Source organism: Canis lupus, chromosome 26 (assembly GCF_048164855.1).
Source record: "Canis lupus baileyi chromosome 26, mCanLup2.hap1, whole genome shotgun sequence".
NCBI classification, from domain to species: Eukaryota; Metazoa; Chordata; class Mammalia; order Carnivora; family Canidae; genus Canis; species Canis lupus.
Window position 1 is genome coordinate 49159010 of NC_132863.1, and position 104073 is coordinate 49263082.

A 104073-nucleotide genomic window follows, 5' to 3' on the forward strand; every position below is an offset into this window, starting at 1 on the left:
GACCCGGAGGCCCCTCCAGCCGGCCGGCCCTGCCCCACTCCAAGCACATCCCCTGGGAGGCTGCCCCCAGGGCCCCCATCCCTCAGGTACTGGCCCCCAGGCAGGTCCTTTAGGGCTCGTGCCCCCTCGTGCCCCCTCGCCCTGGGGGAGGTCAGCGGAGCCTCATGCCCCAGAGTCACTGAGCGCCAGCCCGGCCACCACGTGGGGCCGACCTCTTAGTGGGCGGGGGAGGGGACAGGCTCACCTCAGCGGCTTCCTTCTCGAACTTCTCAATGGTCCTCTTGTCGATGCCTCCGCACTTGTAGATGAGGTGGCCCGTGGTGGTGGACTTGCCCGAGTCCACGTGGCCAATGACCACGATGTTGATGTGGGTCTTCTCCTTGCCCATGCTGCCCGGGGGGGTGGGGAGGGGCTGGGACGGCCTGGAGCGCTGTGGCTGGGATTCTGGGATTCTGTGGGGTGGGGCGGGGGACAGGTGATGGGGGCTTCAGAGAGAACCCACAGACAGTGCCCAGCACACCCCTGCCTGCAGAAGGAGCGACATTCCCACATCTGTTGGGGCAGGAAGTCCCCTCAGCCCCCCTCAGCCTGGGCCTGGCCCGTTTGGGTCAGCCGGCAAGCCCCCACGGTCCAGTGTCCTCCAAATATCTGGGTGTCGTGCCCACAGGGCCCCCTGAAGCAGGTTAGCCCCCCTCTGGAGAGATGGAGAGACACCAGGCTGGGCGAACCCCATGACCAGTCAGGAGCCTGGTGATGAGTCACCCTGCCCTGCTCTCCAGCGCTCGGCCCTGCCGCCTGCTGCCCCACCAGGAGTCCCGGGCCCTGCGCTGCCCCCCACCCCGCCAGCAGGTGGCCAGTGCCCCCCTGCCCCTCTGGCATCCCCTCACCCCTGCGGCGGCCCCGGGGACAGGCTGGGCCCCAGCTCCCGCAGGGCGGCTTGCACAGCTCGGGCGCTCCCGATCGGATGGGCCGGGGCGGCCGGGGGCAGGGAGGTGGGGTCCCTGCTCCTGAGAGCGGGGAGGAATGTGGCCCCAGCAGCCAAGCTCTGCGAGCGCCAGACGGAGATGCCGGCAGCCCACTGGGGGAGGGGGCGCCTCTGCTTTTCCCTCTGGTCTCGGCCCGGGGTCACAGCCCCTGCCCCGTCCTGGAGCTCAGGGCAGAAACCTGGGCAGCCCACGAGGGGACAGGTGGCTGGGCCAGGGGAAGCAGGTGCCCACAGCGCACCGTGGGGAGCCGACACCCAGCCAGGGCTCCTGGGCCCGCCGGGGTGGGGCCGGTGCCACTGCCCCCAGGTCTCGCCGCCTCCCCGGCCTCGGGATCCCCAGCTGCTCCCAGCACTGACCACCCTGCCCCAGCCCGCGGGGCCCCGGCCGGTCCCAAGGTCACAGCGGCAGGGCGCTCGCCGCCACCCAGAAGACGGTCCTGCCGCCAGCGCATAAACAAGCGCCGCCGCGGTGCCCCCACCCCACCCCGACCGCCCGAGGGGCCGACCCGGTGCCCGGTGCCTGGTGCTCGGTGTCTGTGCCCGGTGCCTGTGCCCGGTGCCCGGTGCGGGGAGCCGCTGGCCGAAGCCGGAGCGAGCAGCGCAGCGTCGCCAGGTGCCCGCAGCCTCCCTGGGCCCGGCCGCGGGGACAGAGGAAGCCCCGGGAGCGCTGGGGGCGGAGGCGGAGCCCGAGGCCGAGCGTCCTTACCCGGAGCCGAGGTCTCAGCCAGAGGGACAGGCGGCGCGGCGCCGGCGGTTTTATCTCTCCAGGAGGGGGTCCACCTATTGACGGCGCGGGCGCAATGCACTGCGCCCCTGCAGTACGGCAATGCGGTACCGGCGGGGGCGGGGCGGGCGGGGCGGCCGGAGCCGAGGGGTGCGGGATGCGGGCGACAGGATGCGGCGAGGCAGCGAGCGCCCGGCGCGGCGCCAGACCCGGAGGGAGTGCAGGCAGGGAGAGAAAGCGGGTCGGGGCTCGCGGGGGGGCGGGGACCGGCCGAGCCGAGCGAGGGGGGCCGGGGGAGAGCAGCGCAAGAGATGGAGGCCGAGCGGCGCCAGGCTCAGGCCCTCCTGGACGCAGAAAGGGTGGGGACGGCCAGGCCAAAGGCAGTGAAACCTGAAAGGGGGTCCTTGGGGACAGGAAACCGAGGTGGGGACGTGGTAGGAGCAGGTCAGGCCTGCGCCAGGAGTGGGGCTGGGCCCGGGCTCTGGGCCGTGGGCCTGGGGGGCTCGCCCCCGCCCTCCATGCGCTTGGTGCCTGGTGAGCAAATGAAGCTCCCTTGTGCCTCCCAGCGAGGCCCCGGAGCCCTGGGGCCTTCCTCCTTTGGGACCCTGCAATTGCTTGTTTTCAGGGCCCCCATCCCCGTGCGTCGGCCACATGGGTCACCCTGGCATGCCCCCAGCCCGGCCCCACGGCACAGCCGGAGAACGGTGTCTCCAGGGTCCCCTCAGCCGGCCGAGTGGCTCGAGGCTCTGTGGGAGATCCACCTCAACCTCCCTCCCCTGCTGTCCACCCTGGGCCTCTGTCCACGCAAGTCTGTTCCCAGAGCCCACCGACACCCTCCAGGCTGCCCTGGTGCGCGCGAGCGGGGAGGGGTCCCGGGCAGGCAGAGTCCAGGCTCTGGCCTCACTCCTGGCCCCCGTGTGACCAGAGTGCGAAGCCACGGATGGGCCAGTTCTGTAGAAAGTGTGTTGGGGGGGGTCTTGGAGGGTCCAGGGCAGCCCAGGGCAATGGCCAACGTGGGTTCTAAGGAGGGAACCAGGCAGGCCCGTGCTGTGTGAAAGCCCGGGGCGCAGGCCTCTTGGCCCCCCGCACCTCTCCCTGTGGCTCCATCCATCCGAGACCACTCCCACTCCTGTCTTATTCATCTTTGTAATTGCGAGGTCTGGGAGAAGGTCAAGCAAGGTGAGTGGGTGACAGCAGAGGCCCAGTGCCTAGCACCCTCCCCTGGGGCAATGCCTCACAGAGCCCCCGCAGCACAGCAGGAAGTAAAGGGGCCCAGGGCAGTGATTGGGGGCCAAGCTGGTCTCCCCAGCCCATGGGGGGCCTCTTGGGGAGGGGACAGGCCCTCCCACCAGGCCCTGCCCCACAGGACCCACATCTGCAGCCACAGCCGCACTCCTAACCCTTCCGGGCAGGGAGGGGCCCTCAGATGACTCGGGGCACTTCCAAGTGCTGCTGATACCATCAAACAGGAGCCAGGATTAAAAATAAACTGGCAAGCAGTGGAGACCCACCCCACCCCCGCCCAGCTGCCCTCTATATTTGACATGTCCCTCCTGCCTGAAGGTTAGCAGGGATTTGGAAGACACTGGGATTGGATGAAGCTGGGATGGGCCAAACCATGACTGCAGAGGCCCAGTCCCTGGGGATGTGCACCCCAACTGCCCCAGAGGGACCACCAGCACCCAGGACCCTGGGCTGCCTGCAGACCGGCCCCCCAACAGGTCTGAGCTGCGCCCCTCCACTCCTGGCTCACCCACTGCGGTCAGCCTAGTGGCGACCAAATCACACCGGGGCTGGCCTGTGCCAGGAGGCCACGCTGCCCGGGGCGGCGGCCACTGCTGGTGGAATGCAGCAGCCTCCCCGAAGGTGCTGCGCGCAGCCCCCCCAAGGGGTCTCGGTGGGTCTCCCGAGTGCCTGTGTCCCCAGGCTGTGCCCCATCCGCCCGGGGTGGGCTGCCTGCCGGGGAGCCTGGACCCCACGGCGGCCAGCAGACCCGCAAGCTCACTGGACCGTGCGTAAACAAGGTACGGCGCTGAATAATGACACGCCTGCCGCCTGCCGCCTGCCGCCTGCGCCCGGTGACTCCTGGCCGGGGAGGTCTGCTGAATACCAAATACTACGCAGCCAGCCGGTCGCCAAGCCCCGCGGCTCACCAAGTGCTGGGCGGGGCCGCCGGCCACCGAGCACCCACTGGGCGCGGACCGCGGACCACAGTGCCCAAGGTCACACAGCAAGGAGGGCAGAGCGTGCAGGCTGCAGCCGAGCCAGGCCCGTGTTACATCAGGACAGACGCCAACTGGGTCCCACCTGCACTCCTCTCCTCCCCGGGGCGGGCTCGCCACACCTCCCCCTCCCCTCCTTCTCCTTCTCCCAAATCTGAGCCACCTGTCACGATGGCCCCCATAGCAACCACGGGTAGGGTGGGGGGCGCGAGCCAGGAAGGGGCCGGCCAGCCTGGTGCAGGGGGGCGGGCAGGAGGGGGTGCAGGTCCGCCCCCTCAGGCCCCTCTGGCCGCAGGTGCCCCCAGCCATGAGCGGCCTGGGGAGACGCAGGCAGCCCCCTCTTTGGCTGGCTGAGGCTTCATGAGCCTGGAGAAAGAAGATCCAGCTAAAATTAACCGTTATCAAGCTGTCAGCCTGGAAATAAACGCTGCTCCGATTGGCTGCCGGTGATGTCACCGCCCGGTTAATAATAACCGCGAATGCACACTGACCACCTGTGCATGTGCTGCCCTGTGGGGGCCAGGGCCACCGGTCACCCTGCTAGCTGCTGCCCAGGCGTGGGGGCAGGGTGGGGGCAGGGCTCGGGCGCCCGGCCGCCTTGGGGCGTCTCTGAATGACCTCAGCTCGCGGCCTGGGGTGACAGGACGTCAGTGCTCAGCCTCCCTGCGGGGCCAGTGACATCCAGTGTCCAGCCGTCCTGGGCAGCACGACCCTGGACGGCCTCGGGGACACTCGCTCCCGCTCCCAGCTCCCCGGGGAACCGAGCAGCCCCTGGGGCCGGAAATCGAGTGGCCTCCTCGGCCAGGAGCTTCCGCCAGAGAAGCAAGATCGAGGCCCCAGATCTGAGAAGTTGGTGCTCCCAGGGGGCGGGGCTGGAGGGGCGCGGCCGGCACCCCGACCCCCCAGCGGCCAGCCCTGTGCTCGCCCCGGGGCACTGGTGACCCTGGACAGTCCAGGCTGCCGGGGGAAGCCAGCGTGCCTGGGGGGTAGGGGCCGGGAGGAGGGGCACCGGCCTGGGCCCGCCCAGGAGCTGCGGTACCTGCGCCCTGGCTGTTGCCATGGTGACGGAGCCGCACCGCCGGGAGGAGCCTGGTGACGGTCACCTGGGCCGGGGGGCGGTCCGCCAACACTGGAGCTCCACCCCTGCCCGGCATCCCCCTGCTTCCAGGGAAGGGGCGTGGCGGGCTTGGCCCCCCAGCTACCCGAGAGGCCAGGTCTGTGGCGCCCTCCCGGCAGGTCCATGCGGCTGGGGGCCACCGGAGAGCCCCGGGGGAGGACAGGGGGGAGGGCGAGACGGCCCACTGCCCGCCCGCGGGTGGAGGGAGAGGGCTCGGGCTCAGGGAGGAGCGGCTCCGGCTCGGAGGCCCTGGCGGAGCCAAGCTCCTTAGCAACGGAGCCCAGGTGTTCACCTGGGGAATCGCCGCCTCCAGAGCAGCGGCCCCGGGGGCCTCGGGTTGACTGCTGCGGAGGCTGCGGTGGCGTCACTGTCCCCATGGGTGGTGGGGGCCCAGGAAAGACCCCCTGCACGGCGGCCGGGCTGAGGAGGCCAGCCCTCTCCTGGGGAGGAGGCGGGGACGGGCGCTGCCCTTGAAAATACTTAGGAGTGCAAGGGTCCCCATGTCCCTGACCCGCCCCAAGAAAGAGAACACCCCCTCCTGCCCTCCAAGGTCACCGCGGTCCCGACTGCAGACCCCAGATCGCACTGTCTGCTGGCAAACTTGCCCTGCGTGGTCTTCTGTGTGGCTCCTGCCACCGCCACCTGTTGTCATGCGTCCGAGCTGTTGTGTTTGCTGGTTGGTCCTCCTCACTGCCCCGCGACAGTCCGTTTCCGAATTGGAACGACCGCCAAGCCGCCCGCGCGTCCTGTGGGCTCCGTGTGCCACTCTGCCCGCGGACTGCCCCTCGGCTCTCAGGTCACACTTCAGCACCTGCTCTGTGACGATGGGCAGAGCTGAGCGCTTCCGCTTCGGGTGAGCAGATCCATCCTGTAGGGCAGGCGGTGAGGACGGACTTACAGCTGAGAGCAGATGAGCTGCTACGCGGCCTTTTCCCTCTGGCGATGAGGACATTTACCTATTGCTTTGCACATCTAGTAATCTGGGGCTGGAAGTTGAACGCTCTGGGAACCCTGGGTTCCGTGGTCCTCGCGTGAGGCCTGCTGGTTCTCGTCTTGCAGCCATTTGATCTCGGCTGCAAGCCTGCGGGCTCCTTGCGGCCGGTCTACGGGTAAAACCGGCGGCGCGTCTTCCGAGCCCCGGGGCTGGTTAGATTCGACTTTCAATCTTGGTCCCCTGCTCTCCACGGGGCTCGGCTCTAACTCTTCTTAGATGGTCCTAGAGTAGACATGACCGTGGGTTGTCGCCTTTCCCCTCTGGTATTAAAGTGTTTATTTAGGGATCCCTGGGTGGCGCAGCGGTTTGGCGCCTGCCTTTGGCCCAGGGCGCGATCCTGGAGACCCGGGATCGAATCCCACATCGGGCTCCCGGTGCATGGAGCCTGCTTCTCCCTCTGCCTGTGTCTCTGCCTCTCTCTCTCTCTCTCTGTGACTATCATGAATAAATAAATAAAAATCTTAAAAAAAATAAATAAAAAATAAATAAATAAAGTGTTTATTTATTTAAGTCCTCTCTACACTCAACATGGGGCTTGAACTCAAGACCCTGAGATCAAGAGCTGCACTTGATGGGCGACTTTTGTGTTAAAAAAAATAAGTCTGGGGTCACCTGGGTGACTCAGCGGTTGAGCTTTGCCTTCAGCCCAGGGCGTGACCCCGGGGTCCCCGGATCGAGTCCCGCATCGGGCTCCCTGCATGGAGCCTGCTTCTCCCTCTGCCTGGGTCTCTGCCCTCTCTCTCTCTCTCTCTCTCTCTCTCATGAATAAATAAATACAGTATTAAAAAAAAGACAGACAGACAGACCTGAGCGAGGGATTCTCCTACCAGCCTTGAAGAGGTGAGCTCCCAGGAGGTGAGAAGGCCGGTGAGGGCCGATGGCAGGAGACCGTGGGCAGCTCCTCCACGCAGAGCGGGCCTCCAGCTGTGCATCAGACAAAGGGGGCCTCAGTCCTACAGCCCCATGACCTTAGAAGACGACCCCAAGCCTCGGCTCTGACTGCTCACTTTTGAAACCCTGAGCAGAGGACGCAGATCAGTGGTGCCTGGACCTGACCACAGAGCCAGGTACGTACAATAAACGCATGTTTTTAATTTTTTTTTTTAAAGATTTTATTTATTTATTTATGATAGTCACAGAGAGAGAGAGAGAGGCAGAGACACAGGCAGAGGGAGAAGCAGGCTCCATGCATCGGAAGCCCGACGTGGGATTCGATCCCGGGTCTCCAGGATCGCGCCCTGGGCCAAAGGCAGGCGCCAAACCGCTGCGCCACCCAGGGATCCCTGTTTTTAATTTTTTTTAAAGATCTTTATTTATTCATTTGAGAGAGAGAGACAGAGATAGTGACCGAGAGAATGAGCAAGGACGAGAGGGAGAAGCAGACTCTCCGCTGAGCAAGGAGCCCGACTCGCAGCTCGATCCCAGAACCCCGAGATCGTGACCTGAGCCAAAGGCAGGCACTTCACCGACTGAGCCGCCCACGTGCCCCTAAACGCATGATTTTTAAAGTCGCTGAATCTGTGGGAGGCTGTTGTGCAGCAGTCGGTACCAGTACTCGGGGCACGGTACCGCCCGCCCTGGGACGCCTCCGCTGGCCTCCCCCGCCCCGGCCACAGGCGGGAGCCTCGCACCCGAGCTTCCCCACAGGTCAGCGGCCTGCACACCAGCCCGGAGCCCCCGTGGGCGGCCCAGCGAGTGTGGGTCGGCGGAGCTCACGTCCCTCCAGCCGCTGCCTGCCTCGCGTGGAGCTCCAGTCGCTCGTGGAAGCGGGGCTGGCCTGCGACCTGCCACTTCTCTGTGCTCGGAAGTGGACGAAGGATCCACACGCATCCATTTTTTTATCTTGAAAAAATTTCACACTTGGAGGAAAGTTGCCAGAGTCAGTGTCCCAGGCATTGCCTGTGGCCTTCGTCCATACCCACCGGTCGTCAGCGTCCACCTGTCTGTGATCGTTCTCTCCGTGTCTATGCTGATCCACGTGTGAAAGGGCTTCGTGAGTCACGGCCTCTACTCCCCAGTACCCGAATGGGCATTCCCTGGGCTGCCCAGAACCCCATCCCCCCCAAGGCTGCCCAACCCCTGGGGCTGCCTGGCACCCCGTCCCCCCGTTCCAGGACCACATGTGCTAGAAACAGTTCCCTGCCGTGTGTCTTCTATGACCCTGGGATGTTTTAGAGCCCAGGCCAGCTGTTTTGAAGATGACCCTCTTTTGGCTTTCCTGATGTTTCTGCATGAAGAAACTCAAGTGTTGTTTTGTACCGGGAGCACCAGCAGAGTGACACGAGTCCCCGCAGCCCGTCGGAAGGGAAGCTGCTGACACAGGGTGCTCCTTAGCGGTCCCCCGGTTGAGGTGGTGGCCGCTAGCTTCTTCCATAGTAAAGTTACATTTTTCCCTTTGTAATCAATAGCTAATTAATGAGGAGGTGCCTCGGGATCTATAAATATCCCATTCCTCATGGAAATCCCTCTCGCAGCCTAGCACTCAGTGATGCTTCTCACCTGAATCAATTTTTACTATGATGGTTGTGCTTTAAAATTATTATTATTATTATTATTATTTTAAGATTTTATTTATTTATTCCTGAGAGACCCAGAGAGAGAGGCAGAGACACAGGCAGAGGGAGAAGCAGGCTCCATGCAGGGAGCCCGATGTGAGACTCGATCCCGGGACCCCAGGGTCACACCCTGAGCCCAAGGCAGACACTCCACCGCTGAGCCCCCCAGGAGTCCCTATTATTTTTTATTTTTATCTTTTTAAATTATCACACAGAGGGATCCCTGGGTGGCGCAGCGGTTTGGCGCCTGCCTTTGGCCCAGGGCACGATCCTGGAGACCCGGGATTGAGTCCCACGTCGGGCTCCCTGCATGGAGCCAGCATCTCCCTCCTCCTGTGTCTCTGCCTCTCTCTCTCTCTCTCTCTCTCTCTGTCTATCATAAATAAATAAATAAATCTTTAAAAAAATAAAAAATAAAAATAAATAAATAAATTATCACACAGAAACGAGCCCCTGGGAAGTCACACAGTTGCATGAGTGTTAGCGCATGCACGGGTTCCTGACGCTCTGTTGACCAGGACCCGCCGCCGTGTTCCCTCTGCTCAGACGGTCCTCCTGCCCTGGCCGCCGTCTGTGCTCCGGGCTCCGTCCTGGCGATGGAAGCACGGGCTTTGTCCTTGGGGCCGGGGCTCCTCGCACTCGGCACAGCACCTTAGAGGTTCATCCCGGTTATTCTCGACCAGCTGTTCATTCCTTTTATCAATGAATAATGTTCCGTGTGTGGAGCGACCACAGTTTACTTATCCACTCGTCCCCCGAATGCCATTGGGGTTGTTTCCGGTTTGGGTGGTTATGAAGAAAGCTGCCGTCGACGTTTGTACGTGAGTTTTTATATGAACACGTTTAGGGTTCTCTTGGAAGATTCCAGGAGTGGGACTGCCGGGTCGCATGGCATGTGAGTGTTCAACCTTGTAAGAAACTGCCAGACTTGGGCAGCCCGGGTGGCTCAGCGGTTTAGCGCCGCCTTCAGCCCAAGGCGTGATCCTGGAGTCACGGGATCAAGTCCCGTGTCGGGCTCCCTGCGTGGAGCCTGCTTCTCCCTCTGCCTGTGTCTCTGCCTCTGTGTGTGTGTGTCTCTCATGAATAAATAAATAAAATTATTTAAAAAAAAAGAAAGAAAGAAAGAAAGAAAGAAAGAAAGAAAGAAAGAAAGAAAGAAAGAAAGAAAAAGAAGAAAGAAAGAAAGAAACTGCCAAACTGGTCTCCAGACTCAGGTCCCATCCTGCACACCCCCCGCAGGGCATAGGAGTCCCCGGGACTCCGCACCCTCCATAGCGCGTGAAATTGTCTGGGTGGAGGGTGCTTTCTGCTGCTCTCGTGGGTGTGTGATGCCATCCCGTTGTGGTTCTAGCCTGCATTTCTCTAATGGCTGATGACGTTGAATAACTTCCCGTCTGCTGATGGGCGCATCTGCTTTCATGAAGTTCTGTTTTGGTCTTTTATCTGAAAGAAGGAAGGAAGGAAGGAAGGAAGGAAGGAAGGAAGGAAGGAAGGAAGGAGGGAGGGAGGGAGGGAGGGAGGGTGGAGGGAGGGAGGAGGGAGGGAGGGAGGGAGGGAAGGAAGGAAGGAAAGAGGGAAGGAAGGAAGGAGGAAGGAGGGAGGGCGGAAGGGAGAGCTTTATCAAGGTGTCACTTACATACCACAAAGTGCATCCATTTAAAGTGGATAATCCAGTGGCTTTAAGTGTATTTGGAGTGTGGGACCGTCACCGTCAGCCCGACCGAGGACATTCCATCACCCCACAAGAAATCTTGTACCATCTGGCCATCACTCCCACCCCTCCCCTACCTTAAACCAAGCCCAAGGCAACCACCTGACTCTGTGTGTCTGGATTCGCCCGCGCTGGCCACTCCGTAGGCACGGAGTCAGGGGGCATGTGGTCGTTTACGACCGGCCTCTTTGCGTGTTTTCAAGGCTCATCCCGGTTGCGGTCGTATCGTTACCTCCTCCCCTTTCTCTCTCTTTTTTTTTTTTTCCTCCCCTTTCTCAATCACCGGATAATACCTTGCTGGTTCCAAAATAAATAAATAAATAAATAAATAAATAAATAAATAAATAAATAAATAAAACCTTGCTGGTTCCTTACACCACGTCTTGTTCATCGTTCATCAGCCGATGGACTTTTGGGAGCTGCTGTGAACACCCGGGTCCGAGTTTTCTCTGCGGATGCGTGTTTCCAGCTCTCTGGGGTAGATATCTAGGAGTAAAACCGCTGTGCTGGGCGACCATTAGCCTTTCAAGGAGCTGCCAGACTGTCTTCCACAGCAGCTGCACCATTTTGCATCCCCGCCAGCAACACGGGAAGGCTCAGCTTCTCTTCATCCTCACCAGCACTGGTTACTATTTTTCTTTTTTAAAGATTTTTTTGGGAAAGAGTCTCAATCAGACTCCTTGCTGAGCAGAGACCCCGATGTGGGGCTCGATCCCAGGACTCTGAGATCGTGACCTGAGCCAAAGACAGACACTTCACCGATGGAGCCCCCATGTCCCCCTTCCAATCCACGTTTAGATACATAACCCATTTTGGGTTTTTTTTTTTTCATTTGCTTTTACTAGAGTTTGATTTGCCAACATATAGTATCACACCTAGTGTTCATCCCATCAAGTGCCCCCCTCAGTGTCGTCACCCAGTCACCCCAACCCCCCCCACCTCCGCTTCCACTTGTTTGTTTCCTAAAGTTAGGAGTCTCTCATGGTTTGTCTCCCTCTCTGATCTTTCCCACTCAGTTCCCCTCTTTTCCCTTATAATCCCTTTCACTATTTCTTATATTCCCCGTATGAGTGAGACCATGTGATGACTGTCCCCAGGTTGACTTACTCCACTGACCATCATACCCTCCAGGTCCATCCACGTCGTAAATGGTGGGTGTTCGTCCCTTCTGAGGGCTGAGGGATATCCCACTGTATACAGAGACCACAGCTTCCTCACCCATCATCTGTCGGACACCGAGGCTCCTCCCACAGTGTGGCTGTTGTGGACACTGCTGCTGTGAACACTGGGGTGCAGGGGTCCTGTCACTGCATCTGTATCTTTGGGGTAAATCCCCAGCAGTGCAGCTCTCTTCGTAACTCGCTGGGGAGCCCGCGGTCCCGCCCACGGTAGCACAGACCTTTTCACAATATCGATTCTTCCGATCCATCAGCATGGAATACTTTTCCATCTCCTTGTGTCTTCCTCAATGTCCTTCAGAAGTGTTCTGTAGTTTTTAGGGTACAGATCCTCTACCTCTTTGGTTAGGCTTATTCCTAGGTATCGTATGCTTCCGGGTGTGATTGTAAATGGGGTTGACTCCTTAATTTCTCTTTCCTCAGTCTCATTGTCAGTGTGTAGAAAGGCCACTGATTTCGGGGCATTGATTTTGTCTCCTGCCACACTGCCGAATTGCTGGATGACTTCTGGCAATCTTGGGGTGGAGTCTCTTCGATTTTCTACGTACAGTATCGTGTCATCTGCGAAGAGGGAGAGTTTGACTTCTTCTTTGCCAATTTGAATACCTTTTATTTCTTTTTGTTGTCTGACTGCTGAGGCTGGGACTTCCAGGACTATGTTGAATAGCAGTGGTGAGTGTGGACATCCCTGTCGTGGTCCTGATCTTAGGGGAAAGGCTCCCAGTGCTTCCCCATTGAGAATGATATGTGAGGGGATCCCTGGGTGGCTCAGCGGTTGAGCGTCTTCCTTCGGCCCAGGGCGTGACCTCGGAGTCCTGGGATCGAATCCTGCATCGGGCTCCCTGCAGGGAGCCTGCTTCTCCCTCTGCCTGTGTCTCTGCCTCTCTCTGTGTGTCTCTCATGAGTAAATAAAATCTTAAAAAAAAAAAAAAAAGAATAGTCGCTGTGGGGTTTTCGTAGATGGCTTCTAAGATGCTTAGGACTGTTCCCTCTGTCCCTACACGCTGAAGAGTGTTGATCAGGAACGGATGCTGTATTGTGTCAAATGCTTTCTCCGCATCTATTGAGAGCATCATATGGACCTTGTTTTTCTCTTGTTGATGTGACGCATAACCCATTTTGAATTAGTTTTTGTATAAGATGTGAGATTTAGGTCAAGTTTTACTTTCCTTGCATAAGGATGTCCAATTCTCCCAGCGCCGCTTATCGAAAAGATTCTACTTTCTCTGTTGAATTGCTCTTGCATCTTCTCAAAACGCAGTTGGACATATGCTGGGAGGGCTTCTGGACACTGCTCTGTCACATTGATTTATGTCTGCATCTCTTTACCAAGACCAACCTGACCTGATTATTGTAGTTTTATAACAATTGCTAAACGTAGACAGTGTGGAAAGAACAGCCTCTAGAGCGATGGTGCGGCAATAGCTGGTAGACACGTGAGGGAGACTGAATCCAGGCCCCTGCCTTCTGCCAAGTGCAAAAATTAATTCAAAATGGATCAAAGGCCCAATAAAACTATAAAACTGTTAGAAGGAAACATGGGTGTAAATCTTCATGACCTTGGATTTGGCAGTGGTTTCTTAGATGTGGCACCAAGTCCGTGAACAACAGAATAAAATGTAAGCGAACGGGACTTCATCAACATTTTAAAGTCTTGCACTAAAAAGGACACAGTCAAGAAAGTGGAGACACAGCCTACAGGATGGGAAGGACATTTACAAATCACGCTGGACCGGGGTCTAGTATCCCGAATGTATGAGGAACTATCAGGACGTCATGACGCACGGGCCACAAGTCAATTTAAAAACGGGCAAAGAAAAAAAAAAATAAATAAAATAAAATAAAAAAGGGCAAAGGATCTGAATAAACACTTATCCAAAAGAAGACCTGCAGATGGTCGAGAGGTGCGGGAAAAGATAGTCAACGTCATTGTCGCTGTGCGTGGTGACGGGTCAGCGAGATGCAGGACGCAAACACACAGACGTTTCTGCAGTGACAGTCGGAGACGTCAGTCCCTCCCTGACGATGAGCAGGCCGCCCGGACGGACGGACAGAAGCAAAGGAGGGAAGCCGAGGACTTCATGCTGCAGACCAGGCAGGTGGAAGGCGCATGCGGGACCCGCCACCCAGCAGCACCCGCCGGACACCCACGTGGGCCTCCCGCACGGACCGGATGTCGGGCACAGACCGGGTCTCGGAGGGTGTTGGAAGCTGTTCGCGTGAAGCCACCTCTGGACTCACAAGAGGCTGAAGGTGGGCGCCCGAAACAGGTCACGCTGGAGCACCTGCGGGTCTGCGGAAACCAGACGACACGGCTCGGAGGGGGGACGGCGGCAAGACCTGGCGGAAGGTGGGGAAGGATGACGGCGTCCGCGGCATAGGCCACGCACCAAAAATGGGGCCGAGGAGGATGTTTATCGCGACAAACGTCCGTGAAAGCACAAGAAAGGTCTCCTGTCAACAACGTGACCTTCAGACGAGGACAAGCTCTACCCCGAGGGTGAGAGTGGAGCCAAAGACGGGCGGTGGCGCTGCACCCGCAGGAGGTGGCGGGGACAACATCGGGGGACACAGGGGTGCCGGGGCTGTTAATGGGGACAGAGTCCCAGTTCCACGGGATGAAAGCGCCGGGAGCAGGCGGCAGTGAGGGCTCTCCCAACGCCGCCGGGCCGCACGCTGAGCAACAGTCGGGGGCGTCGCTTCTGTGGCGTGTCCTTTACACCAACGGCGATCTTTCTGGAAAAGGGGACGTCGGGTGCCACGCTGCAGTGTGCGTGAGCCCCATCGCCCGGCAGAGGGAAGGAAGCCGGACCCAGGAGCCCCCACGCGGGCCGAGCCCACGGACGCAGAAGGCAGACTCCTGGCCACAGGGCGAGGAGGCGCCCAGGGAGGCACCACTGCGTGAGCACAGGGCCTCCTGGGGGCGGTGGCCAACGCGTTGGACTGGGGTCACGGTGGCACGATGCCGGCTCCTCTGTTACAGGCATGTCACCCCAATTTGGGGGCTGTGATTCCTGCACATTCTTCTTTTCCAAAAACGTCCTAGTGCTGATGCCTCATGTGTCTGTCACATAGCTCGGGGACTGCTCGTCTCTCCTCTGAAACCTTGCTGCCGTCGTCCCTGGCCTGCGCCGGGCGCAGGGCTGGACGTGTGCGCTGGGCTCAGCCTCTGTTTCCCTCATCTTCCTTGGCTTCTCTCGTTGGCATTTTATGTTTGGCACCTAAGTTTTGCCAGGTTTAAACCTAAGTGTCTCACGGCCGGGACGCACCTTATAGATGGCCGTGTCTACGCGTCTGCTTCCAGTCGTCAGCGGCCCGTGGAAGGGAACTAACGCCGCCTCCTGCTCACCACGCTTGTTCACTCAGCTTTTTTGTGGGGTCCTTGATGACAGGCCGTCGTGCCACCAGTGGACAGGGATGCTTTCATTCCTCGTGGCCGGTCCGTGTGTCTTTTGTTTCTCTTTCTGGCCTTGTGCCGGCTGACGCGTCCAGCAGGTGCAGGATACCGGCGGCGGCGGCAGTGGACAGTCCCCGGTCCCGGGGCAAAGACGCGGTCCCTCTCCGTCGTGCACAAGGCTGGCCGCGCCGGCCCTAAGTTCTCCATCGCTGCTCCACGATCCATCGCACACCCTCTCCTCTATTCCCCGTCTGCTGGGTAGTTGCCGTGAGCGGATGCTGGGTTTTGCCAAAGCTCGTTCCCCATCACTCGATACGGGTGCTCACGAGTGCCCGCGGCTCCGATCCTGCGACAGCTGCCCTATGGCCTTTGTCACATCGTCCAGCATCTCGACATCTCAGTGTCTCGGGGTTTGCTGTGGTTTCCCGCACCAACTGCGCTTTTCCTGGTGCTTTTATGCTGAGTAATTTTGGATTTTATCCTAAAGTTCGGTATTTTTGATGAATGAACCCTTTCCAGTTTGTTGTGTGCCTTGGGTTGAATTTCAGAACACTAAAATGGCTGTTTCTGACATTTTTTTTTTCCAGGTTTACATTTGCGTTTTGGAGAGAATGTTGACCTCCTCACTCCTTCATCTGTAATATCTTTTATTACTCAATTCACCCTTTCATCAAATATATTTATTAAATGTTTTAAAGATTTTATTTATTTATTCATGAGAGACACAGAGAGAGAGACATAGGCAGAGGGAGAAGCAGGCTCCACACAGGGAGCCCGACGTGGGACTCGATCCTGGGACCCCGGGGTGACACCCTGAGCCAAAGACAGATGCTCAACCACTAAGCCCCCCCCGGGCACCCCCCTCCTGCAAATTTTACTTAACCACCTAGTAAACAAATTAGGTTAATTTCCAGCAGTGAAAAGCGCTGTTAATAAAGCTCATGCCTTTCGCTGAGCACCTGCTACGTGCTCGGTACTGGTCTAAGCATTTACGTGAAGCATCTTTAACCTCAAAATAGCCCGTGAGTCGGGCTCTTTCCATTCCACAGGTAAGATGATGGGAAGGGCTGCGGTCCCGCCCCCAGGGCATCATCCGGCAGGAAGTGCCCCCCATAGTCTGGAGCGTTACCTCCTCCTGCGGAGGGGGACATCACCTACAGAGGCACCAGCTCCTGCTAGGGAAGCCCACAGAGCTGCGGTCTGGGGAAGGAGACCTCTGACCCAAAGGTGGGGGGCAGGGCTGGGCTGCTGTGGTTCCCGGGGGCCTCCTTCTCCGGGAGCAGCCTGAGCCCCGAGAGCCCCAGCCCTGCTCTTCCCTTACCCCAAACACCTGCGGCCGGAGTGACAAGCCAGGCCCTCTAGCAGCAACCTTTGATTTATTTTTTATTTTTTAAAAATATTTTATTTATTTATTCATGAGAGACACAGAGAGGCAGGGACACAGGCAGAGGGAGAAGCAGGCTCCATGCAGGGAGCCCGACGTGGGACTCGATCCCGGGAGCCCGACGTGGGACTCGATCCCGAGACCCCGGGGTCACGGCCTGGGCCGAAGGCAGATGTGCAGCCACTGAGCCACCCGGGGGCCCCCTTGTTTACAGTTTCAAGGAAAACCGCCCCCTTTCGGATTTTCTGTTCCTGAGGACGCCAGCGAGGTTGGGGAGGCGGTGGGTTGTGGCAGGCGGCCTGCAGGTGGCCGGAGGGTGGCCTGCGGGGACGGGCATCGGAGTCCTCCAGGGAAGGCCCCTGCCTGGGGGTGGTCAGCGCACAGCCCCCGCCGCCAGCCCCCAGGCCTCGGGACCCGGTCCCCCGGCAGCCGTGCTGGCCGAGCGCGCTGGGGGCAAAGGCCCTGCCAACCAGCCACCCCTCACAGAACCTCTCATTCCAGCGCCGCACAGGCCCCACTGCTCCGCCCCCCAGCCCCCCCCCAGCGCGCACCCCGCGACTCCAGCCACCACTCGCGAGGACCTGGCCTGTGACACCTCGACGGGAGGCAGCCCCATGGGGAGGTGGCCGCAGCCAGGTCGAGGCCATGTGCCCTGCCTGCCCAGGCTCCCCGACCCGGCCTACCGCAGGGTGACCCCGGGCACGGCTGGCCTGGCCCTCAGCCCTGCAGGGTGCTCGGCCCAGAGTCCCCACCAGCACGTGCCTGCACCCGGGCAGGGTGGGGTGTCCCATGGCCCCAACAGGGTGAGGAAGGGCCTGGAGGCTGCAGCTAGAGAGACCACGCGAGAGCCACCAGACCTCATCAAAGCAGACGGAGCATTGCCACGTGGCTGTGTGACACGCTCTGGGACGTGGAAGAGAACACGGGACGTCCCAGCTCCAGCCTAGGGAGAGGCCTGGCCTGAGAACTCGCCTCGCGTCTCCCGTGAGCGCCCGAAGCTCCTGCCCCTCTGATGGAGGTTCTGGAGCAGGGGTGTTAGGCCCCAGCCTGGCCCCTCTGCCCTCCTCCCAGAAGCCTCTGCCCGCAGGAGCCCAGGCCTGGGCCCGACACGAGGAGCCCCTGGGAGCCCCGGGCCTGGGTACCGAGGGGAGCAGGTGCGGGCTGCGGCGGTGTCAGGGCCTCCTGGGGGGCAGGGCCCAGGCTTCAGGGGGAGCGGGTACCCTGCCGGTGGGCCCATCTCGCCCGCTGCTCCCCAGGGCTCCTGGGGCCTGGGCCTGTGCGCCTCCCGCCCTGGGGCTGCCACAGCACCTGTCACCCTCTGGGCACAGCCCGCAGAGAGCAGGAGCTTCCTTACCCGCCCCGATGCACAGGCCTGGCAGTGTTGTGCCCCTTGCGTGTACGAGCCGGCTGACCCCCTGCTGACAGCCCCTGGACCTGTCCTCTTCCCCGTGGGCCAGCAGGGGACTGGTCCACGGGGAAGAGATGAAGGAGGTGGAGAAGCAGTGAGCCTTACCCAGCCTGCCGCTCCCCCACGGTGCCCTGGGCCACACTGCTGCCCAAGCCGGGGCATGGTCGGAAAGTCTGCAGCCGTGACCCCCACCCAGCCAGACAGGGGGTCCTCTCCAGCGGCTGCCAGGCCCCTCCCTTCCTGAGGCCTCGACCTCCTGTCTGCTGAGTGAGGCCCAGGAATCCTGGAGGGGTCCTGGGCGGGGGGGGGGGGGGGGGGTGTTGAAGATGTGGCGGGCCCAGCGGAAAGGGTCATGAGATCTTCCTCGGGGCTGTTCCCTGAAGCCCCATGCACTCCTCCAGAGCCTGCCCGGCCAGGGCCAGGAATACCGAGCGCAGAACTTGGCCCCCTGCACAGAGGGAGGCCGGCGCGGGGGCTGGGGAGGGCTGAATGTCCACAACAGGAGAGGCCTCCTCCTGACACAGCAGGGTGTGCTGAGGCCCCCTCACTGCAGGGGAACATTCTGGGCTTGCCCCAAGCAGGGGGCCTGTGCTTCCAGCTAGGGGAGGCATCCCCACATGGCCACCGTGCACACGAGCCTCCCTGCCCCTGCGGCCCTCCACTGCCACCCTCTCCTGCACCCTGTGCCTTGTGGGAAGGCCAGCGCTGTGCTGGCCGCCAGGGAGTCAGCTCCCGAGACACCCGCACGGGGACGGGCACCTACTTTGATGTCCTGAAGGGCTGTGCCCACCACAGGTCCAGCTGCAGGGCCCGACACACACAGTACCCCTGGGGAGCACCCGGTGCCCACGGCTGCGGGGAGGCTATGCTGCTGGGGCCTGCTCAGAGGGCTGAGCACGCAGAGCCACGCCCCAGTCTGGCCCCAAGGAGAGTGGGATGGGCCCCATCCCCAGAGAAGGCCCGATGAGAGGAGGCCACGGTCCTGCGCCCCCACCACCTCCAAAGGGTGGGAGAGGTGGAGACAGGTTGGACCACCTGGGGTCCTGGATCCCAGAGGACTGCTAGGGTTCAGGAAGGTGGACAAGCCCTGCTGTGGGATGGGGGAGAGGCCTCCTTTAGGCCGGGAGAGCTCTGCTCCAGGACCGGGTAGGAGGGTCATTTAACCACCCTAATCCCAGGCCAGGCCTCCCCAGGGACGGAGCCTTGGGGCTGGACTTCCCCTAGAGCCAGCGGGCTGGGACCCAGGCCTCGCAGGGAGGGGCTCGGCAGGGGCGGGGCCTCGAAAGGGGGCGGAGCTCAAGGACGGGGGCGGGGGCTCGGAGAGGGGCGGGGCTCACGGACGGAGGCGGGGCCTCGGAGAGGGGCGGGGCCCACGAACGGGGCGGGGCCTCAGAGAGGGGCGGGGCTCAGGACGGAGGCGGGGCCTCGCGGACGGGGGCGGGGCCTCAGAGAGGGGCGGGGCTCACGGACGGGGGCGGGGCCTCGGAGGGGCGGGGCCTCGCGGGTCGGGGGCGGGGCCTCGCGGGCCGGGGGCGGGGCACCCTCCGTCCGGGGCGCGAGCCCAGCGGGTGCGCCCGCGCATGCGCAGGCGGCGCGTCGGGGGCGGCGCGGCCGTCGCGGTCTCCGGTGCCCGCGGCGTCCGTGGCCCGGCGCCCCCGTCCCCGCCACCTGTGCCCGCGCGCCGAGGTCCGCGAGGGGGCGCCGCCGAGGTGGGGGCGGGGCGGCCGGCCGGGAGCTCCGGGGCCCGGCGCGGTTGGCGGCGGCGGCGTCATGGCGGCCATCCCGTCCGGCGGCTCGCTCGTGGCCACGCACGACTACTACCGGCGTGAGTACGGCCTCGCCCCCGCCCCGTGCGGCCCGGCCCGGCCCGGCGCGGCGCGGCGCGGCGCAGGCTGACCCGGCCCCCCCCGCAGGCCGCCTGGGCTCCGCGTCCGGTAACAGCGCGTGCGGCGGCGCCGACTGCGCGGGGGAGGCCGCCCCGCAGCGCCCCGGTGAGGGCAGGCCCCCCACGGCCGCCGCGGGCCCCTGGTGGGCCGGCTTCTTCTCCGGGAGGTCCGCGCTCGCGTCCACGGCCACCGTGCTGCAGTCGCCGGCGCGGTGAGTGCTCGGCCGGGCGCGGGCGGGCGGGGGGCGGGCGGGCGCCTCTGAGCCAGGCTCTCCCCCAGCCCGCAGCCTCCCCAGGCCTCCGGCGGCGCCGGCACCGGCGACTCGGCCCTGCGAGCCGCGAGGAAGCAGCCCGGGCGCCAGCCTGGCCAAGCCGACCCCGGGCCGCCGTCCTGAGCGCCAGCACCGCTTCCGAGGCTTCCGAGGCTTCCGAGGCTTCCGAGGCTTCCGAGGCTTCCGAGGCGCCCGGCTCGTCGGGGGGCCTGGCTCACCCCCTCCCTCCCCTCCCCTCCCCTCCCGCCCTGCCCTATGGACCAGGCAGGCTGCAGCGAGCACAAGCTGTTGGGTTCTTTTGTATCAAAATAGCACAACACCAAAAAGGAAGTTGAGAGAATCCCACTCTTTACTGTCCAAGCCGCACGCGAGCCTTCCCGACACCCTGGAACTGTGTGCCTTGCACCAAGTGGAAAATAAACTCCAAGCAGCCAGTGGCCCTGGTGGTGTGCGTGAGCTGTGAGCCGTGTGCCCCGGGGCCTGGGGTTGAAGTCACCAGACCCTTCTCAGCCTCACTTCCTGGCGGGGGCGAGGAGCTGGCCTTGCTCCCTGGGCCGTCCCCGGGCCCCTCGCTGGGGAGCCCCCTGCCAGGTCGGGCCCAGGCTGAGGCCGGCAAGCTGCTTCCACAAGTGTGGGGCCTTGGCTGCTGAGGGGGTGGGAGCCGGGGAGAGCAGGCTCAGGAGTTGGACAGGGAGCCTCCCCTCAGGGCCCTGGGCTAGAGGGAGCTGTGCCCCTGCCCCCCACTCGTGACTGCAGGGAGGGAACAGGGCCAGACTGTCTCCAGGAGCCTTCCTATAACGGTGGTGCCTCTTCTAGGCCGTTGTGGGACACGTCCTGGGTACAGGGAGCCAAAACTAACGCTGAGTGGCAAGGGGGTAAAGGGGTGTCCCATTCCTCACAGGTGACCCAGCTGTGGACCAGCTCCAACCAGGGACCTGGGGAGCCTGTGCTCGTGTCCTCCTGGGCGGGCGGGCCGGTGCACAAGCAGTGCCCACACACCGCAGCGGCCAGCGCAGATTGGCCCGGCTGTGCTGGTCAGGAGAGGGCAGCCTCGGGAGGGAGGTCAGGGGCTCTGCTGGCTGCGCTCCTGCCCCTCTTCCCCGTAGTGGGCTATAAATAGCTGCGCACCAGCAATCGCAGGTGTGGGCAGAGCCTGCGGTTCCCTGGGGCTGCAGCCCCGTCCTGTCTGCTCTGTCCAGGCAGGAGGCTGGCTAGGGAGGCCATCCCCACCTCATCAGATGGACCCAGGGTGGGATAGGGGCCCCAGAGGGTCGCCTGAGAGCTGCTCGGGCTGTGTCCAGATGAGGCCCTCCAGCTGCTGATTGCCATGGCAGGAAGGCAGGGACGGCGCCCAGCCCCGGCTGGCAGACAGCAGAGCCCCATGAGCCAACAGTCCGTCCTGGGAAGTCTCTGTCCCTCCCCCCCCAGTCAGGAGGAGGCTTGGGCCACATGGCACAGGGTGAGCCCTGGGCCCTTTAGGAAGGAGGGTAACCAGGCGCTGGAGGGTTCTGGAATTGGCGTTGGCTGTGGAGAGCTGCGGCACCGTCCAAGAGTCTCAGGAGGACAGCAGGGGCCACGCCTCCGCTGCGCCGGGACAGGGCGGGCCTGTGGCCCGAGGAGCGTGTTAGCACCTTCCTCTGCCCGTACTCCTGATCTGAGGCCCAGGGTGGCGCCCGGCCCCTCTCCCCAGGTCCGGGGCCAGCTGCCTCCACGGCCGCAGCAGGAGGGGGTCATTCAGAGCGGGTCCTCATACCTGGTGACACAGGAGAGCCTCTCCCGCAGGGCTTTGAAGCAGGGCCTCTGCTCGGGGTCCCTGTGCCAGCACGAGAGCATCAGCTTGTGTGCGGTGGGTGGGCACTCGGGGGGGCAGGGCCCATGGTAGCCCGAGTCCACCCTCAGGAAGGCCTCGTGGTTGGACATGCCTGTGGGGGGGCGGCGAGAGGGGCTGCGGGGGCCGGCAGCTGGCGCCCACCTCCCCTCCCCTCCCCCCTAGGAAGCCACACTGCCATCTGCCGCCCTGGCGGGAAACCCTGGGCCAAGCTCCCGCCCGCTGCACCCCTGCACACAGTCCTAACACCCCCGGAGGGCTGGCTGGTGCACGCGCCGGGTCCAGGTGATGGCACCCTCCTGCCCCACCCCCCACCCCCGTCAGGGACCCTGTTGGGGGCCCAGTACCCGGATAAGGCACCTGCCCCCTGCTCAAAATCTCGTGGAGGAGAATCCCGAAGGACCAGGCGTCAGATCCGATGGAGTAAAGCGCTGGGGAGGGGGCGTCGGGGGCGGTCCTGGGAGAGGTACACGTCCTCCTGCAACCGGATCGGGCGCAGGTGCCCCCAGAGGGAGGCACTTGGACACGGGCCCTGGGGGCGCCGGGAGGCGGGCGAGGTGTTCACACCGCGGGCTCACAGGGCTGCCCCCGGCGGGCTGGGCACGGGAAGGCCGTGCAACCGCCTGTCCTGCCTGCTGCCGGCCACCGGGTGGGCGAGGAGACGGCCTTCCCGGCAGCACCTGCTCGCGCCGAGCACGGAGCCGCGGCGTCCAGACGGCAGCCCGGGAGCCGAGGCCCTGGACGCCGGCCGCCAGCGGGGACATCGGAGCCGGGAGCGCGGCCAGCGCGGGAGGCCGTGGTGACCGCTCGGAGCGGACGCGCGCGTTCGTGGCTTTCAAGGGCTCGGGAACTTGGCTCTGAGGGGCGTGGGCCGGAGGCCCTGTCAGGCGCCCGGTGTCGCGGCTGTTTGTAGAGCTGCTGAGTGTGCGTGGGGCTCGGGGCTAAACCGCGTGGAGGGGGTCCGCGGATGGGCCTGGGAGGCCGGGCTGCCCGGGCCGGGGGGGGCCTGCCTGTCCCCTCGCAGCTTCCTGCGCCCGCGGCCTCCCCGAGGCTGGGCGGCCCCCCGCGCCCGACACCCCGGCTGCAGGCACCGGACGCCCGCCGCGGCCGCCTACCTTGGTGAGCCTGGCGCCCGAAGTCCCCGGCTTGCAGATGTCGTGTGGCCCCACGGGGGCGCTCCGGCGGCCAGGTCCCGGTGGGTGTAGTGCTGCGACTGCAGCAGCACGTGCCCTCGGCCACCTGTGACGCGAGGCCCACCAGCTCCGAGAGGGCAGGGCTTCCTCGTGGGCGTCTGCAGGGGCAGGAGCCGCGGTCAGGGGCTCGGGGACCCGGCTGCAGAGGCAGGGCCTGATGCAAAAATGGGACCAGTGGACCTGTCGCAGCCCTCCTGGAAGCCGGGTCTGGGTCCGGGCGCAGGCACGGACTGTACACACCCCGTCGCCGTCCCCCCAGTTTCCTTTCCGGGAATTGACACTAAAGTGATAGGAACTGAGTGGCGTAAGGACCGGGGCGTCCGTCACAGCAGCGCTGACACGGCTGAGGACCTCGCGGAGTCTCAGCGCCGGCGAACGCGCGAGGCAGCTCCACTGGTGCACGTGGTCGTGGGCCCGTGGGAACGCTGCGCGCCTGACACCCAGCGTCCCTGGTGCTACAGTCTGGGCAGGCACACGCGCGTGTGGACGCCGCCCGTCCTGTGGCACACCCGCGTCGTCTCGCGTCTCTAACGGGCAGCGGCCGTGTGTGCTGTGGGTGCTAAATGAGGTCCCAGAGGGCGAGGGCTGTGACTCGTGTGCACATGGGCGAGTGCCCGTGCACACACCCCGGAGGAAGGGCCAGCGCCTTCCAGAACAGCAGTGAGGACCCGGGCTGCGTGTCCGGAAGCCAGAAGGGCGTGCTGGAGGCCTGTGCCTGGCACGGGGCCACGAGGGGTTTCTCTGCACGTCTCCCACGCCCTCCAGCGAGCACGGGTCACTAGGACCCCAGAGAGGAAGCCCGGGTGCCGCCCGCCAGCCCGCTCACCCCGCAGCAGCTCCAGAAGGCTCCCCTTGGGCATGAGCTCCGTGACGATGTACACGGGGTCCCCCCGGATGCCACGGCCTACGGTGCCAGGGCGTGCTTGTGTCGGAGCTTCTTCATGGCCTGGACCTCCGCCTGGAATGTGTGCTGGTGTAGGAGGTCACCTGTGGGGGCAGGAGGCCTGGGTGGCTGCGGCCCCGGCCCTGCCATCCCCCCCCCCCGCCCCAGGCGTCACGGCTGCTCCACGCGGCCCACGCCCGCCCAGGCCACGTGCAAAGCGGAACATCCCCCACGTGTGTTCCTGCGAGCCCCTGGCTCCTGAAGGGGATCCGGACCTCGTGAGTTGAAAGGAGATTTTAGAGGACTCGGCAGGTTTCTAGGGGTCTACTCACTTTAATGGCTTTCCATTTACATTAAGAATTTAAAATTGCTTTCTTAAATAAGTGCATTTAGGCAATAGCACATACATCGAAAGGACGCCAGAGGACCCTGCCGTGGGTGCTGCGCGCAGGCCGTGACACCCGGGCTGGCTGGGCCGCCCGCCCCCTCCGCGAGGCCCCACTCGCCTCGAGCAATCACCGTGATAGCCACGCGGACCTGGTCTTTCCAGAGCCCCTCGAGGACCTCCCCGGGGTAGCCGGACCCCAGCTTCCTGCAGAGCGTGAACTCCCCCTGCGGCCTCTCCCAGCCTTCACGTGGGGCAGGGGCTTGGGCTCGAGCTGGAGGGACAGCAGGGACACAGGCCAGGGGTGCTCCCCCCAGTCCACCCTCAGGGATGCCCCCCTCTGACCCCAGGACGGGGGCCCCGCTCTGCCCTCAAATGTAGAGCAACACAGGGTCCGGCCTGTGGCCAGGCTTCCCGGGCGCCGCAGACACCCTCAGGGCCCCTGCAGGCCAGTGACCTCGGCCGCGGCCACTCACACAAGACTCAGCTAGCCGCCCTGTCCCCAGGCTGCCCCGGCCTGGAGGGACGCAGGACAGGGGACGCGGGGCGGGGCGGGTGCACAACCGGCCCCTCCCTGGCCCGGGGGAAGGCACATCCCACCCCCGCCGCCAGCTCTGGGGGACCACGGCCTCCAGGACACACCGACCTCCACCTGGGTGACACCGAGGGCCGTGCACGGGGGTGGGGGGGGCAGCGGGCGGCCTACCTTCCAGCAGGGCACGGTCAGCCGCGGGCCGTGGGACAGACTCCGGGTCCGGTGATGCTCCGGGAGCTCGGGCAGCCCGCGGGAGGACGTGGCCGCACGGCCCGCCTGTCCCGCACCGCAGGGGACAGAGGCGCTCGCGTCCGGGGCCCCAGGAACTAGCCGCCCTGGGGGAGTCTGGGCGGACACACAGACCGAGGGGGCGGGCCGGGTGGGAGGACCCTGAGTCCCGCGGGGGGCCACGGGCTGGCGCCAAGGGTCGCGGAGGCCGTACCCGAGAGAACGTAGTCGGCGCCCGGCTTTTCGCTGCCCCGACCAGGGAGGTGCCCGGGGTGTCCTCGGCCTGCAGCCGGTGCGGCGCTTCGGAGCACGAGATGCGGCCGAGCCACCTGGGCCGGGGCGGGGCGGTCCGGGGCTGCTGACCCCACATCCTCCCAGCTGCGCCCCGACTCCCCGACTCACAGCCCCCATGATCCCGTCCCTGCCCAACGGCCACTTCTCTGGCCTTCGGAGACCCCGGATGTGCCACAGGGCCGGGCTGGACCCCAGGAAAGGCCGCAGTGACCCAGAAGGGCTGCAGGCACCGCTGCCCCCTGCCCAGGGCCCAGGGTGTGCCACCTGTGGGGTCAGAGCCACTCCCATCCCACGGACATGAGTGGGACCCCGGGGTCTGGGCTTCGGCAACCGCGTGGCCAGGCTCAGCGGGTGCTCACGCACACAGGCCCACGGGCGCCCACACGCGCCGGCACGGGGCAGGACCAGCCCTGGACCACCGGGCGTGACTGCCCAGCTCTGCCCTTGGTCCCTGTTCCTTCAGGCGTCATGAACAGGAGCCCCCACCCGGGGCCCCGGGCCCCACGCCCGCCCTGATCGTTAGCACACCCTGAATCTCATTTGCTCACCTCTCCGACCACCCTCCTCCTTCCTGCTTTTCAAATGCACTAGGATGTGGGGACCTCAGGGCCTTTGCACCAGCCGTGGCCAGCTCTGCCCTGTCGCTGTCACGGGACCCTGCCTTGTGAGAGCGTGCTGTGTCCGATGGCACTGCCGGTCTCCCTGCAGGAGGAGGACCCCTCGCCCGGGCCCCAGCAGCTCCCGGGTCACAGGAGGCAGGCACAGAGCCCCTCAGGCCGGCTCTCGGCCCCGAGCTCAGGGGAGCAGTGTGGGGCGCCGTGCACACGGCTCTGCCAGGCTGCCCAGGGTGGCCTGCGCTCCCTGTGCTCCCACGGGCCGTGGGGCAACCACCACGTCCGGGAGCCCCTGCACCCAGACAGGCCTGTCGCATCGGCCGTCCTGCTCCAAGTCGGTCACGCGTCTGGTTTTGGCTGTTTGGAAGGTGAGTGAGGCTTCACTCCCCAAAAGGCCTAGTCCCTGCCCCGGACCCCTACGCAGACCCCAGCCCTCGGCTGGCCATCCGGGAGCCCATGGTGGACCCCCTGTGTCCTCTCTGGGTCCTGGCACCATGAAGTGACTGTGGGGGAGCCCAGAGAAGGGGCTGCGTCCCCCTGCAGCCCCCTGTCCCCAGATGTCACATGCCCAAACCTACTCCGCCCTCCCGGGACCAGGTGGGGGCGTCCAGCCCAACAGGAGGCACAGGAGGTGGAGTCGCGTGTCCCCCAGGAGCAGCCCCGCACCTCGACCCTCCCCAGGACCCAGCCACTGGGCAACACACACTGTCCTGAGGGCTGTGGGAGGGGGGGCCCCTTGGGGTGACCCAGCAGGGCCACGGGGACACTCACGGCTCAGACTCTACCGTCCCCTTCCCAGCCAGGTAGCTGTGGGGCACGTAGCCCTGGCCCAGGCCCCGCCGGCCACATCCAGCAGCACGGCCCCCCACAGTCCTCCTCCTTCCACGCGGAGCAGGTCCCCCGCCCAGAAACTCAGCTCCTCGTCCGTGTGGGGCCTGGAAGTCCCAGAGGCCCACGTACTGGGGCCCCGGGTGGGCCTGGCCCGGGATCCCGTGGCCGGTGCAGCAGGACTGGCCTCCTGGCCTCGCGGCCGTTCCCTCCCAGGCCGGGAGCCGGCCTGCTCCCCTGTGCGGAGGCGGCCCCACCTGCAGCCACCAGGTGGCCTCTCCCTGGGCTCCCCGGCACCCAGGGCTGCCCCCCGCCGGCCCAGCAGCTCTCTCCTGCACCCCCCCCTCCCCCCCGCTGAGGCCGGGTCCGCCTGGGCAACCGTCATGCCCACCTGCTCCGGGAAGCGTGTCTACCACATGGCCACGCAGCCGGGCCTCAGCCGCTTGGGCCCTTCCTGGGGTCCCGGCCAGCCGTGGGGGCTCAGGTGGGAGTGAGGCGGGAGGGGGAGGGGGAAGGACAGGGCCTGTGGGAGGTCACCCCGGCCCAACCTGCGGGGGCTCCGGACCAGCGGGGCGGGAGGCTCTCCACTGCCTGAGGCCCAGGTGGGCGCTGCCGTCCGCTCCCTGCCCTGGGGGCTCCCGGCCACCACCACCCACCACCCACCGAGGGGGCTGGGGCGGCCGGGGCGCCCTGGGGTCGGCGCGAAGATGGCTGAGGCCCAGGGCTGGGGAGGCGCAGGTGATGCCTGCCCGACGTGGTCCTGGGAGCGGAGTCACCGCGGCTCAGTCCGGTTGCGGATCAAGAGGAACGTGTATTGCTCGGGAAGTTCAGCAGCAGGCGGCGCGGGGGGGGGGGGGGTGCCCCCTCTGCGCATCCACCCCCAATCCTGGGCACTCTGCTCCGGTCCCCTGTGCCCTGGGGACCCGTCCCGGCACCTCGGTGAGTCGCTCAGCGCACACCTCCCGGGATCTCCGTGGGCGACCCCGGGAGGCAGGAGGGTACTGAGGACGGAGGGCCCCCCCGCCCAGGCCAGCCCGAGGCCCCGGAGCACCGAACCCATTCGGCTTGTGGCTGGTGACACGCCAGGAGTGCGCCGAGACCCCCACTCATGGCTCCGAGCCCAGCACGTTCCTTCCCTCAGAGGCCACTGCCCGGCCGGCTCCACCCGCACCGGCTCCTTTGTCTCACCCGGAGGCCCCCCACCCTCCAGGGCAGGACCCAGGGGTCCCAGGGCTGCAGGCCAAACCCTCCCGAGGTGAGGGGTGCTGGCCCCAGCCTAGCCGGCCAGTGCCTGCCCCCTCCCTCCGTGCTGCCCTGGCCTGCGGTGACCTCGGCACCCTCCCCAGCCCTGCGAGGCATCTGTGCCCGCTCTGGGGTCCCGGTGACCCTGTGCCCGCCCTCGGGCAGGGCCTGTGATGGGGGGAGGGTACAGAGCTGGCCGAACTGCACGGAGGCCCAAGAAGCAGGGGCGCTTTGCCTGCCTCTCCCCTCCCGTCCCCCGGGCCCTCTGCGGGCACGGTTGCCATCACGGGGGTCGCGGGGGGCGAGGACCTGGACACCATCTCATGGTGACTGGAGCGGGCGGGGGAGTGAGAAGCAGCACCGCGTGTGTCACCCGGACGTCCCCACCGGCGGGAGATCAGCCCAGGTGGGGCAGGCCCGCCCGGACGCCCGCTGCTGCCTTCCCAGGAGCCGGTTGTTGCCAGCGGCCTGAACCCCACGGCATCCAGCCGCGCCCCCGCCCGACCCTGCACAGCCAGGCCGGCTCCCAGCGCCCCCAGCACCGAGGCGGACACCCTGCCTGCCTGACCTTTGCCCCATCTAAGGGTCTCCCACCCGGGGCAGCCACCCGGCCTGATGTCCCCCACTTGGGTCGCAGCCTCAGGGAGTCTCGGGCCTGCTGGGGGCCAGCACCCTGGGAACAGGGTCCCCTGATCCGGGCACCAGGATGCCCTGGGCCACGGGGTGGGCTCTCCTGCTGTGACCAACCAGCTCCCACTCCCGCTGTGGTTCTGGGGGTCGCGGCCCACGCAGAATGCGTGTCTGTGCGTGTGTCTGAGTCCACGTATATTTATAGGGTGCTGCCTTGAGCACCGGTCTCTGTGCCCGGGGGCCCAGTGTGCCCTGTGCCCGGGGTCTGCCTGGGAGCCCAGCACGGGCCACAGGGGGACTCTGCAGAAAGTCGGGAAGAGGGCGCGAAGGGTCCAGGAGCAGGGCTCCTCTGTGGGCCAGAACCAGCCCGGCAGCCCCTGGACGCCCACGCGGGGACCTTCCCTCTCCAGGGACACCAGGTCACGCCGGCCGAGGACCTCAGCCCCTCCTGTGTGAGCGGGCGTCTGCCTTCCTCGTGCACACGCGTGCACGCCAGGGCGTGTCAGGGTGCGAGGCCCACGGCCAGGGGCGGTTTCAGGCCGCCAGCACCCCGGATGCGTTCAGCCAATACTGTCCGCGGGCACAGGCCACGCAGGGAGGCCCGGCCCCAGCCCCATGCCCGGCGCCGCGGGTCACGTGTGAGCAGGGCGGAGGCGCCCGTGGGCCGCGCTCAGCCTGTCCTGCAGCGTGGCGAAGGCCGGCCGCCGCGCGGGGCTGCCCTTCCAGCACTCCAGCATGAGCGTGTAGACCTCGGCCGGGCAGGCGGCGGGCCGCGGCAGCCGGTAGCCTCGAGTCACCTGCTGCAGGGCCTCGTGGTTGCTCAGCCCTGCGGAGGCGGTGAGAGGGGCTGGCGGGCGGCCTCTCCTCCCCCGGGGTCGCCGTGGACGCCGCCCGGCTCTCCAGATCCCGCCCCGGAGGCTCGGCGCCCTTCCGCGCCAGCGGCCGCCAGGGCAGGGGCGCCTCCTCCCTCAGACCCCCTCGCAGCCCACCTTCGTAGGGACACTGGCCGTGGGTGAAGACCTCGTAGAGCAGGACCCCGAAGGACCAGACGTCTGACTTCGGGGAGTAGATGCGATAGTTGGCTGCCTCGGGCGCCGTCCACTTGACAGGGATCTTGCAGCCACTGCTTGGGGAGTAGATGTCCTCCTGGGCGAGGGGACACGAGCGGTGGGCGGGCGGCGGAGCGACGCCCTCCCCCCAGCCACCGCGGGGTCGGTGGTCCCCACCTGGACTGACCTTGAGCAGCCGGGCCAGGCCGAAGTCAGCCACCTTGCAGGCCAGGTCGTCGCCCACAAGCACGTTCCTGGCCGCCAGGTCCCGGTGCACGATGCGCCGCTCCTCCAGGTAGCTCATGCCCTCAGCCACCTGGCACGCAAAGCTCAGCAGGACGGGCAGGCCCAGGGCCCGTCCCTCGGGGCCTGCGAGCAAGGCCGCCGTCAGGGGCCGGGTGTGCACACCATGCCTCTCTCTGTGCCTCGGGTCCCCGCCCCTAAGGGGGGACAGCAGGCACCGTGCTGCACGGTGACCCCCGGGGGGCTGCTCCCTGGCGACCTGGCCTGCGCCCCCAGGAGCAACCAGACACCAGGGAGCCGCCCGGGGCTGCGCTCAGCTCAGCCTGGGCCCGCCGTGCTCTGACGGGGCCCCCACAAGGCACAGGACTGGCCCGAGGCCCGAACCCACCGCTGGCCGGAGCCCGCCACCCCTCTGGGCCTCCGACGGCCGCACCTGGTGCACTGCCCAAGGCCGTGCCGGGAAGGGGCCTGGCAGTCTGGGCTGCGCGTGTTCGTCTGGGTGCCCCGAGGCTGCTGGCGGGTGGGCCGGGGCAGCCACTCACCGCCCAGGAAGGCCTGCAGGTTGCCCTTGCGCATGAGCTCGGTGACGATGTACACGGGCTCGCCAGCCGAGCACACGGCGTGCAGCCGGATGAGACGCTCGTGCCTCAGGCTCTTGAGTGTCTGGATCTCCTTGGCGAGGTCCGCCAGCTTCATGTAGGCTGCAGGAGGGGGCACCGCTGCCGCACCCGCCCACAGCAGCCTGTGGCCGCCCCGGGGCTCGTGGGGGCAGAGGGCCTCACCCACCTGATTTAATGACCTTGACGGCCACCGGCGTGGAGCCAAGCCACAGGCCTTCCCACACCTCCCCGAAGTGGCCTTCTCCCAGCTTCCTCCGCAGGGCAAACTCTGAGCGAGGCCGCTCCCACTCGTCCTGCTGGGGGAGCTTCTGAGGGGGCGGGGGGCACCCCGAGCCTCCGCCTGCCGCTCCCTGGAAACAAAGGACGGTTTCTCCCGGAGCGCCGGGCCCTGACCTGGCCCTCAGTGGCACCTGCTGGAGGTGGACACCCACCCACGGACACTCGTTACCGCCCTGCCAGGCCTGTCATTAGAAACCAGAGGAACGGGATTGCCGCCCGGCCCGGGCACGATGGCTCGTCCGGCGCCGCCAGCGCGCAGCTGCTCCAGCGCAGGGCCCCCGGCGTCCCTCCTACGGCTTCCGCCCGGGCCACGGCCGCGCCCCCTCCCCAGACTTGCCCCAGCCCTCGCGCCCCCTGCACAGCCGGGTGTGGGAGTGGGGCCTCCAGGGCTCCTGCGCCGCAGCCCCGGGAGTCCCCAGAGATGGCGACGCCACGCACGTGGGGCAGAGCCAGCCCAGGCAGGGCCTGGCTGGAGCGTGGAGGCACAGCCGGGCCCCCGGGGCTCCCAGGCCTTTCTGGCTCCTGGTCCTGCTCGCGGACAGGCCTGGGCCTGTGGCCTTGCTCGCTGCCCTGACGTGGGCCGGGCGCCGGGGCAGGAGGTGCGGGGCACCGGCCCACCTGGGCCACACAGGGCTGCAGCAGCGGGTTCCGGATCAGCTTCCAGTTGGCCGCGTAGTAGGCGAGCAGCTCCTCCAGGCTGGGGAAGAGCCGGCCCTTCTGCAGGTAGAGACCGTCGGCGGCCGCGGAGATGCGGTAGTGGCGAACCTTGGCCTGGGCCCGGACTGCAGTGGGCACAGGTGAAGGCCGTGTGCGGGCCGCCCACTCCCTCCACCCTGGCCGGGTGGCGGCCCAGCCTTCCCTGCGCCCCGCAGACGCCTGGAGCCTCGCGGAAAAGGAGGGGGCATGGGCAGCTGCGGGCGTGGGCCGCGGGGGGCCGCGAGCCCAGGGTGCCCCCCCCCGACAGGCAGCGCGTGGATGGAGGCAGGTGGGGTGGGGCGAGCGGGCCTGGCCTGCCGTGGGGCAGCCCGGCCTGGGGACCCCAGGGGCCCGCCGCGTACCTGAGAGCGAGTAGTCCCCGTGGCTGCTCTCGCTGGGCCGAACGAGGAAGGCCCCGGGCGCGTTGGCGGGAGACAGGAGCAGCTGCTGTGCGCGGGCGCGGCTGATGCCGCTGAAGTACCAGCTGCCGGGGCAGAAGGCGTCAGCGCCAGGCCCGGCCCCCGCGGCCCCTGCCCCCACGCCCCTAGGAGCGCGACTGCCGCTGGCTCTCGGGGACCGGCCGGGGGTCCCGGGGCAGGGTCTGCATCGCCCTCCCCGCAGTGCCCGCCTGTGGAGTCACCGGGGAGGGGACAGGAGGACAGTGCGGCCCGACAGATTCCCCGTTAGCCGGGCTCACAGAATGACGGCGGCCCCGGCCGGGGGCTGACCTGCCAAGCCCCGACTGCCGAGCCCTACTGGGGCCGGGGTCCGCCGGGGCCCGACTGCAGCACGAGGCTCCGAAGCCCCTGGACGGGCATGGCCCGCCTGCCCCGCGTGGCCGACAGGTGGGGCCCACAGAAGCTCCCTCCAGAGCTGGAGGTCGGGCGGGAGGCACCCCAGGTCCGCCCCTGAGGGTCCCCTGGTGCAGGCCAGCCCTTGCCCTCGGCCCACGCAGACACGCTGCCCCCATGAAGCCGAGCACGCTGAGGGTGCCCGGGGCTTCCCCATCGGACACCCCATCTGGGCTGCAGTCCACCTGAGTCACAGCAGGTGCAGATCCCTGGGTCCTCGTTCTGGGAAGGAAAATGGAAATGCTCCTGCCCCGCCCCCCCACATCGCCTGCCCAGCTTCCCATCCTGGGACCTCCTGCTTCCCAGGGATTCTGGGGACCCCGTCCTCAGGGACAGCCATGAGCACGGCCCTCTTCCACCCTAAAGGGGGACACAGGGTTCTAGGGGCCACGGAGTGGCTCTGACCCCTCCTTGGGGCTTCAGGACCCAAAGCCTGATGCCTAGTAAGTCGACACAAGCAGGGTGTCCCCTGTGAATGGACCAGGTGGTCAGTCATGGGCATGCCCAGCCCTGTGGGGCCCACCGGCCAGGACGGCTTCCCGCCTAGGAAGGGCCGCAGGGACTGCCCGGGACAGCAGCGCCAGGGAGCAGAGGCACGGGTGTCCCTATCCCCAGCTCGCCCCTGGAGCTGAGTCCTCGGGAAGTCTCTGGGGCAGGACAGTGGCTGACAGGAGACTAGTTGAGGGTCCTCCCCCTGCCCAGCCTGCCTGGCCCTGGGGACAGACGACCAGGTGTCTGCAGCAAATGACACCACGAGTGTGGGCAGCCCTTTCATCCTGGGCCCAGGCAAACAGTCATTACGGCTTCCTCCCGGCACCCGCTCCCAGCCCCGGTGCCCCCCAGCCCCGCAGCCTCTGCTAAGAGCAGCTCCGCAAGCAGAGGGTCTGTGCGCCCCTCCCCATCGGAGGCTGCCAGTAGGCGGGCGCGGGGTAGGGACACCCGGAGCCCCCTCAGAAGGTGCCTCCCTGTGACCCAGGCCTTGCCGTGGCACATGCAAATACCCCAGGACACGGTGGGGAGGCCCAGGGCCCCTGGGAAACTGGACGTGGCCTGAGCGAGGCTGAACCCCAACGCTGGTTGGCAGAGGACGTGAGGGGCCCAGGCCAGCCCAGCTGGACACAGACAAGAGGCCAGTGTTGGGGGGAAGTCCGGGCAGCTGGGCCTGGCCCTGCTGGCTATTCACCAGCTTCTGGTCTTTTCTCACCCGGCCATCACCTCCATGCACGCTGGCATCGCCAGCCCGCTCCCCGTGCCCCCCAGCGGGGTCTCATCTGTCTAGACAGCAGGTCTTGCCGTGGCCACGACATCCAGGCAGACCCTCTGCACCCAGGGGAGAGGCAGGGAGGGGCACGATGTCCACCCAGCCGGAGCTGGCAAGTGGCTGTGCCAGGAGCTCCCCGAGCTGCAGACCCTAAGTCTGGGCTGAAGGTCACGTCCTCCCCAAGCCCGTGGGAGAGCCCCCGCCCTGCACGATTCCCTCCACGATCGCAGACTAGCGAGCCAACAGCCGGGTGTCCGCCAGCCCGCCCCCGCCTGCAGACTTCGCCGGCCCCAGGGCTCCTGGGCGTGCTGGGGGTGGGGGCTTGACCCCCCCCCGCGTGCCCCCCTCTGGGAGGGCCCTGTCCGCTCCATGCCTGGCCCAGTGCAGCAGGGAGAGTCCTGGCGCCTACAGTCCAGGGAGGGGGCAGGTGAGCGCACCTCTCAGCTCAGCAGGTCACCCCCACGCCCTCACGGCCTGCGGATGGCCTCCTGCTCACCTAGGTCCTCATCGGGAGCTCCAGGACCACAGGGCCGGCGTGTCACCGGCGTCTCACCCGCAGCTGCGCCCAGGACCCTAGCCCCTGCCCTGCCGGCAGCGACGCTCCGCCAAGGCGGCACGAGAGGCCCCAGGGTGCGCTCAGGGCCAGCGCTGAATCCCCATGTGACAGCAGGAGGGCCTGGCTGGCCCCGGTGTCTGGCCCCCGCCCTGCCGGCCGACCGCTCCTGCCGGGGCCATCCCCGCGTTCCCTCCCGGCGTCCAGGAACCAGGACAACCCCGTGCTTGCTCCGCCAGGTGGGAAGGCCGCAGGGTCCCGGGCACACGGGGGCGGGTCGGTGGAGGGAAGGAAGGAAGGAGCCGATGCTGGCCCCAAGCCTGTGCCTCCCCTGCCCCCAGGGCGCGGTGCTACTCACGGGCGGTCCGGGAGCGGCTCCGGCTCCGGCTCCGGCTCCGGCTCCGGGGCGGCCCTGGCCAGGTGGCTGAGCGGTACCGGCCCGGGGCTGGGCGGGCCCGAGAGCCTGCGCGCCAAGAGGTAGTCGCCGTCCTCCCTGAGGGCGCACGGCCGGTCCCCGCGGCGGACGCTCAGCTCCCCCGCGCCCCGCGCGCTGAAGTCCGCCGTGCGCTCGGGGAGCCCGGGGAGCCCGTCGTCCGGCGCCGCCACCGGCCAGATCTTGTCCCAGAAGAAGGACAGGAAGGTCAGCCGCTTCCTGAGGAAGGGCTCCATGCCCCCGGCGTCGCCGCGGCCGGGCTTCGGGCCGGATGGGGCCCAGGGCGGCCCTGCAGCCCCCGCACGCGACAGCCGCGCCCCGACGGCCTGGACGTGTTTGGGGCCCGAGCAGGTGCGGGCGGGGCGGGGCCGCGGGAGGGGGCGGGGCCGCGGAGGGGCGTGGCTACGGGCTCAAGGGGGTCGCGGGAGGGGGCGTGGCCGCGGAGGGGGCGGTGCTATGGTCGCACGGGGGCCGCGGAGGGGGCGGGGCCGCGGAGGGGCGGGGCCGCGGAGGGGCGGGGCTATGGGCCCAAGGGGCGTCCGCGCAAGCGCACGCGGGCGCCCGCCCTGACCTGAGCCTTGCCCTCCGAGGCCGGGCTCCCGACGAGGACCGGGAGCTGCGCGCGTGGCGCCGGCGGGTGTTCCGTAGGCGTGGGCCGCGCCTCGGCGCAAAGCCCTGCGCAGCCCTTCCCTGCCCGCCCGGAGCCGGCGGGGGAGCCCGGCGCTGGCAAGTGCGGTCAGCGCCCCGCGCCCCGGCTGCACGTTGTGCAGGGAGCATCGGTGTCCCCGGGGGGCTCGGGAGCAGCAGGAGCGCTCCCCGGGGCCGCCCGGTGCTGGGCCGTGCACCCGACCCCCGCGGCCCGGACACCCCGACAGCCAGCTGGGGAGGGGCGGGGTGCGGCGGCACAGAGGGTGGCGGGGAAGCCTGGGCCGGGGCGACGCCACCCTCCGCTGTGCTCCCGGGTCGGTGCCAGGTCAGCCTCCGGTTCTGGGCGGGATGGGAGGGCGGCCCCGGGGTTCCTGGGGCAGGGTCCTTGCGGGGGGGCTCCAGCCCCAGGCGGCTCAGCCCCTTGGGGCCCCGATGGCCACACCCCGGCCGCCCGGGGCTGGATTGAGCCATGTGGTTGCCCACGGCCCCACGGCCCCACGCCGCGGCTGTTGGAGCTGCAGCAGGGCACAGCCTGGGGCTCCCCGGGGCACTCGACCGCCCGAGCCGCCTGCGAGGCTCGCAGACTGTACGGCCCCACGTCACCGGCCCTCCAGTCTGGCCCTCCCCGGCACCCTGCAGAGGAGCCCCAAGGCAGCTCTCTGGGGTTCAGGCAGCCTGGGGAGGGTGGGCACGACCCTCATCCTGTGGGTCGGCAGCTGGAGGGAAGGGCCTGGAACACCTGAAGCTTGGGCACCACCGCCTCTCGGTGACTCTGCCCGCCCCACCCCTGGGAAACCAGGCTCAGAGCCTCTGACCCCCTGGGACGCAGGGAGGCCTCACCAGGTCCTGGGACGGCCCTCCGTGTGCTACCCACGCCCACACCCACGCTTGGGGTCAAGCACTGAGCACTGGACGGATGCCTCCTGGACACTCCCAGTGACTCCAAGCCCCAGAGTCCCAGCTGCTGGGACTCAGCACATTCCGTCCAGGAGTCAGAGCAGGTAGGGAGGGGCCCCCCTCGGTCCTCTGGCCTGGCCTCCACGGGGTTCCAGTGGGGACACTTCTTAGCAGGACAGTGTGCTGGGCAGTGGGGACCTGGCTCGCCAAGAATGCCTGGCCCACCTCCAGGTGACGAGGACCGGGGAGGGGGAGCTGAAGAAGGCCCCGTCCCCCAGAGGGAGAGAGGGCAGTGGGCTCACAGGGAGCACCCCACTCCACAACCTCTCTGCCGGGCCCTCCCCCGTCGCCCCACCCACAAACCCCCAGACCAACTCTCTTCGGCAGCCCCTCCCCTCCAAGCCACCTCCTGTGCTCACACACACACACACACACACACACACACATACTTACACACACGCCCAGGGCCGGGGAGGGGGGCTGGGAGCAAGAGCCACTATGTCCACCTTGTCATTGGCAGCTCTCGGAGTTCCCTGGCACCCGCTGGTCTAGCTGCTGCCCTCCAACGCCCGGGCTCCGGGGCAGCCACCGGGCACAGCCCTGACTCTGCCGCTGGCCTGCAAGCCTCCCCTCCTCGCTGGCCCTAACCACAGGAATGGTGCTTCGTGGGGGCGACGGGAGGACCCCCCCCCCAACTCGGGAAGGGGTCAGAGCACAGGCTTCTTTTAAGATTTTATTTGAGGGAGAGAGAGCACAAGTGGGGAGGGGGGCAGAGGGAGAAGCGGACTCCCCACTGAGCAGGGGGCTGGACCCCAGGACCATGACCTGAGCTGAAGGCGGACACTTCACTGACGGAGCCCCCGGTGCCCCAGAGGACAGTGCTGCTGTGGCACCCACTAGCCCAGGACGTCGGGGAAGGTGCACACAGCGCGCAGGGCCCGGGTGAGGGCTCCGAGCAGCTCTGCTGGGAGGAGGGGGTCGCTCTCTGGAGGACACGCTGTGGGGTCTGTGCCCCTGGGGTCCCACCACCCCCAGGCCCCCACCCTCACGGCTCTCCAGCCTAAGGGGAGCCCGGTACTGCCCCCCTGCCAGGGCCCCGAAGGTGGGGGGGGGGGGCTGCGGGATGGGCCAGTCCTGCGTCTCCTCCCATGCACAACCAGGTGTCATCAAAGATGTTTGCGCTCCGGGAACTGGGCCAGCATCATTCTCTTCCAACTGCCTGAGAATCTACAATTCTCTCAAAACCAAGAATTTAAGTTTTTATAGTTAAGTAAAAAAAAGGGGGGGTGGGGCCGAGGAGAGGGCAGAGGCCCAAGACCTGGCCCAGGAGGGCAGGGGTCTCCGGCTCTCTGGGGTGGGCTGCAGCCTGGGGTGGCTTCCTCCTCGGGCTCCCCGCTTTCCAGCGCCGCCTCCCCCCAGCCTTCACACAGCACCCCCTTTCCAAACCCAAGGGTGAGCATCTACTGAGCGGGGCGGAAATGGCATCCGCGTGCCCCCCAGGGCTGACCTCTGCAGCCTCTGTGCCAGGCCTGGACTGCCCCGCCACCGCTCGCCGGGGGTCACCCGAGGGGCCAGTGCAGCTGGGGGGAGTCCCTGCATGCAGAACAGGCTGGCAGGGAGCTCGGAGACAGGTGCCCTATCCTGGGGGGCCGCCAGGGTACCCGGGGGGCACGCCCACCCCCATCCTCCCCAAGGAGGCCAATAGCGCCTGGGTGTCCGAGAGGGGCCTCTGCGGGGAGGCCCCAGGCCGCTGACACGGCTCAGGGAAGGGGCTCCCTGGCGGCCCCATGTGTCCAGCCGGATGGGGAGTACCCGCCCAGGCAGTTGTCACCACCCGCCGGCGCCGCCCAGCTCTCCCCTCTCACCGGGCGCCGGGACAGGGCCGGGCAGGCGGGCGGCCAGCCTCAGTTTACTCCTCCCCGCGGGAGCCTACTTGGGGCTTGGCTTGCGGGACACCTCGGCCGGTCGCCCAGTCGGGGCCGCCCCCTCCCCACACCCCGGCGGCGCCCGCCCCGCCCCCGCCCCCGCCCCCACCCCCGCCCCGTGGGCGGAGCGCACAGAGGCCGCGGTCGCCATGGCAACCCGCAGGACGCGGCGCGGAGCAGGTCCCGGGCGGCCCTCGCTCCCGGACGCAGGGCAAGTGGGCGCGGGCGGGGCGGCGGGGCGACCGGGGAGGGCACAGTGGGACCCAGGGCGGCCCAGCGGCGGCCACCCCCGGCCCGGCCCGGCCTCGCAGACCCCCTCTCTGGTGCCCAGGGCCTGCTCTGGCTTCTCCCCGGGAAGGTGAAGGGCTGGCCTCTGGGGAGGGCCCAGACTGGGGTCGGCACCGCCCTGCCGCTCGGGGCGCTCTCAGCAAGTCACTCAACCTGCCAACTCTTTTTTTTTTTTTTTTTAAGATTTTATTCATTCATTCATGAGAGACACACACACAGAGGCAGAGACAGGCCGAGCGGAGGGAGAAGCAGGCCCCATGCAGGGATCCCCATGTGGGACTTGACCCCGGGGCTCCAGGATCAGGCCCTGGGCCGGAGGCAGGCGCTAAACCGCTGACCCCCGGGCTCCTGCCAACTTTCTTTGTGATTAACCGAAGCCTTGGGTGGCTGCGGCTGGCCCAGAACCTGGGGCTGTCTCCCCGTCTGAGGGGCGGCTGGGGCCCAGGGCAGCCGTCAGACTGCTGGCCCTTCAAGGAGCGCAGCCTGCAGGGGGGGTCCTGGCGCCCCTGCGCCTGCCCCAGCCAGCTCCCTCCCACCGCCCCCTAGAGCTGGGAGCCGGGGCAGGGGTGGCACGGGAGGAGGGTCAGGCCCTGGAGTTGACGGCTGGCCTCAGATCCTGAACTGAGGAGCTACAAGGCATTTTAGCTTCAGGTACCCCGATTATGAGATGGGGCACCAGGATCTTCCCGCCCCGAGGGGCGTCGAGGCACAGAGTGGGGCTCAGTAACCAGGAGCTGAGGCCAGCGGCCACCCCGCCGCCTCCACTGGCTCCAGGCACCAGCTGGCCTTGTGTTTGGGTGAGCCCTGGCCCCCTGCCCCGGCCTGCAGTGACAGGGAGGGGTAGCAGGCCCACAGGGTGGTGGTGGCCCCCACGGGGAGTCTGCTGCTGCCCGGACAGGATCACACCGAATCCTCTCAACAGTCCCCAGGGCGCACCCTGAGGCCTCAGCCAGGCCCCACAGCTGCTCGGTGCTGCCCCAGAGCCCATTGGCCTCGCCCCTCCCTGTGTCATCACAATGACTCCCCAGCGAGTGGTTGCCCCCCAGCGGGCGGTGTTACCCAGATCTGCAGCCTGGCCACCTGCCTCCGGCAGCGCCTTCCCAGAGAGACGTGCTCCCCCATAAGCTGCTCCTGCGGGGCGGGCCCCGGGGCCCAGGATGGAGGGCAGCGGGCCCGGAGCCGCCCCCTCCGCACACAAACACTGACCCGAGTGAGCCCCCGCGGGTGGCGGAGGCCGCGGGCTGTTTCCGCTCACAGCCCCCGCCCCCCCCCCCCAGACAATGAACTTGCAGGTGACAGGCCTGGGCCTGGACAAGATGAAGCTGGACAGTCCTCAGTCCTTCCTGGACCAGGAGGAGGCGGAGGAGGCGGAGGAGCAGCAGCTGCTGGCGCCGGCGGCTTGGCGGACCTACATGGAGCGCCGCGCGGCGCTGCGCGAGTTCCTGACGGCGGAGCTGAGCCCGCAGCTGCTCAAGCGCCACCACGCCCGCATGGAGCTGCTCAGGAAGTGTTCCTACTACATCGAGATCCTGCCCAAGCACCTGGCCCTGGGTGACCAGAACCCCCTGGTGCTGCCCAGCACCATGTTCCAGCTCATCGACCCCTGGAAGTTCCAGCGCATGAAGAAGGTGGGCACCGCCCAGACCAAGATCCAGCTCCTGCTGCTCGGGGACCTGCTGGAGCAGCTGGACCGCGGCCGCGCCGAGCTCGACGCTCTGCTGGAGTCGCCTGACCCGCGGCCCTTTGTGGCCGGCTGGGGCCTGGTGGAGCAGCGGCTGGCCGACCTGTCGGCGGTCGTGGACAGCTTCCTGGCCCTGATGGTGCCCGGGCGTCTGCACATCAAGCACCGCCTGGTGTCTGACGTCGGCGCCACCAAGATCCCGCACATCAGGCTCATGCTGAGCACCAAGATGCCCGTCGTGTTCGATCGAAAGGAGTCGGTGGCCCACCAGGACTGGGTCAGCCTGCGCTGGTTCGTCACCATCCAGCCAGCGGCACCAGAGCAGTTTGAGCTTCGCTTCAAGCTGCTGGACCCACGGACACAGCAGGAGTGCACGCAGTGCGGCATCATCCCCGTGGCCGCCTGCACCTTCGACATCCACAACCTGCTGCCCAACCGCTCCTACAAGTTCACCGTCAAGAGAGCAGAGAGCTACACACTGGTGTACGAGCCCTGGCGGGACAGCCTCACCCTGCACACCAGGCCGGGGCCCCCCGAAGGGCGCGCCCCCAGTCGGCTAGGCAAGCCGGGCCTGCCCCTGCCCACACTTTCTGAGAGATGATTTTCTAATATTTATCCACTAATAAAGACTATAAACTCACACACACACAATTAAAGAAACAAACCTACTTACGTTTTAGAGGCAGCAGCAGCCACGCGAGTGTTTTCTTCGGACTCTGCCCCAGGCGCCCCGGGCTCCCGCCCTCTTTTCCCCGGTGCGGGCCCAGGCTGGACCTTCCAGGGTAGCCGGTCCCGGGAGAAAGAAACCGCAGTCCCGGCGACCTGCGGCCACGAGCAAGCATGAGGGATTCTCCAGGGGCCTCAGCCCCGTGGCCCAGCCCCTCCCGCCTGCCCCAGGCCAGGGTTCCCCACGGGGACCTGTAGCTTCACGAGGACAGTCCGGGTTAAGTGAAGTCTTTCCCCAGAAGGAGCTAACGCTCATCCGCACGCCTGCCCCGGGGCGGTGAGGGCCGGGCAAGGCAGCCTGGCCCGGGCCTCCCCGAGACACAGGCCAGTGCAGCTGCCGCGTGGCGGCCCTCGGCGCCAGCTGCCACGCCCCGGGCGACCGGCCAGCCCCGCGCTGATGCCGCTACAGCCTGTCCTCGCCCTCCGGCTCGATCCCGCGACCTCGGGGTGCTCAGCCCGCTCGGCTCCGCGCACACGTCCTGCTGCCGCGGCTTGCCTGCGTCCAGGTCCAGGAGGACGGCCCTGTGTGGGGAGCCGTGGGGACCCGCCGACCGCAGACCGCCCCTCCACTGCCGTGCCCGTCTCCGGGGTCGCAAGGGCCCCTGAGAGCAGGTGTGGCAGGAAAAGATGACCAGGAACAGGGATAGTCTCCCCCACTGGCAGAGGAGTGGTTTGCAGAGCGCGCGGGTCCCCAACTGTCAGAAATGCCCCGGGACCTGCCCCCCAGCTCTCGACGTGGGGTAGGCTCCCCCTAGGCCTCGCCAGGAGCTGACCCACTGGGCGCTGCTGCATGCCATTCAGGAGGCCAGGCCTCACTGTGGCATTAAGTGGCTGTGGGGTGGACACTCCTGGATGTTCCTCAAGGCCCAGTCATCCCAAGGCACCCTGGAGAGGGGAGGTGGGTGGGGGCAGGGGTGGGGCAGAGAGAGCAGAGCCAGAGCCCAGGGATCCCGGTTTGTGCCAGGTCACAGATCGCACCAAGAAGGGGGAGTCCGGTGTTGGGGGTCACCAAGGGAGGCGGGTCCCTGCGGTGAGAGCCCCTCGCCACCAAGCCTGGCACTCCCGCCTCTTCGAGCCTTGCCGGACTCCGGGCTGATGAGGGCACGACTTCCTGCCGCAGGGCACCTGTTGGTCCTCCCTTCAGTACTCCCCAGGTAGCAGGACTTCTCTGTGCCTGTACGGCTGTCCAAGACCCCCTCCGGGTCGGGCTGGTCTGGCCCCCTCTGCAGCCTCACAGGGGGCTCACAGGCCTTGGAGGCTCCTTGACCCTCCACACCCGTCTGATACCCACGCTGGCAATCAGGGAGGCCAGGGCCTGCCGCGCTGGCCTCGGCACAGCTGGTGCTGCTGGAGGCCCCGGGCGCTCAGAGCAAACGAGCCAAACCCTGAGTGGCCTGAGCTGGCCTGGAGGAGGTACGCAGTGTTCAGGCGTCCTTGGGGAGTATTCAGACCCTGGACCTCGCAGGACGCTGTCAGGGCTGGCAGCCTTGGGGACTCTGGACTTGGACTCTGCAACCAGCCCTGCCTGGGGTCAGAGTTCACTAGGCTGGGCACGCGGTCCTAGACGCAGCTCACCCCTGTGGCCCTTGGTCACCACCACCCAGCTTCCCGTGTTGTGGGGCAGACACTCCTCAGCCTGCCGGCTGCTGTCAGCTATGATGTGGGGACACCAGCCCCTGAGTCCTTGCTTGTCTGGTATCCAGCTATAATGGGCTCTTGGTTCTTGACAGACGCCATAGCCACCCTGCAACCCAAAACAAGAGGACAGGCCACCCTTTCTTGACCCAGTAAACCCCAAACACCCAGAAGTGAGAATAACATTCGGAGTGTTCTTTATGATAAAATTATTATTGAATCGTATAGCACAGAAACAAGAAAATATATATAAATTGGAATGTAGACATTTGATTTGTAGCAAATATCAGAACATCATCATTGTCGTCCCCGCCCACCCCCCCACCCCCGGCCCCCTGCCCCACCGCTGGCAGAGGGCTCTGCAGCAAGGCCACAGGGAGGGCAGGCCCCTCCTAGTATAAGCAGCTTGTTGGCAGCATCCCTCAGGCCGTGGGGACGGTGGAAGTGCAGAGACTCTGGGCCCGAGCTGCCTGGGGGTGGGCTGGGGTGGCCTGAGGTGAGGGCGGATATCAAGGCAGAAGTTTCCAGAGCAGGAAGGACATGAATGCACCCTGAGTGACAATGAAGGTCCTCAACCTTGCAAACACAGGACAGGTTGTCCCAAAAGTCCTGACCTGGCAGCAGGCTTGAGGTTGCAAAGGGGAGGCAGAGGTCAGGCTGAAGGCACAAGAAGGCTGCCCATCCAGGGTCATCCCAATCCCAGGCCACCCCGCACACCCATGGTCCAGGTGTGGGCACCTGGTTCTGGTCCTCCCTTCCTCCTGCAAGGGCAGGTGGCTCCTGAAGGACACAGGGCTGGGGTCCCACTTAGGGTGGTGCGGACACAGAACAGGCCCTCTCTTCCAGGGGGCCTCTCTGTCAGTTTGGGCGAAGGAACTTGTTCCAGTAAAAAAAGCCACTGGCTTTTGGCTTATTTAAAAATTAAAAATAGGGGGGCCTGGCTGGCTCAGTCGGTACAACATGCAACTCTTAATCTTAGGGCCAGGAGTTCAAGCCCCACGTTGGGCATGGAGCCTACTTGAAACAAACAAACAAAAAAAGTAAAAGAAAGAAGAAAGTAGACCGAGCTCCCCAGCCAGCAGCACCCAGTGGGGTCAGGGATGGCATCCAAGGACCGAAGAGCAGCCCGGCTGGGACCTCCTTCCCGGCCTCTAACCTTCCGGGCAACACCAGAAGGCCCAGAGGCCCCCTTCCCTGACCCCTGAGCGTTCCCTGTCACCCAATGTCCCAAGGGAAGCAGCTCCCCAGGAGGCCGGCGTTCTTCCCCCAGTGTCCGCACCTGCCGGCTGCGCGGGCCTGGCCGCTCCCTGCCCCGGGAGAGGCCAAGACCCTGGAAAGGGGTTATTATTGCTCACGAGCCACCAGGTAGGCGGCCAGCAGGGCCCGCGGAGGGCCCGGGCTTCTGCGCAGTGGGCGGGGCAGGGCTCAGGGCTTGGCCTTGCCGCGGGGCAGCCCCAGGCCCGGGCAGGTGGAGCGGCCGCTCCCGGGAGCCACGGCGGGCCTCCTGCAAACGCGCACCTGGCCGGCGGGCACCAGGCTGCGCTGCGCCTCACAGAAGTCCAGGAACCGCCGCCACAGGGGGCAGCAGCTCAGGAGGCGGTGGTCTCCTGCGGGGCGAGGGAAGGCGGAGGGCTCCGTGGGGGGCCCAGCCCGCCCAGTGCCCCCCCAGGGAGCACCCCGGGGGAGCCCCGCCCACCGGGAAGCCACACCCCCGGGGAGCCCCGCCCACCGGGAGCCACACCCAATCACGGAGCCACACCCCGGGAGCCCCGCCCACCCAGGAGCCACACCCCCGGGGAGCCCCGCCCACCCAGAAGCCACACCCCCAGGGAGCCCCGCCCACCGGGAAGCCACACCCCCGGGGAGCCCCGCCCACCCAGGAGCCACACCCCCGGGGAGCCCCGCCCACCCAGAAGCCACACCCCCAGGGAGCCCTGCCCACCGGGAGTCACACCCCGGGGGAGCCCCGCCCAATCAGGAAGCCACACCCCCGGGGAGCCCCGCCCACCCAGAAGCCACACCCCGGGAGCCCCGCCCACCCAGAAGCCCCGCCCACCCAGAAGCCACACCCCCGGGAGCCCCCGCCCACCCAGAAGCCCCGCCCACCCAGGAGCCACACCCCCGGGGAGCCCCGCCCACCGGGAGCCACACCCCTGGGGAGCCCCGCCCAGCCAGGGAGCCCCGCCCCGCCCCGCCCCGCCCCACCCCCGGGCAGGCAACCTTACCGATGACGCAGAGCCCCTCTCTGGCCCGGGTGATGGCCACGTTCACTTGGTTGGGGTCCACGACGAAGCCCAGGAACCTCTTGAGCCAGCTCTTCGTTGGCCGCTGGTCCAGGTCACTCTCCTGGCACGTGCGGACCGTGCTCACCAGCACGTAGCGCCACTCGCTTCCTGCAGTTGGGCCGGCACCATGAGGCCCGCCCCGGCGCTTCGCCCACCCTGGGACCCGCGTGGCACGCGCCCCCTGCCCCAGGGCCACCCTCACCCTGGCTCTTGGTGATGGAGCACACGGTCACTCCGGAGACGCCCTCTCGCACCAGCCTCTTGCTGATCTCCGCAGCCTGAGCGTTGTAGGGAGTGAGGATGGCGACGTCCTTGGGCTCCACCGTCCTGCCCAGAGTCAGCTGCTTGGCAATGCGGACCTGAGGGACCAAGGGGGTGCTGTTGAAGCTGGCCCAGGCGCCTCTCCTGCCCTGGACACCAGGGCCTCGCCCGTTCCCTCAGTTCCTCTGCCTCCTCCTCCAGGAAGCCCTCCCTGACCCTGGGGCACTAGGAAGGTCTCACTGGCACTCACCACCGCGGCCACCTCCTCCGGGTTGGCCTTGGAGTTTTCATTCCCTTCATCTGTGGACACCAGTAGGCTCTGCTCATGGCCCTGCACGTGGCCGAAGATGACAGAGCAGCTCTCCTTGCCAATGTGGCCGAGGATGCTGGGCGGCCGCCTCAGGCCCTGCCAGGTCTTCAGCTTCTTCTCGTAGAACTCCATGGAGGGGAAGGCACAGATGCCCTCGTGCTGCAAGGCAGGGCATGTGCCAGGGGCACGTCACTCTCTACCTGTCCTAGGGCTCAGAGCTGGGGGGCCTGGGAGCCTCCTGTGGCCCAGAAAAGGCCAGGTGGACACCGGAGGTCAGGGCCCCGGGTGGTGACACCTGGGCCGGAGGCCTAGACCCTGGGACCGGCTTACCATGCGGTACTGCGTGTCCAGCATGTGCGCGTCCACGTGGTACCTCTCGAACAGAGACCGATCCAGCCCCAGATTTTGCAGCTGTTCGTTCTTGACCACTGGCCGCAGCTGCTTGTGGTCCCCGAGAAGAACCACCTGGGGGGCAGGCGGGCACAGGCCTAGAGGGACGCAGCTCCGTGGCCATTGCCACCGCACCATGACCGCGATGCCGCCCTCCGGGTTGAAACCCACAGCCCGTGACACCCGCACGGGGCTCCCGGCACTCACCTTCTCGGCCTTGGAGAAGGCCACCAGAGGGATGAGGGTCTCCGGCTCCGTGGCCATGCCTGCTTCGTCGATGAGGATCTGCCGGACGTCCAGCTTCCTGAGGCTGGCTGAGGCCGCACAGGAGCACGTGCACAGGATGACCCTGTGCTGGTCCAGCTCGAACTTCCGTGCTTTCCCCAGGATGGTCTTGTACCTGCACCGGGATGCCATCTGGTCCTACAGCGAGCCCACGGCCCGAGGCCAGAGACAACCCCACGGCCCCGGCTGCTTACCAGCTGAGGTCCTCCTTGGAAAGGATCTCCCCTTTCTGCAGCCGGGCATCAAAGTCCCTGATGTCCGGTGCGTAGGGGTTGGAGGATTGCCGGACCCTGTGGTGCAGGGTGATGCTCCTGGGGTGGGGGACATCCATGAAGCCGCATTAGTTCTCGCCCAAGACGGGATTGGGGCCTCCACTCACACACACACAGCTGAGCAACCGCACCTGAGGGTCTGGTTGGGCCTCCCCTCCCGGGGGCTCTTCTTGGGCAGGCCCCGGCTGCCCACACCCGGCACCGGAAATTCTGTGGCCTCGGCCTGCTCACTGTACACTCGCAGCGGCTTCAGCTCCGCTCTCCTGCTCAGGAGCAGCCCTGGTGGCCACGGGGCGTCAGGGACGGTCCCCGGGCCAGCACCCCTGGGCGAAGCCCCCACAGCCAACCCCACGCACCTGCCAGGACGTCCACCGACTTGTTAGAGGGGCCACAGTACAGGATGCAGGGACCCCCCAGCTGCTTCTCCCTGGGGGTGTCACAGGCCCCCGTCTGCTCCTCATTTGACTTGTGAAACCAGAACACGATGTGGAAGGCCACCACTGTCTTCCCGGTCCCTGTGGGCAGAGAACGCGATGAGCAGAGCTGCCGCCCCCCTACCCCGGGCAGCCCCAAGCACCCACAGCCCCGGCAGGGGCCCCACCTGGAGGGCCCTGGATCACGGTGAACTGCTTCTTCAGAGCCGCCCTGACAGCCCTGTTCTGGCTGCGGTTCAGCGTGTGGGGGCCGCCAGGGAGGTCGAACGCCTGCTTCTCCAGGAACCTGCTGTATGTCCCTAAGGGAGGGTCAGGCCTGGCTGAGCAGGGGTGCAGGGCAGGGCCCAGGCCGGATGAAGGGACTCAGCGGCGGGGCAGGGGCTGGCCGGACGTCCACCTACCTCGGCCACGGGTCTGCTGGGAAAGAAGCTGGCGGGGCAGCGGGATGGGCCGGCCCAGGGCAATGTTGATGACCAGCGGGGATGCGCGCTTCAGCCCGCGCACGGCTTCTTCCTTGCGACTGGGGGCAGGTGGTGGTGAGGGGGACACTGGGCACCCGCAGGACTGGCCCGGGGAGGGGACCCAGGGAGCTGTCGCCCCACCCCGCCCGCCAGCCTCTCCCTGGCGTCCCCCCGTGGAGGCCACTCACATGTCCGGAAGCTGCTTGGGCAGCACCTCAATGGTGAATCGGGCACCAGGCCTCAGCACCTCTTCTGGAACCTTCTCCATGGCCATGTGCTGGATGAAGAAGTGCACCTGCTTGGGGGTCTCCTGCCGGTCGGCCCGGCCCTCCTTCGGGTCCCAGTCTTCTGTCAGCCCGTGGGCCACCCACGTGTACGTGTCGGGGTCAATGCTCAGGAAGGGGCCGGGGCCGCTGGGGCCGCAGGCCGGGGTGGCCGGGGGAGGCTGGCCGGGGCCAGCTGAGGGGAGCCGCTTCTCTGCGGCGGGCACGGCCAGCAGCCCCTCGAGCCGGAGGCAGAGGTAGCAGTGGCCAAAGCTGAGGTCGATGCAGTGCTCACTGAGGAAGGAGGATTCCAGGCAGAAGGAGCCCCGGAGCCGCCGCTGCGGCATCTGCTTCACATCCCAGGATATGCTCACGTGCTGCAGCGTGATGGAGTCACTCTCCAAGACGGCGCTGGTGGCCGACTCCAAGGAGCAGAAGGGCCCCCACACGCGGGAGTACTCGGCCACGTCGGGACAGCGGTCTCGCACGGCCTGGGGCATCTGGTCCAGGAAGCAGCTGCCCAGCCGCTCCACGTGCTCCAGGCAGAGGGTGAAGCCGGGTGCCACCGTGCACAGCTGCAAACTCGGTGCCAGGAAGCCACGCTGCAGGGTGGCACTGAGCTGCACCTGCAGCGTGTCCCCCCCGCCCAGCTCCCGGGCCACCTCCACAAAGTGGCCGCAGGGGCTCTGCCACACCCGGCCCAGCATGCGCTGCTGGGGCTTCGCCGCGCCCTGCTCCCGCACGAGGGCAGCCAGCTCCGGCCACCGCTGCTCCTGCACCAGCTCCAGCAGCTGCTGCCACAGGCTGGCGTCCACGGGCCTAGTGTGTGGGTCGAGCAGGGCGCCCGGCAGCGGGGAGCGCGGCCCGTCTGCCCACACGGAGTAGATGCGGCGCCGCCACACAAGCCGCAGGCCCGGCCGCCCCTCCAGGTTGCCGGGGTGCTCGGCCAGTTGCAAGGAGCGGTAGTGCACGGGGCAGAGGTCCGGCAGGGCCTCGGGGTCGGCGGGGAAGAGCAGCCTGAAGCAGCGGGAGCCGGTCTCCACGCCCACCACGAAGCCCAGCTTGCTCCGCGGCTGGACCTTGAGCTGCGCCGCTAGATGCAGGCTTCGGGCCTGGCGCTGGTAGCTCTGGGCGCGCCCGTGCTGGTAGCTGAATTCCTGGCACAGCCCGTCGATGTCGCGGGCGGAGTAGGCGGGGCCGCCGCGGCCCAGCGCCAGCAGGATCTGCCGCTGCAGCACCACGTCCAGGTACCTGCGGATGGGGGAGGTCGCCCACGTGTACCAGTCCACCTGCAGCGAGTAGTGGCCAGCCTCCTGCCGCTCACCTTGGCAGGAGCGGCCAAACGCAGAGCGGGCCAGAGCCTTGCGGAGGTCCAGGCCCACGGGAGCCAGAGAAGGGTGCAAGTCGTCCGTGGTGATGAGGTCCTCCACGCGGTTCCAGTCCCCGGCGCGGGCTGCGAGCTGGACGTGCTCCCACAGGGAGGCCAGGAGGTAGATGTGGCTGCCGGGGGACCCGCGGCTGGGCAGGTGGTGGCGGAGGTGCAGCGACAGGGCCACCAGCTCTTGGTGCTTGTCACACAGGGCCCCCAGCTGCCGCTCACCGGGCGTGGGCTGCCACCGCAGCGGCGTGACGGTCCGCGTGGGCTCGCTGCTCACCAGGAGCTCGGCCACCAGGCTGTTGAACTGGATCATGTACTCCTTGATCATGACGTGGGCCGCACGGAAGCCCAGCACACAGTCCTCGCTGGGCTGCTCGTAGTGGGAGTCGGTCTGCAGGCGGCGCCGGCGCAGCACCCGGGAGAAGTGGCACGCGGCCACGACACAGGCGTCCACAGAGTCCAGCTGGGCGGGCAGCTCGCGGCCACCACCCGGGTGCCTCCGGATCACGGCCTCAGCTTCCTCGTAGGACAGCTGGCGGTCGGAGCAGATCACAGAGGGCGCGAAGTGCAGGCTTTTAATCTGGTCACTGCCCTTCTCCACGGTGAGGAAGAGGGAGATGGCCAAGCGGTCCTGGCCGGGCAGGAGGCTGAGCACGTCACGGCAGAGGCCGGCTGGCAGCATGGGCACCGGCTCCCGGTCAGGGGCATAGAACGTGATGCCCTGCCTGCGGGCCTCCAGGTCCACGGCCCCGTCCCTGGGAAGGGAGCTGGCCACGTCAGCAATGTGCACAGCCACTTGGTACCTGGGGCCCAGATCGCGGACGCTGAGGGCATCGTCCAGGTACTGGGCGCCCTGGGGGTCCACGGTGAAGGTTGGGAAGCCGCGACAGTCCTCCCGGTGGTCGGGGGCCCGGCCAAGCTCCGCCCGGTACTTCTGCAGCACCTTGCAGAGGGCTGCGGGCTCTAGTGAGGGCTTCTTCAAGCCGTGCTCCAGGTCCAGGACGCGGAGGCCCTGCTCCCACGTGGTGGCCTCGGGCAGCACCTCCAGGACGATGCCCAGGGGGTAGTAGAAGCGCTGCCGCCACAGGACGATGCGCACCCAGAAGAGCCGGCTGCCCCGGGCCTCGGCCGTGAGCCGCTCATACCCCACCCGCTGCACGCGGCCCTGCTGGACGCGGTGGATGGGCACCTGCAGCGGGTCCTTCAGCTCGGCCACGAAGATCTTCGTCACAGAGCCATCGACGGGGGTCATGATGCGAGAGTCCCACTCATCCATGCGGCACACGAACACCAGCTCCCGGCGCTTCCTCTTGAGCACGCCCACCACGCAGCCCTGCCGCCTCCCCGGGCAGCCCGTGTCCTGGCCCAGGACCTTCACGAGCACCTCGTCCCCGCTGAAGGCCATCCCACAGTGCAGGCGGCCCCTGATCTGGATGGGGCTGGAAGCCACGTCATCCAGCGGGAGGGCTGTCGCCTGCTCGAAGGTCTCCTGCACGAAGGCACAGTGGCGGTACAGCTCGGGCTCCGAGCAGAGTAGTTTCTGCAGGGTGGCCCGTGGCAGGTGTGTGTACTGCCGGGCCTGGTGCGGGGACTCGGGCCTGGCAATGGTGTCCAGTAGCCCATCTTCCCGGACGGTGACCGTCACGTTCCGGCCTTCATCCAGGAGCTCCTGCAGGATGGAGTCGTCCGCGTTGAGCTCCGTGTCAGAAGGCCAGAAGTCGGACTCAGTGTCCTCAGGGTCCTCGGGGTCCCTGTTCTCCGTGGCCGTCAGCCCTGCCACCGCATTCCTGGAGGTCCCGTCCCCCAGCGACGAGGTCCTCGATGGTGCCGATGTTGCGCCTTCCACCTCCGTGGGCACCGTGGCAGGGCCCCCCACCACGGAGCAGCCCCTGGCCACGGACCTTGAGGCCGCGTCCCCTGCCTCTGCCCGCGGCGCGGCCTTGTCTCCTGCTGCCGAGGTCTTAGACGGGAAGGTCCTCCCCCGAGCCGTGGCCCCCGTGGCCGCACGCTCTGGGGCCGGCTCCCCTGCTGCCCTTTCCTCTGGGACAGCGTCCAGGGCCGCCGCTGCCGCAGACCTCCCGGCCTGGAGGGCCCAGCGCTGCTGCTGAAGCACGCCCTGCTCGATGTGCTCCAGGGACAGGCTCTCGGGGCAGACGCTGTGATGCTTCACACACTCACGGATGAAGCTCTTCCAGAGCTTGCTGCAGGCCCCGGAGGAGCAGAGGGCCAGAGCGTTCCCCACGGCCACCACCTGGGACTGGGCGCGGGTCATGATGGTGTTGAGCACGCGGGCGTCCGTGAAGAACCCGAGGGAGGCTGTCCCTGAGCTCAGCAGGCTGTGGTGGTTGTGCACGGTGCTCAGCACCACCACCCGGAACTCCCGGCCTGCAAGGGGGCACCGTCAGGCCAGGCCAGGCCAGGAGGGGAGGCCCCCCCGCCCCCGCCCCCGCCCCCGGCGCCCACCTGGCAAGATCTCAAAGCTGCCCACGGACACCTGGCCCAGGTTCCTCTTCCTCAGCTCCTGCCTCAGCGCAGTCACCTGGAGACACGCGGCCGGCGCAGCGGGCCTGGGTGAGCGCTGGGCGTGCGGTGCGGGCCCCCCAAGGGTGGGACTCTGGCCCCCCCACCCAGTGCCCCGGAGCTCCCGCCCCGGCTGCAGTCACGGGGCTCAAGCGCAGGTGGGTGCACTTACCTGGGCGCCGTGCGACACAACGCAGATGTGCTTCTGCTCCCGGGCGCCCCAGCAGGAGGGCCAGCCGTCGTGGAGGTCCCGCACCTGCTCCACGACCTGAGCCACCTCCGCCGCGTTCAGCCAGGACGTGCTGGACAGGTCGCGCTCGGGGTTGCCCGCCACGTGACAGAACATGAGCGGGTGCAGCCTGGGGTGCGGGGGCACGCGGCCGCTGGCGTGGATGGGGCTGCCCTTGGCCACGTAGAAGTGGCGCGAGACGAAGCTGAGGATGGCCTCCGTGGAGCGGTAGTTCTGGTGGAAGATGAGGCGGCTCCGCTGGGCCACCTCGTGCGCCTCCCGCTGGTAGTGCTGGAACAGGCGGTACAGCAGCGTGTGCCCCGCCGCCTGGGCCCTGGGCACGCTGAAGAGCCGGGGCGTGACCTGCATGTGGTCCCCCGCCAGCACCACGCGGGTGCCGGGCGCGGCGTAGCGCAGCGGGGTGAGCGCCTCGCACTCCAGCATCTGCGCGGCCTCGTCGATGAGGATGTGCGAGAAGAAGCCGGCGGGCACCCTGAGCTCGCGGGCCTGCGACGTGGTGGTGACCACGATGCGGTGCTGCTCCAGCTCGGCCCGCGTCGGTGCGCGGAAGGCCCGGCGGTCCTGCGTCAGGCAGCAGTACTGCAGCACCGTGGCGTCCGTCTGGCTGGGCGGCCGGTCCGTGTACATGACCCGGAGCGGGGCGGCCTCGGGGTGGCCGCTGCTGACGTAGCCGTGGAAGTGCTCCTCGATGTAGATGTCGGCCGCACTGAGGGCAGAAGGGCACACGGGGCCTCAGCGGCTGTCCATTCAGGCCCCGACTGTGAGCCCGGCCTGGCCTGCAGCGAGGCCTGTCCTGCCCCCACAGAGCTTAAACACCAGCACAGAGGACGGACACACAGACAGAGAAACACGGAAGGTCAGAGCCAGACGAGAACTGGCAACAGCGCAGGTCGGGGAGGCCAGGGAGGGCTCCCCGGAGGAGGTGAAGGAGGGGCCGGCCGTGCAGAGAGGCAGATGGGGGAGCCGCAGGGGGGCCAGGGGCCGGGAGACCTGGCGCCGGCTCTCAGGAGCACTGAGGCCAGCCCCTCACACACCCAGGGCCAGCGCATTCTGGGGCAGAAGCCGGGCCCCCGCGGGAGAGACCCCTCCTGAGCAGCAAGTGCTGGGAGCTAAGAAAACCACACTGACCGAGGGGATCGGGTGAGAGGTTGAGGGAAGAGTCTGTGTTCGTCTCAGAGACGACGCCAGGACCTCGCCCCGGGCCCCTCCCCAAGCAGCACACCCTGACCCCGGGGCGCCCTGCACTGGGCCTGAAGCACAGGTGTCCCCTGTGTCTCTTAGCCCAGGACCAGTCAGCTAGGACAGAGGGTCCCTAGGGTCAGAGTGACCAGACTCACCCCAGGGGCCGCGCTGCTCCCCGCCCCCCAGCGTCCACAGGGCAGCCAGAGGATGCGAGCCGAGCCCAGCCCCACTGGGCCGATGGCCAGGCAACACGGGCGGTCATGCCCGGGCCTCCAGCGGCCTCCCCTTCCTCTCTGGCGGTGACCCCCCAAGCCAGTGGCACACGCTCCCCAGCCCTAGATCCTAGGGAAGCAGGCTCCGGGCAGGTCTGGGTGGTGGCTCTGCTCACCTGTTGGTGTGTGTGCAGATGAGCACCTTGGTGTGCGGCTGCCGGATGACCTCCAGGGAGGCCATAGCCAGCGTGTAGGTCTTGCCTGTGCCAAAAGGGCCGTAGATGAGCAGCGGGGCAATGGGCCGCCGGCCCCCGGGGCTACTGCCCGCAATGAAGGCCACAGCCAGCTTCTGCTTGCGGTTGCCCTGCATTGCGGGCGGGATGGGCAGAGGGTGGGGCAGGTTGCAAGTCGGCAGGTCAGGCACCACCAGGCGCTCCTCAGGCAGCGCGTCCACCGCCTGGTGCCAGAAGCGGAAGGTCAGCGGGTCGACCTGGAACTGCACCTCCAAGGTGGGGCTGGTTTCGGGCTGCAGCCCCAGGGCCGAGCAGCAGTGGTTGGGCAGCAGCAGCCACAGTGCCTGCTCGGAGCTGGCCCGGGTCTCCAGCCGCACCTCGTACACGGTGTGGTCAGGCGCGGGGACGGGGGCCACCAGCGCTGTGCTGACCGCCCGGCCCAGCAGGAAGCCCTGGTCCGTGTCTGGCAAGAGAGAGGAGGGGCTGGGGACCTCGGCGAACAGGGCTCCCGACGGCGGGAAGAGCATGCCCAGGGCCGGCGTCTGCAGTGACGTCCTCAGGGCCACCGCGCCCCGGAAGTTCAGCCTGCGGGGAGGACAAGGGTCAGCGGACGGGGCCGGCACTCGGCCGTAGACACCCCAGCAGCGGCCGTCCCCCGCCCACCCGCCCTCACTCACTTGGCCACCAGCTGCTGCTGCACGGCTTCCTCCTCATAGAGAAACTGGTGCATCCTCTGCCGGTAGTTGGTGCAGGACATGGGTCCGGAGGCCAGGCCGCCGGGACTGAAGTCCAGGGCCAGGGCGGGCACCTTGTACATCGCCACCAGGGCCTCCTGCTCGGCCGTCCGCACCACACCAGGCACCACGTGGCGGTTGCCGGTGTGCCAGCGCTCCAGCTCCTTGGGGCGGCTGTCCCCCGGCCTCCCCCGCAGCCCCGGGCAGGGCACCTGGCCCGCCTGCAGCCTCAGCTTCCGCAGCAGCACTGGCCTGCGGCCGAAGTCCAAGACCAGCCACTGCTCGAAGCAGCCGAAGGAGGCAGTCCGCACGCGCACCTCCACCTGGAACGCGGCTGGCGAGGCACGCGCCTGGAAGCGCTCGCCCTTCGCATAGAGCTGGCCCGACGGGAGGCCGGGGGCCGCCAGCCAGAAGTCTGCGCCCAGCTCCTGCTTCAGCAGGGCCACGTGGAGCAGGGGCTCCTGGGGGAGAGACTGCACAGTCAGGGCGCCCAGCCCCGGCCCGCCCGTCAGAGTCCAGGCGACACACCCGGCCCTCCCCACCCTGCTGTCACCCCAGAAGGGCGCTCGGCCAGTCTGAACCTTGGGGTCCCCTCTGCAAAGGGGGCCACAGGCTGGCTGAGGCAGCCCCCGTGGATGCTGAGTGAGGCCACGGTGTAGGGAAGCTCCGGGCACACGCGGTCACTAGCCCGGTCCCCACCCTCTGTCAGACACTGCACAGAATAACCCCACAGCGCTTGACGTGCTCCGGGTCACACGGGCGTGGCCAAGGGGAGGCACAAGGCAGCGGCCGCAGACCCCAAACCCCAGCCAACCCGGGGCCTGCTGGCTCCTCACCTTCGAGTTGACGTCAAATATCCAGCTGTGCTGAGTCTTCTTCTCATGGGCCTCATGCACCAGGGGCTGCTTGCACGTGATGGACACGCCTTCGACGGTCTCGGCCAGCTGCGCAGGGAAGCCTGGCTGTCAGCGGGGTGGCTCTGGCCCCAGCGACGCCCTCCCACTCACTTGGTCCCCGCTTACCACCAGAACCTCACTGCTACTCCGCTGGTACTCAGCCAGCAGCCGCGTCTGGTAAGACGCCAGCCCCTCCTGCCAGGCGGCCCGCTCCCGCAGCTTCACGGCCTGCACCCGTCGGGTCCACTCTTGCAGCTCCTGCTCTGAATGCGCCTTGGTGCAGATGTCCCCATACTCACAGAGGCTGGGACTAGGAAAGGGGAAGCGAGCAAGCAGAGCAGGGCTTAGCCCTCTCAGCCCCATGCTGGCTTGTGGGGGAGGCGGGGCACATTCCAGGCCTGGGGGCGGCAGGGTGGGAGCAGGGACCTCCTCTATCCTATGCCAAGAAGAGGCCCGCAACAATGGCCTCAATGAACCTCCCTTGACCAGCCCCAGAGGCCAACGTGGGGGCCCGCCTGTACCACGGAGGGGACAGGGAACCCCTGGCTCACCCTCCCACCCCGCTCCCCCACCCCACGGTCCTTACTTTGGGCAGAGCTCAAATGTGGAGAGCCCCGTGGGTGGGCTGCGGTGCTCCCAGCACTCCTCCTGGTCCAAGACCACCATCTGTGCGTGCTCCAGGGACGAGCAGTGGTTCTCAAAGGCCTCCTGGGAGTGGCAGGTGACCAGGCAGGCCCGGCAGTACAGCTTGACCCTGGGGGCCTGGCCAGGGCGGGCTGTGCGCTCCTCCCCGCTGGGGGCAGCGGGCGAGAGCAGGTCGCACCGCTTGAGGCCGTCCAGCTGCTCAGCCTCCCACACGGCCATCTCCACCGCGCTGTGCGCGTACTGGCAGCGGGATGCCCCGTGCCGGCAGGGCCGCCCGCGCCCCACGAACATGCAGTAGGCCAGTGGCTGGCCGTACTGGGGCTGCGGCCGCACCTCCACAACCTGCTGCTTGCGGCGGCCCTCGGTGCTCACGTGGGTCAGGAGCGAGGGGCAGGCTCCATGCTCGGGGCAGCGGCCCCGGGCGTCCACCGGGCAGACGCGGGGAGGACAGCAGCGGAAGCAGTGGGAGCACAGCAGCTGGAAGTGGCCGCCGTACTCGGCACGGATGGCCTCGGCTGGGCTGCGCAGCTCGCCCTGGGCCCCACCGCCCTGCAGCTCGGACTTCAGCCACATGCGCCTGACGTTGTGCTCACGCTCGAAGGTCCAGACCAGGGCCTCCTCCCGGCTTCGGGCAAAGGTGCACTGGTTGTGGTGGCGCTGGCAGCCGAGCCCCGGGCTGTAGTACCAGCAGACCTCATAGCGGGCAGGCCGTGGGAAGCTGGGCCGGCGGTCCACCTTGCGCCAGACCCTGCTCTTGGTGGCTCCTTTGAAGCGGGCCAGCAGGATGGCTTGGGGACAGCTGTGCTCTACCTGGCGCAGTAGGTAGGTGCTCTCATTGAGGCGCTGAGTACAGCGGGAGCAGCCTAGTCGCAGGTCCAGCTGGGCACACAGTCTGGCCAGAGGTAGCTCCTTGGTGGCCATGGGGCTGCTGGGCGATGAGCTGGACCCTGGGGACACCATCTCTGGCCTGGCTCTGCGGAGCGGCATCCCAGGCTCCCGGTTCAGCTGGTCCTCTGGGGCTGTTCAGCCATGTGAAATGTCTGGAAGGGAAGGAGCAAGGTCAGACCCCGAGGCCAGGAGGCCCACGTGTACCCCGGGGTGGGGGCTCGGATACACGGGGCGTCCCCATCAGGCCGGGGGCGGCGGAGGTGGAAGCAGAAGCAGGGAGCATTCCGTCCACCAGACAGGAGGAGAGGTGCTAGGTCTGAGGAGCTGGGCCCCACTGACCCCAACCCAGCCAAGACCCTCCCTCTTCTGAAGGGTCTCTGGGACCTGCTGGAGAGGAGCCTGCGGCGGGGCGGAGGGGGGGGGTGGTTTGCCCTGGCAACAGGAGCCTGCAGAAAGGCAGATGCCCTGGGGGCCCAGGGACTCTCTGGGTTCCCGGGAGCCTCCCTCCTGGGTCCTTGTACTGAAGTCCCCTCAAGCACAGACTCCTCTAAACACACAGCAAGCACATGCCCCCCAATGCACCCCCGCCCCCCTCCCTGGCTCTGCAAAGTGATAGCTCCTGAGAACCGCGGGGCAGCCGGAGGGGTGGGGCGGGGCAGCCAGGACTGCGAGCCTCGGAGCTGCAGAAGGAAGGAAATGGGGATGCCCTGGGTCTGAGGGGAACTTTCGGGGAAAACTTTGAGGGCACCGAGAGATGTTTTGGAGGAAACAGCTGCAGCCGCAGCGTCAGCCTCGAGTGGGAAAGCCCACCCCACTCCACAGAGAATCCTGAGTCCACCTGCAGGGGGGCCGGGGGGACCTCCAGCCGGCTGGATATTGGTAAACAGGGCAACGCGAAGGGTTCTGGACCTGAGGTGTGGAGACCACGGCCGCCTCCCACCCCCGGGGTGAGGGCAGGATGGCAGCAGGATGGGGGTAGGATGGGGACAGGATGGGGGGCAGGACAGGGGAGCAGGACGGGGGCAGGATGGGGGTAGGATGGGGACAGGATGGGGGGCAGGATAGGGGGCAGGACGGGGGGCAGGATGGGGGCAGGATGGGGACAGGACGGGAGGCAGGATGGGGGGCAGGACAGGGGAGCAGGATGGGGGCAGGACGGGGGTAGGATGGGGACAGGACGGGAGGCAGGACGGGGAGGGCAGGACAGGGGAGCAGGACGGGGGCAGGATGGGGGCAGGATGGGGACAGGACGGGAGGCAGGACGGGGAGGGCAGGACGGGGGAGCAGGACGGGGCCAGGATGGGGGTAGGATGGGGACAGGACGGGGACAGGACGGGGAGGGCAGGACGGGGAGGGCAGGACAGGGGAGCAGGATGGGGGCAGGACGGGGGCAGGCCGGGGGCTTCGGGGCCCAGGGTGCAGGTGGCTTCCGAGCACCCCGGCCCCCCGCCCCCCAGGGGCGACCCCCTCCGCCCCGGCCCGGCCCCCGGAGACCCCCGAGCCCGGCCCGCGGGCGCTTACCCCGCGCACGGACCCCGCCGCCCGGCGCCCCGGCTCCCGCCCGGCGCCAGCGATCACTTTCGATTCTGCCCCCGGTGACTCAAGCTGACGCCCGAGCGCGGAAATTACCTCACCGCCCCCCGCCCCGCCCCCAGCCCGCCTCCCGCCGCGGCGCCGCCCCCGCCCGCGCCCCGACCCGACCCGACCCCCGGCCCGGCAGGCGCCCCGAGCTGCCCCCAGGTGCCCGCGCGCTCCCCGCGGGGAGGATGCTCCTGTGCGGTTTGCAGAAGGGGCCCTGCCCGCGGGGGCCGGGGGCGGGAGAGCCGAGCGGAGCAAAGGGCAGGTGCTGGCGGGCGCCCCTTTGCTGCAGAGCCGCTCAGGCAGCGGAGGGGGCGTGGGGAGGGGGCACCGGGGACCCCGCCGGAGGCCCGGGAAGGGGAGAGGCTGAGCGCCGGGGGCGGGGCTTTCCCAACCGGCTCCGTCCAGTCTAGGTCAGAGGGGACCCGCCCTCTTACCTGGGGAGGTTCTCACCTGAGGATGCTCTGCAGCCACATCCAACCCCTCAAAATACACCAAAGCTACCGGTGAACCCTGAACGAGCGAGCCGGGAGGGGCCACACCCCTCTCTAGACAGCTGGAGGGGTCAGGAGCGTTTTGCAGCTTAATTGTATTTGATTCCCAACTTTCCTGCACAGGTGTCATCCGTGGTCACCTTTGAGGAAACTGAGGCACTGTGCTCACTGGCTGAGACTCAGCAGGCAGCTAGCTAGCAAAGCAGCCAGTGCCCCCACTGGGACTTGATGTACCCCGAAGGGTCCTTGCTTCCTAGATTCATAACCTTGTAGCGTCCCCTTGAACCATGGAGAGAGCTAACATATGGCAGCTGTCTGACGACCAAGGCTGGGCCAAAGGACACTGTGCTTGCTCCCGGCTCGCAGGCTGACTGTGGGGGGAAGCCAGCCGCCTCCGTGCGAGGGCGCTCCAGCAGCCCTGCTGACAGTCCCATGCCAGAAGGGACAGCAGCCTCCTGCCAAACCCCAGCACCAATTGTCTGGAATGTATGTGGGTCATTCTGCAAGGGGACCCTCAAGTTCCAGCTTGACTGCAACCTCAAGAGAGACCACAAGCCTGAGTCACCAGCTAAGCCACTTCCAACTATGAGATAATAAATGTTTAATGTTGTTTTAGGCCAACAAGTCTTCGGGTGATTTCTCACACAGCAATAGATGGTCAACACACCAAAACTGCACCTCGGTGACATGCACCTGTATGGAGACAAGCATCACATTGTAAGGGGCAACAATGGCCTCAATGAACCTCCCTTGACCAGCCCCAGAGGCCAACGTGGGGGCCCGCCTGTACCACGGAGGTACGATGATGGGAGGCAATGATGGGAGCTCCCCAACTAATTCAGGAAATTGTCTGGGTGCATCCTTAGTAATCATACTAAGAGCCTCAAGATACATAAGCATTGGGGAATCCCTGGGTGGCTCAGCGGTTTAGCGCCTGCCTTCGGCCCAGGGTGCTATCCTGGAGTCCCGGGATCGAATCCCACATCGGGCTCCTTGCATGGGGCCTGCTTCTCCCTCTGCTTGTGTCTCTGCTTCTCTTCCTCTCTCTGTGTCTCTCATTAGTAAATAAATGAAAATCTTTAAAAAAAAAAAGATACACAATCATTAAGTTAGAGGACGTAACAGAAGAAAGTATTCCATAAATAAGGGCAGCAACACAAGACCTAGGAGTCACCTTAACAAGAAACATGCAAGAACCCTGGAATGTTCCCGAGACACAACAGAATACCACCGAAAATGGAGTGGAGTACTACATTCATGGATAAGGACATTTAACATAAATATATTAACTCTTCCTAAACTCATCCATGAATTTAATACAATCCCAATAAAATTACTAAGAAGAATTGGGGGATAGACAAGCTGATTTTAAAATTCACTGGGGTGCTCGCTTCGGCAGCACATATACTAAAATTCACTGGGAAAAGCATTACCTAAGCCAGCAAGAGTGGGCAGGAAAATTATTACGAGGAAGAGTAACAGAAAACGGAAGAAGAGAGATCATTCCCAAACTCCTCGTACAAGCCCAGCATTACCCTGATCCCAAAGCCAGATAAGGACACCACAATAAAAGAAAATTAAAGACCAATAGCCCTGCTGAATATAGATGCAAAAATTGTCACTAAAGGGATCCCTGGGTGGCGCAGCGGTTTAGCGCCTGCCTTTGGCCCAAGGCGTGATCCTGGAGACCCGGGATCGAATCCCACGTCGGGCTCCCTGCATGGCGCCTGCTTCTCCCTCTGCCTGTGTCTCTGCCTCTCTCTGTGACTATAATGAATAAATAAATAAAATTTAAAAAAAAAATTGTCACTAAAGAATCTACAGATTCAATGCAATCCCAATAAAAATTCCAATGACATTTTCCACAGAAATAGAAAAAAACTATCCTAAAATCCATTTGGAACCACAAAAGACCCCAAATAGCCAAAGTAATGCTGAGAAAAAGAACAAAGCTGGAGGTGTCACACTTTCTGATTCTAGGTTGTAATACAAAGCTGTAGTAACCAACACACTGTGGTCCTGGCATAAATACGGGCACATAGACCAGAGGAATAGAATAGAGAGCCCATGGGCACGTGGGGGGCTCAGCGGTTTAGCATCACCTTCAGCCCAGGCCGTGACCCCGGGGTCTCAGGATCGAGTCCCACATCGGGCCCCCTACAGGGAGCCTGCTTCTCCCTCTGTCTATGTCTCTGCCTCTTTCTCTCTGTGTGTCTCTCATGAATAAATAAATAAAATCTTTAAAAAAATAAAAATGAGCAAAGGACCTGAATAGACACCCTTCCAAAGAAGACATCCAGGTGGCCGACAGACACGTGAAAAGATGCTCCACATCTGTTGGCATCAGGGAAACGCAAATCAAAACCACCAAGAGACGTCAGGAAACGACAGATGTTGGCGAGGACGTGGAGAGGGGGGAGCCCTCTTGCACCGCTGGTGGGGATGCAGGCTGGTGCAGACGCCTGGAGATCAGCGTGGAGGGTCCCCAAGAAGTTAGACACAGAGCTGCCCTAGGACCTGCAATGGCACCGGGTTTGTATCTGGAGGAAGTGAAATGAGCCTCGGAGGCCGCCTGCACCCCCATGGCCAGGACACGGAAACCCACGCGTCTGTCACCTGATCAACGGGTAAAGAGGACATCGGTGAGTTAGTTTGAAAAGAGTAACAGGGGGATCCCTGGGTGGCGCAGCGGTTTGGCGCCTGCCTTTGGCCCAGGGCGCCATCCTGGAGACCCGGGATCGAATCCCACGTCGGGCTCCCTACATGGAGCCTGCTTCTCCCTCTGCCTATGTCTCTGCCTCTCTCTCTCTCTCTCTGTGACTATCGTGAATAAATAAAAATTAAAAAAAAAAAGAAAAGAAAAGAGTAACAGGAGAGGAGTTCTGCCAAATATGAAAACACCCTGTGCAGCTGCTGAGTGTGGTTCTGGAGCACAAGGGGACAAGCCGTGGGCAGAACAGAAAGTCCAGAAACGGGCGGACTTGCAGAGCTCCCTGCGCAGCGGGAGACCGTGTGGCCGGGAAAAGCTGCTGCCTCCCACCAGCTCTGTTAGGGCTGCTGCAGCTCTACGATTCCGCTAGGACAAGGGGCTAGCATCTGGAAACGAAAATAGGGCGGGGGATCCTCTACACAGGACCTCGCACCTCAATAAAATAGCAGACGGATCAAAGATTTAAACAGGAGAGAACGCTCCTCCTCGGCGCCGCCTGCGGAGGTGGCAGCCGTCGACCGCTGGGCATCACGGCCACCCTCAGACCGCTGGGGAAGCCCAAGATCGTTAAAAAGAGGACCAAGAAGTTCATCCGGCACCAGTCAGACCGATATGTCAAAATTAAGCGCAACTGGTGGAAACCCAGAGGCATTGACAATAGGTAGCAGAAGACTCAAGGGCCAGATCTCGATGCCCAACATTGGTTACGGGAGCAACAAGGAAACAAAGCGCGTGCTGCCCAGTGGCTTCCGGAAGTTCCTAGCCCACAGCGTCAAGGAGCTGCAAGTGCTGCTGATGTGCAACAAATCTTACTGTGCAGAGATTGCTCACAATGTATCCTCCAAGAACCGCAAAGCCACTGTGGAAAGAGCAGCCCAGCTGGCCATCAGTCACCAATCCCAGTGCCAGGCTGCGTAGCGAAGAAAAGGAATAGACAGCTTATGTGCGTGTCATATTTGTGTTAATAAAACCATAAAAATAAAAAAATAAAATAAATAAACAGGAAAAAACCGCCAGCCGGAAAGGCACAGAAGGAGCCGTTTGTGCGGGGAGGTGCGGGGGCAAGGCCCTGGTCGGGGGCGCTCTCGGGCAGCAGGTGCGGCGGCCGCCACGTCCCCAGCTCCTCGGACTCGCTTCACTGACGTTCAGGTGCTGGTTTGAAATCCGCCGCGGACGCTGAATCGTGGCTCTCTCTTTCCCCCTCAGAGCGCGGGTAGCCATCTACCAGCACGCCACGAACACATTCAACCACGCGAAAATAAAACAATTCTTTTTTTTTAAAGATTTTATTTATTTATTCCTGAGAGACCCAGAGAGAGAGGCAGAGACACAGGCAGAGGGAGAAAGAAGCGGGCTCCATGCAGGGAGCCCTACGCGGGACTCGATCCGAGATCCCGGGGTCACGCCCTGGGCTGAAGGCAGATGCTCAACCACTGAGGCCCCCAGGCGCCCCTGCACCTTGGGTTCAAAAAAAAAAAAAAAAAGGAAAAGCATATAAAGTTCAGGGGCACCTGAGTTGGGTGAGTAGCTGACCGTTGATTTCAGTTCAGCTCATGGTCTCAGGGTCATGGGATCGAGCCCTGCCCTGCTTAAGACTCTCCCTCTGCCTCCCCCACCCTCTTTCCCCCTCTCACTAAAAAAAAAAAAAAAAAAAAAGAAAGATAAAGAGAGAGTGCGCGTGCACGAGCTCGAACTTCAGCTACAGAATCAGAAGAACCAGAAGCCAACTGCGTGGCCGGGGCGGGAGGAAGGCTTTTGCCCTCTCCTTTCTCGTAGGCCTGAGTTTATACTAAGGGCTCGCGATCCTCACTGAAATAGGAAGGCGGAGGGTAAGAGGCGCCGTGCCCTGGATGGTGAAGGCGTGCAGAGCGCCGGTTCTCCGCGGTTCTCCGCCGGCCCGGCCCTCACCTTTGGGCTTTGCAGCTCCTCCCGGCGCTGATGGGGCCCACGCGGTCATCTGGCGCAGGGCTCCTCCCGGACGTGGACGCTCGCACTCACGCCGTCCTGGCCTCTTCGGCTTCTTCCCGGAGCGCCAGGCAGGCACGTCACTCGATGCTGGGCCCACACCTTCTCCTCTTGCCGCCCCCAGATGGACAGATGGGCAGCCCATCCTCCCGGGGGTCCAGGCGTCCTGGACCCCTCGTGCTTGCCACGGACAAGCGGTCAGACGTCTCCCGGCCTTGGGATCAGGGCTCATCACCCCCACAAGGCAGACACTCTCGCACGGGGCACGGCGCCTGGAGGACACAGCCCCTCCCTGAATTTCCAGCCCAAAATGCAAAACCTCTTATCAATCAGGCGGGCGCCTGGGCGGCTCAGCCTCAGCGGTTGAGCATCTGCTTTGGGCTCAGGGCGTGACCCTGGGGTCCCGGGATCGAGTCCTGCATCGGGCTCCCCGCAGGGAGCCTGCTTCTCCCCCTGCCTGGGTCTCTGCCTCTGTCTCTCTCAGGAATGAATGAATAAAATCTTAAAAAAAAAAAATTCACAAGGAACCATCACAGACTCTACTAAATGACACCCCCTGCAAAACCGTCCGGGTCATCAAAGACCAGGAGAGGCCGGGGCACCGCAGATTCTCACACTAAAAACCGCACGTGCGTATATATCGAATTAGGAGGCATCGTTAAAGGGGAAACGTGGATGTGAGCAACCGCCCAAGTCTCCTGGTTTAATGAGTGACAAAGTACACCTTCTTAGGAAGCAGACACTACGAAGTCAGGGGTCAAGGGTAAAGGGCCTGACGTCAGGGGTCAAGGGTAAAGGGCCTGACGTCTGCAACGTGCTCCCAGAGGGCTCAGACATAAGTTTATTTATATAATAAACCAAGCGGGACAGATGTCAGAAATTGGTGAATCTAGGGATCCCTGGGTGGCGCAGCGGTTTAGCGCCTGCCTTTGGCCCAGGGCGCTATCCTGGAGACCCGGGATCGAATCCCACGTCGGGCTCCGGGTGCATGGAGCCTGCTTCTCCCTCTGCCTATGTCTCTGCCTCTCTCTCTCTCTGTGACTATCATAAATAAATAAAAATTTTTAAAAAATTGGTGAATCTAGATGGAGGACATAGAAGTGCTTTGCACTATGTTTGCAACTTTAGCCTAAGTTTGTTTGAAATCACATCACATTAAAAATAAATAAGACGTCCACCCAACACCTCCCCCAGTTAACCAGGCCTTCCCCACACAGAGGATCTCCTAGTGGATAAAGCTCGGCCCTCGCCGTCCGCGGCCCTCTGCTGTTGCCAGAACTTCAGGAAAGCCCCGGATGCCCCTACAGACACCACTTGGGCTTGTGGAGGTCCCACTGCGGGGCCGTGGTCCGGCCCGGGCTTCACATTACCCCGTCTGGTCTCAGGTAATCCTTCAGACCCACCTAAAGAGAATTTGAATACCCAGGTATGGCCCCCAGGGACCTCCCAGGGACCCACCCAGCCAGGAGGTCACACCCTGGCCTTTGAGTCTAGGAGTGGGAGGCTCCCAGGGCACAGCCTGGAGGGTCTGTGGAGCGGCCCTCATCCCACCTGACCTGGGGGCAGGGGAGGGGGAGGTCTCATCCCAGGAAAGGTCTACACAGCTCTTTGTCCCAGCTGCTCTCCCCGCCCCCACCCGACCGTGCGGCTGCCCTGCGCCGCCCTCCGTGCACCCCCACCTCGAGCCTGGAACCCTTCCTGGAGCCCCTGAGAGTGAGCTGTGCAGAGTGACGAGGATGGCCGTGGTGAAGACTGAGGACAGCCCCCGAGCCCCCGATGTGGGGGAGGAGCTGGCCAGCCTGGCACAGAGCGCACAAGTCAGACTCCTCCCCACCGGGTCCTCTAGGGTCACCGGTTGGGGGCAGGGCGCCGCCCCGCAGGTGGAGGGCGTGCCGGCAAGCCCTGCAAGGGAGGAGCCGCTCCTGTTGGAGGACTGGCCTCTGGGGACGTCACACACCTGCCTTAGATCCCGGCGCCGGACCCCTCCCCTCGGCTGGACACCTGGTGTGCTCCCTTGGCGGCTGTACCTGCCTCCACCTCCTACCCATTGGGGGCAGAGCTGAAGCCCCGGCTCAGGATGCGGGTCGGGGGGCCAGAGCCCTGGGTCTCCTCCAGGCCACACACCTGGCCTCTGGGCCTCCCTCCTCAGCTCGCAGCCAGCTCGCCCTGTCCCCTCCCAGGCAAAGTCCAGTCCCCAGCCACCCCCACCCGTTGCCTCCAGGACCTGGCTTGGTCGTGTAAAGAGAAAGTTCAGGACAAGGAAGGCTGATTGCATGGCAGGCGCTGGGCAGGCTGCGGAGCCGCAGGAAGTCGCCCGCCATCCAGAACCATCCAGAACCGTGGGATGCTGGCCCGGTCCACCTGCAAAGGTCAGGAGAGCGCCCAGGCCTGACCCGCAGCCCGTCTTCTCCAACGGCACCAGGGCAGGGACGGCTCTGCCGAGGACGGAGTGGACCCCAGCCCTCCGTCACACCACACTCACTCCGCGTGGATCCCTTCAGTGTCAGGGCCCGACACTAAGGCTTCTAGAAGAGAACAGAAGAAATCACCACAGCCTCCGGGTAGGCAAATACTTCTTTAAAGGAACATGAGAAGCGCTCATATAAAAGAAAAAGTTGGGGCAGCCCTGGTGGCTCAGCGGTTTAGGGCCGTCTTCAGCCCAGGGCGTGATCCTGGTCCTGGGATCGAGTCCCGCATCGGGCTCCCTGCATGGAGCCTGCTTCTCTGTGTGTGTGTGTGTGTGTGTCACATGAATATATAAAATCTATAAAAAAAAAAATTCCCTTTCAAAAAAAAAGTTGATAAACTGCATTTCATGAATAATCAAAAATCTCTGTTCTTCAAAGACACCAGTGAGAAACATGAAAAAGCAAGACACGGGCTGAAGGAAAATATTCAAAATACACATACCTGATGAAGAGCTCTATGCAGATTATTTTTCTTAATCTTAAAAACTCAGTATTTTTAAAGCATTCTTTTAAAAAATGAACAAATATTTGAACACATGCTTCATACAAGAAAATATGCAAATGACCACAAGCCCGTTAAAAAGGGGCCCAACATGCCTTCAGCTCAGGTCATGGTCCCAGGGTCCTGGGGTCGAGTGAGTCCTGGTCCGGCTCCTTGCTCAGTGGGGAGCCTGCTTCTCCCTCTGCCTCTGACCCTCCCCCTGCTGTGCTCTTAATCTCTCTCCAATAAATTAATAAAATCTTTTTTTTTTTTTTTTATTATTTATTTATGATAGGCACACAGTGAGAGAGAGAGGCAGAGACACAGGCAGAGGGAGAAGCAGGCTCCATGCACCGGGAGCCCGACGTGGGATTCGATCCTGGGTCTCCAGGATCGCGCCCTGGGCCAAAGGCAGGCGCTAAACCGCTGCGCCACCCAGGGATCCCTAAAATCTTTTTTTTAAAAAAGTGCCCGACATCACCAGGGAAATGCAGATTAAGTGAGATGCCACTCAGACTACAGAAGAGCGGCTGACTCTGAGAAGACTTGGAAAACAGTTTGGTGGTTTCTTCTTCCTTTTTTTTTTTTTTTTTTAAAGATTTTATTCATTTACCCATGAGAGACAGACAGAGAGAGAGAGAGGCAGAGACAGGCAGAGGGAGAAGCAGGGAGCCGGATGCGGGACTCGATCCCAAGACCCCAGGATCACGCCCTGGGCCAAAGGAAGGCACTAAACCGCTGAGCCACCCAGGGATCCCAGTTTGGTGGTTTCTGATAAAGTTAGATGAGCTCACAGGTGTCTACCCAAGAGAGAGCAACATGCTGCTCCTGCTCCTTCCCCTGCTTCTTCCCCTTCCTTCTTCTTTCAGAGACAGAGAGCGGACAAGTGAGGACAGGCTGAGGGAGAAAATCTCAAGCAGACTCCACGCCCAGCACGTAGCCTGACCCCGGGCTCCATCTCATGACCTTGAGATCAGGACCTAAGCTAAAACCAGCAGCTGGATGCTCCACCACCTGCCCTGCGGGCGCCCTGCATCTTCATTCCTGGCGAGGCCTGGTCAGCGGAGCTCCTCCTGCGGTTGCAGGGGCTGGTGGCTGTCCTGGTCCTTGGGCCTGTGGGTTCATTGTAACCAAAATCTGGAGACAATGCAAATGTTCACAATCAGGCCACTGGATAAACAAATTCTGGCGTGTGTACAATGACACTCCACTCAGGAAGCCACAGCATTGCCGACGCTCACGAGAGCGTGGATGGATCCGAGGGATGTTCTGTTGAGCAAAAGCATCCTGGCCTGAGAGAATACTTAGCGCATGACTCCATGTAGATGAAGCTCAAGAAAGAGAAATGATCACAAGGTCAGAGAATTACGGACTCATCCCGCCCTCGTGGTGCAGGCTCCCAAAGCACAGAACGGTCACGTAGAGTCTCATCTGGAAACCACAGGGCCTGGCTGAGGCCACAGCAAAACTGTCTTGCAGATGAGTGTCCAGCTAAGCTGTTCCAGCAGACAGGAAACCAGGGGACAGCCCCCTCCCCAGGCCACCAAACAGAGAGTAGGACCCAGACGTGGCTCAGATGGAGAAGCTGATGAACACAAGTATGTCCCAGGATGTTATATGGGTGCCTGACAAGGGACCCCAAAACTCACTGAAATCAACCCACCATGTATTACGCTCCTGAGGTCTGTGGGTTGGAACTGGCACGGGGCCAGCTCCAGGGTCCAGAGCGTCGGCCCAAAGACTCCTGTTCCGTGGTTGGGGTCATCCGAGACCCCTCACTCCACGTCTGGCACGTGGGCCACGGCTGGGAGCGCGGGGGCTCCTTGAGGCTGCCTCTATCTTACGTGGTCTCTCCAGCCTGGCCCCCCATGCTGCAGACCAGCCGCATTCTGAGACACGGAAAACGGAAGGTGGATCTACCGTTGCCCATCCCTGGCCCAGCCCCAGAAGTCACGGCCCTGGATGACCTTTGCCTCGTCCCGGTCGTTAAACGTGAGTCACTAAGGCCAGCTCACAGCAAAGGGAGGGAGGTCCACCTCCACCTTCCGTGGGACGAGTGTCATAGAATCTGCGGACATGGTGTAAAGCCATCAGGCAGAAGAGAGCTGAGCGACCCACACGCTAGGGAAAAAGGGAGGAAAGCAGAAGAGCACAAGGCAACTCGTCACAAACACTTCAGCCCCTAGTCAACTTGGTAAGAGACCTGAACCCAAACACATCAGTACAATAAATGTAAAAGGACTACATTCTATCAAGAGATTGAGAATCTGAGAGAGGATTTTGAAAGAAGGAAAGTCAGAAAAAAAAAAAAAAAAAAAAAAAAAAAGAAGGAAAGTCAGAGATGCCAGAGATGCACCCAAACGCAAAAGCCTAATACAGTCAAAAATAAAAAAGGAAACAGGTACGCCAGGCATCTACCAACCAAACATAAATAAGTCAACGCTGACATAGCAGTATTAACTTCAGACGATCTAGAATTTAGGAGAAAAAAAAACACCCACAAAATAAATAGATATAGGAACACGACTTAATGAAAGAGGGGATCCAGCACAGAGTGGTCTTCAAGCTTTTTTGACCAGCATCACAACCAGAGTTTCCAAAGTGCTGCTTTTCCTACGAGTGGCCCCTCTGTGGCTCAGAGGGCCTCAGGCCGGATGATCGGGTGAAACACGTCTTCATGTTTGTCCAAATCCGCAGGTGCTGTGACACCAGCAGTGACCCTGCTGCCCACCTTCCAGCGATGGCCTCTCCAGGTCGCCCGAGCACGGACACTACCTGGACTCCCTCTCGTCCCCTCCGCCCCCGGAGAGGGCTGTGCTCCTCGTTAGTACCCCCGTGACCGCTTTCCCTCCCGACCCTTCCTGTTGGGTGGCCCCCTAGGCCACAGGACATAGACCACCAGCTTCACAGGCCCAGCTCCCGGACGTCCCCAGGGCAGGCCCCACTACCCGCTGCTCCACAGCCGAGGACGAGGACGCAGGGGTGGGGAGCGGCCGCGTCGGGGCTTGCGGTGCTCCTGAGCTGGCGGTTGCTGGGGGGGGGGTCTCCACACAGGGAGGACAGCGGCAGGGGCTCCCCACACACTTCACCAACAAGGGCGAGGGGACCCCTGGATGCGGGGCCTGAGAGGAGTGGGGAGTCTTCAGAGCACCGCAGCAGGCGTCTGGTGGTCAAGGGAGCCCCAGAAGGGGCTACGGCGGGCAAGAGGTGGAGGGTACAACAGAGCCCGCAAACCCCCTGCAGACGATGTCCTGCTCCCGGGGCCCACACAGGCCCCCCGGCTGCCCGTGGGGGTCACCCCTGATGCTTCTCGGTCCTGGCGGCAGCTCCCCACCAGGGGCAGGCAGCCTGCTCCCAGCCAGGCTGTGCCACCCTCTCCTGCCAAGTAGCTCAACCTCCTCCCCTGTGTGAGAGGGGGGTCAGGCCGTCCACTGCATGCCCACCGCGGGAACCCCTCGTGTCACCTGCAGCCTGTGGTAAGCACGCACCACCTCTGGGGTGAAGACGTGCACACACTCTGCTGGCCTCCTGGGGGTGGGGATGGTGCCGACACGACAACACCGGTGACCTCAGGGACACAGGGAGGGAGGGCCTGGGCCCCGACCACAGTCTCCCAGGGCAGGTGGCATGGCCTGAGCGCCGTCTGCGCGGGACACGCACCTGCACCACCGTGACCCCCTCCATGAGCTCTCATCACAAGACTCAGACACACGTTACGAAAAATGTTTTTACTGTAAATCAAAGTACCAAGCAGATACTTGCAAAACATACAAAGTAGAACCCGGATGCTTCCCTTCCCCAGGCTGCCTCTGGGCCGGCAGCCGTGAGAGAAACCAAGTCCAGTCCTGCTCCCCAGAAGCAGCCCGCGGTCCCGCCCGGGGACTGGAGGGGTGCAGGCGGCCCCCGCGGCCCCCCGACAGCCGGGACTCGGGGCCCTGCCAGGCACAGGTGTCCCCCCGCCCCCCGCCCAGGTGGAGGGAGGGGCTGCAGTTATTTCTGAAGCTGCGGCTTCCGTGCTATGGCTCGGATGTGCACTTCCCTCCAGCCCTGCGGTCTGACTGCCGGCGGGGCGGCGGCTTCAAAGGGGCCGCTTGTCTGACTTTGACAAAGGCCCCAAGGGCAAGATGTGCTTTCTCGCACTGCCCGAGCTGGTGCAGACGCACAGGACAGGACAGGACGCGCCCACCCCGCGGTCACGCTGCCACAGGCATCGGGACTCCGTAACCAGCAGGTAAACACCGTGCTGAAACCAGCTGACCCGTGACCACGGCAAACAAGTATGTGACAGAAAGAAAACAGGAAGGAGCGCCTGGGAGACTCGGGGAGGTGTGGGGCACCTGGGATGGAAGGACAGACAGACAACCCAGTTCCCTTCGAAGCACAAAGTAGGGCAGTGGCTGCGCTGGAGCCCCCTCCCCTTCCGGCAGAGAAGGGTCTTCCGCAGGCAACTGAACTGGCCGCCAGGGGAAGCGTGGCCGCGGGGACGTCCACTCAAGGGCTCGGGCGGGCCCTGGGACCCCTGCTGCTCTTCCTCCTGGGTCCACAAGCAGACCTGCGCATGGCCCCCGGGTGGCCCCGCCGTGACAGACCCTGGTCCAGACCACCCAACTGCCACCCCACACGCCCTCGGGCACCAGCGCCAGCCAGCAGGGTGCACCTCCACCCCTGGGTGGGGGTCCCGGAGGGCCAGGGGCTAAAGCTGTCACGGCGGCCCCGCCAGCAGGCTGAGCACGGGGTGGATGACGAGTTCCCCAAAGGCGGGAGCACCTCGCCCCATGCAGCCCCTCCTCGGTTCCTGTCTTGCTGTGTTCGCACCCGCACCCCCGGAACCAAAGCCGCAGGGGCGCACCACCGTCACCGCCACCCTCCTCCGGGCGGCCCGCCGGGCGAGTGCTGACCGCCGGAGCAGCGGGAACCACCAGCGCAGTCGCCCCGGGGCGGCGCCCACAGCTGCCTCGTACTGAGCACTCTGGAGCCCAGAGCGATGCAGGAAGCCTAGGCACTCAGCATTGCTTAGGATGAAAATGCTAGAAATCTGACTCTTCCTAGAAGCCTACTAATAATTCACTTAAAAACACCCACGGCGCGTGTGCAGGGGCCCCCCGGGGGGCCCGAGCGCCTGCAGGGCGGAGGGAGGTGGGCAGACGGCAAACTCAGCTGCTGGGGCCTCTGGGCCCTCTGCTCAGGCGGGTGCCCTGGGGGTGGCACTCCAGCCCCGGGTGCCCAGGCGCCCCTGCCCAGGGCCGCGTGTGGACCTGCAGCAGCACGGCGCCCGCTCCAGAGACGGGAGATCAGGGTGCCGGGACCCGCTAAACCTACAGAAAACTGTGGGAAGAAACCAAATCCATAGGATCCATGGGTTTCCACACTTGGGGACGGTTCCCAAGACTTGTGTTCGTGATACCCCCCCCCGGGGGCCCCTCGCACCCACGGGGTCCGCGCCCTGCTCCCCGGCGGTGCCTCCTCGTCCTCTCTGCCTGGCTCCTCATCAGGCCCAACGTGTAAACAGTATCAATAAGCAACAGATGGAAGAATGTATTTCCTAAGAAAAGGGGGAGGAAGTTCGAGGTGGAGGCTGACCGCACAGGCCTGTCGCTGGCGATCCCTTTCTCTTCCGTCTGTTTGGTGTTCCCTCTCTTTGGTTCAGCCCGACGTGACCCGCGGGGCGGCGGTGCCGTGCTCCCGGCCGGCCGGGGCTTGAGGAGAGGCGGCCAGCCCTGTGCCCACGAGGGGCCTCGCCCTCCACCAGCGTCTACTTGTGCTCGTGGCCCTCCGCCATGGCGGCCACCTCAATGGTGGCCGTGTGCTCCTCAGGCCCCGAGGCGGCCACGGCACTCTCGACGGCCCCCGTGGGCACTGTCACGATGGTGCTACCCCCAGGTGACACCTGGGCCACGTTCTGCAGGGTGGGGCCCAGGCCCGGCAAGGTGAGCAGCTGCAGGGGGCTCACCACCTTGACCACAGTGCTGCCGTCCTGCATGGCGGCTGTGCTCAGGACTGTGAGGCTGGACGCGTCCGGGTGGATCTCCACGGTGCTAGGAAAGGTGGTGCCCGACGAGGCCAGCACTGTGTAGCCCCCGAGCAGGGGCGAGGCTGGAGAGCTGGCGGAAGCAGCCTGGGGGGGTCCCTTGCCCAGCACGGGGGACGGCAGGGTGGACACCACTTTGCCGAGTGGCACGCCAGTCAGCTGGGAGACGGGCACGCCGGGGCTGAGGGCGATCTGGGCAGACTGGGTGAGCACCTGCGAGGCGATGGCAGCCGGCCCTGACGTGGCCCTTGCCAGCCGGGGCCGCTTCGTGGGGGGTGGCAGGGAGACGGGGGTCAGCGTCATGAGCACGTTGCTGAGGTGCTGAGATTTGTGCTTGAGTTCCTTGGCCCGACGGCGGTGCTCGTCACACTGCTGCTCTAGGGCTGTGGGCGGACAGGGGCAGAGTGTCACTGGGAGGGGCGGGGGGACAGAGCATCACTGTGGGGGGGACACGGGACAGAGCATCACTGCGGCAACAGGGGGACATGGGGGACAGAGCTTCACTGTGGGGACAGGGGGACACGGGACAGAGTGTTACTGCAGGGAGGGGGACACAGGACAGAGCATCACTGCGGCTACGGGGACATGGGACAGAGCGTCACGGTGGGGACAGGGGGACATGGGGGACAGAGCGTCACTGTGGGGGGGGACACGGACAGAGCATCACTGCAAGGACAGGGGGACATGGGGGACAGAGCGTCACTGCATGGGCGGATGGGGGACATGGGACAGAGCATCACTGTGGGGAGGAGGAGTCAGGTGTGGGGGGGGGGGGACAGAGGCCAGTGCGGACACAGGGAGGGAAACACATGTACCCTGACCAGTGATGCTCTGTCCCTGTCCCACCCCATCTCCCCCCAGTGACACTCTCTGCGGTGCCTGTGCTGACTGCCCCTCCGAGAAAGCAGAAATGTCATCTCAAAGGCGGCCTCTAAGCTGCCAGACGAGGACAGACCTTCCCCATTCTAACTTTCTGATCTTTCTAGAATCTGCACAGAAAGTTGCTTTTGTGAAGCATGAAGATACAAAATAGGTCAAAACCACACACGTGAGCCATCTGCTGCACACGAGCGCCCTGGGAGCGCCAGGAAGGAGAAACACACACGTCAGAGAGTGACTCTGGGGGCCCCAGTGGCACAGCCTCACCTCTCCCACTTTTCTCCTGTAAACAGTCGCAGGGGAGCCGAGGGCGGGCCACCTAGGCCCTGCGTGTTGGCTTCCCCGTGAGACGCGCTAGGCTAGGCTCTCCTGGTCCTCCCCCCTCCAGACTGTGCCTCCTGTGCTCTCTCAGGAGCAGCTGTCCCACCAGGCAGTGACCAGGGACGGCCACGGGAGCACTGGGCCCAGGGAGGCCCTGGCCACCCGACGTACCTGCCAGGTCTCGGGCGTACTGCTCCCGAGAGCGGTCCATCTGGCACTTGTGGCTGGCCAGCACCTTCTTCACCAAGTCCAGCATGCCGAAGTTCTGCACGATGTTGTTGAGGAGGACGGCATCTTGAAGGCGCGAGCACACGGTGAGAACGGCCCCCACAGAGACGTCCCGCGGACACAGTGACCCAGGGGGCCGGCCGCCTGCCTCTGCTCCGCCCCCTTCCGCCACCAGAGCTGAACCAGGCCCAGCCGGGTCCTGAGTCTACAGGGGCATGGCAGGGCAGGAGGGGCAGCCGGGGAGCGGGGGGAGGGTGGTGCCGGGCACACAGAGCCTCTCACCTCGGAGCTGCAGGGGGGGGTCCTGGACCCGCTGCTGCAGGCCTTTCATGGTCTCCATCAGCTCCTGGTGGAACTCCTGTATGACCTCGTCCAGCAGGCCTGCGTCCTTGAGGCCTCGCCAGAAGGAGAACGTGTCGTCTGTGAGGGGCAGGGGGGCTCAGAGGGCAGGAAGAAGCAACCACGGCAGGCTTCTCGCCGCAGGCCGGAGCAGAGCTGCCAGGAGGCCTGGGGCTGGGGGCCAGCGTGCACAGGTCTGCATGGGTGGAGCTCCACCGCCGCACTGGCACTTCCTCCGGGAAGCCCCCCAGGCCTGCCTGCAGCCTGCCCAGGGCCACCCAGCACATCCCGCCCCTCACCCCCAAGCAGCCCAACCAGAAGGACTGGTACCTCCGATGGCCGTGGTCCAGTCGCCAGGATCCTCACAGGTCTCTATGGTGATGGTGGCGGGAGACCCGTTCACTGCAACCCAGACACGGCCACCATGAGCCTCGCCAGCCAGCGAGCAACCCTCCCAACCCACCATCCCAACACGGGCTCTAAAGCTCTCCTTTGCACCAATTTTTTTTTTTTAAGATTTTATTTATTCACGAGAGACACAGAGAGAGCGAGAGGCAGAGACACAGGCAGAGGGAGGAGGGAGAAGCAGGCTCCATGCAGGGAGCCCGACACGGGACCCATCCCGGATCCCCAGGATCACGCCCTGGGCTGAAGGCGGTGCTAAATCCCTGGGCCACCAGGGCTGCCCCTTTGCACCAGTTTTTATAAAATCCACAAGCACACGTGTACCAGGGCAGTCAACAGGTTCATAGCTCTGAGGTACACCTATTTTTAAGCTTCTGAACCGCACACATCATCAAACACACATGAAGGAGAAAGAACGGAGTCTCCCTGACGCCACCACCAGCCTCGACAAATTCCCACCACTGCACTCGTCTCCAGGCGCTTCCAACCTGCCCGCACACTCCTCGGACCGCAAGGCCAGCACCCGGACTGCCCCTTCCCCGCGACCTCCGCTAGGTCCACAGCGCCCTGACCTCGCGTGTGCCAGCGCCGCCTCCCGAGATCAGGGACCTACGCCGTCCGCTCAGGCTCACGCCCCGGTTCCGCTCTGGTGCCCGCACAGCTGCGGACACAGCGGGCACCTGGCCGCTGAGGCTGCTTCTGATGGAGGCCTGGCTCCACACAGACCCCGCTGAGGCACAAGCCTGCGACTGCCTAACATCTGCGTAAGCTCCCCAGCCTCACACGGGCCTCCTACGACCAACGACGTCGTGCTGAAAAACGCTATGTGCTTAGAATAATTCGGGGCAAAAACACATCTTCTCCATAGTCTAGGTGACACAAAATCTTTCACTAACTACACAACTGGCAAGATGTTCCCTGAGAACTCTGGCTGAGCAGACCGCACGTAGCTAAGTAAAGGAACACACAGCCTCGTCCAGACCGTCGAGACGTGACAGCGTTCAAAGAGCTAAATCCTAAACCTGATGTGGCCTTCACCGGACGTGGTGAGTGCTGACTGGAGCGCTCAAAGCCTGGTCCCTTCTTGGAGACTGGAGACCCGTCGTCCCAGGCGGACTCTCATGGCGGAGCAGGGGGTCTGGACCCATAACCCGGTGTCAGCCCTATTCTCACGAAAGCTACGGCCCACTGGGGGTGCAGAGAGGGCTTTGGGGTGACCCAGGCCCTCCCCACACTGCGCTGTGCCTTCCAAGGAGCCAGACCAGGCCCCAGCCTGGGGCTTTGGCCCAGAAAGAAGCCCAGGCCCCAAGGCCCCACATCACTGCAAACTGTAACCAACGGATGAGGAGAGCTGACAAAAGAGCAGCCGGCTCGTCTGACTACCGGCAACTGTGTTCCTGGAGTTTCCAGGAGGGGCTCTGAAGTTCGGCCAGCCAGCCCGTGCCGGCGGAGTGCAGGAGCGGAGCTGGAGGCTACGGTGGAACCTCGCTGTTGTGCCTGAGACTCTCCCCCATCCTCCCAGGACCCCTCCACTGGCCACCGTCTGGCCAGTGACAAGGACAGTCCCTGGCCCCATGGACTGACAGGTATAGTCAGGTTAGTTCAGGTGACATCACTGGAAATGCACCACCTCCAAGTTACCAGCAGGACCAAGGACCGAATTTGCTCTAACTGCAGTTTTATTTTTTACTTTTTTTTAAGGTTTTATTTATTTATTTATGAGAGACACACAGAGAGAGAGAGAGAGAGAGAGAGAGGCAGAGAAGGCAGAGGGAGCAGGCTCCACGCAGGGAGCCCAACATGGGACTCGATCCTGGGACCCTGGAACCACGCCCTGGGCCAAAAGCAGGTGCTAAACCGCTGAGCCATCCAGGCGTCCCTCTAACTGCAGTTTTTTTTTGTTGTTGTTGTTGTTGTTTTTTTTATTATAGTCACACAGAGAGAGAGAGAGAGGCAGAGACACAGGCAGAGGGAGAAGCAGGCTCCATGCACCGGGAGCCTGACGTGGGATTCGATCCCGGGTGTCCAGGATCGCGCCCTGGGCCAAAGGCAGGCGCCAAACCGCTGCGCCACCCAGGGATCCCTAACTGCAGTTTTAAAAAGAATTTCTTTCTAAAAGCTGGAAGGCTTCCTGGGAACATGCGCATCTACCAGCCACAGCCACAGGCGTCATCGTGGAAGGATATGGAGGGTAGGTCAGCCGAAAGCCAGGAGGTACCAGCACGTGGGCTGAGCACCGGGTGCTACAGGCAGCGCGGGCCTGCGACACAGCTCAGCCCCGGGGCTGAGAGGAGCCCACGTCCGCCACATGGGTGGCGTCCCTGAGTGAGTCGGAGCTGGTGATGGTCACTGGACGTCTGCACTAACCTTCCTTCTACACTTCTCTACTCACAAATTATAACAGTTTACGTTAAAAATGACTAAGAAAAAGTACCCGAATCTTCCCTGTCAACGACAATAACAATCGAGCTAGACTCTCCACAAAGAAGGTGGCGGTGGTGGACACCACAGGACCAGGGCGGGAGGCCAGGCTCCACGAGTGGTGTGCAAAGGCCCACCCCATGGCTGTAGCTGGAGTGGGAAGGCTCAAGCCCCGGTGAGAGCAAAGGCTCCAAGCCAGCACGTACCATCAGCCGTGGCAGGTGTGAGGGGAATGTACTCGGCCGAGGTGGGGCTGCTCAGGGACACGCGGGCGCCTGAGAGATCGATCTTGGTGCTGCGGCAGGTGTTGGAGCAGACCTTGTCGTGCTGATAGAAGTCCAGCTCCCCAGAGTCCATGATCTTCCTGTGGCAAAGGAGACCAGGGACGGAGGACACGTCCAGAGAACCAGTGGGTGCGGGTGGACCTCAAGGTACCTCGCTCCCCTCCCTTCCCCCCACTCCAGCATCCTCAGGTCCTGATGGCAGGGCAAGGAAGGGCTGGCCTGGTGGCAGGTCCCTGGGGAGGTGGCAGCTGCAAAGTGGCCAACCACGGGCCGGGAGCTGGGTGCCCCTCGGGCTCCAGACAGGCTGTGACAGCGCCAGCCAGGGCTCCCTAGGCCAGTGTGGGACCTCCAGCTGCCAGCACAAGTCAGAAGTCCATGGGGACCGCAATCACATGGCTAGTGGCCAGGACAAAGGAGGGTGCTGGCAGGCAGTTGTCCCAGGGATGCTGGTCACGCCCTGAGCCCTCCGGGGATGTTCCGCCGCCTGCCAGCCGCAGGTGAGCAGACCCCCGGCTAACAGAAGAGCCTGACGGCGCACCCACAAGGTGACCGTGAGGCAGAGGGGGATGAGAAACCCTCCGGAGCAGCCCGGCCCTGTGTGTACAGCAACACAGGACGGTGCTGGTGCCTCTGGCTTCTGGCTACACACTCAAGGTGGCTCGTTTCCCATCCTCGACTGCAGCAGGGGGCACGGCACGTCCCTCACCTGCCAGGATCACCCTCCCAGGGAGGCCCTTTATTACAGCCTCTCTGGAGGGCCTGGGTTTTTTTTTTTTTTTTAATTTATGATTAAATAAATCAGAGAGAGAGAGGCAGAGACATAGGCAGAGGGAGAAGCAGGCTCCATGCACCGGGAGCCCGACGTGGGACTCGATCCCGGGTCTCCAGGATCGTGCCCTGGGCCAAAGGCAGGCACCAAACCGCTGCGCCACCCAGGGATCCCTGGAGGGCCTGGGTTTAACCCTGGGAACACCTCAACTCACCCCCCTCAACCTGTGACAGGGTCGGGGGGCTTGATGGGGCCTCTGCACGGTGTGCCTGCACTGACCTCCAGGTGAGCAGCTGACCCACAGTGCACCTCCCCTGCGTGCTCCTCCAAGGAAACAGCCAGTTGCCTTCTCACAGCTAAGCCACCAAAACACTTTCTAGAAAGTCAGGAGCACGTTTAATGGGTGGGGCTTAGGAGCCATGAGCACGGCAGGATGGGACCCAGCCAACTGCAAGGGTGCCAAGCATGCTCTAGAAGCACAGGTATCAGCAGGCCGGCTGGGTCTCTGGCCGTGGGCATCTGGCCACTTCAAGCCCAGGCTGTGGTTCACGGTGACAGTGAACAGGACCGAGACCCAGGCCTCACCACAGGGCCGTAGGCACTCCTCTGGGCAGCAAACCCACACCCAAGGACAGCACAAAGCCACATCTCCCGGGAATAACCACATAGAGGAGAGCAGCCCCTTTAGCAGCAAAGTGACCCGGTCCAGCCTTGCCAGACACCATCAGAAACAGCAGCCATCTCTGGACTGGCCGGCAGGGGGGGCCACGGAGTGAACACAGGGGTGGGGTGGGGACCACCAGAGAGAGGTGCCCTCTGCTTCACCAGGAGGGGTGAGTTGTTACCACCAAAGCAGGAAATCCGAAAACGTGAAGACTGGGACTGACATTCTGGGCGTGTGAACTTAAAAGCCTAGTCTGTCCTCAGGCTTCTCAGAAGGGGCATCACCATTCCTGTTTCACGAGTGACGGGAAAGGGACAGAAGGCCACTGGGGACAGGTCACACACACCCAGGGAGGGCTAGCAGAGCAGACATGGCCTTCACATCGGCTTGAGAATCAGCCCAGGAAAACAAGCGACAGGACCCTTGGGATGGACGCTGCCCGTGGAGAGACAGAGGCACAAATCCGTCTCTATTCTGGGATTTCATGTCGGCAAGGGAGCGGAGAGCCAGCCCCAACCTTTCTACAAATTCCTGATTAATCTCAAAGGGAAAACGAGATCTATGAGGAGTAAGTGGGCACCTGACCAAGAGGACACCACCATCAGCAGCCAGAGACGGGGCACCAACCCAGCACCCCTGACCTGATGACAGGAAAGGTCAGGGATCTAGACTAAGGCCCTCTGGGACCCACTGTCCTGTACCCTGAAAGCAGTATTGCCACAAAAGGTGGAGAATGTCCAGAAGACGGATGTGTGGCCAGCAAACTAGACGTAGTCTGGGTGAGACCCTCAGCAGGCAGACCGGCCGTGCCAGGAAGGGACAAGTGGCCAGACACACCACCCCACCCCAGGTGAGAGACCTAGGCCCCTGCCCAGGCACCCCTGGGTTTAGTGGCTGCGGTGGGAGATGCAGGATGCAAAGGGAGGCCGTGTGAGGACATCAGAATGAGACCACATGCCTGCAGGGCCGTGGCAGGTGCGGTCAGCTGGGTCAGCTGCGCTGCAGGGGACACGGTCAGCTCTCCTGTTCAGAATGTGCCTCATCTTATTAAAAACCAACAAAAAAGCCATAGAAGGACACCTGGCGCGGTCACTTGCACTCCACTGCGGAGGGCTCGCTCTCGCAGACGCCCACCTGAGCATGATGCCGTTCATCCGGATGGCCCTCTTCCAGTCCTTCAGGGTGGACTTGCCAGCCAGGTGCACAAACTCCTTTGGGCTGATCACATGCTCGTCATACTGAGGAGGGAAGCACAGCTGGGTCAGGACGCACATGCGACCCACCTCTCCCGCTTGCCCAGCCCGGGAGAGCAGTGCGGGGTGGCAGGGCAGAGTGCCACGGCCTGGCTCCAAGAGCAGCAGGCTTCTCCTCTCTGATGTTTCGGGTTCAACCAGTGGCAACCCTGACCATGGGAAAAGAACACTTCAGGCAAAATAAGACCTGGCCCTCCGCACGGGGGCTGGCATGGGGACCTGTGGCCGGCACTGCCCCCAAGCCCGGGGAGGGAGCCCAGCACCTGGTGCTGCCTCGAGAAACAGATGGTACGTCTGAGCCAGGGAGAGCTGAGGTGACACCACTCAGAACAGCAAGACGCTCTCTCCCTCCAGCTGGGACTCAGCAAACCCACTCATTCCATTAAATACTCACGTATGTGACATCTAACACAGGACGTGCACAGGGTAAGCTGTGATTTGTCCCCTTCACCCCACCCGACCCACCGCAGCACCCTCTCACAGCAGGCATCTCTGGCCCTGACGCACAAACATCCATTTCAATGTCAGGGTTTTGGGGCCAGTTTTACCCAAACCCACTCGATCGTGAAAAACAAGCAATTGTTGGAACTTAAGAATCAAAATAACACTATAGACAGGAGAGAGATGAGTCACTGGGACTCAGCAGAAGCAGCAACACAAGTGCCGCTGGGCCTCCCCTTCCCAGGAGGCCTCCTCCAGGGCCCTGGGCGGTGTGGGATCGTGTAGCGTACCCTGCTGGGAGCACGGAGCACCGAGCACTGGTACCTCCAGCAGACTGAGGTCAGAGCAAGTGCAAGCAGCCTGGGGACCCCTGCAGATGGGAGTCATTTTCCTAACATCCTGACCACCTACACACACCCTCTCACGGAGTTCACAAAGCCACTCGACCCCTCACTCGAGGGTCGAGGAGATGGGCTGTGAGCCCAGGCAGCGGAGGTGGACACCCCTCTGGCCCCTGCGCAACCAGCAGGACACTCACCCTGGGCCCAGCCTCTGCCAATACCTCCCACACCCCACTCCCTAGACGTGACACAATCAGTGTTCCCCCACCAGACACAACTCCAGTCTGTCCCCCCCAGCTAGTGTGACAGTGTCTGTCCCTCCCCCACCCCACGTGACACCATCTGTGCCTCGGTCCCTGGCCTGCCACAGCTGAACCCAACTGCTCCATCTGTCTGGAGTCTCGTGCTTCCATCCACTTCCCTGCGTCCACACGCTGCCTCCTCTCCTCTCCTGCCACCATCTGGGCTGAGCACCACTCTTGGAGTTCCAGAGTTTTCTCCAGTAGTTGGCATGTCATGCTCGACTCTCAGGGCGGGTGCAGGGCCTACGTGGACTATCAGCGTCCAGAGCTAACTGACCCCATTGCCAGGTGCCGCGTGTTTTATCTGGTCTGGAGTCTTCCTAAGACATGTTGTCAGAGCTACAGACTCACTCACACTTTGGCTCACCCACACATTTCCACTTCCTTTGCTCTGCACGCCTTCAGTACCTAACACTCCTATCTGCCGCAAGAACACTTCCTGGAACACCCTGCAGTGAGGACCTGCTAGTGGCCACCACAGTTCTGTCTGAAATGTCTGCATCCCCCCCAGGTCTAAAGATGATTCCGCCACGTGCAGCTCTCCTCTGTCAGCACAGGACACAGCTCCATTGTCCTCCGGCTGCTAGGACACTTTCGGGAACTCTGCCACAGTCTACTTCCTGAGGAAAAGGTTCAGCTGTGGAACCACAGTGCTCAAACTCAGGAAATCACCATTAGTCTGTATTATCTCATCAACAGGCCACATGCAGAACCTGTGAGCTGCCCCGACAACAGCCTTTGGAGCAATGGGTCTCTGAAGCAGGACTCAGCCCAGCCTGCACGCCACACCTGCTCCCCGAAGACTCCACCTTCATCTTCCTGACCTGGACATTTCTGAAGCATGCCAAGTGAATTTCTTGACTGTCCCTCAAGTCTTCTCATGAGAAGAGTCAGGCTGTGCCTTCCTTGTGGGAATGCTACAGAATTCCCGCCTATTCAATCAGGAGAGCCGTGACGGAGGTCTGCCCTGACACCACTGTTATCACTTGGTTGAGGAGCTACCTGCCAGGCTTCCCCTGCAGAGCTGCTGTTTTTCCTCTACAATTTTTTTTAACTTTTTTTTTTTTTTTTTTTTTTTTATTCATGATAGACACACAGAGAGAGAGGCAGAGACACAGGCAGAGGGAGAAGCAGGCTCCATGCAGGGAGCCTGACGTGGGACTCGATCCCGGGTCTCCAGGATCAGGCCCTGGGCTGAAGGTGGCGCTAAACCAATGCGTCACCCGGGCTGCCCCTCCTCTACAATTTTTTAAAAAATATTTTGTTTATTTATTCATGAGAGACACAGAGAGAGACAGAGACAGGCAGAGGGAGAAGCAGGGTCCTTGTGGGGAGCCCTATGTAGGACTCGATCCCAGGACCCCGGGGTCACGCCCTGAGCTGAAGGCAGATGCTCAACCACTGAGCCCCCAGGTGCCCCTTTCCTCTACGGTTAATACCTAATTGATGGGGGATATTTTGAGCCTAGAGAACATCGTGCTCCCCAACCAGCTCTCACCAGTCAGCTTCACTTCTTCCACCTCTACAGGACTTGACTTTCCAATGTAAGAAGCTTTGCTTCTATTTGATAGAAACAGCAGGAAATACACAGTAATAAACACTACTTTACTCCTACCTTCCGGTTCGTGAACTCTCCCTTCAACCGTGTCTAATCTGCACCTATCCACTAAGTGTTCTATTTTTCATTCCTAGTTTGTTCTTCTAAATACGCTTATGCTTTTACGTCAAACTTTAATCTTGAGATAAATTAAACATATAATTCTTTTATGTTTCCTGTCTAAAAATCCCAATGTCTGCAGCATTATGAGTCTCCTATCTTGTGGTTTGTGCACTTGGGTGTTTGGTCTCCTCACATGCTCAGTGTTTCTGCTTGTTTTACACAGTGAGCTGGTTCTTCCTTGAAACTCTGTCTGGTGACATTACTGAAAACCTGTGACAAAGATGAGATCCTCCAAAAGGTCTTTTCATATGCTTGTCAGGCTCCTGCAGGAACTGTCTGCCAGGAACTGCTTACAACTAAACACTTAGGATTTTCAGACCATCAGGCTCCCATGCAAATCCTCAAGAGGGTGCCTCTTTCCCTCAGTGCTAAGATGGGTGGCAGGCGGTTGGTTCCCTGTCCCAGGGGACAGGATGGGGCTGGGGCTGACAATCTGAGGTTAGGGGTCCACCTGACACTGAGGGGAGAGACCTTACAAGTAAGAGCCTTACAACCACACAGTTCAGGGAAGCCCTGGCTTCACCTTCTCAACTCTAGCCCTGTGAGGCTGAGAAAGTGGGGGGCCGATGAAGGCTCTGCAGGCCAAAGCTGGAGGTGGCACTCGGCCTTCTCCAAACCCCGTTACTCGGGCCCCTGGCTTGAGTATTTCATCCATTTTTGCCAGCTCATGGAAGCATCTAAAAGATGCTTTAGTAAAGTATCTTAACCAGCTTTTTGGGCTGTTTTTAGCATAAGGCCAGTCTGGGCACTCAATCTAACATGGCAGAAAAAGAATACCTCTCGCATTCACCTTACTCATGGCTATTAAATGAGTCTTTCCAAAGCATACACCTCATTCAATCTACCAAAACAAGTAGCTCCCAACTTGGTGACTGTGGCCACCCCCCACATGACCAGGGCTACCTCCCTAGCCTCTTCCCACAGCTGCATTCCAGAAAAAGGAATCGACATCTGATGCTTTCCCCTGCGGCCCTCAGCAACAGTGTCCATCCCTGAAGGCTTACCCCTGGCTCCTCTGTTCTCCCAAACACAGCTGACCCCTGCCTTCTGCACTCCCCTGCACAGGTCATGCCCCCCTTGGACCGAAGTCTGACATTGCTGGTCTCAAGGGTGTGGCACCACGAGGGCCTCCCTCCCCTGTAGTCCTGGCACACAGGTCTGCACTCTGGTTATACAGAAGCCTCACCTGAACACACTTCACATTGATGCCCGGGCACACAAACTTCCTCCAAATCAGGTTGGCTCTGCTGTCTCCGCAGGTAATGGGGTACACGATTTCAGCCTCCAGGCTCTCCTCTTCTTCAGCCACCTTCACTTCTCACAAGGTGTGGTGATAGGGAAAGGGTAAAAACAAAACCAGTTACAACCTTTCCCAAGTACTTCCTTCAGCAAAAGCACCGACATAGCTGCCAACCAGACACCAGAAATTAAGATCCAGGAGGGACTAAGATAGGGCGCAGGTGAGCAGAACATTACTCCTTAGTCTCAGGTTAGAGTTTCAGATAAAACCACAAAAATCAATCTTATGATAATAATGTTAGCATAATTAAAATACAGTTCAATGGAAGAACCACTTAAGGAAATAAAATCAAGCTTTGTTTTGAATAATTCTAGAGAAGCTTGTCGTTTCTATTCTGAGGAGTTCCGAGGCCGTGAGCATTCACTGTGGTCTTACAACCACGGAGAGGGGGGGTTCGGCCCGCCACGGGGAAGGGCTGAGCCCCCCTGCAGATGCCAGCAGGCCACACCTGGGAGGACCCTGGGGCCTGAGCCCGCACCACCCTCGCTGCACCACCCTCGCTGCACCCGGGGCAAGAGCCAGCAGGAGGCCCCCCACACCCCAGGCCCCGGGGACCATCCAGGGGAAAGCGCGTCTGAGCCGCCCGCAGAGGCACCGAGCGGGAAGGCAGGCTCCCTACCTAACACAGCCTCCTTGAGCTGCGAGGACGCCGTGAACGCAGCCGCCGCGGCCGCAGCCGCATTTTCAGTCTCCATGCTGTCCTCCGCCAGCTCGCCCCTAGGAGGGAGGGACATATCAGCTCGCCCCGACCTGCCTGGCGCGCCCTTCTTCCCACATGCAGCCCCCTCCTGATGCGGCCCGGGGGCCAGCACCGGCCGTGCAGGTCGGGGACCTTGCGGGGACAGTCCCGGTGCTGCCGTCCACCCGGCGTCTCCCTGAGGGTCTCCAGTGCCCACAGCACGTCTGTGGAGACAATGGCACTTACATGGCAATTTAAAACCCCCTCCTCTTTCTTTAACAAAGTTTTTTATTTCAGGGTACCTGAGGGGCTCAGTTAAGTGTCTGACTCTTGATTTCAGCTCAGGTCATGACCTCAGGGTCAGAAGATGGAGCCCAGAGTCAGGCTCTGTGCTGAGCGTGGCATCTGCTTGGGACTCTCCTCCTCCCCCTGCCCCTCCCTCCACCTGCTATTATGATTTCAAATGGTTACAGAAACTAACAAAAAATATAAAATATTAGGAAAGGGAAAAAAATACCCAAGGCCTAACCTCATGTTGTACCAAAACAAATTACATAGGAGTAAAAAATAAAGGTAAAAACTAAACCACAACAGTGTCAAAAGGAAAAAAAGAAATTAACAGTGGTAAAAAGTTTTCTTAATACAAAAATCCAGGGCACTTGGGTGGTGCAGCAGGTTAATATCCAACTCTTGATTTTGGCTAAGGTCATGATCTCAGGGCTCTGTGCTCAGTGGGGGGTCTGCTGGAGATTCTCCCCGCCCCCCCCCCTTCCTCCCCACCTGTTCACGAGGGCAGTGTGTGCTCTCTCAAAAAAATAATAGTAATAATACAAAACCCAGAAATAAAAGACGTAAGTTTTCCTTAAAAAGTAAAAATAGGGACGCCTGGGTAGTTCAGCAGTTTAGTGCCTGCCTTTGGCCCAGGGCGTGACCCTGGAGTCCTGGGATCGAGTCCCACATCGGGCTCCCTGCATGGAGCCTGCTTCTTCCTCTGCCTGTGTCTGCCTCTCTCTCTCATGAATAAATAAACAAAATCTTAAAAAAAAAAAGGTAAAAATAAGGCTCTCTGCTCCTCCCTGTTTGACAGATAGCCGCATCTTCTGGCGCAGTGCCAGCCATGTCCCTGAGACACGATGGTGAAGGTCACAGTAAACAGATTTGGTCATACTGGACACCTGGTCACCAGGGCTGCTTTTAACTCCGACAAAGTGGACACTGTCGCCATCAATGACCCCTTCATTGGCCTCAACCACATGGCCCACATGTTCCAGTAGGACTCCACTCACGGCAAATTCCATGGCACAGACAAGGCCGAGAATGGGAAACGTGTTATCAATGGGAAGCCCATCTCCTTCTCCCAGGAGCGAGATCCCGCCAACATCAAACAGGGTGATGCTGGTGCTGAGTATGTTGTGGAGTCCACTGGGGTCTTCACCACCATGGAGAAAGCTGGCACTCACCTGAAGGGTGGAGCTGAGAGGGTCATCATCTCTACCTCTTTTGCTAAAGCCCCCATGTTTGTGATGGGCTTGAACCATGAGAAGTAGGACAGCTCCCTCAAGGCTGTGAGCCATGCCTCCTGCACCACCAGCTGCTTGGCCCCTCTGGCCAAGGTCATCCGTGACAACTTCAGCATCGTGGAGGGACTCATGGCCACAGTCCCTGCCATCACTGCCACCCAGAAGCCTGTGGACAGCCCCTCCGGGAAGGTGTAGCATGGTGATCCAGGGGCTGCCCAGAACCATCATCCCTGCTTCTACTGGTGCTGCCAAGGGTACAGGCAAGGTCATCCCTGAGCTGAATGGGAAGCTCACTGGCCTGGCCTTCCATGTCCCCACCCCCAATGTGTCTGACCCGCCACCTGCCAAATATGATGACATCAACAAGGATGCTGAAGCAGGCACTAGAGGGCCTCCTCGAGGGCATCTTGGGCTACATGAGGACCAGGTTGTTTCCTGCGACTGTACAGTGACATCCACTCTTCCACCTTCGACGCTGGGGTGGGCACTGCCCTCAATGACCACTTTGTTAAGCTCATTTCCAGGTATGACCGTGAATTTGGCTACAGCAACTGGCTGGTGGATGTTATGGTCTGCATGGCCAAGGAGTAAGAGCCCCCTTGACCATGAGCCCCAGCGAGACCAAGAAGAGAGAGGCCCTCAGCTGCTAGGATGTCCTTGCCCGACTCCTCCCAACACACAGAGAATCTCCTGACTGCCAAACGGTTTCTATCCCAGACCCCCTGAAGAAGGGGAGGGAGGCCAGTAGGGAGTCTTCTTGTCATGTACCACCAATAAAGCATACTGTGCCCAAGCAAAAACAAAACAAAGTAAAATAATAAAATAAAAATAAGAATTTTCTGTATGAAGGAAAAACACCATGAACAATTTCTTTTTAAAAGAGAGAATTAAAAAAAAAACAAAAATAAAAAATAAAAGAGAGAATTGAGGGACAGGCATATGGTAGCACAAGAAAGACAGCTTGTTTCTGACGTTACCTAAGGAGCCCTAGGATTGACATGACAACCCTTGAGGACAACGGCCCAAGACCTAGGGCAGAGCCCCTGAGCCATGTCCAGCACACTCGAGCCGGAGACGGTGGGGCCTGGCAGGCAGGCAGCAAGATGCTACACCCCTCTGACCCAGACACGCACTTGTAGGGACTAACCCAACAGATAAGGTGCCCTCACACCTGCCAAGCACCATGGGGAAAACTGGTCTGGGGCCTGGACGAGGCTCACCAGGTGTATCCCCTCATGACCACTGAGGGCATCCGTGCACTTCTCTGTGGGAAAAGGTGTGGTCACACACAAAGGCCCAGTCAGGAATGGCTCACGGGCAGCCATTCACTTCCCCAGCAAACCACACGAGCCGTGGCTCCTCTCACGGTCTCTGTCAGCGTCCAGGACCCGGCCAGACCTCTCAGAGCACGCTGGGTCTGAGGCTCTTCCCACCCAAATCCTCCCATCCCTCCTTCCTCCCCCAGGGTCAGACCACCTCCCTGCACCCTCCTTTGATCCTTCAGAGGCGCTCCTCCTGCACACCGAGCAGACGCACAGCTCAGTGTGGCCTCTGACGGCAACATCCCCTCCCCTGCCCGCTGACGACTGCTCCTGCGGCAGTAGCTCCACAACCCTGCAGCACCAAGGATGGCTGCCCAGGCCAGGCCCACTTTCCCAGTTTCCACCTCCAGCCAGGTCAGAAGTGAGAGCTGACAAGAAAGGCAAACTTGGAATCTGGTCTTCGGGGCCTTCCAGGAGCGACTCCTCCATGAAGAATACTACCAAGGGCGAACATCGGAACTCCAACAATGGTGCACGGACTCAGAGGGAAAGTGTCTTTCCCAGCCATAAGGTGGAAGTGAAAAGGGTAATGACGAAGCTGGGGCACGCCCCTTTACACAGGAGAGCCCCTAAGAAAAGTGAGTCAGGAGTGGGACACAGGGAAGTGCCAACCAAGAGCCAGAGCCTGGCCTCACCATGGGTCTGTGCACAGAGGCAGTAAGCCATCCACGGGGACCACCCTGGGGACACCCAGCCCTCAGGCCCCGCCCTTGACCAAAGGGCCATCCAGGAAGGCAGACACGAGGGGCAGACCCCCAACTGCACCTCCCTCTGTGCCTGCCCACCACACACACCAAAGATCAAACCCCCCCCTGCTCTTAGGACAAGCCAATTAACTGGCATTTGTTATTCAAATTTTATTTGAAAAATGTCCACTTAAATCAAATGTTTATAGGAACTGCTGGCTATCTACAAAATGCTACTCTCTTCTTCCCAGCCTGGGCCACGCATGCCCATCGCCATGGCAAAGCAGTGGGTGGGAGGCAGGCCTAGCCGGCTTTCACGAATGAGGAACATTCCCAAGCTCTCCCCCGAATACCCAGCCAGAAAAGAAATCAGCACCCACAACGAGGTTAACTGGCTTCTTCACTCCACCCTTTTTGTTAAACACACAGCAAGAGGGAATCTCTGCTTCCAAATACTGGGACAGTAAGCAAGATTTCTCATAGACAAAGAAGAGAAATATCCTTGGGTCCTTTAAGATAATCTTGCCCCCACCCCAGCATGGGGTTTTGTTTCCCAGGGAGAAGGCACACACAGCCTCTCCTTTCCTCCATAAATGACCGACCAACATGGGCAGTGCCTCAGTACCCTGGCTCCAGGACCATGGGATACAGCCAGGCCCCAGTAGGTCTTGCAGCTCCCATGCCTACTACTGGAACCTTCCATTATGAAGGCAGCCAGGAAGCGGTGCTGGAGGGTGAGAGCCACGAGCAGAGCGCTTCTGCCCTTCCAGTTAGTGAGGGCGGGCACACTAGACCATCTGGCTGGGCCCAGCAGTACCAGCCTCGGCCAGAACCACTGCCTGGCCGGCCACCGTTTCCAATTAAGCCCCTGAGCGTGGGGAGGCCATGCAGCAAACCTAACAAAGAAACTGTACCAGAAATGGTACAGCTGTCACAAAATCCTGGGAGGAAGCACAGAGATGGTGAGCAGGGGTAGGCTGGGGACGGGAGCGGCTGCGGCAGGCTTGGAAAAGGATCCTGCACCATACAGTAGAGGAAAAACTGGCAAAACGTAAGCCACAGTCACAGAGAAAGTGGAAAAGATCCTAATGGACTTGTGTGTGGCTCTCTCAAGGAAGATCTCGGGCAGAAGGCAGAAGGGAACAAGGAGCTTCTCAGAGCAGAAACAATCATGTGTGAAAAAGGGAGACAGTGATCCTGTGGGGTGCAGAATTTACCGGGAACACGGGAGTCCAGCTGCTTCACGTCTCCAGCTTCCCACCTGGCAAAAGACTTCAAGGTGAGAAATGGCCTCAGGATAAAGACCATGTCAAGGATTCGCTTGATGGCCAAAGGGCTTCGAGAATTTTTAGGGCACTGTCCACAGCAGCCTGCCTCCCAGCCTTTGAGGGTCGACCTCAAAGAACCCACGATGAGCAGAAATGGAGGAGAGATGAAAACATGTCAACGTAGAAAAGTGGAGACCACTGATTAACACAAAACCAGAACAAAAAGCACAATACAGCTTGATCAAGCTCATCTGCAGGACTGGAAGGGAGCCTGCGGGGGCTCAGGGGTGCTGGAAACATTGCCTTCGCCTCTGCTTTCTCCACGTGCACTACTATACCGAGTAACAAAAAGGCTTAGAGAAAGAAAGACTTGTGCCTTCGCTTCCAAGCAGGACACCTGGAGGGCCTGCTCCAGGGTGCTGGCGGCAGCAATCTCCAGGTGGTGGCAACACAACCTGCTTTAGTCTTTGCTCAACAATATTTCCTAATTTTCTACCACATATTTCATAATAATAATTTGTTATTAATTTTTAAGAACCTATTGCAAACTTCCCAGTTAAATAGGAAATAAACATGAGACAGACACTCCACATCCAGAGGCTTGGGCACCGGCTGCCTTTGGCAGCAAGAGTAAGGGACGACAGAGCAGCTCTATCCCAGTCCCAGCCTCACCTGCACAAGACCCTAGAAGGAGAAAGGAGGCCTCCCACTGATAGGGCCTCAAGCACCAGGGGTGGGGAGGGGCACGGGGAAAATCCAAGCATCCTGGACAGTGAGACCCTGCCTGCCCCCAGCCCAGCCCCTAAAACACCAACAGCAGTTGACAGTCACCACCCAGGAAAAGGGTGAAAGTGTGTTGCCTGCGACTGAACTGCGTCCTCCCCCAAATTCCTCTGCTGATGCCCGATCCCCAGGATGACTCCCCAATGTGGAGAAACGGCCATTAGCAAGTAATTCAGGTTAAATGAGGTCCTAAGGGTGGGCCCTAATGCAACAGGACTGTGACCTTGTAAGAAGGGGAAGGGAGGAAACTCTCTCCCCACCATATGGGGACATGGTGAGAAGCTGTCCCTGCAAGCCAGGGAGAGTCCTCGCCAGAACCCAAACCCTGCCAGCGGCTGATCTTTGACTTCCCGGCCTCCCGAACCACAAGCAGGTAAGTTTATTTAGTGCAGACCGTCCCGTCTGTGGTACTTTGTTATGGCAGCCAGAGCTGGTGAAACGCCTTGTCTGGGGAGTCTGAGCAGCCCAAGGAGACAGACCCAGACGCGCTTACACTGGCAGCCCCGGACAAAAGGGCAGAATGGTGTCACCCCACAGCAGCAGCCACAGTATCGGGGCCACTCAGGAGACTCTAATGTGGGGCTAGATCCACCCAGGACTCCTCCCTGCTGGGTCAGGCACCTGATGGGGGGGTCGCAAAGCTGGGCTTGACCAGGACCAGAGTACCTCCAGGAGAATGGCTGTGGATCAGGGCTCCTCACAGCATCCAGGGCACCAGGCAGGCAGGGGGAGGGGGCGGGGGGCAACTTACTCCTGACATGGTGAATCATCCCCCACAGGCCGTCCCAAATCCAAGGGAGGGCGCTTGGGTGCCGCCCCCTGGCGGGGAGGGACATGTTGGGGTTGCAACCTGGATAGCTGCCCACAGCAGGGGCATAGACAATGAACGCAAGACAACTTCGGTGGGAAATCCAATTGGAAGGCCCTGCGTTTCCTGCCACGGTGACGCAGCTGAGCATCCGGTCTGTCAAACCCAGGGGCCTAGCAGGAGCCAAGCCCTCCTCCATGCTGCCTGCAGGAAGGCGGGTTAAAAGGCCTCCGAGGGGGACAGCTGGGAGGGGCTCAGCGGTTTAGAGCCTGACTTCAGCCCAGGGCGCGATCCTGGAGTCCCAGGATCGAGTCCCACATTGGGCTCCCTGCATGGAGTCTGCTTCTCCCTCTGCCTTTCTCTGTGTCTCTCATGAATAAAGAAAATATTTTTTAAAAAAGTTAAAAAAAAATAAAATAAAAGGCCTCCATGGGAGGGCACAGCTCCAAAGTGCGGAAATGAGGCAGGAAGAGTCCAGGCGCCTGGAGCCACACGGCAACTCCAAGTTAGCTACACAAGGAGGAAAGAAAACCCAAGCGCCCTCTAGGCCAGCGACAGGGACCAGTGCTGAGGGCGGGTCCTGGTCTAGTACCTTCCTCTTGAAAGTTCCGTCAGACGGAGAAAAGGCAAAAGCTTCCCGCCGCTGCACGGATGTGCTGAGATCGGTGTGAACGTGCCCCATGCAGAAAGACGAGACAAGAACACCACCCCAGCCTAAATCCCTCTGCGCAGGAAGCACAAGGGGACGCAGGCCCCCTGCGCAGGGTCACCTCTTATGTCAGCCCTTCCAGAGAGGGCAGAGGTAGTGGGCGCTGCACAGGCAGGAACCATTCTGCCCCCACAGGCTGGCAGATTCATGAAGTCAAATGTGGACATTTTAGCCAACTGACGTGTGTGTGTGTGTGTGTGTATATATATATATATATATATATATTATTTGAGAGAGAGAAAAAGAGAGAGAGAGGGAGAGAGGGAATATGGGGGGGTAACCTCAAGCAGGGTCCATGCCCAGCATGGAGCTCGGCTCAGGGCTCAATATGATGACCCTGAGGCCATGACCCGAGCTGCAATCAAGGGTCGAACAAGTCCTCAACTGACTGAGCCATCCAAGCGCCCCTTCAGCTAATATTCCACGTGCACCTCTATTACAAGGGATGAGGAAGAAAAAAATTCAGTTTTTGTGAAGAATGTCAAGAAAATCACTGACTTTTCAACTTCATTTTGAAAAAACAGTCCCCAATTGTTCCCGCTGTCCCTCTTACGAAAAAAGAAATTACCATGTGTCTTTAGAAATATAAACGACGTGACCACGTTTCACGTGGGAGAAAAAGGCAAAGATGAAGTGTTATCTTTGCTTCCTGGATGATGTGATGTTCCTATTTTTCCTTCACGCTCTCTACTGACATGGACATTCGACTCCAGTTTAGAACATTTAAGTAAGGGAAACTCCTGCCGCGTCCCCTTATGCCATGCCCAGGACACCCTCACAGGACAGAGGCCCCATCTCACCCGTGAGGAGCCAGGTTGGTCGTCACCAGCACAGTCTTCACCTCCTCCACGCCGCTCCCGTCCACTGCAGTGTCTGGTGTGGTCACCACCACCACCTCCTCCATGTGGACACTCACATCCGGGGTTGCCATGGCTCAGCGAAGATGACACCGGAACCAGGAGTGTCACTCCGCCAGGGTCCCAAGCCCTAGAGAAACCACAAGGCAGGGCGCAGGGTCTCAGCGAGCCTCTGTTAGGCACAACAGAGCTCCCAGCACCTGCGCCTCCGTACCTCCCAGGCCCGCCCTTCAGTCCGAGCCTGCTCCCTCCTGACACAAATGACAGAGGACTATCCCGGGGCTGCTGGTTCTGGTGAAGATGGAATAAATACAGCCCACCCATCTTTGCCACTAGAAGAGTTAAAACCCCCAAGTGAAACACAGAGCTGCCGCACGTGGGCCCAAAACTCAGTGGTTATGTAGCAGGGGACAGAGCAGGACCCCAGGACCCGGGATCCCTGGGTGGCGCAGCGGTTTGGCGCCTGCCTTTGGCCCAGGGCGCGATCCTGGAGACCCGGGATCGAATCCCACGTCGGGCTCCCGGTGCATGGAGCCTGCTTCTCCTTCTGCCTGTGTCTCTGCCTCTCTCTCTCTCTGTGACTATCATAAATAAATAAAAAATTAAAAAAAAAAAAAGGACCCCAGGACCCAAGCAGACTCCTCCGGAGGCGAGTCCCGTGGCCTCCGCGCAGAGGCAGCCCGCATTGCAGGACCGTGCACAGTAAGCATATGGAGACGAGTACAGGCTCCGGTCTGCAGAGCTGGAAGGAAAACCCACACCAGACAGAAGAGGAGGAAACGCCCTTTTATTATTATTTTTGCTTTTACTGGCTCTGCCTTCTAGCAAGCCTCGATCCCTGCTAAATCCCTGTGATGGCAGGAGCCCAGCAGGCACCTAGAACTCTGAGGGACTAGAGGCACACGGGTCCACCGACTGGCGGATCCCATTGCCCTCCAGTTGACACTCACCCGAGGCAGACCTTGTGCTGAGGTGTCACGGCACAGAGGACACACGAACACCAAGGTTTCTAGCCAGAGAAAGGGGGCCCTGGGGTCAGAAAATATGGCGGAGACTGTGCAGAGCAGGGAGGTATGGAAAGGGTGCCTGGGTCACCACCCCAGAACTGTCTATGGGGGTCCAGACCCTAAATGGCAAACCAAAGGTTTGGAGAACTCACCCTACTGGTCAGTTCCAAAGAGCACCACACGGGCTCTGAAGACGGAGCTGACGTAATGACCATGCCCATGGCAGGAGCTCCAAACCTGCGGCCTGAGCCTAACCAGGCTGCCTTCCTGCTAGGACAGAAATGTCTACACTCTGAGATTTAAACAAGACCCAGAGCTTCAAAATACGATATTCAAAGCACCCAGAATATAATCCAAACTTTTCTGACATAAAAAGCAGGAAAGTCTGGCCAATTCTCAAGAAAAAAAAAAAAATCAAGAAAAGCCCACTCTGAAATGAATCGTCAGAGACTTTAAAGCAGCTGGTGTACCATGCTTCAGGGACAAAGCCAGACGTCTTGAAACAAGTGGAAAGATAAAAAGTCTCAGCACAGGAACAGGACCTACAGCCAAATGGAAATCTGAGAATGTGTGTGTGTGTGTGTGTGTGTATGAAAATAAAAAATTCACTGAAAGGACTCAATAACAGAAAAGAGATGGGAGAAGATGGACGTAGAACAATGAAATGAACACAGCCCAGTGCATCATCCAAACTGAACAACAGACAAAGGTGCACGAACAAAATGAGCAGGGCTGAGTGAACGTGGTAGAGAGGCGGACGGCTGTGTCCCTGGGGTCCCAGGAGGGACGAAGACAGTGTGAAGCCGAAGAAGCGTGTTTCGAAGAAATGATAGCTGAGCACTTTCCAAATCTAATGAAAGGTACAAACTTACACACTCAAGCCGCTCAGCAAACCTCAAACAGCTCCATGCCTAGATCCTAACAAATTGCTGAAAATCAAAGAGAAAGTAAGAACATTTCAAAGGCAGCCGCCAAACGGAACACACCACATTCCCAACAAGAAGCCAAGGGGCCCAGAGCCCTGGCCGGAAACCAGCAGGCCAGGGGGCAGGAGCATCCAGAAGGTGCTGGGGGAACAGAGCTGTCCGCCCAGGATTCGAGAGTGAAGACGTCCTACAGAAATAAAGACGTTCTCAGGGGAAGGAAAAGTAGAACTGGTCACGCGGAGACCTGTTCCAAAGGAGGCACGAGGGGACGTTCTTCCGCCAGAAAGGAGAGGAAGCCTGTCCCGTCGGGGACGGAGACAGAGTACCTGGGACGGTCAGATCTGGGCCAGTACACACTGAACCGTTTTCCTCTTATGAGCATACGACGGCTCGAGAGCAAAAGCACTCGTGGTCTGCTAGGGCTTCCAAGGCGCCCAGGCCAGCCAGGTGTGCCGCGTGCCGGGGCCGGGGCAGGGCTCGGCTGGCGGCTCGGCTGGCGGCTCGGCTGGCGGAGCGGCTCTAAGCAGACCGGGAACCGAGTCCTTCAACAGGTGAGGGGATAAACGGGTGTTTATGCTCCACACGACGGAACATCATCCAGGGACAGCGACAAACGGGCTACGAAGACAGAAAAAGACATGGAGGAAGCTTAACTGCACACCGCTAAGTAAGAGGAGCCAGTCTGGGGAGGCGACACGGGGGACACGGTCAGATGAGCGGCTGCAGGGGCTCTGAGGGCGAGAGGCAGTGACAGTCACCGCAGGACGCCGTGATGGTGCCCACGTGATATCACAGAACATAAGCACCGAGAAGAATGTGACGCAAACCCCAGATTTTGGGTAGTTACGATGCGTGCAGACTGCGCCTCGGTCAAACACGCACCACTGGGCGGGAGATGCTGATGGCGAGAGACCGGGTCCTCTGCCATGAGGTCCCATGGCAGGGCCTCCAGGGACCTGAAGCCTGTGCTCAGACGCCTTAAACCAGGAAAGCTGCACGATGAAGTCACTGGCGCTGACGGACGCACTGCCCATTTCTAAAGTAGAGCTGCTGTGTCCTAAGTCTAAGCGGTAAAACCAAAACCTCTAAACGAACATGAGTCAAAGTCTACTGTAAAATCGTACTTCTGGGGCACCCGGCTGGCCCAGTCTCTCGGTCTCAGGATTTTGAGTCTGAGCCCCACGGAGGATGTAGAGATTACTAATTAGGGATCCCTGGGTGGCACAGCGGTTTGGCGCCTGCCTTTGGCCCAGGGCGCGATCCTGGAGACCCGGGATCGAGTCCCACGTCGGGCTCCCGGTGCATGGAGCCTGCTTCTCCCTCTGCCTGTGTCTCTGCCTCTCTCTCTCTCTGTATGACTATCATAAATAAATTAAAAAAAAAAAGAACTTTTAAAAACAATAAATTTGTTAATCTTTATTGTACTCAAAGTAACATTGAACCGGTTTAGCTCTCACCAGCAGGGAGCCCTGCTTTCAGTGGGTGAGCTCCGTGGGGCCACGAACGCCCCCTCCACGCGGCAGGAAGGCGGGGTCCTCCCTACAGCAGCTGCGCCCACCCAGAGCAAGACGGGGTGAAAATGCACACAAGTGAGCTCCTGCCTCTCCGGTGGCAACTGTATTAAGTTTTCAGAACAACCCGGAGGAAAGTTACTTCACAGAACTCAAGGCCTTGATACAATGATGCTCAGCCGCGGAGCGAGGCCCGCAGGGAAGAGCGCGGGCTCCCCCCGGGTTCCCCCCGCAGCTCGGGGTCCTGCGAGCCCACCCAGGCTCCATGTAACGTTCGGGCGAAGGAGATACTGTTACTTTCCCGGGGGCCCTCCGGGGCGATGGTACGTGAATACTAGACAAAAGCGCTAGTGCGCGGTGGGCGCGCGCGGTTCAGCTCTGGCTTCCCACGGGGCTTGCAAGGTCAGGAACGTGCTTCCCTTCGGTAAAAACGCAAGGAGCGCAGCGGAGGCCGCAACAGCCGCCCACGGGCACCGGTTCTCAGATCCTCGCAGGGTTTTTTTGTTTGTTTGTTTGTTTGTTTTTATAAACAGAAACAGTCTTTTTTTTATTTATGATATGGAGAGAGAGAGGCAGAGATACAGGCAGAAGGACAGGGAGAAGCAGGCCCCATGCACCGGGAGCCCGACGTGGGATTCGATCCCGGGTCTCCAGGATCGCGCCCTGGGCCAAAGGCAGGCGCCAAACCGCTGTGCCACCCAGGGATCCCTCATGCTGCCTCTTTCCTAAGTTTGTTTGTGTAAGATTTTATTTATTTATTCACGAGAGACAGAGAGGCAGTCTCCATGCAGAGCCCCCAGGTGTCCCTCTCCTAACTTTTAGATTTTTTAAAAAATTTATTTATGATAGTCACACACACAGAGAGAGAGAGAGAGAGAGAGAGAGAGAGAGAGAGAGAGGCAGAGACACAGGCAGAGGGAGAAGCAGGCCCCATGCACCGGGAGCCCGACGTGGGATTCGATCCCGGGTCTCCAGGATCGCGCCCTGGGCCAAAGGCAGGCGCCAAACCGCTGCGCCACCCAGGGATCCCTCTCGCAGGGTTTCAAACGTTTTTAATGAGTTGCCGACTTTGTGGAAGTTCACACGGCTCGCACATGAAGTCCCGGGTTCCGGGGGGTCGGCCCGCGGGGGGGGGGGGGCGCCCGGCCAAGCGGCCTCCCTTCTCAGCTCAGGCACCAACCGGGTTACTTCGGGCGCCTGACCCCAGCCTGACCCGAGCAGGGCTCCAGGGCCGGCGCGCAGGGAAGCGCCGCTTGCGCCCCGCGCCCCCATGGGGCAGGTCCTCGGGCTCCGGGACCCCAGGGCAGGGCGCCCGCTCTGGGCTCGGGGCTGTACGCCTGGCTGACTCGCGCCTCGCACACGGCGGGCGCAGCTCCCGGTGACCCAGCGCCCAGGGCGGGGCGCACCCAGGGGGCCGGGGCCGCGTCCCACGGGAGCCCTGGAGCGCTCGGCAGGTGCACGGCAGGTGCACGATGGCCCAAGGGCGGGCTCGCGGACGGGGCGGGGCAGCGGAGTCCCGGGGAGCCTCGGGCGGGCGTGGCCACGGCCCCCACAGAAGGTGCTGGAAGGTGCACCGCGTGCTCCAGGCCGCCGAGGTGCAGGGCAGGGCTGGGGTCCCCGCGCTGCTCCTCGCAACGCGCCCGCCCCGCGCGCAGGGGGCTCCCGGGGAGGGCCCCCGCCCAGCAGCCCGCCGCCCGCCGGCCGAGCCGCGCGGCTCCCGCCCGGGACCCCCACCCAGGGCCCGCCGGAGGCGCCGCGCGGACGTGGCTCCCGGTGGGGGCGTATGGACGCGGCTCCCGCCGTGGGGGAGGGGGGCCCGCGTGGACGCGGCTCCCGCCGCGGGGGAGGGGCACGCGGGTGTGGGTCCCGCCGCGGGGGAGGGGCACATGGACGCGGCCCCCGCCGGCCGGCGGAAGCGGGGCGGTCGCACGGTCCCCCCGGGGCCGGGGTCCGCGCCCAGCCCGAGGGCCATGCCCGCCGCCCGGCCGCCGCCTTCCGGCAAGATGGAGGCGGACGCCGCCGCCGACGCCGCCTGACGCGGGCCCGTGACGCCCGTGACGCCCGTGACGCCCGCCGCGCGCCGCCGCCCCTCCCCCGCTCCCCTCCCCCCGCCGTAACGTCCTGACGCTCCGCAGGGACCCCTGACTGGACGGCGGCGCGCGGCGGAGCGAGAGGCCTCGCCGCGGGGGGGCCGCGGGCTCTTACCTGGGCCGCGGCCGGGCCTGCGCGGGCGCCGGCGGGCGGGCGGCGGCGACGGCGTCAGGCGGGCGGCGGCGGCGGCGGCGGCCGCGGGCTCCGCTCCTTGTTGGGGATTCGGCGGCGGCGGCGGCGGCGGCGGCAGCTCGGGCGCGCGCTTCCTAGTGACGCAGGCGGCGGGGCCGCGCACGCAGGGCGGGGGCGGGCCCGGAGACTTATTTGGCGCTCGAGGGGAAGGCGGGCAGCGCCAAGAAATAAGGCCCGGTGGGGCCCGGCGCGCGTGCGCGGGGGCGGGGGCGGAAGCGGCGGCACCTTCCCCGGGCCCCGCCCACCGGCGCACCTGCGGGTTCCGCCCTCACGGGCGGGTCGCGGCCCCCCGACGCCGGCTCCGCGGGAGCACCTGCCTAGTTTAGTCCCGGGCGAGGGCTGGGCCGCGCCGGGGTCTGTGTTGCGCCGCCTCCGCACTGTCCCGCCGTGGCGGCGGCCCGCGTGCTCCGCAGCTTCCCCGCGCGCAGAGACGCCCGACACACCCTGGGGAGGGGGCGCCGAGGTCGCCCGCGCGCTCTTTTTGCTTAATTACAGGTAAAGCCCGTGCATTTCCAGAACGCAGGAAGGGACGTGTTCGCCAGTTCTCGCGGAGCACCTTGACCTTGCAGAGCATCTTCATCTTGCGGAGCACCTTGACCTCGCGGAGCATCTTGACCTTGGGGAGCATCTTCATCTTGCGGAGCACCTTGACCTTGCGGAGCACCTTGACCTTGCAGAGCATCTTCATCTTGCGGAGCACCTTGACCTCGCGGAGCGCCTTGACCTGGAAGCCGGGCACTAGCATCCTTGTGCCCCTCGACCCCACGGGGCTGCTTACGACAGTCCTCCGCCCTGTCCAGAGCAGGCGCGGTGGTGAGGCTTCCCGCTGTCGGTCCGAGGGCCCCGGGAGCCACTGCGGCCCTCCCCTGCCTGCGCAGCGAGGGGCAGGTCCCCGACGGCTCCGGCTCTGCTCTCAGAGCCCGGCACGCTCGCCCGAGCCCTCGGGATCCGGGTGCGATCGCTCTCCCTGCTCACCCCTGCCCCGAGTGTGAGCGCACCGAGAAGGCAGGAAATAAATGCCTGTTAGGGCCAAGCCATGAGCCCGCGTTCACCCTCAAGCACGATCATCACTGAAGACCACTTCTCAAATGGGAAAATTCAAGCAAACTTCATTTAAATAATGCTGTAATTCACTGTTTTCATAATTTAGAGTGTCTTTAAGCCAGTGATGGAAAAAAATTAAACTTTTTTTTTTTTTTTTTTAAGATTAAGCTATCAGGGTGCCTGGCTGGCTCAGGTCATTATCCTGGGGTCCTGGGATGGAGCCCAGCTTAGTCGGGCTCCCTGCTCAGCGAGCAGCGTGCTTCTCTCTCGCCCTCTGGCCCTCCCCCACTTGTGTACTTTGTTTCTCTTTGAAATACATAAGATATTTTTTTAAAAAACATTAAACTGGGACACCTGGGTGGCTCAGGGTGTGATCCCAGGATCCGGGATCAAGTCCTGCATCAGGCTCCCTGCATAGAGCCTGTTTCTCCCTCTGCCTGTGTCTCTCTCTCTCTCTCTGTGTGTCTCTCATGAATAAATAAATAAAATCAGACAGAGAAAGAAGCAGGCTCCCCACAGGGAGCCCAATGTGGGACTCTTCCTGGGACTCCAGGATCATGACCTGAGCCAAAGGCAGATGCCCAACCGCTAAGCCACCCAGGCATCCCAACAAATAAAATCTTTTTTTTTTTTAAGATTGTATTTATTTATTCATGAGAGACACAGAGAGAGAGAGAGGCAGAGACACAGGCAGAGGGAGAAGCAGACTCCATGCAGGGAGCCCGACGTGGGACTCGATCCCAGGACCCCAGGATCACAACCTGAGCCAAAGGCAGGCACTCAACCACTGAGCCACACAGGCCCCCCTAAAATCTTAAAAAAAAGAAAAAAAAAGATTAAACTATTGAGTTTGTGTTCATGCTGTTATTTTATTATTTGGTAAATATAAGAATGGTTGTGCACAATCTGTGTCTGTGTTATTTACCTGAGTTTCTCGGTGCTCGTGTTCTTAAGATAATACCGATACAGTTAAAGGGAGAAGGCCCCAGAAGGGCAGTGGTGACGGACACCGGGCCCATATGGCATGAGACTGTGCCTACACAGCTGCCTGCTGCTGTGGCTACCTGCCCTGGGAGCTGCAGGGCCACACGTGGGTATGAGGTGGGCATAAATAAGTTCAGCACAGACCAGTGGACTGATGGAAGCATATGAAAAGTTCACTGGCGTGATTTCAGACTCACATTGCGGCCAGCTTCAAAGGAACTGCCCCACGACAAGCTTTAGTTTGGTATTTAAATAAACAATCTATTAATACGTTCCTTCAATCATGGATTGAGGCCAAACTTATTCATCTGCTTCATCCATTCTAACTTTTTTCCCTAGGAAAATGTTGCTCATTTTGTTTTTGTTGTTTTTTTTTTTTTTTTAAGATTTTATTTATTCATGAGAGACGCAGAGAGAGAGGCAGAGACACAGGCAGAGGGAGAAGCAGGCTCCATGCAGGGAGCCTGACATGGGACTCGATCCTGGGTTTCCAGGGTCACGTCCTGGGCCAAAGGTGGCGCTAAACCTCTGAGCCACCAGGGATGCCCCTGATGATTTTTTTTTTTTTTTTTAATGTAAGTATAGTTGACACAATACTGTTTTTCATTTCAGAATGTTAACATGTAATGGGTGTATCATTTAAATGATTTTTTTTTTTTTTTTTTTTTTTCTGGGGAGATCCCTGGGTGGCTCAGCAGTTTAGTGCCTGCCTTCGGCCCAGGGCATGATCCTGGGGACCTGAGATCGAGTCCCACGTCGGGCTCCCTGCATGGAGCCTGCTTCTCCCTCTGCCTGTGTCTCTACCTCTCTTTCTCTCTCTGTGTCTCTTAAGAATAAATAAAACCTTTATACATAAATAAATAATCAATCAATCTCTGAGTTTTAATTCCTAATGTGGTCACTGTCCATCTGTATCATCCAAATAAACAAAAAGTTTATGAGACCAAAAAATGGGCAAAGTTTTCTCAAATGCCCCAGTATATCCATAAACTAGATGACCACGCGGCCGCTGAAGCAGGTTATGACGTGGGAGAAGTGCTAACGTTACTGTGTGTAGTTGTCAGAGGTTTGAGCACTGGCTTCCCTCGATGCCCCTGATGGAGCGAATCCGCTGTGCAGGAAAGACATTTGGGTGGATCAAGTTTTTTTTTTTCTTTGTGCTTTGCAGTGATGCAGTGAACATATATTACTCATATAACCAGAAAAAATATGAATGTCATAAAAATAATGCCTACTCTGTTTTTTTCCTCATAGTGGGCATTCTGGAGATTAAAAATATGTTAAAGTGGGATCCCTGGGTGGCGCAGCGGTTTGGCGCCTGCCTTTGGCCCAGGGTGTGATCCTGGAGACCCCAGATCGAATCCCACGTCGGGCTCCCGGTGCATGGAGCCTGCTTCTCCCTCTGCCTATGTCTCTGCCTCTCTCTCTCTCTCTCTCTGTGACTATCATAAATAAATAAAAATTAAAAAAATAAAAATAAAAAAAAATAAAAATATGTTAAAGTGCTTTTGAAAAATCATAAATTGGGGATCCCTGGGTGGCTCCGCGGTTTTGCGCCTGCCTTTGGCCCAGGGCGCGATCCTGGAGTCCCGGGATCGAGTCCCACATCGGGCTCCCTGCATGGAGCCTGCTTCTCCCTCTGCCTGTGTCTCTGCCTCTCTCTCTCTATGTCTATCATAAATACATAAAAATAAATCTTTTAAAAAAAGAAAAATCATGGGATCCCTGGGTGGCGCAGCGGTTTGGCGCCTGCCTTTGGCCCAGGGCGCGATCCTGGAGACCCGGGATCGAATCCCACGTCGGGCTCCCGGTGCATGGAGCCTGGTTCTCCCTCTGCCTGTGTCTCTGCCTCTCTTTCTCTCTCTGACTATAATAAATAAATAAATAAGTAAATAAATAAATAAGTAAATAAATAAAATCTAAAAAAAAAAAAAAAAAACAAAAAAAAGAAAAATCATAAATTACAGTGAGTGCAGAGAGTCTCAGTGACTAGCATGAAAGTTCTCACGGGGCAGGGGCTGTGCTCTCAAATCAAGGGCATTCTCTAGAGTGATACACACACTTGTACTAAGTAGCAAGCACTGGCTAAAATGCTGAATATGTGAATAAATGTGTGAATGTTTTTAAGTTAACTATCCTGGAGCACCTGGCTGGCTCCGTCGGTGGAGCGTGTGACTCTTGGACTTAGAGTTGTAAGTTCGAGCCCCCATTGGGTGTAGACATTACTTTAAAAAGAATAAAATCTTAAAAAAAAAATAAAGCTATGTGTTTGTTTCTACAACTTCTGTTTTTAGCTGAATCACGTCCCCCAAAGCTACATTGACATCTCGATTCTCAGTAACTCAGAATGTGACCTTATTTGGCAATGGGGTTATTGCAGGCGTAATTAGCTAAAAGGAGGTCATGTTGGATTAGGATGGGCCCCAATCCCATGACTGGTGTCCCACAGAGACGCACGTAGGGGAGGTGGCCACGTGACCACAGACATTGGTGTGATGCGTGTGCAAGCCAAAGACTGTGAGTGTCCAGCAGCAGAGCCACTGAGCTTCCCAGTCCCGGGGGAGGACCCCGGCTACGAGGAGGAAGGCAAAGCTCACAAGCCCCCGGGGTAGGAGTGCCAACACTGCCGCCCCCCGCACCCTGGCATTGCGGGTGCCCAGGCGAACGTGAGCAGTCGGGCGCTGACACGGCAGCTGTGCTCACGCAAGAGACACAAGGTGTGCTGGGGCGGCAGGTGGCGGGCACACGCCTCCCGGGCCGCAGTGGGAAGAGCCGAGCCCCGGGTCTGCAGGAGGGCACGGCCGAGGGCGCTGCCCCGGGGCGGCGGGTGGCTCACTGAGCTCCCACCGGGAGGCCTGGCCCGCTCAGGTCTGTGGGTCCCTACCCGTTGGAAAGAAGGCTTCCGGGCCCAAAGCCCATTCTTAGGCGGCTTTGTGCGGGGCCCCAAGATGACCTTTCCCAACAGCAGAGGTTAGGAGGGGCCGGGGGGACCCCAGCACAGGCTTCAGAGGAAGCGGGACCTTGGGACACCTTGATGTGGGGCTTCCGGCCCCAGAACCGTGACAGAGTACGTGTCTGAAGGTCGGGTCGCCAGCCGTGGTGCTGGTCACGGCAGCCCTGGGACCCTGCTGGCGCCTCGGCCGAGGAGTAAGGCCCGTGGCTGTGCTGATGCCCCCACCCTTGGGCCTCTGCGGCCTCCGCTGGGCTTGCCCGGCACCAGGCGGCCCTGCTGCGAGACTGTCCCTGCCACCAGACACCGTCTCCTGGGGCCGCCGCAGCCCCTGGGCGCGGAGTGAACGCGCGTGTCCGGGCCGCAGGTCCCTCGGCAGCACCGCGGACCTGCTCTTAAACTCTGCGCAGATTCTCGCCATCCGTCCTCGTCGCGGGTGGAGTCCCCTGGGGCCAGCCGCCCAGCCGAGGACGTCCACGTGGCGAGGACCCGAGGCCGCCTGGGGCCCCGTGGGAGCACACCCCCCCCCCCCCCCCCGCCCAGCCTCCAGCGCGCAGGGCCTCAGCCGGCGTCGCGACTGCAACCTCAGGGGGTCCCCGCGCAGGCTGCCCAGCTCCTGGATTCCTGACTTAGGGACACAGCCGGCCGCGTGAGACACGGTGCTTGAGGTCACTAGTTACACGGGAGGAGGTAACCGAGGCAGGCTTGGCTCCCAGTAGGACCCCACCTGCAGGGAAGGCATGGGGTCTGTGGAGGGGTCCCCATCCGTGCCCCATGCAGAGGCTCCACGCGGTGAGTGTGTCAAATGCTGTCTGCCCCTAACGGCTGACTAGGGCCCCCTGAGGGTTGGGGCGCCCTGGCCCCTGGTCACCTGGTCCTCTGGGGATGTGCCTGTACGTGGCATGCACGTGTCTGTGTGCCCAGAGTCCCGGCATGCAGAGCTCACGCCTCATAAAAGCATCTTCGGCCACTCCCGTCCTCTCCTACCGCTCTCCCGAATTTTGCTCTCGCAGGTTTCTGATGCCTGTGTCTTCGGGGGCTGCATGTCCCAGATCCTGACTTTCCCACCTCTCCTGGGGCAGGGGGGGGAGGGGACGTGGCGAGAGGTCCTTGGAGCCTGGGGAAGTGGCCAGGACTGCCCCAGGAGAGGCCCGGGAGTGGGGGGGAGT

At 62.5% G+C, this 104073-nt stretch overlaps 6 protein-coding genes and 2 pseudogenes across 15 annotated transcripts in view; 3 read left to right on the top strand and 5 right to left on the bottom strand.

Annotated features, from left to right (window-relative positions):
• The window catches only part of EEF1A2 (eukaryotic translation elongation factor 1 alpha 2), a 9425-nt gene extending 7486 nt beyond the window's left edge, over positions 1–1939 (bottom strand). The window contains exons 1-2 of one of the 3 annotated variants that reach the window (XM_072801745.1): positions 1692–1939; positions 245–452 (exon numbers count right to left, since the gene is read on the bottom strand). In XM_072801745.1, coding sequence (XP_072657846.1) covers positions 245–388 — 144 coding nt within the window. In that variant the 5' untranslated portion in view covers positions 389–452; positions 1692–1939. The other 2 variants (XM_072801747.1, XM_072801746.1) reach the window with 2 other exon arrangements.
• A 17334-nt stretch (positions 1940–19273) lies between these two features.
• Positions 19274–31432, top strand: PPDPF (pancreatic progenitor cell differentiation and proliferation factor). Of its 3 annotated transcripts, XR_012018864.1 has the most exons (4): positions 19274–19500; positions 19589–19772; positions 19841–20020; positions 20145–20269. XR_012018864.1 is itself a non-coding variant. In XM_072801753.1 (3 exons), the coding sequence occupies exons 1-3, from the start codon at positions 19446–19448 to the stop codon at positions 20293–20295; spliced, it is 390 nt and encodes a 129-aa protein (XP_072657854.1). In that variant the 5' UTR covers positions 19274–19445; the 3' UTR covers positions 20296–31432. The 3 variants fall into 3 exon arrangements, 2 of the variants coding, with proteins under 2 accessions (XP_072657854.1, XP_072657855.1); XM_072801753.1 differs by lacking the exon at positions 19841–20020 and having other exon boundaries at positions 20145–31432; XM_072801754.1 differs by having other exon boundaries at positions 19841–20269.
• On the bottom strand, positions 20160–27680 carry LOC140617811 (protein-tyrosine kinase 6-like; annotated as a pseudogene).
• Positions 28673–34778, bottom strand: SRMS (src-related kinase lacking C-terminal regulatory tyrosine and N-terminal myristylation sites). The gene is made up of 8 exons (XM_072801750.1): positions 34403–34778; positions 31742–31863; positions 31302–31465; positions 30571–30754; positions 30327–30485; positions 29729–29910; positions 29482–29638; positions 28673–29318 (listed from the first exon to the last, which is right to left on the bottom strand). The coding sequence occupies exons 1-8, from the start codon at positions 34711–34713 to the stop codon at positions 29125–29127; spliced, it is 1473 nt and encodes a 490-aa protein (XP_072657851.1). The 5' UTR covers positions 34714–34778; the 3' UTR covers positions 28673–29124.
• A 1964-nt stretch (positions 34779–36742) lies between these two features.
• HELZ2 (helicase with zinc finger 2) lies at positions 36743–57803 on the bottom strand. Of its 2 annotated transcripts, XM_072801748.1 has the most exons (22): positions 57698–57803; positions 55230–56328; positions 54770–54953; positions 54584–54691; positions 53691–54208; positions 52957–53598; positions 51309–52092; positions 51080–51155; positions 47164–51001; positions 46916–47034; positions 46682–46813; positions 46437–46595; positions 46212–46359; positions 46003–46119; positions 45731–45923; positions 45464–45598; positions 45074–45292; positions 44765–44921; positions 44503–44670; positions 40835–43884; positions 37888–40738; positions 36743–37249 (listed from the first exon to the last, which is right to left on the bottom strand). In XM_072801748.1, the coding sequence occupies exons 2-20, from the start codon at positions 56273–56275 to the stop codon at positions 43703–43705; spliced, it is 8925 nt and encodes a 2974-aa protein (XP_072657849.1). In that variant the 5' UTR covers positions 56276–56328; positions 57698–57803; the 3' UTR covers positions 36743–37249; positions 37888–40738; positions 40835–43702. The 2 variants fall into 2 exon arrangements, with proteins under 2 accessions (XP_072657849.1, XP_072657850.1); XM_072801749.1 differs by lacking the exons at positions 36743–37249; positions 37888–40738; positions 40835–43884; positions 44503–44670; positions 44765–44921 and having other exon boundaries at positions 45101–45292; positions 45464–45621.
• Positions 38049–40556, top strand: FNDC11 (fibronectin type III domain containing 11). Of its 2 annotated transcripts, none has more exons than XM_072801752.1 (2): positions 38049–38158; positions 39513–40556. In XM_072801752.1, the coding sequence occupies exon 2, from the start codon at positions 39516–39518 to the stop codon at positions 40515–40517; it is 1002 nt and encodes a 333-aa protein (XP_072657853.1). In that variant the 5' UTR covers positions 38049–38158; positions 39513–39515; the 3' UTR covers positions 40518–40556. The 2 variants fall into 2 exon arrangements, with proteins under 2 accessions (XP_072657853.1, XP_072657852.1); XM_072801751.1 differs by lacking the exon at positions 38049–38158 and adding an exon at positions 38335–39032.
• Positions 57804–60830: 3027 nt separating the features above from the next.
• On the top strand, positions 60831–61989 carry LOC140617812 (large ribosomal subunit protein eL32-like; annotated as a pseudogene).
• Positions 61990–69585: 7596 nt separating this feature from the next.
• GMEB2 (glucocorticoid modulatory element binding protein 2) lies at positions 69586–97941 on the bottom strand. 4 transcript variants are annotated; one of them, XM_072801756.1, is made up of 10 exons: positions 97849–97941; positions 92143–92329; positions 84187–84284; positions 83454–83584; positions 79345–79448; positions 76700–76857; positions 73998–74069; positions 73611–73748; positions 73272–73394; positions 69586–72283 (listed from the first exon to the last, which is right to left on the bottom strand). In XM_072801756.1, the coding sequence occupies exons 2-10, from the start codon at positions 92271–92273 to the stop codon at positions 71625–71627; spliced, it is 1614 nt and encodes a 537-aa protein (XP_072657857.1). In that variant the 5' UTR covers positions 92274–92329; positions 97849–97941; the 3' UTR covers positions 69586–71624. The 4 variants fall into 4 exon arrangements, with proteins under 4 accessions (XP_072657857.1, XP_072657858.1, XP_072657856.1 ...); XM_072801757.1 differs by lacking the exon at positions 97849–97941 and adding an exon at positions 94459–95317; XM_072801755.1 differs by lacking the exon at positions 97849–97941 and adding an exon at positions 93150–95317.
• Positions 97942–104073: the final 6132 nt, after the last annotated feature.

Coding starts and splice junctions, on each gene's coding strand:
- PPDPF (XM_072801753.1), top strand. CDS start 19,446: ATGGCGGCCATCCCGTCCGGCGGCTCGCTCGTGGCCACGCACGACTAC. Junction 19,501..19,588: donor CACGCACGACTACTACCGGC/GTGAGTACGGCC, acceptor CCCCCCCCGCAG/GCCGCCTGGGCTCCGCGTCC. Junction 19,773..20,144: donor GTGCTGCAGTCGCCGGCGCG/GTGAGTGCTCGG, acceptor GTATCAAAATAG/CACAACACCAAAAAGGAAGT.
- SRMS (XM_072801750.1), bottom strand. CDS start 34,713: ATGGAGCCCTTCCTCAGGAAGCGGCTGACCTTCCTGTCCTTCTTCTGG. Junction 31,466..31,741: donor CGGGGACTACTCGCTCTCAG/GTACGCGGCGGG, acceptor TGCCCACTGCAG/TCCGGGCCCAGGCCAAGGTT. Junction 30,486..30,570: donor CGTCAAGGTCATTAAATCAG/GTGGGTGAGGCC, acceptor CCCCTCCTGCAG/CCTACATGAAGCTGGCGGAC.
- GMEB2 (XM_072801756.1), bottom strand. CDS start 92,273: ATGGCAACCCCGGATGTGAGTGTCCACATGGAGGAGGTGGTGGTGGTG. Junction 79,449..83,453: donor TCAATGTGAAGTGTGTTCAG/GTGAGGCTTCTG, acceptor TTCCCTCCTCAG/TATGACGAGCATGTGATCAG. Junction 74,070..76,699: donor CACACCTGCCACGGCTGATG/GTACGTGCTGGC, acceptor TCTGGGTTGCAG/TGAACGGGTCTCCCGCCACC.
- FNDC11 (XM_072801751.1), top strand. CDS start 38,898: ATGAGATGGGGCACCAGGATCTTCCCGCCCCGAGGGGCGTCGAGGCAC. Junction 39,033..39,512: donor CCAGCTGGCCTTGTGTTTGG/GTGAGCCCTGGC, acceptor CCCCCCCCCCAG/ACAATGAACTTGCAGGTGAC.
- HELZ2 (XM_072801748.1), bottom strand. CDS start 56,275: ATGCCGCTCCGCAGAGCCAGGCCAGAGATGGTGTCCCCAGGGTCCAGC. Junction 54,209..54,583: donor TATTTGACGTCAACTCGAAG/GTGAGGAGCCAG, acceptor TCTCTCCCCCAG/GAGCCCCTGCTCCACGTGGC. Junction 52,093..52,956: donor ATCTGCACACACACCAACAG/GTGAGCAGAGCC, acceptor TTCTGCCCTCAG/TGCGGCCGACATCTACATCG.